The sequence below is a fragment of the Ochotona princeps genome, chromosome 18 (genome assembly GCF_030435755.1).
Source record: "Ochotona princeps isolate mOchPri1 chromosome 18, mOchPri1.hap1, whole genome shotgun sequence".
Taxonomy (NCBI): Eukaryota; Metazoa; Chordata; class Mammalia; order Lagomorpha; family Ochotonidae; genus Ochotona; species Ochotona princeps.
Window position 1 is genome coordinate 39,460,348 of NC_080849.1, and position 138,201 is coordinate 39,598,548.

At 50.1% G+C, this 138,201-nt stretch overlaps 1 protein-coding gene across 2 annotated transcripts; it reads right to left on the bottom strand.

Moving 5' to 3' along the window:
- Positions 1–4,274: 4,274 nt before the first annotated feature.
- Positions 4,275–98,482, bottom strand: CABLES1 (Cdk5 and Abl enzyme substrate 1). 2 transcript variants are annotated; one of them, XM_004579709.3, is made up of 10 exons: positions 97,307–98,480; positions 56,174–56,245; positions 51,590–51,682; positions 39,074–39,151; positions 23,478–23,574; positions 22,098–22,254; positions 21,073–21,176; positions 9,161–9,267; positions 7,612–7,819; positions 4,275–5,156 (listed from the first exon to the last, which is right to left on the bottom strand). In XM_004579709.3, the coding sequence occupies exons 1-10, from the start codon at positions 98,077–98,079 to the stop codon at positions 5,016–5,018; spliced, it is 1,830 nt and encodes a 609-aa protein (XP_004579766.3). In that variant the 5' UTR covers positions 98,080–98,480; the 3' UTR covers positions 4,275–5,015. The 2 variants fall into 2 exon arrangements, with proteins under 2 accessions (XP_004579766.3, XP_058532847.1); XM_058676864.1 differs by lacking the exon at positions 39,074–39,151 and having other exon boundaries at positions 97,307–98,482.
- Between the last annotated feature and the right edge of the window lie 39,719 nt (positions 98,483–138,201).

Sequence of the window (138,201 nt, forward strand, 5' to 3'; positions counted from 1 at the left end):
GGGCATAGAAGCCTAGCATTAGAGCTTGAAGGTTAAATGGCAGCCTGTACTTCCATGATCCAGCACAGGGTGGGGCATGGTACCTGCTCAGTGAACTCCATGTTTTCCCAGCAATAACCCCTTGTTGAACATCACACACAGGGGTTTATCTCCATAGTCAAGCTCACTTCTCTGGCTTCTTCCAACCCATTGAAGAGTCCTCATCATAGTCCTTCCAAGCACCTAGTTTGTTGGTTTGTTTCCTGGACTTCTCTCATGACACTGAACAATTGCTCTGTCTTGACCTGACTTGGTATCCCAAGCCAGGCTGGCTCATGAACACCAGTTCCCGACCCTGATGCCTTATGCAGGCCGGCAGGGAGTCCCTGAAGCATCCGTTCAGAGTTTCTGCATGGTTGGGGATTTCTCTATGAAACATCTGTGGGGCACATGGAGACAGTACCTTTCCCCATCCCATGGGACTCCCTCCAACACTTGGAAGCCCACAGAACTCAGTGTCAGATGCATCCAGAAATGCCAGCTTGTCCTCACTGCCAGTGCAGGCAAACTGCTCATTGTGATCAAGATCAAGGCTGAGTGAGAGGGCAGCCATGCCCTGGCAGTCCCAGTGGCTCTGGCTCCACCAGTGTGACTATGACCCTGGGCCTTAGAGCATCGGGGGCACAGGTGGCATCTGGGGACCAGCCTGTAAGACCACTGGTTGATCTTACTCACTAGAGTTCTATGCCTGTGGCCTGACACCTACTTATTAGCCTGTGCAGCCTGAAAACATTAGGTGGGAACAGCTGGCAAATACATACCAAGACCTCCACTCACGGATAGGGCTCACACTTTTTTTTTTTAATACTTCATTACTTACTTGAAAGAGTGATAGAGAGAGGAAGGGACAGAGATTGGTCTTCTGTATGCTGGTTCAGTTCCTAACAATGGCTAGGGATACGGCAAGCCTGGATTCAGGAGCCTGGAACTCCATTCGGGTCTCCTGTGTGGGTGGCAGGGACTCAAGCATTTGGACCACCCTCCACCACTTTCCCAGAGGTATCTACAGGGAGGTGGGTAGAAGTGGAGCAGCTGGGACTTGAACCTGTGCCGTAATGGAATGCAAGTATCACAAGTGGTAGCTTAGCTGACCATGCTGCCCCCTGGCACTGTTCTGATTGTTTTTCTGACATGAAAGCCATGTGGGTTTTCTTTGCGCCTTTCCCTAGCTGATCCAGCTGGAATCCTGACAAGTGGTACCTTTTCAAGGATGACTTTCTGTCCTAGGCTTGTCTAATCCGAACAGATGGCTCACTGGGTGCGGATGCAGACTGCTCCCTCTAACGGGCCATTCTGACCCTCCGTCCCACACTGAGGAGCAAGGAGGAGCTCCAGCCTGGGCCTGTAGTCCCTGTAGAACTGCTCTTTAGGATTCTGCCTGGGCATTTATGGGGAGGGACTCACTTGGGTAGCTTCCCTTCCTTCCTGAATTGCCTCTGTGTGTATGTGGAAGTGGCAAGTAAATGCTCCTTCCCCCTCGTTTTTCTTGTTTGCTTCTCTCTCTCTCCTTCCAGGCTGTGGTTGTATTACCAGAGGTCTCTTTCCCTTTGCTTTGTGGATAAAACACAACTCTGGGCTTGTCCCCTGGGTGTGGGACCCCTACCTGGGTGCCCAGCATTCCCTACCTAAACTTGCTGTGAACGGGCCGTGTCCATCTTGGTCCCTTCGCAGTCAGCTTGCCTGGGGAGCTGGCCTTCCTTGGCTCCCAGGGACCTCAGCCTCCAGCCTCTCCTCCCCTCCCCCACCACCCGCAGCCTGCAAAGGAGCATGGAGTTATCTGAGGCAGTCAGTGCTGGCAGAGGGCAGAGGGCTTGCTGGTGGGCCCTGGCCCGGAAGTGCCAGAGAGAGATAAGCAAGCCAATAGCAAGTGCACTCAACAGTGTGATGTGCTGGTGGGGGTGGGGCACGGAAGGGACAGGAAGGAACCCCGGCCTCCCTGGTCGCTAGTGGCTGGAGGCAGGCCAGTGTGGTGCAGTTATCCGTGGGGAGTCAGCTTCCACCCTATTTGGGAGCAGACAAGCTCAGGATGAAGCATATTTGCCTTTTGTCTGAATTTCCTGTTCTCACATAGATCTGTGGCTCCAGGGCTGGCGGGAGAGGTGTGGCTGGGCTGGCCAGGGCTCTGCTCCAGGGCAGCAGGTACAGAGCGGACAGGGCCTGAGCTGGGCACTGCTCCCAGACACCCACTTCCTCTCGCTGCTCTGCAGGCGGCATCAAACTTCCTGTTGGCTTAGCTCTGTCTGTTCCCCCCCTCCCCCAACTCTTCCCTCCCACCTTGCACCCTCAATCAGGGCTGACAGAGGAGGCACCCTCTCTCCCCCTGCCCGGGCCATGCAGAACCACCTTGTGAGGGCCTGAGGAATAGCGATTAGGCAATAGTCATGCCTGAGAAGGGGAGGCTGTGGGGTAGTATTAACAGAGGGCAGGGCTGGAGGTCAGAGAGCAAAGCCTCAGAATCTTCTGGAACTGGACTGCCGAGTTGCCTTCTGGCCACACAGGCTCGGGCTTCCTCCTTGATGCCTTGCCAAAGCTCAAGGCTGGGCAAGTGTTTGGAATGTACTGTGTCACCCGGGCGGCGCTGGGAGTGACCTGCACTCCTCATCCTCCACCCTTTAACTTTCCTTTTCATCTTTCTTGGCCTCCAGAAACAGATCTTGTGATGGACACACAAAATGCAGCCTCCTGCCCACATGCCTGGTTCCTAGCCCCTACTAAGCAAGTCTGCTCACTCAACAACACATACACAAGCTACAATAAAATTTGTAGTCAAAGTGAATCTGAAAAGCAACTAGTTAGGGCCTGGAGCGGTAGCCTAGTGGCTAAAGACCTTGCCTTGCAAGCACTGGGATCCCATACGGACACGTTAGTATCCTGGCTGTTCCACTTCCCTTCCAGCTCCTTGCTTGTGGCCTGGGAAAGCAGTCAAGGATGGCTCAAAGCCTTGGAACCCTGCACTCATGTGGGAGACCCGGAAGAAGCTTCTGGTTTCGGATTGGCTCAGTTCTGGTTGTTGTGGCCACTTGGGGTGTGAACCAGCAGATGGAAGATCTTTCTGTCTCTCCTTTTCTCTATAAATCTAACTTTCCAAGGAAAACAAATATAAATCTTGAAAAAAAAACTAATCAGCCAGCTTCCTGAATCCATCTCATAAGCATTAAAAGACCTATCAGCCTGATATTTAAGGCACAGGGAGGATTCAGGCTTCTTCCCTTCTACCTCGAGGCTGGTGGCCTATGTCGTTGTCCATCGGACACCCCCTTGAGTGTGGCAGGAGCTCACTGGGCCATCTTAGTACCAGATCTGCAGCTCAGATGGAGGCTTAAACATTCTGGCTTATGGACCTGGCATTGCCGCCTGCAACGCTGGCACCCAGAGCAGAGCACCTGTTCCAGGGTTTGAGTTCTCACCGCTCTCTCCAATCCAGCTTCCTGCTACGGTGCCTGGGAATACAACAGGGAATGGCCAAAGTGCTTGGGCCACTGCCTTCCATGTAGAAGATCAGCATGGAATGTCTGGCTCGAGCCCGGCCCCTCCCCCGGCCATGACTATTTGGGAAGTGAACTAGCAGCAGAAGACAGCTCACTGTGTCTCTCCCATTGTCTCATTCCTTCAAACACATAAATCAATCTTTAAGACATTTGGTTTAGAAACAGTAGCAGCCTCTTAAATATTGGCAGACCTAACTTTTGATCAGCCACAGACATTGTATTAATCTGGTTGCCACCACGGTGTGCAGACTATATTAAGCTCTACTAAAGGAAGCCATCTGTGCTCGGTTCCTCTGTCCACCTTCTGCCAGGGGGCTGATGACCAGCTCGGAATCTGGTGCATGTGGCACCCGGGGATGATGGAGGCAGACCAGTTAGCAAGGGAAGGCCAAGGTGATGGACTGTACACCCACACATGCACGTGCACATAGAAAACAGAAAAGATTTTAATTCTTTCTCTCATTTTTTTTTAACATGGCCATGGGCTTTTTTTTTTAGCAAGACCACCCAGCTGTCACCTGTGTCTTGTGGCAGCGAGATGATGACATGATGATGTGCCCCAGTTCAGGTCCTCCCAGCCAGCGTCAGTTCCAGTGTAAGTCCAGCCCTGGGCGGGACAGGGCTGGGGTCGTGGGTGGGAGTCGTGGGAACAAGCAGGGCCGCTGTCTTCTGCGTCAACCCCGCCTCTGTTTCAAATGTTCGCGTGAGCCTTGACGCCCCAGCCCTGCGTCTGACTTTTTTTTTTATCAAATACTTTTCTCTGTTTATATAGGCAGATATGTAGCACGATCAATGTGCTTCTTACGCACTCTAACATAGAGCACAGAAACCCAGCCTGTGGAGCACAGCCGAAGGGGCGTGGGCCACGCAGGTACGCATGGTGGCCCCTAGCAAAAAGGCACAGGGGTCATGGCCCAGGCCCAGCACGTGTCTTGGTCCCACAGGAGCACTGAACGAGGGCTGGCGGAATTGAGGATCTGGTACTGAGTAATCAATCTCCAGAAATGTCTAGAAGTGACTGCACAAGCTCTACCTGGCTTACGCTGGCTCTGAGCATTTGGGCAGCTATGGCGACATCTCTTTCGGACCCTCACATGCCACCATGGAAAGCATGCTTCCGGCGGCTGATACAAAAACAGGCTGGCACAGTCTTGCCATTCCGGAGGAATCTCTTTTCTCAAAGTTTCCCCAACCCCACCCCAAGTTCTCCAAGTTCTCCCTCATGCTCCATGTAGAACAGTCTGGAGAGACCACACTCTCAGAGTGTGTGTCTCTGGGAAACATCTGGCTGGGCCTCTGCTGTCCCCAGCACTGGTCGCCTCATGCATCCCGGGTAGTAATCAGGGCGCGGCTCCCTTCTCCCTGGAAGGCTTCCGGCATGGCTGGCGGCGAGGAAGCAGTGAGTCCTATTTTTTGTATCTCCAGGACTTGAGGGCTGCTCGGTTGAGCTCAGAGGTGGTGATCCCTGGCCCTCCCTGGGGCCCTGTGCTAGGAGTTCTGGATCAGGCGTCTGTAGTGCGGCATGACTTCGTGCTCTGGCAAATGAAGTGCAAATTCCAAGGCCACCAACACCGGGAACTCAAAGGCAATCAGCTCCCGCCTATTCAGCCGGAACCTTTCTTCCAGTTTCTGCACCAAATAAAAGAAAATGAGAAGCCACCTTAGCCTGGCCGTCAACATCTTAGGCTCCCCCTGCAACTGAAGAGTTCACTTTTTTTTTCAGCCCGCTGGCAGGCCTTGGTCTAATTTCTGGTGCTGGAATAGGCCAGCAAACTTGGAGGCACTGACTGGGCACTGACCTGAGGCTCTAGGGGCTGGGAAGGGGTCAGGAAGCCCATGATCAGGCAGCAACATCTGGTGGGGGCCAGAGAGAAAATGGGGGTGTGGCAGAGGGGGGCAAAACACCAGGGAGCCTCACTGGACAACCCAGGTGCCAGGACAGCCAGCTCTCAAAGACTCTGCCTCCCAGCACTGCCATGGCGGCCATCAAGTCAGTTCCAGAAGGGCACAATCCTATTCTAGCCATGGCACCCACAATGGGGCATGATGTTGGTCAGTGCTTTCTGCCACCTGTCCTGAGGGCCTGCCATCTGCCCAGAGCCACACACAACTCACACAGCTACATTTAATCCTTTTGGCTAGCTCCCAAGGTTGATGTCAGTCTCCATTTTATCATTTTATGAGGAAAGACCTAGGCTCCAGGAGGTCACTTGGTCCAAGGCCACCTGGGCAGGAAATAGCAGTTACGGCGATGCCAACCTCTCTGGAACTTCAGCTGCAGCATTCCCTCCAAACTCTGCAGGCTGAGGTGAAGCTACACAGCAGAGCCAGTCAGCTGCAGCCTAACAGCCACACGGTAGCTCAGAGCAGGGAGAGTAGGTCATGGGCAGTCCAGTACTTTCATCTTAGGTGCAGGACCTGGTCCTGGATGGGTCACTCTGCTTCCAGTGGGTCTCATAGGGGCTGAGGGTCCAGTGGCTTGCCACCTGTCCCTGCCAGCATGTGTGGTTAGCAGTGGAGGAGAGTGGGTTGAGAGTGGCAGAGAAGGCCTCTGCTTTGGCTTAAGTGGAGTTTTTGGCTGAATTAACAAGATTTCACTCACATAGCAGGTATTGACTGTGCTAAAATGATAATGGGGAAGAGATCTTCCATCAGGCTTATGACTGATGCAAGCTGGCCCGCCAAGCCCTCATTTTTATCACGCTCTGTACTAATGCCATCCGCTTTTGCTGTGTGGTACATGTACAGAACGTCACTTGCAAGCTTTATTAACACAGCTGCTCTTTGAGATCCATGGGAGACTGGCTCCAGGATCCCCATCGGAAACTAAAATGTAAGGATGCGCCACTCTCTTCTCTACAATGGGAAGATGGCTGGCCAAGTGAGAACACATGGGCCATCGTGCAACCTGTGTGCTTGGTTTCTTGAGGCTTTCACATTGTGGGCCCTTGCTGATCAGGAAGGCCCCTGCCAGGGTTGGCTGATTCCTCCGCATAACTGTCACCCTCCCAAATGCAACGCAACCAATGCAGGTATCATATCCCAAGACACCTTTTTCTTCTGGACTTACACTTCAGGCCATTTCTCCACTTGCCCCTAATCAACACAGGGCTAAGCACCAGATGATGAGGGATGACCCCCAGACCCTAGAGCCTGCTGAAAAGAATTAGAGCAGCTACTCCCCAGTCTGTGTCATCTACTCCTTCCAAGGTAATCAACCTGGAGGTTTCTGCCCACAGCCCTGATCAAACCTGCTGTGTGCCCACACGGCCCCACACTCTGCTGCTTATGGACTGAATAGGTACCCGGGACATTCCCATGTGGACATTTGGTATCAGGGAGTAAGGCTTTGAGAGCTGAGGTCAGGAAGGTGCAGCCCTCAGACGGAACTGATGCTTGCCTCTCTCAGGAGCAGGGCCTGCTGTCAGTCCAGTACATCAACCTTGGGCTTCCCAGCTTTCAGCAGTGACAAGGGGATTTCTACTGACTGTGCTGCCCAGGCCACAGGGTTCTGTTTGAACTAGGGGACTCCTCTAGGGTGTTCTGAGTCAACCATCTACCTTTTCAATAGCAGTTGTCTCCTGATGAGCTTCTATAAAAGGATCGATTTTTTGATATATTGTTTGCATCATCTTTTAAAATGGCTATTCCTATTTCTGCCCAAGGAGATCAGAGTTCCCTTGCTTTCTGTTGAGGCTCTGCCTTCAATGAAAGGTATGTGTCATCCAGTAAGCCCGCATGCTTCTCTGAGGCGGCAACGTGGCAGCAGGATGCTCACAGGCTACATGGCCCACAAGCTCCTTGCCTCATGGTGGCTTCCATGGGGCGGGGAATGATGTCACCTCCATGGCATCTGGAAATGGACCCTTACGGTCCAAACTGGGGCCCTCTGGTCAGCCCCGTCTATTCAAGGCCAGCCCCGTCTATTCAAGGCCAGCCCGAGACACCTGCTGCAGGATGGATGATGCCCAGACACCTCCTGGGTGGGCTGACCAACCAGGTCCTGCAGAGAGCAGGACCCTGACGGCAGACTGGGGTGGGGAGTACACCAGCTCTGATGGCCATTGGAATGCAGGCCACTTACATCGATCAAATGCTTGACTTCATGCTTCTTGAGGTCACTCCCAATCTTGGCCGCCAGCAGCACACAGGCTCCAGCACACAGCTTCCGGTTCTGCTTGTTCAGCTTGCCCCGCAGGGCTAGCTTCTCAAAGTAGACAAAGGCCATGGCCACTGTGGGCTCCTCAAAGCCACAGTCCTCCTGGGCTAGCTTGCGCATCTCACGCTTCAGGCTGGGGAAGACAGGAAGGAGGACATCATTTTCAGGGGACTCAAAGGAAAAGAAGCCCTCGCTCAAAAGTGGCCGTCTCTCTCCTCCTCCTCCCTGGGGGAGGCGATGTGGGATATGACGACAGACTCCCCTGGCACATGCGTGTTAATATCATGTGTGGGGAGCAGACTTCAGAGTAGTGGCTGCAGAGCCTCATCATCCCAGCCTGCGCTTCCACCATCACCACCTCTGGGAAGACAGTAGGCAGGCAGCAGGCCAGGCCGCAGGGTGATCACCAAGGCCCCAGCGAACAGGACATAGGACGCACAGGGATCCCAGACAATGCCAATGGCTGTTTGGAAGTAGAGGTGATGCTTTGAGTACTTGGGAGACCTGGATTGAGTCCTAGGCTTCTGGCTTCAAGCCTTGCCCAGCCCTGGCCACTGCAAGCATTTAGGTAATGAATCAGCAGAAGGGACCACTTGCTGGCTTCCTCTTTCTTTCTTCTTCCCTAATAACCATAGCCATAAAGGGGCCATAACCCTGAAACTGGGAGTAGAGCTGCCCAAAGAGAGAGACATGATTACTCCAGAAAATGAACTAAGTCCTCTTGCCATGATCACTTAGGTTCCTTACCTAGGGAGGAAAGGAGCTAGGCGGCAAGCACAGCAGGCAGTGTCCTTAGGAAAGCTGCCCAGCAAATGGGCAAACTGAATGCTCCACTTTTCCTCAAACATTGTTGATTCTTTGGCTCATTAGAGTGTGCATCAAATCAGTGCAAGGGAACATGGTGGCAGAAATGCTGGCACATCTGCCGACATGGTGCTGGGGTGGCATCCATTGAGACACACACACACAATCGCCGCTTACAGAAACAACAACACAAGGTGGCTCCCTTCTGGCTCGGTGGGGCCGGCTGTCCCAGCGTTTGGCCGGCGCTTGTGGGCATCCACACAGTGGATCCAATTGGCTGCAAGGGTGACTGCAGCTGCTTGAAGATAGGGCTTGGCTCTTACCTCTGGGAAGACAACTACGTGTAAAGTCATCTCACAGCCTGATGCCAGTTCGCTTTTGCTTCAAAATGAAACCACCACCAAAAAAAAAAAAATCTATTTTTTCATTTTCTTTGAAAGGGAGGAAGGAGAGGTCTTCCTTCTGCTGGTTCATTCTCCAAAAGCCCCTAACAATCAGGGCTAGCCCAAAGCCAAAGCCAGGAGGCTGGAACTCTATCTGGGTCTCCTATGTGGGTGGTCTCTTTCTGTTGGACATGACCATGGTCCAGCAATGGTATAAAGCAGGAGCTGAGGGCATGTGGGGTTCAGACTAGTGGGGCAAAGTGACGGAAGGTAGTGGCTTTCCATACCTCCTTATCTTGCTGAGTGTTAGCTTAATGTGTGGAAACTTCTCCTTGAAGGTCTCGTTCATGTCCTTCTTGAGATCTGAGGGCTTCACGTAGTCTATAACTGTGGTCTGCAACAGATCAGGCAATACAGGGTACACTTACATAGGTCACAGGTCATGATGACATGCCAGAGTGGGCAGTGTATGAAACCATCTGACAGTGGAAAAACACAGATTAGAGCCCCGGCTGAGCCCGGGAGCCTCAAAGAGACAGTGGCCTCCAGGAGGCCAATGGAGATCAATTGCCACTGTCATGAAGACGAGGGGACATTTAGGCAAAGTGGCCATCAGCAGTCAGAGGCCAGGGGGTTTGTCTTGCACTAGCTGTGTCAGCTTGCTGTCCATGCAGGGCAGTGTGTAGAGCCACAGGACTAGGACCTGCTCAGGCCTGAGCCCGAGCTATCCGGCACCCCTGGCAGGTTCCCTGGCTCTGGGAGACCCATTTCATTGCCTCCAATCTGGCAGTTCATCTGTGAAAAATGAAAGCAGTCACAGTGCCAATGTCACCCAGCCATACAGAGAACGTGACAAGTGGTCTGTCTGCAGCTTGGTACACAGCAAGTGCTCAATAAATGCTAGCTATGGTTTTAAACAAACTTTCAAAACCGATAAAACATACCCACCATCAACTTCACTGTCTGACCACGTCCAGTTCCACGGCACTGCTGTGCGGCCATCACCAGCAGCCACCTCTCTAACTCTTGGTCTTGTCAAACATAAACTCAGTTGCCACGGCATGAGAATGCCCGCTTCCTCCCTCCCACCAGTGCTGATGGCTTGGTTGGGCCTGTAGCCCTGGGAGGACTTAGGACTCGATTGTGTTTCAGAGATACTGTCTGCTCCTGACGGCGTGGGTTTCTGTTCCCCCAGCCTGGACGCACAGTGCTCCCACTGTGGGGCCCTCAGCCCCACCGCCCCCCAGCAGGCCTTCACCCTGGTCTGACAGATGAGGGGTTCTATTTCCCCTGCCTCCTCTGTTTGCAGTAGCAGCTCACTCCCTCTCCTGCCTTGCTGTGTTGCTGCTTCTCTGAGCTGTGGTTCAGCAGCTAGCAGCCAGAGATCCTTGGGTTTAAACCCTGGCTAGAGGAGCTGGTGTAGATGTCTATGGAGCTAATCCTCTGCTTGTGGCGCCAATGTCTCATCTGGGCATTGGTCCAGTCCTAGCTGCTCCACTTCCCATCCAGCTCCCTGCTTGTGGCCTGGGAAAGCAATAGAGGACAGCCATTGGGCCCCTGCACCCATGTGGGAGAACCAGAAGTTGTTCCTGGCTCCTGATCAGCTCAGCTCTGGCTGTTGCAGCCACTTGGGGAGTCAACCAGCAGATAGAAGACCTTCTCTTTCTCTCTCTCTCTCTCTCTCTCTCTCTCTTTCTCTCTCCAAAATCTGTCTTTCAAACAAAAATAAATACATCTTTAAAAAATTAAATCCTGGCTCAGCTACACAGTTCTTGGGCAGCTTCATACAAACTGCAAAAATGCCTGCTGCCTCAGTTGCTACCTCCAGCTGCTGCAAGCTGGTCCGTGTCTTACACTCAGCTGCCTGGAACACACAATTGGGACAGCTGAGTGGGCAGTGCCCAGAGTGACAACTGGCTTCCAGACTACCCCGGGGCCAGCTACGCCTCTTGTGCAAAGGCTGCCCAAATGCAGGCCAGACCTTAAAGAATTCAGGGCCACCCTTCCAGCAGGTGCCAGAGGGTACACCAGCCCCCCTCCCTGTCACTCTGGGGAAGAGCAGGTGCATGATTCTGACACAGTCCTGTCTGTCTTGGGGACACCTTGTGAGGATCCTTAGGGGCTGGGCCTCCAGCCACACTAAGAGGTCGGTGTGCTTTATGGGATAGGCCATGAGCTGAAGAGGCAGCAGTACCAGGAGACTGGGTTGCCGGTACAGGAGCACCATAGGACCTGAGCATGCATTCTTTCCAGCTTAGGAGAGAATGAATTCAATGTGGCATCATGCTTGTTTGAGTTCACCTACTTGTCTAATGGAGTGAGTTACAGAATTGCGATGCCCAGGTTTCATGAGCAGCCATTAATATAAATCACAGAACTCATGAAACAGGCTTGGCTCCCTCCTGGTGCAGGACAGTCAGAGCCATCCTGGTGTTCAATGCCTCCAAGTCCCAGGCTGTGGAATTTCCCATTAGGGTCTGCAGCTGCAGCCAACAGCCAGGCTGGGCTCTAGGATGGGTGACGCCCTCAGTCCCTTGACGCTGATGCAGCAGCTGGGGCAAGAGGTTACTCCAGGGCTCTCTGTCCAGCTGCACAGGGGTAGACCCATAGGGAGGACACAGACTGTGGGCCAGGAAGCAGCCTGCCCAGCACAGGCAGGAAGCAGAGCTGGGAATGCCTGGGGTGGGGCAGGGGCTCACGAACCCTTTCTGAGATTTGAAGGAAAAGATGACCACAGGTTGGCCACCTAATCGTGTATGGAGGAGACTAGATACCTGGCAATCTTGCTTTCTATGTATATACGGCTCTGACCCAGAGAAGCAGGGTCTCTTTGGTAACTGGGCTCCAGTGCAGCCCACAGTACTATAGCACCACAGCACCAGCTAAAGTATCCTAAGGTATCCCAGGGTGGGGGTTAGGAGGACAGCAGGTGGTGCATACACTTCAATAGCATTCCCAAAACACAGCAGGGGCTTGGACCTCACAGCTCCCTGCTCTGAGCCCAAAAGAACTGACAGTAAAAATGTTCCTACTGTGGGACCCTGTGCCCCTGCCTCCTTCACCTGCCCACTCTCTTCTCTCCTGGCCCAGGACTGTTCCTCAGCAGCTCGGAGGACCTGTGGCCTGGTGGTGGACACTGCCTGTTCTATTTTGGGCCAGGGAGCCCTCCCCTGCCTCATTCAGCACACGTTCCCCTACCCCCAGGCAGATGTGTTCTAGTGGAGCAGGGGGTCAGCTTGGGCTACTTCACTCCCAGAAGCCTGGTGGAGACCCCAGGTGTACAGTTGCATGGAAATGGCTCTGGGCAGCTCCTGCCAGCACTGGCAGCCACAGTAACACAAGTGCTGTTCATTGGCGTGGCCAGCTCAGCTGGGCACGGGGAAGCAGCTGTTCCTGCCTGTTCAGGTAATTATGCAGCTCTTGGCCCACCACTCAATCCGCCTAACCAGCAACAGATGGGCAGTGCAGCTGCTGCACGCATTGAATCCTTTTCCTGAAGAGGTCAGGAAGTCACAGGGACACTGTGGGAAGGAGCAGGGACCCACGTGGCTCAGAGCTGCATGTGCGGCCATCTCTAGCCACCAGATTCCAAATGCTCAATCCTGGACTGTCTCCCTCCCTCCCTTGAGGGGAATGAGTTTTGCTTCAATTTCATTCTCCGAAACACAATGGTTTGCAAATGCAGAGCAACCAATCAAAGTTGCTTCATGGTTGCAGCTATAGGTTCATGCCACCCCAAATGGCTTGATGTGAGGCACCTGTGGGAGTATCTCCTGAGCGCTACAACACTGTTGCAGCTGTGTCAGAACCCACTTATGGATGCTGGGTGAACCGGCCCAGAGCTCACACATAGACAGATAGTGTTGATGTCAACATTTTTTTTTTTTAATGGAAAAGGCAGATTTATAGAGAGCAGGAGAGGCAGAGAAGGATCTTCCATCCACTGGTTCACTCCCAAAATGGCCACAATGATCAGAGCTGAGCTGATCTGAAGCCAGGAGCTTCCTCCGGGTCTCCCACATGGGCGCAGGGTCCCAAGGGTTTGAGCCATCCTCTACAGCTCTCCCAGGCCACAAGCAGAAAGCTGAGTGGAAAGTGGAGCAGCTGGGACATACATTGACACTCACATGTGATCCCAGCGCTTGAGGTGGGAGGACTAGCCAATTGAGCAATTGTGCCAGGCGCATGGGGATGCTTCTAAATGCATGCTTCTCCTAACAGCAGTCACTGGGCATGAAATGAAAACAGTGCAGGAGACGTCATATTTAAAAACCATGACGTGAGACTCAAGCTGGTGGAATAGGGTAAAGACACATTTAAACAGAGAATCATTAACCAGGATGAAGCAGAGAGGGCACATTCCAGAAAATAGGAGAGGACAGAATGACAGCAGAGGGGTACCTGAGACTGACAGACACAGGAAAGCAGCGGACACAATGGTGTGGTATTGCAGTGACCAACCACAGCGGATTCAGTGAGTAGTGATCTGAACTGCATCAGCAGCTGGAACTCCACCAGCAACAAGGTGGGAAGGGGCGTTCACCAGGAGCTCAGCGGGTGAACCCAGAAAAAGAACTGCCTATCTGCTGGTCTGTTTGATTTGACAAGGAGTAGAGACAGAGCGGCAGATCCCAGATGGGTGGTGCAGGTGCAAGGTGGATTTTATAGCCCAGTCCACCCCTAGAGCTGAATTGGGCACTATTTTGTGTAGGGAGGCAAAAGCTATGCTCAGGACTGCACATGCAATGAACTTGGTGAGAACTCACTGAGCTCAGTGCATTGTACTGGTCCCACTGGGAAAATGATACCAACTTTGGCATCAGACGATCAAAATAGGTCCATGTGGCTCCCAGACCTAATGGACAGCAGGTTCCAGCAAGATCAGCACCACCAACAACCTAGCAATATAGAACTCCTGGTGTCTCCCTAATCCTGGAACCTACTCTAACTGAAAGCAGGAGAAAGGCTGTACAGACAATGGTGCAGCCTCAGCATGATATCACAGGAGATGGACAGTGGTAATCTAGAAGCTGAGGCTACAGACCATGGTGGAAGTCTAGCACAAGAACCCAAACATGGAACTCACTGGAGGGAGTGGCACAATAGGCTGCAAGCAAAGAGTTGTGTGCCAACTGCAATAAGTAAAATCGCATTGTAGACCTGTGGGTGACACAGCTTAGAAACCTGCCCCAAGGAGAAGACTCTGCTAATCAGAAGTGCAATGACCAAGAACGAAAGAAGAGACAGAGGCATAATGAATATTAGTGAAGACTCCCTTGTAAAGGAGCAAAACCTTTTGCTAACCTCAGAGTTCACTGAGGAAAATATTGAGACAATGGGGGATACAGAATTCAAAACACTTGTTATAAAGCTTCTTATCATCAACAAGCACATAATACAGAAACTCAGGGAATTTAAGGAATATGTTACACAGCAAATAACAGCAGTGAATCAAATGAAAGCTGATACCTCAGAAATGAAGAATACAGTGGAGCAAATTAAAAGTACAGTAGAGAGTCTCCAAAATAGAATGAAGGAGGCAGAAGAAAGAATCTCAGAATTAGAAGATATTTCCTGTCACCAGGGGGAAACAAACAAAAAGCTGGAAGCAGAGCTGGATCAGGCCAAAAAAAGTATTCAAGAATTGAAAGACACTATTAAAAGGCCAACTATAAGAGTTATGGAAGTCGCAGAAGGTGCAGAAAGAGAAGCTGGGTTTACAAATGTATTTAATGAAACAATAAGGGAAAATTTCCCTAATCTAGAGAAAGAATTGGGAAACAACACCCAGGAACAGGGTTGATCAAAAGAGATCTTCACCATGACACATGATAATCAAGCTCCATTCAATCGAACATAGGAAAAGATCCTTAAATGTGCACATGAAAAAAAATCAATTGACATATAAAGGAATGGCAATTAAATTCACAAGAGACCTCTCACAGGAAACTCTACATGCCAGAAGAGAATGGAGACATAATTCAGATTCTAAAAGCAAAAAATTGTTGGCCCAGGATAACACACCTGGCGAAGTTCTCCTTTGTCTTTGAAAATGAAATAAATTTTTTCCATAGTAAAGAAAAGTTAAAAAAAAAATGCTTCTTCCAAACCTGCCCTACAAATGATACTTAAAGATGTTCTCTTGACAGAGAAGAGGAATAGCATCCACTAAAACCAAAGGCAAATGTGAACAACATCTCAGTAAAATAATAACAGAAGACTAAATCAATGAACAAGCCTTTGCTACAAGGACAAGACCAAATTACCACCCATTTATGTTAACCCTGAATGTAAATGACTTAAACTCATCAATCAAACATCATAATTTGTAGACTGGATTTAAAAAAACAAAACCCATCTATTTGTTGCCTACAGGAGACATATCTCACCAACAAAGATCAGAGGAAACTATCTCATGGATTTGATTTTTTTTTTGTTTCATCTCTTCAAAACACTTTCTTTCTCATTAAATTATTCACTGACTCATAGATCATACAATAGCATAATTTTCTTCAAGAAGGTTCTCGATTTTCTTTTTCATTTCTTCAGTGATATTGGTCATTCAGTAGCATGTTCTTTAGCTTCATGGTGCTTTTGATTTATTTTTTTCTTCCTGTTGTTGATTTTGTTTATGACTTTTCATTTAAGGGGATGTATAGTAACCGTGTAATGGAGACTATTATATCCAGATGTGAGGATACAATGCAGTATGCATCTCTACTTCCAGATCAAAGATGGACTCCCAATGAAACTGTTAAGTATATCTTGACAATAGGATGCTGGACTCTCTGCCATTGTCCATGCCCGCAATGATGGACATATGATTGTATATGAAGAACTATAGTATAATAATAATATAGGGGAACTCAGTGGGTGAGGGGAGGGGATTTGGGGAGAGGGTAAGGGAAATCCCAGGGCCTATGGAACTGTATCATAAAATGATAATAATAATTTAAAAAAATAAAAAATCAAAAAAAACACAACATGACCTTCCACATTCTGACATGGAAAGGGGAGTGGACACTGTTCACTTCTTGGGGAAGCCCCAGGCTCGCTGCTAATGCCTGTCACAACATGGATGACACAGAAGCAGCAGCCAGCCCCAGAGCCCATGTCAGGTACAAGTTCAGTGCTAAGAAATCCAGAGAGCCAGACAACCAAGTCACCCGGGGTCAGGTGGTGATGGGTCAGGGAGCCTGCTCAGGGAGAGGACCTTCCTTTGGGTGAAATGGAAACATTCTGAAGTGGATTATGGTGATGGACACACTAAAAACCACTCAGCACCTCACTGGAAGGCAGGTGAACTGCATGGTAGGTGAATTATAATGAAGATGTTACCAAAAGACCCTCAGTTCTCCAAGGTATTTTATCTGAACATTCATGTCTAAAGTATAGGTCTGTACCTGTAGGTTCATCTCTTCCATTTCAGGGAAAGGCCTAGCAATTGTGGGAGTGATCCAGGACTACCTTTTTTTTCTCTCTCTCTCATTTTAAACATTTACTTTACTTATTTGAAAGGCAGAGTTGCAGAGAGAGAGAGAGAGAGAGAGAGAGAGAGAGAGAGAGAGAAAATAAGAGAGATCCATTCCACTGGTTTACTCCCCAGATGACCACAATGACCAAGGAGCCAGGAGCTTCTTACCAGTGGCTGCAGGGGTCCAAGTGCCGGGCCATCTTCCACTGCTTTCTCAGGGGCATTAGCAGGGAATCGGATGGGGTAAATCAGCTGGGACTCAAACCGGTACCCATATGGGATGACAGCGCCAAAAGCAGTAGCTCAACTCACTACTCCACAGCGCCGGCCCTACTACTTAAAACGAATCAGAAGCACTTCAGCCACCTGGAACCAGAGAGTCCTGGGAGCACTCTGCAGAGGAGAGGACAGGGGTCCAAGCTATGGCAACAAATTTACCCTGTGGGCAGGTGAGCACCTGAGCCCTTGAGAGAGAGAGAGAGAGAGAGAGAGAGAGAGAGAGAGAGTGTGTGTGTGTGTGTGTGTGTGTGTATGAGAGAGAGAGAGAGAGAGCATGTTCTAGGATACAGATACAAGACTATTCCAAGATTCATTCATCTATCCCTTTGGGGGCAAGCACCATGTCCTTCCTATGGGGGTGCAACTGGTCCTCCTTGCAGGGAGACCCCTATCTCCCCCGTCAGAGTCTTCCAGCATACTAGAGATTCAGTTCTAAGCCAGCATCCAACGGCACTGGGGAGAAGCACACGTGCAGGGGTGCATTCCTCCCAGAGCACTTAGAGAATTAAGCAAAGAAAGGCACAGGCACTTGGTCATGCAGCTCAATCCCAGAGAGAGTCTCTGGAGACTTGGGAAACTGGTCTGGGCCGAGTCACTTCCTGATGTCACCCTGGAGAGAGGGAGGGAGATCTTCCTGGGAGAGGACCCAGGTCCAGGAACCCATTCAAACCACATTTATTTTACCGGCATTCTCTCCTCTTAGCTGCTTCCCATATCCATACAGAGGAAAAAAACAGGGAAAATAAATGGAACAGGGCTACCTGTGACAGCTGGCAGGCTCTGCTGAAAAACTGGCATGTGTGGGGTAGGGAGCTGGGTGGCCATCTTGAACTCGGGGTCTCCTGCCTGCCTGTCTGCCTGCATAGCTGCAGACACACAGGCAGGCAAGCAGGCAACCCCGCTGGCTTCTGTGTCCCAAGATGAACACATGTGACCTGCTTTGTGAGCTTGCTTGCACTGGGGATTTGTTTTGAGTTTGGCATCTCACCTTTGTCCTTTCACAGGGTGTGGTCAGCAGGGATCAAAGGTGAAAAATTCAGATGTAAATAGGGGGCAAAAGGGTGCCATTCTGGAAGTTTCCAGCCAGCAGCAGTGAGTGACCTTTATACCATGGAATACACATGGATGAAGATATATCCTGGCTGGGTAATATTATCACTGGCTCTTCCCACCCCGCTGCCCCGAAATCTATCCAAGAACACAGATGCTCACCAAACAGCAATAAGAATGTCCACAGCAGTAGTCCCTGTGTTATCCCCACCTGGGCTTTGCCTAGATGCCCATCAGTAGGAAAACGGAGAGATAAACCAAGGAGTACTCAACAGTACCCAGCAACCCAGCCACCAAGCTGCTGCCAGGCAGGGCTGCTGGTGAATCTGAGGCTCACCTGTGTGAAAACATTGGGCAAAGACATAAGGCAGCAAGTGACACCCTAAAGTGCCGCTTACAGGAGGTACGGAACAGCTGCAGCTTGCCAATGGTGATGGGCTAGTACAGGAAGGAGCCCTCCCTGGGTTCCCAAGATGAGTTACATCGAGATCACAGCAATATTCCTGGACTGGAGCACTTGTAACAGGTACACCAGAGGCAAGTCAGCTCCGCTGTCTTGGGGTACGGTGTGACTAGAGCGGCAGAAAGACCTGCTAAGCGGCTGCAGAGTTGCTCTACTTGACAGGTGCCCCACAGCTGCCTCAGAGCCTGCCTCCCTTCTGGGACATACAGTAATACACACCAGCCCCTGGCTCTCGGGCCTGTGGCCCAGCCTCATGTTGCCTGCCTCTGGGAGACGGAGGGGAGCCCTGAGGAAGACAGGACCCCAAGGAGAGGGCCTCAGAGGTCAGGGGGAGGAGGGCAGGGCAGCAAACAGAACCAGCCTGTGACCCACCGAGCCAGCTGGAGACCTGCAGAACAGCTTTGTACCCCAGCAGCAGGTGGAGGCAGGCAGCCTGGCTTCATGGGTTTGGGGGCTGGCATGCTGCCCATGGTCAGAGAATGTGCTGAGCCGTGCTGGGCCTGTGCCCATAGCACGCCCCACATGCACTAGGGGTCAAGGCCCTTTTACAGAGGCCCTTTGACAACTTGGCTCCACTAACCCTGCAGCTCCTCTAACCTGGGGCTGAGTTGGTAAGCAGGAAGGGTTTGTCCAGAATCACCACTCCCGGGCTGTGCCTGCCTGTATGTGTGCATGGTAGAGGGAAGGGCATTTTTGCACACAGTCAGCCTCTCTCATGCGCTGGGCTCTTTCTACCAAAACCTGACATATCTGCCACTTGTCGCTGCTGAGTGCCCACCTTCCATGCCATTCCTCCAGGTACATCTCTACCCTCCCCAACATCTGCTGCCACTTTCCCAAGGCCACAGTGATATCACTGTCCACCTTTGCTCCTCACTCTAAGGCCCAGGGGAAGGGGAAGGGGCACTGTGGTTGCTTAATTAGCTCTCCATCCGACAAGGAAGCACCAAGCCTGGCACACAGTAGTGCCACAATCAAGCCCTGCTGAACGCACACACGCTTTAAGCAAACACAAGCATCTTCACTCTGAAGAGCACAAGCTGAACACAAATGTGTGAGGAGCGCCCTGGGAGGCGCACCTGCTTCCAGGGAGCAGGCAGAGGCTCTGGGTGGCACTAGAAGGTGGGCTTCCTGCATCTTATCATAGTACCACAATCTGTGGTCATCCACAGCTGCCCGGGAAATGCGGTTTAAGAGCAGTTTCACCCTCTGAAACGCAGGAAGCACTGACCGCAGGGCCAGTGTGGCAAAATGAGAAACGATCCCCTTGGGGACACAGAATGAGTAGGGCAGGATGTGTGTGCTGACTTGGCAAGCCTTCTAGCACTCTTTCCAAGCAGGAACAACCTCTCCCCCCGCCCTCCCCTCCTTCCTCTCTCTCTCTCTCTCTCTCTCTCTCTCTCTCTCTTTCTCACACACACACACACACGGAAGCACACACTAGCAGAGGTCAATGTTATCAGCCAACACGGCACATCTCCAGACCCTGGCATTAGTCATGATCACACCTTCTTACTCTCTCAGTTTCCCAGGACCGTTCACTCCAACAATTGCTACCACGCTTTGCCTACTCTCAGCTTTGCAATCCTGGTGCTGACTTCCAAGGGCGGGGGGTGTGGGCGACTCGGGGAGGACCAGGTCAGGGGGTCAAGCCTCAGCCCCCACTTCCTGTCTAAAACCCAGGAGGGCCTCCCTGGCCACAACCGCCCGCCTCAGTCACTTGGTGTATAAGGCAGGGGAGCACACGGAGCATGGTTGGTGACAATCCTTCCGTTGCTAACCTCGGCACCAGAAGCCTGGTCAGTTATTGAACGCTCGCATCATGTGTTAAATGAACAAATCAGAGTATGGAAAGGGGGCGCTGTGTGCCTGCAGCTTTGCTTCTTGTGTCATATACTGGAGGATACATGTGGAAGTGAAGAGCATCATTGGCCATTCCTTTTGTTGCAAGGTGGCATGAAAGGCTGACTTCTGAACCTTGAACTCAACCGCCAAAGGACCTCAATTGAAAGCGTTGGGCAGTGGCTGAGCCCTGACTCGTGTTTCTCCCACTAACAGCTGTGACTACCACTGCAGGCCCTGGGTGACCTGTAGGTTGGTCCCAACACTGGTGTCTGCTAGAACATAGGAAGGGACGCAGAGTTGCCACTCCAGGCCATTGGGAGATGGGAGGGCACCTGCTGGGTGAGAAGGAGGCCTTCAGGCAGCAGACAGTGTGCGGCCTGCCCTACCGGTGTGCCTTCAGCCTGCACACTGTAGGCTGGGCGGGGAGAGAGGACGAGCATCCCTCCTCCCCATCTCCCCTGCTTGCACAGCAGCCGGCCAGGGCCCTGGCTTCCCTGAGTGCACAGGGCTGTCTGCTGAAGCAGCAGGACAATAGCGGTCAGCTGACAGCAGAGTCCAGTGTTACACACAGAGGAAAAACAGGAAGCGTCTGTGAGACCAAAACAGCAAGGAAAGGCTTTTGCATTTAACACCCCCGGCGTCCTACTTTCACTTTCCCAGGAGATTATTCTGTCAGCTCCAGCCTAGAGCCCACATGGGCTCAGAGCACAAGGGGGGCCTCCAGTCAGCACAAAGCTCTGAAGGGAGTTGGACTTGAACCCCAGGGTCGAGCCTAGTGTAAGCTCCTGCCCCTGGGTGTGTAAGCTTATCACGGCCCCCTGTGAGGGTTCCTGGATCTGAGACAGTGGTCTTCACAGACAGTGGCCACCTCTCTGTTCTCCAGCCAGGTGACTAGAACCCTGGGAACCAAGCAGGTAATGATGCTTCCATGAATAGCCATGCTGGGGAACTCTGCCTGAAGGTTCCCCTAGGTGGAGCATCTCTGAACAAACTCCAGTCCTCTCCTCCTCACCTATCAACATGAGCAACCCACCTCCAAGGAACTCCAGGGTGTGGACCAAACCAGCCACCTGCCCACTGCTACTTACCATGTATGAAGGAAAGATGAGAACTCGCTTGTGCTTGCCACAAGGCCACTGGGGGTCATCCAAGAGATTCGGGTCATAGTCCGTAAAGTCTCCTAGGTCACTACCTGAAGATCATAGGCAACATGATAGTTAGGGGTCCAGGCCCTGCAGAGGGCAGCATCTGGGAGCAGGCATGGGGAGACTGCAGACAGGCATTCACAGGGCTGGCTTGGACTTCAAGCAGAGTTCCCTACGTGCCACTGAGGGGCAGTAGCCCCCGGCAACAGGGCCTCAGCCATTCTACTGTCTGTTTTGGAAAATGGTGAGTGCACCTCCCTGATGCAGAGCTCGCAAGAGGCAGAGTGCGCTTGTGGACATAGGAGGTGCTGGCCTGCAAACGCCCACCTGCAGTACCTGCACACCAGCTTGGCTGTCTGAGCAGCACAGCTTGGTGCCAAGGTTCCCGGGCTAGATCTTGTATCTGCCCGAGCACCAACTAGGGTAGCCACATGGCCCAGGGTTGTCCTTGACCACAGGCAGTTAAACTTGGGGAAATGACCTTGCCCCACAGCTTTCTTGTGCCAAATGCCTACAAAGGTTTATACAGAGGCACCCCTAGAGGGTAGCCCCAAGTGTTCTCTCAGTGGCTGGCTTGGCTCACCCATGATGGTATTCACAAAGGAAATGCTTGGATCTGTCCCTGCCCTTCAGGGCCCAATTTGCAAAAAAGAACAGAAGGAAAAGGAAAAGGCCAAACCTGATTCTTCCCGTCTGAGGGACAGTGAACAGAGCGGGAGGAGTGGTTGGGCAGAGGCGGGACGTCCGGCCACCTCTGCATGGTGCAGATGGCCTGGGTCTCTCTCCAGGGGGTCACCCAGGGCCTCTAGTTAGGGGTCAGTCACCTGGGGACCAGAAGAGCCTCCACAGCCTAAGACCTGGCTCTGTGAGCACCTGTCTCCATTCTGAACATAAGGAGACATTCCATACTACAAACCCTGGTGCTTCCCACCATGAAGTACCCAGACCAGCCGGGGGACAGAGGTTACCTGTGTCCAGGCTCCCCTGGGTGCTGCTTGCCCGGCCTAGGGAGAGGCTGCGGTGGCTCAGGTTACGGAACTGGGAGAAGGAAGAGGCGGAATCTATGGTATTTCTCCGGGCTCCGAAGGCATTTGTGGGTAACAGAAATTGGGTGTAAGAAACGGTCTAAAAGGTGGAGATAAAACAAAACAAAAACAAACAAACAAACAAAAACAGGCCAGGGATTATTTCCAGGCAATGGCAGCTTTGCACTCTAAGCCACGCTGCCACTCCAAATCAAGACCAGGTCCAGTTTTTTTCCCGTTCTAAATACAAGATGTGAAAAGTGAAATGTGCCATGACACTCCACATCAGATTTGTGTCCCAAGCTAACCTGATTTGATCTGAGGCTGAGCCAATTTTCACTGGTCCCTCTTGGAGCAACTACTTCTGCAAGGCGGCAGAAACACCCTGTGTTTGCTACCAGCTGCTAACTCGGGCCTGTGGGGGTGTTGTGTCTGTGATCAGGGCTGGCACCTCCCCCATGTCTGTTCCTCTGGCAGTGGCTGCAGGGGATGTCCAATTCTGTCCTGGCCTCGCATGTCTCACCCCTCAGGAATGAAGATAAAACACCTTCACATCTGTCCAGGGAAGTGCCTTGAATGCCTTCGTCACACCTTAAGCTCAGAGATGGCCTCACTCAGACAGGATGTCACAGAGACACAGGATGAGGGACTGGCTGGCTGCTCTGGGGGTGGGAGCAAGGAAAGTCATTTGCCATCCCAGCAGCCTCACTCGCAAGCCAAGGATGCTAGGTAATGCTTGCATCTTTGCCAGAAATGAGCCTGGAGAGAGTGTAGGAGCACTGCCTAGAACCAGCAAAGGTCAAATTCATCGTTCAACCCTGCACTTCTCAGACACCAGTCCAGCAGCTCATAGCATTGGAGAGGAGAGAAGAATGGGACAGTCCTGTTGCTTGGTGGTCACTGAGTAGGGCTGAGGGACTTCCTGGCTTCCCAGGACTCTGGGAAGCTGAAACACTTGCTGGTGGCCAGAACTCTGCTTGCTAACACCATCTGCTGATGGAAGTTCAACCCCAGCACCCCTCCTGGAATGTGGGTGGATGCATGTGTGTGAGACTCCTAAGCGTTGTACAATCAGTTGGCAAGCAGCACTAGCAAAGAAATATTAGTTGTATTTCTGTGTACCTTGGGATTGCGCCGCCTCCACCACCTCGCTGTTCTAAGGGATGTCAGCCAGCATGCAGGGGAAGCTGGGGCAGACACCGCCCTTCTTCTGGGTATCTGTTCTTGACCTTGCCCCTTGGGCAAGGCTCACACTGCCTCCTCCTGCTGCCCTCTGTGGTACTAGAACAGACCCAGAGGCCAGAAGCCAGGCAGCCTTCTTACCTTTCCATCGGCACCCAGCTCCACACCTTCGAGACCAATGATCTCTTTCAAACTCATGGCACCTGCTGATGGCTTCCCTCCATCCAGCTTCAAGTCCCTGGGGGGAGGACAGGCCAAAGAAAAAGGCTTTTGCAGGCACCTGTACGAGACATGATGTTCACGTCCCAAGACACAGCACTCACATGGATGGAGATGGTTACTATGGGAACAGCAGGACTTGCTCCCACAAAACTCACACAGCTGCTTTCATGTTTGTGATTGATGGGTTACAAGTGGAGACTCAAGCTAAGTAAGCATGGCATCTGGGGAAGGTGTTTATTTCGGTCTTTGAAGATATGCCCTTGGAGGATGACTCTCAAGGGAGTTACTGCATAACTTCAAGTTCAGCCTGGGCTTACTCTCTGCTCCCTTGCTCACCATGATTGCCCAACCATAGCCCCCACAGCTAGCCACCACCAGATGTCAGACCCTGGGCCTTGTGATCCTTAACTGTACCATCCAAACTGTGAGTGGAATTGCACCCTCTCCTTCCCAGAAAGCCCCTCGCAGTGATCAAGCAGCTCTAAGGTGGGGAGTAAGGTGGGTCATTCTGGCCTTCTCTCAGAGCAGGGTAAGGATGCTCTGGGTGTTTCTCCGTTCAGCCTAGACAGACCGACACTGAACCCCAATGGATCACGCCAGGCCTGGGAGCATCCCTTCCTCTCCAGCAAGGCCCTTGAACTCCAACCCGCTGGTTTCTTCTGAAAGCTGGGAGGGACCATCTCTCCTCACTGTTCCTAAACAGCCTCTAGGTTCACCACTGGTGATTAGGTAAATCCCAGCATGAACCCCATGGCCTGGCCAGGTGACCTGGCCAGCGTTTTCCTAAGAGAATCAGCTCAAGTGGTGACAAGCAGCATGTGCAGTTCCGAAAGACCTTCACACATGGTGTGAAGAGGACCCCGTGAGACCGGTGACACTGCTGTTGCTTTGTCTTGCAGAGAAGTAAACCAAGGCCCAGCTTGCCAAAGTCCCTCGGGACAGAGGCTGCAGGGAGCGGCTTGTGCATTCAGGGCTCTGCTGAGCACAGTCCACTACCTTAGTGCTGTCACCATGCCCGTGTGTCCCTGGCCAAGTTTCAGGGGACAACTTTCCATCCTTGCAGCAAGGGTTCTTGGCCTTAGCTGCCCCTTGGCATCACCAGAGGTGGTGGTAGGGTGGAGAAGGGTGTGCACACAGCTGCCCGGCTCCCTAGCCAGAGATGCTGATCTGGCCAGGCATGGGATTTGGAATTACAGGATTTGGACTTGCAGCCACTCTGGGGAGGGGGATGGTCTTCAGCGCCTGTCTCTGTGTCAGCCATGGTACTTGTCAGTCAAAGCCACCCCTTGGTGCAGAGTCCTCTCCAACAACCAATGCAAGAACAGATCAGATCTAAACTCATCACACAGACAAAGTCATCAGGGAAGGAAAGAGAGGGAAAGAGAGAGAGTGCAGGGATGGGAGGAAGGCAGGCTGACCCTAGATGTGGAAGAAGTCCTGGCTCCCTGTGTGTGTCATGCATGGCCGTAATGCCTGGGCCTTCTGTGGAGAAACTGGCTCCCCGATCCCAGAGCCTGATGAGGACCCCTGCACTGTGCAAGTGCTGCACTGTGCAAGTCACCTCCTTCGGGGCTGCACCATCACCAGCCTCAAAACATCTCTGGAGCCCCTTTCAGAAGCAGCCAGTCAGGCAAAGGAAAAGTCGGCCACTAAGCCTCCCTGGCTTCCAAGTTTGTATTTACAGGTTGTTGGACCCTCAATAAGGTTAGATTAGTGAGTGCTTCTCCTGTCCCCTACGCATACCCTCTTCAGTGACTGGGTTCCAAATGACTCTTAAATCATACTCACTCCTTCAGGACCACACAGACCAGTAAGGCCAGAATTGTAAGTGTATGGTTGAATGTGTAAGCCTCCAAAACCAAGATTTAGAGAGGCGTTTGACGGGAACTGTGTTTTCTATATCATCACAGGACCCAGGCCAGCTGCTGCAAAGACCCAGCAGACCAGGGTTACACAGGGTCACAAGGCCACCTGCTCCAGTGTCCCATCACTCAGTCTGCTACAACAGCAACCTGGGGCCACTCTCAAAAGATGTCCTGAGGCCACTAAGGACGCAGACATCAGGGCACTCTTAAGGGAAAGTGCCTATGGAGCAAAAACTTGCACAAGGCAAGGAAGCAGGAATACTCCTCATGGGTGAAAAATCAGCACAGGAAGTGAAGACAGGCAAGGCGGGAGGTGAGCTGGGATGACCCCTGGTGTCACTGAAGGATCCACAGGGCAGCTCACAGCTCTCCTCCTGTCCCAGAGCTCACCCCAGCATGGGTGTTCTCAGATCCTTGATTCCTTGTTTCCATTTTCCCAGACAGAGTGCATTGTTGATGGCTGAAATCATCAGACGAAGAGTGGGACACCTTCTCAGGGTGACACAGCCAAGGCAGGTAAGAGTGGAGAGGAAGACTGTATCAAGAGTGTTCCCAGCACAGTAGGTGCAGTAGCCTAGTGGCTAAATCCTCATCTTGCATGCACTGTGATCCCATAAGGGAGCCGGTTTGTGTCCTGGCTGCTCCATTTCCCTTCCAGTTCCCTGCCTGTGGCCTGGGGAAGCAGTGCAGGATGGCCCAAAGCCTTGGAACCCTGAACCTGCATGGGGGACCTGGAAGAAGCTCACATCAGATCAGCTCAGCTCCGGTCGGTCGCTGTGGCCATGTGGGCAGTGAACCAGCAGACGAAAGAGCTTTCTCTCTGTAAATCTGCCTTTCCAACAAATAAATAAACAAATAAATAAATAAATCTTAAAAAAAAAAAGAGTGCTCCCAGGGCAAGCATTGTGGTACAGCAAGTTAAGTCAACACCTGCAAACCTGGCATCCCATGTGGGTGTTCCACTTCCGATCCAGCTCCCTGTTAAGACACCTGGGCAGGCAGTAGAAGGTGGTCCAAGGTTGTGGACCACTGTGACACATATTGGAGACAGGATGGAGTTCCTGGTCCCTGGCTGGTCCTGCCTGGGCTGGGCCATTTATAGGGTAAGCCAGTGGATGAAAGATCTGTCTCTCACACCAGCTGCCTTTCAAATAAATAAAATACATGCACACACACACATTATATATGTATATATATATGAGTTCCTAGACAGAGCCCTGCCTGCACCATGGCTGAGACACAAGGACAGAGATCCTGGCCGGTGTAGGTCTGCCTCTTCCTACACAGCCCCTTTTCTTCAGGCCCTCCCACAAGGGAAATGGGACCCTAGCAAAAACAAAAAAAGAAACAAACAAAACAAAGAAAAACTGATTCAAATTCCAAGATTTCTTTCTGTGAGAAACTCCAAACTCCATTTTAAGGAAGCAGGAAAGGACACTTGGCCTAGCCTTTGAGATACCAGCACTCCTTCCGCAAGCCTCTGCGTCCTCACCCCGTCCCCTTCTGTTGCAGTCCCTGGAAGGCAGCAGAGACGGCTTGCCGTACTGTGCTGCCCAAGCTGGCTCCTGAAGTTGGACTGAGCTAGCTCTCTTTCTGTGTGCAACACACATAGAGGTTCAGAGAGCCAATGGACCGGCCATGTGCCTCAGGGATATGCTATTGTGGGAATCTGGGAAGTGAACCAGGAGATGGGAACTCTCTCTCTCTCTCTGGCTCTCAAAAATCGATCAGCCAAGAAACCTCCAGTGAAAAAGAATTCTGCACAAGTTTCAGGGCAATCGGGATGCAGTCTCCAAGCTTTCCTTCTAAGCCCACTGTCATGATTCTCATTCAGAAGTGGAATGGAAAAGGAAGCACCTGCTGAGCCCCTCCAGGGCAGCCCATTCACCTGCAGCACAGGAGGTGGGGCTCCTGAGCTTGGGGCCGCCCAGCATAGTCAGATAAGCACACTTGGGCCAGACTCCTCTACTCCTTTGAAAAGTTGCAATTTTTCCTAGAACTCAAAAGTTGATTGATAGTGCTCCTTGAAAAACTGGAGGAGAGGCAAATTCAAAGGCTTTCTGTGGAACTGGTTGAAATGTGTGGGGACTAAAGCTGAAAAGCCATGGCTGCTACTCTGAGTGGGGCCAGCCAGGTGATACAAGAAAAGCTTGCATTTTCCTAAGTCTCGTAGGGTTGAACTGCTCACGAGGACCGTGGATCACATGGAGTCCCAACGCTGCTTTGCCCCAGCTCTGGGTGGCGTGCAGCATCTACTTCTTTACTCTCAAGGGCTGGCTGCTCGTTCTACCTGGAGCTTGTTGCTGTCTTGGGGGGCTACAGGCAACAAGTGCATTTTGGAAATCCAGCACACTGAAGTTTGTTTTAAAACAAAGACTGGTGGGTTGAATGGCAGGGTGGCTAGGAGGTGAAGTGGATAGGGGAACAAGGGAGGGGCTGGGAAAAGATGGGGCAAGGAGGGACTCAGAAAGGAGACACCAAAGGGCATTCGGGGAGAGCCAACGCCATGTGGCAGTGGCCCTCAAGAGAGGTGTAGAAAACCAGGTTGGCCTGTTCTGGGGAATTGCTCACCCTTCACTGGGCAGCATTTCCCACAGATTCCCCTGCAAAGCCTGTACCTGCATGGTGGAAAGCCCAGGGACTCCTGCCTTAATTTGATGTCCATGCACATACACAATTTTGTACCTCTAAAGTCTTCAGACTGAAGTGGGTCACTATTTGGCAGGAGAGGGCTAAGTCTTGCCTTCATCCTTTGTAAAGGCAACATGATTTCTAGTAGTTTCCACTGCCAGGGCTCGTTGGCAGAGGCCCAGCAGGCTGCTCACTGAGCCATAATGCGTGGAATTGATCTTGATGGGGGAAAACAAGATTCCCTGTTAGATAACAGCAAGTTCAAGCCATGGCCTTTTCCTTAGGGAACATGATTCACGAACCAGACACAAGATTTAAAGACTTAACACCTGGGAAGTCAATGGAAAAAGTGTGTGATCCAATTAACTTGTTTCCAGGGCTTTCTCCTATCAAGAAGGGATTGTGCTGACTTCCGGCCACAAAAGTTTCTCTCGTGTGCTGTTAGCTGAATTCTGGAATACCAGCCAGGGAGTAGCACTGGGCACTAGTTCTTTAAAGGAAAAACAATAGCCTGGACACTGTGATGTGTAAATAATTCAAAAGCTGTTAAATATTAACAGAATGTCTAGGTTGTTCAAAAAAGAGGTAGAGGAGGGGGAAGGAGAGAAAGATGGCTACGCAGAAGGCAAAGCTTAAAGGCTGGATTAAGAGAATGCCACCTGTGAATCAATTTTAATGAAGATATTACAGATCCTCTGGAACTCGATGACAATAAGAATTCATCTTAGTGTCAAATGTCCCATTGTGTCTTCGGGTACAGGTCCTCATCACCAGGCCTTCCTGCCAGTATCAAAGCAGAGTGCAACAGATCCACAGCTCATAAGCAACAAAAATCAGCACAATCAACTGACAGCAGCTCGTGGGTTCAAAGTCCTGCGCCCCCTCCACCATGGAGAAGTGGACTGGGGACAGCTCCCGTCCAGCATTACTGGCAGGACAATCAAAGGGTCTTCATGTAGCTGACACCAAAATCTTTGTCTAAAGGCAGCTCCTATAAACAGCCAGATAATGGCATGATTCACTCATGAGATCATCCCAGATTGGGGCTGTGTGGGAATATGCTTGGTGTGAGGAAAGGAATGCGATTTGTGAATGCGTAATTTTCCACAACCAAGAGAGATGCTTCTGGAGAGAGCGTGGGTGGGGAGGAAGGGGAGATGGGGCTGGAGCCACACAGGGAGCACTTGGGCTGGAGGGCTAAGAATAGAAGAAGCTGTTCTCCATGTCACAAAACGGTCCACACTCAGGAAGTGGACCCGAGCAATGACCGCATCCGGATGCCAAAAGTTAAACACATAAATACCAAGTGCAAGCTGCTGATGACTTAAAAACATACTCCCGGAGACACCTTGCACCCCACTTGCGGTCAGTCAACCCACTGACCACCATTCAATCAACTAGGGTTCTCTGAAAAGGCCCGTCAACCACATGCATCATTATAAACAGATTTAGCATCATGTATCTTCCTGTTGGACCAGTTCACATGATCCCCAGTCACAAGTCACCTGGGCTGGATCCCTTTCTTCTGGCCAGATCCACACACGGCTGAACGTTGCAGGAAGCGCTGGTTCTGGTTCCCTTGAGCATAGGTGCCATGCTGGGATTAGTTCCGACCGAAGCATGCAGTCTCTCCTCAAAGCATGGTGTATGAGAGGAGATTAGCCCTCCCAGCACCTATTAAGTCAGTCGGACAACCAAACTAGCTCCAAGGCACAAGCAAGAGTCTAGGCCATAGTAATGGAAAGCCTGAGATTGAAAGGTTGAAAACTGGGAGGAGGTTGTTTCTCACTTGCTTTGGGGTTGATCTTCAGTAACATTTTTTTTAAAAACTAATTTATTCAAAAGGCAGAGCTGAGAGAGAGGGAAAGACAGATTTCCACCTACTGGTTTACTCCCCAAATGGCCACAGTGCTCAGGGCTGGGCCAGGCAAAAACCAGGAGCTCAAGTACTAGGGCTACCTTTCACTGCTTTGCCAGGTCCATAAACAGGGAGCTGAATTGGAAGTGGAGTGGCTGGGTCTCACACTGACACCCATGTAGAAAGTTGGCATCTCGGGTGGCTTTACCTGTCATTCCACTAAGCTGGCCTCTCCCAGGAACATTTTACAGGTCATTTTCTCATGAGTTCATCTTTCCTCTTGGTTTCCTTTTCTTTCTCAGGATTCCGGAATCCTCTGCCCCAAGTCATTCCTGTTTTTCACAATGTCTTCCCTCTTTCTTCATCTAACCCCATAAATGTCTTTGCAAGCTCCCAGATTTTCCACTCCAGCTGTTCTCCACGGTGGTGGCAGGGCAGCTCTGCAGGAAGGGCAGGCCTGGGAGTTAGGGGAGTGGTCTTGGGTACCAGAGGCGCTGGATGAGCTCTTTACCAAGGCCAGGGTGGTGGAGACGGGGTAGGGAGGGGTGTGGTGGGGGTGTTAGCCTGCCTATTTGGGAGAGTGGAGAAAGCTGCTTGCAACTTACTTTGTGTGTTCAGGGTCGTAAGCCAAACCACAAATCCACACTGGAGAAGAGAAGGCAGTGACTAATGTGGATAAAAGGCAAAAGGCTCGGGCCGACTTTGGCAACTATTAGAGGAGGGAAGAGGAACTGGTTTAAGCTGGGCCTCTTCCCAGAAAACAGTATAATTTACAAGGTTCACCCGAGAAGAGTGTTTACAGCTAGGGCAAGGTTTGATGTTACGGCCTCAGTGAGGGAGACGGGCAACATCTGCTTCTCTCCTCTGGAGTGGCTTCCGCCAGCATGCAGGGAGAGGTGGGATGTGGCGACAAGGAGCATGACAGAAAAGGAACCTCAGGCGGCCGCCACACAAGTACACGCACGTGCTGAGAGAGAAGATGGACTGGAAGGAAATGGCCTAAACGTTCATGGCGGTCTTGTCTAGGTGGGCGGGCTTAACTGTTTTCATTTCTTCCCCAATTTTCTTTCCGAAGCATGTGTACCTTGGAGAAAACAAAGTGATCCCTGTCTGAAGAGGAGTCCAAAGGGGCCTGTGGTGGCACCCTGCTGGCTCACCTCTCCTGCAGGCATTTGCCCTGTTGCAGCAGCTTGAGAGACAGCGATAAACAGCTCTGTGTCTGGGCCAAAACGGAATGGAAGCTGACATGTAAGGAGTGTCCAAGGCAGCCTGGTGGGGTGCTGGGAACTCCCCCCACGTCATAGTTTATGTGCTGCTCGTGAACTCCCTCAGGGTGACCCTGCAGTCAGTCTTATAGACGAGTAAGCCTGGGGTGAGCGAAGCCTAACTAGTCAGACTTGAGGCAGTTGCCTGATCCCACCTCCATCCCACACACAGGGACACGGCCTGGCCTAGGGGGTCTGCCGGGACTGAGGGCGAGGATGCCACGTGACCTTGAGGGTGCGGCCGAGGAGGAGCAGGTTTCTGGTCCCCATTCCCCCAGCGTCAACAGGGCTGTGGTTGGCTGTGCCGGTTACTGGAGTCCTATGTGAATTCCTGCCAGAAGACTGTCTGCTGCAGCCCATCAGGGCCTCCAGATGCCATCTCCTCCCAAGCCTGTGGTCTGAGCTGAAAAGTGTCCCTTCTCCTGGTATGGAGCTGGTGTTGCCAGAAGTGTCTTCATCACAATTATCCTTTAGTGGATGAGCCCAGGACATTCTCAGGGAAAAGTGGCAGTGTGCTGGAGTTGAAAATGGCTTCCCAATCCTGGGAAGTGTTTTGTGTTCTTTGAGCTCTGCCTGTAGGTCTGCTGTCATAAAATGCAATCCATCCCAGAGAATGATCAGTGGGACCCCGGACTCAATGGCTGTGTGGCTTGAAAGGGGTAGGCCTACCCACAGCCATAGCTTCAACCCAAGCATGCTAGGAAGTCCTGACATATTCCAAACCCAGGCACCTGATTAGAGGCAGGGTAAGGCCAGGCACCAGAAAGGGTGTGTGTGTGTGTGTGTGTGTGTGTGTATGTGTGTAGGAAGTGGTCAAGGAGACCCAGGCAGACAGTTTCCCTCATTCTATACAGAGAAGGGGGCTCCAGGTAGGAGATAAAACTCCTCTGTCCAAGTGGAGTCCATCCAAAGAGGCCCCCTGCTTCCAGCAAAAGCAGAACACATGAAAGGAACAGCAGGTGATCTGCCTAAACAGTTCTGTGTGCTGTTGATCTATGTTTGCATTCCATGGTGTTGGTTTGGAGATGTTCAGACAAACCAGGTGACCTCGAGGACTGGGCAAGCTAGCAGGCTGAACACCAGGGCATTCCAATGGACCTCTGGCAGGGACTCCAGAAGCCAGGGGCAACCTTGGCCACAGACCCTAGGCAGTGTCAGGTTCAAGGTGCAGGGTGCAGATGCAGCTGTAAGCAGGTGTGAGGATGCCTAGCACATGGGGTTGGTGACAGTGATGCCAGAAGAGCAGGTTGCAGAGTAGAGACCCTTCAGGGGCTGAAGAGCTATATCAAGCTACACAGTTTTGTCACTTTAGGGCCTCGCCATCTTGCACGGAGGCTGTGACAGAGTCACTTTGGGAGAAGTAGGGCCCCAAAGACAGGACTCCACATATAGGACAAGCTGGGGTTGGCCTGGGGGCACCCCGGAGACTATCACCAGGGTGGTGGGCCTGGAACCAAGTGGTGAGAGGAGCCAGCAGGGTTTCAGTCCTATTTTCCCAACCCTAACAGGAGAGGAAATGAGAAGCGAAGTTCTGAACTGGGGTAGGGGTTGGCATCTGGCCAGAAGGCAGGCAGGGCAGGGCCAGCCTTCCCTGGGCTGTGGTGCTGCTCGCTGTGGGCTCAGCAGGCTCCTGGGGCTCTGCCAGGCACATGGACATTTCTGGGGAGGCATCAGAAATCACCGGGTCCTTAAGGAAGGTGTGGGGTGGGTTAAGGGCTTGGAGTTCTGCAGTGCCCTCCCCAGTTCAGTTTGGGGAGGGGAGCACTGCTTGGTGACCTGGTGGCAGAGCCCAAAGCCCGGCTCATCATGTTCAGGAAGGCGAGAAGCTAACAGCAGTTCCCGACCCCACCCAAGTTCTGTCCAGCAAAGTGGCTCCTGTGAAAACTGGAGGTACAAGTAACACCTGGGGCAAGTCAGGAGTTAGGGGCATCAGGGGTGTAAATGGCAGCAGTGGCAGGAAGGGCTACATACAGGTAACGGTCCTGGTCCTGCTCCTGGGCATCCACGTGGCTCTCTCTGTCTGCCTGGAGGTCCTAGGGCTTACCTACCAGCCCCTGCTCCAACCCGGCCAGCAGAGGGTCCTGTGTTTTGCAATTCAGGACACGGTGGGTATGTACCCACTCCATCCTCGCTTGGAGCTGCCGAGGACCAAGGAGCAAGCCAGAGAGGACAAAACAGAGACCTAGAGGAGGATGCTGTGAATTGCAGGCTACAGGTGAGCTAGGAACACGGAACTACGTGCTGCCCAGATGCCTGTCACTGCCTGCTGTGGAGTGACCTCAAGTTGGCCAGGATAGTAACTTGTCTCAGCAGCACTTTGCATGCATCGTATTGGGACCCAGATAGACCCTACTGGTTCCTAAATCAGAGCTGCCTTGGGAGTGGCAGGGAATGTGTGCAGGGGTGGGAGTGATGACTATACACACCCCTGCCTCTGCAGACAGCCAGCCTGTCCATCCTGCTTCAATGCCTGAGAACTTCACCTTACCCCCTCACCCCCAACTCCTATCCTAAAGATGGCAACTGTGGCAGAGGTGGGGGGAGCTTCCACATGCCAATGGGAAAATAGAATTAAGGATATATTCAGTTTCATGCAAAACAATTAAAATCCATGCAGGTGAGAGGTCTTCAGAAAGTTCATGGGGAGTGTGGGTTATGAAAGTGTTTTCAAATACTGTTTTGCACCAAAGCAAGCTGATCTTTTGATTCCATTTTCCATAAGCTTTTTAAAATGCTTCCACACCAGATTATTTTTCACTTCAAACTCTAGCCAGAGATGCCTAGGGTTTGCCCTCGGAGCAGCTGTAGCTGCAGGCTAAACTGGCAGCTTCCAAAGCCACCTTCTGAAAGGCAACACCCAGCAGCCCGGCCACTGAGGTGCCCAGCAGGTGGCCCCTGTGCGGCACAAGACCCACGCCTACCCTGACTTCCCAGCTGCACCATCATCCAGATGCACACAGGCAGTCATCCAGGGGTGACCGGGAAGGGAAATTGACCCAGCTCTTAAGTGCTGACACTTTTGGAAATGACTTCTGCGTCTGGGCGGTCCTGCTGGGTGAGCCTGATCCTGCAGCGTCTGCAGCCCATGTTTCCCGCTGCCATGCTTCCCGCTACCTGGGAAGGGCGCTGTTCAGGAGTGTGACTGCTAGGCACCTGCTTTCCGAGGTGGCTGGGAAGATGAGCTGAGCATACACACAGAGCACTCAGGACAGGGCCTCCGCTGTACTGTCACTGCATTCACACAGACAAGTTGCCGCACCCTCAGTAGATGCCAAGGGCAGAGGTTCTACTCTAGTGGCTTTCCACCTGTCCGTCAAGGTTGGGGAACCCAGGGTGAAGACCCAGCAATGAATACCCAGGACGGTCTGCTTCAAGGGATGGCTCTGGAGGTCACACCGAGCGCGATCCCACTGTCAGCCTAGTGGCCGGCAAAATGACCTCACAGGTTTCATCCTGCTTTCAAGCCCTCGATGATGAAAGCCCTCCCCTGTGGCACATGCCAGGGAACAACGCAACCAATAACACAGTACATTATAAGATCTACATTAAAAAAAATACGCAATTTTAGAAAGCTGAATGAGGAATGATTACACAGGAGTTCTAGATGCCAGTGACAGCCGACGGGCGGGGAGCATGAGCAGCCCCTCCCTTTCACAAGCCCCTCATTTGGCAATGTGGGAGCCTGGCCTGTCTGGAGCCAAGAAATAAAGCCAGACAGACAAGATCCTCCTGATGGGTGCCTCCCTGTGGAGGGGGTCGGCGACAGCGCAGGTGAACTTGGGAGTTTCCTGTTGTCGTAGTTTGTGGGAGGAGGCTGGAACTGGTGTGGGGAGGTGGTGCTCCTGTGCAATGAGCGGGTCCAGCAGCTGGCATCTGTGGCAGAATGGCCAGCGCTTCAATGCCGGCACCACAGCATGGCGCCTCGGCAGCTCCACTTCCCAGCCAGCTTCCTCCCTGCTGACAGCCTCAGAAAAGCAGCAGCAGATGGCCCCAGCAATTCCCATGGGAGATCTGGAGGAAGCTCCTGGCTTCAGGTCTAGCTCAGCCCCAGCTGTTGTCTGCATCTGGGGAGCAAACCAGCAGAAGGGTTTGTCTCTTTTTCTCTCTTTCAAATAAATAAAAATCTTCAAAAACAAAAACATAAACAAGCTCATGTGGCCTTGTCCCTGTGCACAGAACATGGGAGCTCGAAACTGCAGAGCTGCAAGTTCTGGCAATGAGGTCTTCACACACCTCTATCTGTTCAGTGAGGCCAAACCATGAAGCCCCAAAGCATTGACTCAAGTCCTAGGGAGAAAGCCTTTCTGTGTATAAATGAAGAACTTCTCCACAGTGGAAATTTATTAGCCAATAGGTACATGAAGTACTTTTAAAAAAATACTTATGGGGTGGAGCAGCATGATGGCTCTGCCTGTCAGCCCAGCATCTTTTATGGACACTGGTTCGTGTCCTGGTTGCTCCACTTCCCTTCCAGCTCCCTGCTTGTAGCCTGGGAAAGCAGTCAAGGATGGCCCAAAGCCTTGGGACCCTGCACCTGCACAGGAGACCTGGAAGAAGCTCCTGGCTCCTGCCTTTAGATTGGCTCAGTTCCAACCATTGTGGCCACTTGGGGAGTGAATCAGTGGATGGAAAATCTTTCTGCCTCTCCTCTTTGTGGATCTGATTTTCCAATAAAAAGAAATAAATCTTCAAAAAAAAAATACATATATGTATACAGGATTTATGAGTACCTTTCCTAGCACTCTTTTGCTACAATGAGTATTTGTTATTGAGTATAGCTCTTTCCCAATAATTCGTAAAAAAAAAATAAAAACCCAAACCTTAAAAATCACAACAAATGGGTTATTTATAAACTGGATCATGCTCATTGGTACATCAAGAAAGTACCTCTAAGGCCTGGTTAGCTGGCAGTATTCTGAGCTGTGCTCCCGGCTCCTCCAGCACGCAAGCAGAGCTGGCTGTGAAGCCTGCCCAAGCAGGTTGAGTGAGGCCCCAACAAAGCTTCCCCTGACGGAGACAAACTGTGCTACACTCGTCTCTGTAAGCGCCAGAGTGGTGGCAGGTTTGACTCAACGACTTAGGCAAGTCAGTGCTGCCCGGGGTTCCAGGGGTTTCCACACACTTGCTCTGCTCCTCCAAGAGCTGGATCTGCCATCATCCTCTGGGGTGGCCCTTCTAGCACCACAGGGGACTTCCAGCAGCAGGAGGGAGACTGGCATGGCCAGGTGCAGCCACTAGCATGAGTAAGTGAAAACGTAGGGGCCACACCGACCTGCAAGGATGTCCAGCAGTGGTGGCTCAAAGGCCTTCCACTGGCTTTTCAAACATTGCCACTGCCTTTAAAGCAAAGAGTCTAGGTGGTGACCCATTGGCCTCACACTACGCAGGGACAAGGGGAGGCTCACAGGAGGCAAGAGGCATGCAAGTCAAATGGTCTTCGCTCCTGGAGTTCTCTGAATGTTCATACTGCCCTCTCCCACTGTCCTTGTATGGATGTGCCCAGCCACCTTTCTGTGGGTCAGGCACCATGTTGGGGACCTCTGCCGAGGCTATGGCGAGCCTCCGTCACCCAGCCCAGTGTGCAGAAAGGACTCCTCAAACACACAGCTTGTCTGCTTGTCTGCCAGCATGAGCTGGGAGAACCTATGGCTCAACAGGCAGGGGGTTTCAGTTCCATTCAGGCCTAAAGCTGATGTTGGAGACCTCAACTCATGAGTATCCATGTCTTTTTTTTTCTTTAAGATCTTTCTTTTACTTAAATGTACTTGAAAGGTGGGTTTGCAGAGCGAGTGCGAAACAAAGAGAGACAGAGAGGTCTTCCATCTGCTGGTGCACTCCCCAGATGGTTGCAACGGGCAGGACTGGGTGAGGCTGCAGCCAGGCACCTTTTCTAGGTCTCCCATGTGGATGCAGGGGCCAAGCATTTGGGCCCTCCTCTGCTGTTTTCCTGGGCATAACAGCAGGGGCTGGACTGGAAGCAGAATAGCCAGGACTTGCCTATCTTGTGTGCTGCAATGCCAATCCCCTAATACCTGTGATTTATAATTTGGGGGCCACAGTGGGGGGGTCCCTGGAATCTGAAAATGAGTTCATTCTTAGAGGAAGAAACCATCAAAAGCACTTGGAAGGCATGTGTGGAGAAGCTGAATCATCTTAAAGAAGCAGAATGAGTCTTTGGCCAGCAAGACTGGGCAGAAGGAATGTCTTTGCACATCCATCATAAGGTGGAATCTGCTGAGCAGTGTGCCTCCCCTGCAGGATCTGTGTTCAGGAGGACAGGAGCCCAGCTCACTCCTCACTGCATATAGTTCTGATACCTGGCCACAGGGTAAGCCCTCGACAAGCAGATGAACTGCACACAGTCAACAAAAGAACACAACCGTCAGGTCAGCAAGGGAGCTCCAAGGAGAGAGGATGGTGCTGCAGGGCACCTCCCAGCTGGCCAGGAGAGGACCTGCCAGAGAAAGGAGCTTCTGCTGAGGATGGAGACCTCCCTGGAGCCATGCACACAAGCCAGCTACACCAACCTATTCTAGCCCCAGGCTGCCACTTGTAATGCCACTGAATGAAGTGGCCTGGCCCTCTGGGGTCATGTGCTAGACCTGCCAGTTGCTACCAGCTGGTTCCCCAGGGGATGAGCCTGCTGTTCAGATGCAGCCAGACCTGTCACCACGCCAGGTCAGTCAGGTGGAAAACAGTGTCGCTGTGGCATTTTCCACCCCACCTCCCAATGGCCCCTTGTTCTCCACCTGCAGGGTCTGCTGTTTTGGGTGGGATGTTTTTTTGACGTGGGTAGGGGGGTGAGTTTTTCCTGGGATACCTATTGTGCCATGTGATTGTAAGGAAGCAGATAACAGAAAGGAGTGGTAAAAACTTGTATCCAACACACAGGAGAATTGCTCCTTCCCTGTCAGGTACACGTCTGCTTGACGACCAAGTTGCGTGTCCTGCCTTTTGACCCATGGAGCTGATGGGGCAGAGTCCAGCTGAGAGCCATGGTGAACTGAACACACCCTAAATTGGACATGTCGCTGGGGGAAGAGGAGCTCACTGGCAGTAGGAATGGCTAGGTTACATTTATGGAGATGGCTGGTCAAAGATGAATCCATGGGAGGTGCATGGGGTGGCCACACCGTGGTGCTCACCTGCAGCAAGGCACAGGTGTGTCATGCCAGCTTATCCCAGAGCTCAGAGGGCAGTTTTAGCTGACAGTGAGCAAGGTCGGAGCCAGCACCCCATGATGTTCCCATCACCCTATGTGGTGATGGTCCAGCTCTCACCCCAGTGACATCCTACACAGACACTGGATGCAAGGCAACGGGGAGGGGGTGCCAGAGTTCAGAGGCAAGGGAGAGAAGGGGACCCAGTTGGGGAGGAAAGCTGACACTGCAAGGATGGACTTGTTACTTAACTTAGAGGAGGAGCTCCTTGGGCCTGTCCTAACTACACACACCTGTTCCATCCCCCTTGGATGACTATACTATGGTGGCAGCCCCAGCTGATCAGACCCCAAGCCTGAGATGCAAGAAGGTAGCACGGTCATGAACTCTGGTCTCCTTTCTTTGCTGTCCTTCCTTCTTGGCCTGGCTTAGGAGGACTCTTGCTTTAAGGCATGGACAAAGGTGACAAGCGTGCACTTGGCAAGGGCAGGCAATGTGGTGGCAACACAAGCACACAGCTCTCTCTCTCACACACACACATACACACACACACACACTAACAGAGAAGCTTTCTGGCTAGAAAGAGAAAAGCACATCTTTTCTTTCCAATTTACAGAAATTGAGGCTTGCAGCATCAAAGCGAAGCATGTTCTTGACAATGGTGAGGTAGGCCACACTGCACATCTCAGAGTCCTAACTTTTCACCCAGAGAACTCTAAAGCATGCACATACATACCCGACCTGGGTACTGTCGCGATACGGCAGCACGGAAAATATACTACACAAGGATCTTCTGCCACTGATAAGGACTATTCTAAAAAATAAAAAAAAAAAGAACAAACAACAAACAGACTAAATGCAGACGCAAATTAAAAAGCAAAACAACTCTACAGCAATTAAGCATTCATGGAATTCACAGCAGTTATTTATTCACACACGCCCGCCACCTCCCCAAACAGATGGCATTCTGCTCTCCTTGCAAGAAACAACCTCAGCTTGGCAGTAAGCTGCTGCCCAGCCTCGCCCAGATGCCACGGGAGATGCGGCAGGGGCTGGGGGCAGGACACAAGGTTCCTTGCTCCGGTGCCCATGCATACAAGATGGAGTAGGGGGGCACCAAGCCTGGGGTGGCTGGTGCTGGGCAGTCAAGTTGCACGTGAGCCACTTGTGTCTGTCCCACAGCAACCTCACCCCCGCCCCATGCCATTGCTGGCTTTCTAAGTGCTGGCCACATGCTAGTCTCTGAGAACAATTACGTAATCATGTCTTCCCCCAACCTCGGCTACAAAGATACCACTGCAGACGGTTTTGCACGCGGCTCTTATGCAATCAGAGCCACTTAAAAACCATGAAAAGCAAAAGCAAAACCCCAAACCTCCAAAACCCCTTATCCCAGCATCCGAAAATTCTCCTGGCCTAAGGGAACTGCTGATGGAAAGACTGGAAAACTAGTGGGAGAGATCAAAAAGCAGCAGTCTCTTTTGGCCTACTGTGGACACAGACGAGAGTATTATCAAACCGGGGGAAAGCAGCTCCCACCTGTGTCAAGGTCTGGGGGTTTCAGCTTTGTCTTATGAGTCCCAGATTAAACCACCTGCAACCCTAGGGAAAGCCTTGCTTCCTGACTTGCCTAAGTTGACCCTGTCACCCAAAGCCCTTTCTGTCCCCACAGCCTCCACAGGCACACCATACTCAACTTCCTCCTGCTCACCCTCATTCAGTCAGGCAAAATCCTGCATGAGCCCTGGTTATGGGAAGAACTGCCTTTTGGGATGTGTGTCCTCTGCCAGTGTTATCTTCTGTCCGTTACGCCTCACCTCGGAACACCTGATGAACTCCTAGTTCTTCAAAGCCCAGCTCCCCATTCACCAGGGTAACTGTTCCCCTGGCAGGTGCAGCCTCCGCTCCTCATTCTTGCCACCAGGACTGCACTGATGAGACTGGTGCTGCCAACCCTCTGCCTGCCTGCCTCCTTTTCCAGAGGAAGAGCCCAGTTTTTAAAACCCCTTCAAAAATGCCCATTAGGTGTCACTGAAACGTATTTTGGGCCATCAAGAGGCCCCTGAGTGTCCACCATGGGGGGAGCTGCCTAATTCTCTGCTTCTAACACCAGCTAGGACAGCAGAGGGACCACACCACATCCCTGCCCTAGTTTAGCAATGTGGTGCATGGGAATATGCTGCCCAGGAACAAGGAGACACTACAAACTCCAAGCCCGGCCACTGCGGCGAGCACAGCGGTGTTTCATCCAGAGTGGGCTGCCAAGGCCAAGGGTCAGATCCAAAGCCTGCTAGCCCCAGCCTGGCCCCTGGATCTCTCACACGTGTGGGCCACAATGGCACAAGATTCAGAGCAATCTTGTTAAGCAGCAGTATAATGATGGTTAACACTTTTTTTTTAAAGATTTTTTTTTTCATTGAAAAGGCAGATATACAGAGAAATGGAAATATAGAGAAAAAGGTCTTCCAAGTGGCTGTAATGGCTGGAGCTAAGCTGAAGCCAGCAGCCTCCTCTGAGTCTCTCATGAGTGTAGGATCCCAAGGCTTTGGGCTATCCTTCTGTTTCTCAGGCCACAAGCAGGCAGTTGGAAGAGAAGTGGAGCAGCTGGGATACAAACTGGCACCCATTTGGAATCCCAGCAGTTGCAAGACAAGGATTTTAGCCATTAGGATATCACTCTGGGCCCCGGCTAACACTTCTTATAGACTGACCGGCTGGCAGATGTAAACTCCCATTACACAGAGGCACAAATGCACCCACCAAACCTACCTTCAAATTCTTCATCACTCACTGCCCATGGGGCAACCTACCCACATCCTGAATGTGTCTGGATCATCTTAGCAGCACAAGAAAATAAGAGGATGCCAACACCAACACAGTATGTGTCTTCTTTCCAATGATTCAACCACAAAGATGCCCGTTCATACAAGGGCTGTGTTGTTTTCTTTAACGAGTGTTCACTCTAGTGACCTGAACCAGCAAGACTCCGAGAGGCTTGACAACACGCACCTCATTCAGAAAAAACATCGTGCTCTTGCTTGGGTCAGGCCATGCAGCTCTGGACATGGACTGACTGCCAACAACCCTATTGGGTTGGGACTCTTCTGCCAGGTCGATTTCAAGTGAATGAAGGAAGGCAGGCCAGAGCAGACAAGCAGATCCGCCCAGTGCTTTCACAAGCCTCTGTGACTCGTGCAGGAATTAAGGCAGCCGCTGACAGTGTCAGGATTGATGATAGAGAGCCGACTTCATATCCAAGCATCTTTGCAAACTGCCTGCTTCCTTGTCTTCACGTCCAACCACCACAGCTACCGACCGGCCTGCTCAAGTCGCACACCAGGAGCCCACCCAGCTTTCCCTGCTGCCGGGGACACATGACATATGGCCTGAAGTCCGGATGACCAGCAAGCATTAGGGAAAAGATCAAGACTTCAAAGGAGGAATTAATTGCCGGGCCTGGGCCTTTGAGGAATGAAAGGGCACATTCCCCCACAAGCACCTGCAGGTGGGTGCGGGGAGGCAGTCTCCAGGCACAAGTGCAGGAGGCTGGAGCCTGGCTGTGTGCTCACTCCTTGGTGGCTCTGAGCTCTCAGTGCTCCCAGTACATCACAAGTTTCCACAGCAATGCTTCTCTTGAGATACTGGAACATTCTATAGAGCCCAGAGACACAACAACTTTCCCGGGATCAACCTCCCCTACCTTCCTACCCAGCATCAACCATGCCTGGCACCATTCAGGACCCTCCAGTGCTTCTGCTTTTGCTGCAAGCTGGTGTAGGATTCTCCTGCCAGAGCCTGCGGAGCCTCTGTTGGCTGTCAGAAGGTCCAACCTCCTCCAGGTGCATTATCCCACTACAGCAGAAATCATCTCTTACAGAAGAGGCTGAAGCAGCAGCCTGCTTCCAGAGGCAGGTGCTGGGGGAGGGGATAAAGTCACTCCCACAGCAATGTATAGTAAAATGTACAGTATAAAGACTCATAAACACCCTCCTTTACCTATGCCCAGGGTCCATGGCAGGCTCCTGGTACACGCACAGGAATGAATTTCCCAAATTCTATAGTCCATTCCCTACACGGCCAAGCAGAACACACGTCAAAAAGCTACTATGTCCCCCAAAGGGCAATGTGGAAGCCCTAACTCCCAGTACCTGTGGATGTGGCCACGTTTTGGGGAGCAGGGGCTGACAGATTCAATGGAGTGAAGATAAAGTTACCCCAGATTAGGGACAGCCTTGTGCCTAGCATTCTCCTAGTGAGATACAGAGATACCCAAGCCCCCACGAAGGGGCAAAGGCCATGTAGCAACAGAAGCTAGAATGGTACAGCTGCAAGCCAAGGACGCCCAGGATGGCTGATGGCTACCAGGGACGGTCTCCAGAGCTTTTCAGGGGGCATACGGCTCTGCCTTGTGACACCCCAACCCTGAGCTGTGGGAGAAGCCCTCACTGTTGCTGTGATCTCCTGGTCTGTGTTTCACTGCAGGGCAGCCCGTGAAAATGCACACAGTTGGGCCACCTAGACCCACTCAGCAGGGGTTCTGTGGGCCCAGGCTGTGTGTGCTATGCACGAGATAGTGAAGACCAATGTCAGGAAATGATGTGACCAAGTCTGGGAGACCCATGCCCTTCCCAGCTCCACTCCTTCCCTCATCACAGCGCTTTCTTCAAAGCCAGAAGGAAGAAGCCTCAATCCCCTTCCTTTCCTCCAAGGAGCTGGCAGGCACACAATCAGAGCAGAATGGAAACATCAGTGGCAACAAGGTGATGAACTTCACTGGCGTCTACCAGCTGCTGGAGCTGTGTGTCTCCTCACTGATGGATGTGCCTCCTCTGGGAAAAGGGCAAAGCAGAGACCTGCATGGGGTTTCCAAGGTCGTCCTGCCCAGAGCCATGTGTTTCCAGCTGTCACCAGCACAGGTGGCTCGAGGAATGTGGGGCTGGAACACAGACAGTGCTTGAAGGGCAGGCTGGGACCAGTGTTCGATATGTGGGTCAGCCCTGGGGCAGCTGCAGGACTCCGACAGGTGAGAGCAGCCATGCAAGCCCACGATGGAAGGAATTATGGACTGATACAGTGATGTGTGCCAAGGCAAGGGCAGGCTCATACCTGGCCCAAAATAGGTGGAGTGATACCGCTGAGCAACTATGCTAAGAGGTTCAGCAACTCCAGGTGGCGGGATCATCGGCGGGGGTGCTCGTCTTTTTAGTGTGACTACCACCCCTACCTCCATCGCTGCTGCTTCTACTTGCTTCCTACAGCAGGATGGACTTGCTGTATTAGCCAAGCAGGCACACTTTACCCCGTAGTCTAGGAAATGGCAGAAGACTTCTGAGGCCCAAGTGATGTAGCCTTCTCCTCCTGCTCCCTGCCTGCCTCTTGAGTACTTGTTCCATGTCGGACACCACGTGAGGGGTTGTGGACCCAGTGACAAGACAGACTCCATGATCATCAAGATTAGGGTTGGGTGGGAGGCAGGTTCTCAGATGGGGAAGTAGAGGGTGCTGTTGAGCAAAGAGGAAGAACAGCTAAGCCATCTGGTAGGAGGCAAAGTGGGCTCTCTGGAGGAAGCAGTAGTTAAGCTGAACCTGAAGGATAGGGGCCATGAGGTTACAAGGAGAAGCTGTTGAAGGAGGCACTGATGTGACAGGCAAAGCTGGAAGGAGGAGGAGTATAATGGTCTCCACTTTCCCCTGGAAAGCCCTTTGCCAAGACCCTGACATGGGACCCAGGCAGGAAGACTGTCTGCCCAGGGATGGGATCCCTAACTGCCAGGTTCCTGGCCAGGTGTAGAGGTAAACAGACAGAAATCCCACCCCTGTTCCTTCCCCTGGGGCTCGCTCTAGTCCCTGTAAGTGGCCCTGGCTGGGAAGAACACTGGGCTTGCAGGCACACAGGTGCATGAGGCAAGGGGCACAGTCAACACACACTGCAAATCAACTCTTGCCACTAACACTGCAGCATGCTTCTAAATAGTGAATAGCCAAGCCCCGTGTGTTCATGGTGCTGACCCAGCTGGGACCCCATGGGCCCCTATGCTCACAGTGACCCCCTTCCTGCCCCTACCACTCTGTACCAGGCAAGGGACAGCAAAGGCAGGTAATGGGTCCCTGGTGACGGTGAACACCTCCACAACTTTCTGTTCAAAAAGGCAGGCTACCACTTGATTTCAGCTGCCACTCTTGAATCATCTGCCTTGAAAAAGCAGATAAGGGGTGCCAGGATCTCCCCCATCTTGGTTGGGTCTTCCTGCCAAGCCCATTCTCGAAAGAGAATGCTTTCCAGCTCAGCCCTGTGTCCACTGACACACCGACAGCTCCTCCCTAGGGCCCTGAGAGTTCAACCCCTTCACTGCCAGGAATGCTCTTCCATCTGCTCATGGGGATGCTCAGGGCAGGTACAGGAGGTGGTGGGCAGTGCCAGGGCACAAGGCAGCCCAGGCTGGCGAACAATGTAGATACTATAAGACCAGATGAGCTTGCGCTCTCGTCTTCTGTCCCTCTCGAAGACAGGTCTTTCTGGGTCGCCAAAAGCAGAAGCTCTACCGAGGCGGTTCTTGCCCAGCAGGATTCTCAAAGGCACGGAAGCATCACCTGTGTTTGGTCTCCATGCTCACTATTTTCTCCTTGCACCCTGAAGATCGCCTTCCAGCTGCCAGCCACAAGCAGCTGGTGGGCAGGAGGCAGCTGTGTTCCTGTGAGGTTCTGTAAGCTTCTGGTGTCTTCCAGGGCACACTCTGTGCCTGAAGCCTGGGTGCGGCCTCTTGTCCTCTCTGATGACACACAGGACAGCAAGCAGTGACTGGCTCCTATCTGGTAGGCAGCAGCTCTTGACTGATAACGCTTGCTCTTGACACCTGCTCAGCCAGGTTGCCTGCCTTCCAGGTAAGCAGGTCATTGTGCTCCTCCACAGCTCCTTGCATGCTGCCAATGCAAACAGATGTCTCCACGAGCCGCCGGCCCCAGTGCTCTGGGCTCACCTATTCCTCACCGGCCTTCCCGTAGTTTCACAAACATTCCCCATGTGGCCCTGAGTCTGGTTCTCTGCAATGGCCGCCCCTTCTGTCCTTGACTGGCTCCCTCACTTCCCGCACGCCTGCACTCCCAGGTTGATTCCAACAGTGTTCCCACACCTGCTCACCCCTCCACTGCTTTGGCCTCTCTGTGGCACCTCTCCCCCTTCTTCCATCAGTTTGCTTCCCCATCTAGTCCCTTGCTCCTTGAAGCAAGACCTGTGGCTGCTTTCCTCATTGATACAGTTTGAGTCCTGTGTGGAGCAGGTGTTGGCAGCATGGTCTGATGGCATGGGATGCAGGCATCGCTGCAGTGGATAAGGGGCTGCTTTCGCAAGCACGTTGCATGTCATTCCTTCTAGAAAGCGTACTGCGGTAGGGCCCTTCCAGCACAAATCCAGACTGATTTTGACTGGGTGCAACAGGTTTTTGATGGTAACTGCCTAACCAAGTGATATAAACGAGCTGGCTCTGTAGTCACCAGAAGGTGTAAGTTGAGCTGCAACAGTGGCCCTGAGTGTCAAGCCAGTCTTCATTGAAACTTTGGAAGTCCATCTTGCATTGTCACAGGTTGGCCACCCAGATTACACCATTCCTGCTTGGTGGGTCTTCCATCTGTAGCTGATTCAGTGATGTGAGCTTATGGCCTGGCACATGGTTGACACAAGCCTTGAGAGTCAAAGTGGCAGAGATCATGCCCTACTCAAAGCCTGCTCAGGCTAAGGAGCTTCAGCCACCAGCTGATCTGGCCCTGGCTCCACTCCTTCCAGCTTTCCCACTGGTGGGCCCCACTTCCACCACCTCTCCTGCTTGGATAAAGGACAGAAAGGTGAGGGCTTAGTGCACTCCTCTAATGTAACAGCCTAGCTAATCCATCAACCCAGAAATGGAGTTAATATATCAGGCCTTTCCCCGACGAACTCCAGCTGCCTGCTCAAGATCTCCATACGTTTTCCTAAAATCACACGGGCCAACCTTCCCAACCTTTGCCAGACATCAGCAACCCTTTCCTGCTGCTGCTGACTCTGACTGCCTTACGGCAGCATTTGCCTGGCATGAGACTTGGAACTTACCTGACTCCCCACAGCATTCAAAGCAGGACTCTGTATTTCTAAAATCTCTGCACACTCTAGGACCTGGTCCCAAAGACCAAAACCTTAGAAGGCCTTAGAAGGCCTCTCCACTCATCCATCAGACAGACACCCCCAAGCACCTACTGGGCATGTTGCTTTGTAAAGACATCACCTTTTGGGAGAGATGCAGAACATGGGCCAGAGGCCAACACCTGCTCACCTGGAACCATCGATCCCGGAAGGTCATCCTCCTCTCCTCCCTCGTCGGCATCTCGGCTGCAAAGCTCCCCAGCCACGAACGGCATTTTACTCAGTACTTTTGTCAAACGTATATAATGTCAAAGATGCCATTTAGTAATTTTGGAGGGTACACTTTGTTGTCACTAAGTACATGCCTCTATGTTGTGTGATCAACACTAGCTACTTCCAGAATCTTCCAGAATCTTGCATTACTCCAAACAGAATCCTTATACTATATTAGGCAAGCACTCTCTTCTCCAAAGCCCTGGTAACCTCTCATCCACTTTGTACCTTTACCTATCTTCCTAAGCAGATTATTTCACAATAATATAATTCTGGATCGGCCCTTCTGTGTCTGGCCTATTTCCCTCAGTGCATTTTTCTAGGCTCCCATACATGACAGCCCGTGTCGGCGCTCCATTCCTTTCCAGGACCAAATGCTATTTTTCTGCTCAGCTGCAGATGGGTTCTTGGCTATTTCTGCCTTCTGGCTGTTGTAATGAATGCTGCCCCTTTCCAGCTGCATGCCTCAGTGTCATCCTTTGGAAACAAGGATAGTAAATATTTTCTTATCCTATGCTGGGGTAACAAATCACTCCAGAGCTAGCAGCTGAATATAACATAGATTCTCTTACTCTGGAGCTCAGAACTTTGCAACAGAGCACCCTAATGAGATGCCAGCAGAGCTGGTGCCTAATAGTGGCTTTGGGCCTGGAGTGGTTTCTTGCCCCTTCCTGCCTCCTGAGCCTGCCTGCAGCCCTGGCTTGTGGCTCCATTCTCTATCTTCATCACCAGCCATGGCCAGCTCACTGCAAGCCTTAATCCAGGACCATCTCCCAGTTACAGGTCAGTGCATCGCACCTTGCCACACAAACTAACATATGCACAGGTCTGAGGATGGCGATATTTTGTGGAATTGTTCTAGACTATGACAAGACAGCCATGCTTTCCCCAGATGGTTGCTCCAAGGCCTATCCATATTTCTAAATGCAGTCCATCCCTGGAGATGGAAACCCATTTACAAGGCAGCACCATTCATGGATTCAGCAAACACTTGCTGAGTTTCGAGTTAATGAAACAAAGCACAGTGGGTACTTTGAGCCTGGCACCCAGTATGCACTCAGCAAACATACCCACAATCACCCTGTGTAATCTTTTTTGACAATCGGTCTAGGAGTGAGAGCTCAGCTCTTGGCCTGAACTTTCTGAGATCTGCCTTCTGAAGTTCAGGGAAGTACTGCTTTCTTTTCTAACTGCAACAGGCAATGCGTGTTCCCTGCAGAGGTCTCTCTGGGACTCAGCTGTCTTGTAGGGTCTGTCTGGCCACCTCCCCCTTGCAACTCACCCCATGGCTTCCTGCACCTGGGTGTAGATCAAACACCCTGGGCTGGGAGGAAGGTCAGTAACTCCTTTCCTACTCTGGTTCTAACAGCATTGTTGAGGCTCCATCTGCAATCTGGGTTGGGCTCTGTTTGGTTGGGCATCCTCACTGATGGCTGGCAGCATGACTCCACACGATCCTTGGCTGTCCAGGCGCCTGCACATTACATGCACGCCAAGCTGTCCAGCAGGTCCCAACCCAGACCCAGGAAACGTGTTTCTAGAGTGGCCTCCACTTACATCGCTGCCACGTCATGAAGGGGCCATTTCATCTAATACCAGGAAGGGAAGTGATTTCTTACAGGTGAGGCCCAGAGCTTTATTTCTACCCAAGCATTAACTGAAACCATCTAAGCCTGCTCAAGTTTTGTGTGAAATCCAGGGGCAAACCACATGAGGTCTCTGTTCCTGGGCTATCAATTACACTGCCCCATATTTGCATGTACACTGTTTGCCAATCTCCCTTTTGTCTCTTCTGTTGACTAGGACACTAACACCTTCAAGAGGGCAGCACCAGAATTGCCCAGCCATTTCCTAACTGGTTAGAAAACCACCAAGGGGGAAGGTCTTCTGCAGGTTCCTGCTCAGACAAGGAGGAGTCAGAGAACTCAAACACCCCAGACATTTCCTGAAACCTCTCTCTGCTTTCAAGAGGCACCCCCTTCTCGCAGATCCCTCCCGGAGGTGCCTTCCCCTTCCTTCTTTCCACATTCACTTGTTTACTTTACAAATAAAATTTCTGCTCAGCAACCGATTCCTGGCTTTTTATTTCTATACTAAGCTGAGGATAGAACCCACCGAGTTTTGCTGGTAATATTAATGATCATGAACTTTACCACATATTGTCCTTTATTATACCTGATTCTCAGTTTTAATACAGTTCTCTTTCCATGGTCTAACTGGAATCCATGCTTGAAATGCTGGGTTGGATCAGGCACTGACCTTGGTGATAGAAATTCACTGCTTGGTTTGGAAGCTTCCCTCCAGTCTTGGCTGGGAATGGAGGCCCAATCCTCCCCAAAGCCGGGGCCTTTACCACACGGCCAGCATGGCTGGGGACACGGGAGCCTCAAATACCAATGTCTTCAGGGCCCGAAAGAGCAAACGGGGCCTGAGTTCAGCCTCTAGATCAGAAGGCCGGGCTTGGCTGGGCAGGGCTGTGTTGGGCTAGCTAGAGGTCACTGGGAAGGAAGTTCAGGAGTTTGCTGGAAGTTGGGACCACAGCAATGGCTGAGACTGCCTGGGTCTCATGGTTCGCACAGGTGCACTCGCACCTGCCAGGCCTCCAGTTAGTTTCCACTGCCACAGGCGGTGAGGATAAGCAGCTTATTTCCCATCTGTGGAAGCGCTTTCTGTCCAGACTTTCGCATTCTCTGCCACTCACCTCAGAGCTGTACTGCCTCCTGCCCCAACTCACCCACCAGCATAGACGGGCACACTGGAGGCCAGCAGCTCCAGGACTTGCTACTGAATGTGTCCTTGTGCATGGGAGGTGGAGGTTACAGACCCCAGTCACACTCAGGTCCTCCACCTGAGAGCTAGGACCTACCTCTCCTCCTCACCATTGCTGGGAGTAGAGCTCATCCAAATGTCACGGCTGCCTCACCCAAGACACTCCACTCTGCTGTCCAGTGCCATGAAGCAAAGCTTTTGCCCTCTTCCATGGGAAGGCTTGGCATACACTGGGTCCAGCACCGTGCCCTTCCGCCACCTCAGAACTCAGTTCTCATCATCCTGGGTTCCTCTGAGGTTCGTTCTGTTGTCTGGTTGAGGACTACCTGCCACTGACAATGAACCTGACAGAGGAAGGTGCACACTTCCAGCCCTTCCACCTTTTGTGTGCAAGGGAAAAGCAGCTCCCACCTGGCCAGAGCCTCCTCCTGCAGCCCCTGGCTCCCAATGTTGCCAACATGGCTCTTTCCTGCCCTCAGTGCCACCTGTCAGACCCCCAAGCATCTCCTGACTCCCCCGAGCCCCAGCAAAACTGCCAGCAGCTGCAGGCTCTCCCGCCTGGTTATACTGTCAGCTTTGTAAGGTACCTTAGGAATCTTGCTAATGCCAAGTTTTCACTAGCCACACCCTCTCAGTGCCAGGGCATGCCAGGCAGAGAGCCGATGATTCAGCAGCCTGGACAACAATGGCACAGAGGAGAGTCATAGTCTGGCCCATTCCTTGGACTTTGTCATTGATTTTATGAATAGTTTTTCCATGGTTGTGACAAAAACATAAATGTAAACACATGATATATAACAACTCTGAAATAGACAAAAGTAAGGCTTATATGTCAACAGTACAAATTTCAAAGGAGGGGCTGGCACCATGGCACAGTAGGCTAAACTTTCATCTGTGGCACCAGCATCCCACACGGGCATCATTTCATATCCTACTGCTCCACTTCTAACTCCCTGCTGGTGGCCTGGAAAAGCAGCACAGGATGGCTAAGTATTTGGCCTCTGTACCCACACAGGAGACCCAAAATAAGCTCCTGGGTCCTGGTTTCATTGTGATCAGCCCCACCCATTGTTGCTATTTGGGGAGTGAACCAGTGGATGGAAGATCTCTCTCTTTTTCCTCTTTTAATTGCCTTTCAAATAAAAACAAAATTAAATCTTTTTAAAAAATTCAAAGTCAAAGTGAAAAAACAGTAGGCTAAGATGAATGGGCTTAGTCAGTCAGTTACATGCAGGTTGGCAATGATTCCACTCACATGCTGGGAAGAGACCTGTGAGATGAAGGTCCTGTAAATTTCCTAATTATCTTAGTTTTTTTTTTTTTAAGATTTATTTGTCTATATTGAAAAAGCAGATTTACAGAGAGGAAGAGAGCCCCTCAAATGGCTGCAGTGGCCAGAGCTGAGCCGATCCAAAGCCAGGAGCTTCTTCTGGGCCCCTCATGTGGGTATAAGATCCCAAGGCATTGGGCCACCTTCTGCTGCTTTGCCAGCCATGAGCAGAGAACTGGATGGGAAGTGGAGCATTTGGGACATGAACCAGCATCCATATGGGATCCTGGTAGAGGGAGAGGATCAGCCAATTGAGCCATTGTGCTGATCCCTGCCCTAGTTTTTTTATGTAGTAAGACTTCTCAGAGGTGGGAAGCTTTGGGCATTTGCTGGCAGTCATGACTTTTTCTCCTAGAGTGAATCAGCAAAGGCCAAGCCAAGGCCAAGTTCAGGAGCAGACCCCGCAGGGTTTGTATTCACCAGAGCACATGTTGGCGGCAAAGAAGGAAGAAAAACCCACCAGAGCAAAACAACAACAGCAAATCTGCCATTCTGTTCAGAGTGTTCTATAAAAATGCAATTGTGAGCTGTCAAAATGTCAGCCTGTTGCCAGCGCAGCCCTCGGACTCAGCTTCAGGTAGCAGGGCTCTCTACACATCCCATTTGTGACACCGGCGATTGGGGTGGAGATTGTCTGCGAAGGTTACATGAGGCCCTGTTCATCCCAACAGCATGGGCTCAGTCTTGTGGCTTCTAGGCCACGAGAGCAGTGCCCGGCCCGCTCCCCCTGCTGGCACCAGCCTATCCGCTGCTGCGTCACTGCAGTACCTGCCATTCCTGGTATCATGTTGCCGCATGTTCTTGATGAAATGGATCTTCTTAAAATTCTTTGGTCTGGGTGAACCTGAGAGAGTTCGGCATCTGAAAAATAAACAGAAAACTCGGTCAGCCAGCCACCTGTGGGTCATCACAGAGACAGGAAACAAAGACAAATGGGCACAGGGATGGGGCCACTCCATGACAGGGGGTTGCCTGGGACCATGAACATGAACATGGCTGGATGCCAAGGGAGTTTAAAAAATCTTGAAAGACATCATGCCTGATGAACCCGACAGTGTTTGATGGGAGTCTGGCACGTTAGCTGATAAAAACTCCTGTCTTCGGCCGTATTCATCTCCTATGGATTTCAATGACGTTATTCTCCATCGTCATCTAAGAAGGCTGTTCCCAGGTCAACACAGGGAAAAGGAACAAAAACTGTAGCTGCAAAGGATTTAGGGTGGGAAGGGAGAGACCCCACAATAGTCTTGAACCACCCAGAGAGCTGCCTTGTCCCCTGCTTGAGTGTGCCTGGGCACTCACAGACGGAACTAGAACACAGATCAGAGATCCAGCTGCTGTTATTTTTAGATAAATTTTAGTTTTGCTGGACTAAAGCGGCTCAGATTCAAAAGATCCCTTTTTTTTTCTTGGAATACACCACCTCGGCTCGCACTATGGGTTCACCCAAGGCGGATCGAGAAGCTCCTCTGTGTCTTTCTGCAAGTCAGCCGTCCAATCTGCAAGTTACAAAACCGCAGCGCTACTGCCACCAGGGCAAGAACCCCCACGGGCGAGTCTGCTCTCTTCTCCATCGAGGGTGCTGTGATGTTTCTGCTTGGGTTTTGGCACCTCTGGGCCCTGTCATCCCGCGATGTGGCCGTTCCTAATCTTGCGCTTCAGATGGAGAGTTGTAGCGAGAGCAGCTCCCAGGCTCCCCACAGTGCTGCCACAGAGGCCTGCCTGGGGCCATCCCGGGGACATGTGTATGTACCTCCAGTCAGGTAAAGGAACAAAAGGATGACCCATCCAGAAGGCCTGACTAAGGGGCAGGTGGCTTTCTTTGGGACAAGGGGACGGCATGGGCCATAGGTCCCTAGCAGAAAGGCCCCACTGGCTGCTGTCCACGACACGAGCTCAAGGAGTTCCAGCAGAAGCTGTGGTTTCCAGGTCTCCATCTGCGCATTCACTATCCACCTGCACATTCCTCCATGACTAAGATTTCCCATCCTTCCCTGCTGCTATGAGGGTTTGCAAAGTGTTCTAACACATGTCCTCTGTACATGTGCGTGATCAGATACCCGTTGAAGTGTCATCACCATCACCATCATCAACAACAACAGATTACCTGTACCAAGCAGTTCCTATTTGCCTCTTTTATTACTAAAAATTAGACCTTACTAAAGGCCCGGAGTTCTTGGCTTTCTTTATTACCTAGTGGGAGAGAGAAAATGTGACCCCATCTTCTACTTCACTCCCCAAGTGGAGGAGGGTAGGCAGGGTCCAAGCCAGGAGCCAGGAACCTGACAGAGGTTTCTTACACGGGGAGCAGGTACGCAAGTACTTGGGGTACCCCCTGCTGCCTCCCAGAGTGTGCATCAGCTGGGCTTGAACTTGGGCATGCTGAGGTCTTAACCGGCAGCTGGACTGCCAGATCAAACGCCATCCTGAGCCGTTGGATTTCACTGAAGACTCTCACAGACCTGCAGAGCTCTGTTTCGGGGCCCTTAGCAGGTACTTCCCACAGGCTTCAGAGGTACAGGGTGAGCCGGTGCCTTCCAAGGCCTTCCCACACCAGGCTTCCAGATCCAGGGTTCAAGGGAACAGAACCTCACTCTGAATACAGATGCAGACAGTCCTTGCCCCGCTAAACTGCATCAGATCCACTTCCAGAGTGACTGCTGGTGTCTACAGGCCACTCGAGGTTCCCAACTGTCTGTCACACAAAAGGTTCTGGAAACACAGGGCTGCTAGAAAGAAGAGCCTCTCTGAAAACATAAAGGTGTTGTATCTCCAGGGGCCAAGGGTTCCTGAATATCCTCAGGTGGTTACAGACCTGACCCAAAAGAGCAGAGCACTGGGGCTGGCCAGTGTGAGGACAGCGGGCTGTGAGCTAGTGAGTGTGTGCATGCAGGTGGCCCACAGATTCTGCCACAACAGCAAATCCTGGCACCTTCCTCCTCCTCCCACCTCCCGGCTGTGGGAAGCTGGTACAGATGCCAACACAGAGGGAAGATGGCCCTGCATTGAGCCTTGCCCAAGGGCACCAGCAGAAAGAGTGGCATTCCTCTACAACTGGAAGCCAGCAGCCGTGGAGGGGCCACCCCTCCCACCTCAACAGGAGAAGCAGGTGGTGCCAGTAACACCCGTCACAGCAGCAGCAGCAGCCGTCAACACCCACCAACCCAGACTGCCTGGCAAACCAGAGCAGGTGCTCACGGCAGTCCCACCTGGCCTAGACAAAAGGAGGTTTTCCTCCACATTGGGTAGAGCCTTCTTCACTCCTCATTTCTAGGATTCCAGGTAACCCCGGGCAGGTGGTACAGTCCTCTCTGGGAGCTCTGCGAGGAGTAGAGTGGCCAGTTGTGGTACAGGCAGAGATCTGGCTTCCCTGCATAACTTACCTCAGGGTCTCCACTCCACACCACACCCAGGGCTCGCCAGCGGCCTTATGCTCAGCAGGCGGTGGGCTCTCTTACCTTTTTTAAAGCCCTCAACTAAAACACCAGCGCCTCTAAGAAAGGAGAATCACGAGAGGGTGGCAATAGCAACAATCGCCAAGGAGACCGCAGCACTGGGAGCCCGGGTTGTACAGGTTAGGAAAACAACAAATTCATCTCAAACCCTCCCGCACGATGTGCAAACACCCCTTTAAGACACATATGGTGAGGGATGCAGAAATTAAATTAGGATGGAATTAAAAACTAATTTAATGAAAGATTAGTGCTTCCTTGTTAGCACTGATTACAGGATACACTTAATTATGGGAAAGGTTGAATTAATGCCTGGGAACCATTTCTTCTATGCACCCAGCTGAAAAGCACGGCAGGCAAGCCAGCTTCCACCCCCACAGTTCCCCAAACACTTGGGTACTATGTCGGTACCTGCCCTTCAAAGACTGAAAAGAACCTCAGCCAGCAGCTTGTTCAGTCCTCCCATTTCACAGATGGGAAAACCGAGGCCCCAGAGACCCAAGTGGAATTTCCAAGGCTACATGCCCCCGTCAAGGAGTCTGGCCAAGAACTCAGGTCCCTAGATGGCTAAAGGATTCCCCCTCTTCTGCATCACGCAAGTGTTATTTTATAGGATCCAAAACACTGCTAAGTAACTAAGAGGGATTTTTGTAACTGAAAAAAAGTCCATTTTGGGGACGATGAAGGCTCCTCAAGCTAAAAGACTCCCACACTTTTCTGTTGACAAAGAAGGGGTTTGATATGTAAGCCAAAAGAGGATGACATTGCTGGTAAGGTGGTGAAGCCATTTTTACTTGGCTCATTGGCCAGGTCAGGCAAGATCAAGAACTTCCATAATCGGTATACAAAGTGCTTAGAGGATTGAAAATAAACCTGTCATAGGACCCAGCTATCCTCCTCTTAGGAATATACCCAAAGGTAATGAAAATTGCTTATGAGAAGGGGATCTGTAATCCTATATTTATAGCAGAACAATCTACAATAGCAAAGACACGGAAACAATCCAGATGCCCGTCCAAAGAAGAGTGGTTAAAGAAACTATGGTACTTCTACTCCATGAAATATTACTCAGCCACTAAAAAGAAATAAATTATACCATTTGAAACTAGATGGTCCCAACTAGAGACCATTATGCTCAGTGTAATAAGTCAATCCCAAAAGGGCAAATACCATATGTTCTCTCTGAAATAAGAAAACCATCACACAAATTGTAAGTTCAATAACCCTTTCCACACTGTTTTTGCAGCATCCCATGTGTTTTGATGTTTTTGATTTCACTTTCATTTCTTCCAAGTACTTTCTTTTCTCTTATCAAATTCATTGCTGTCTGATGCATTGCATGGTGGCATCATTTTCCCCAATAGGCTTTTGTGTTTTCTTTTTGCCACCCATGCACTGGTTATTCAGTGACATGTTTTTTGACTCCATGATGCTGTATTTTTTTCTTTTTGTTTTTGTTTTAGTTTCATACCTGTTATTGACTTTGTTTTGTGGCTTCTCATTTAAGGGAATGTGTAGTGATGGAGTAATAGAGACTATCAAATCCAGATGTGAAGATACAATGCAATAGGCATTCCTACTTCCAAACCAAGGATGGACTCCCAGTGAAACTGCTGGACATATCTAGACAATGGGATGCTGGACTATCTGACATTGTCTGTAGCCACAATGTCAGGGCACACTTAAATTATGGACTGATGGGAATTATGAGTTCTTATGAAGGACTATCCTATTGTAACAATATGGAGAGAATCAGTCAGGGGTGGGAATTTGTGGGAGGAATCCCAGACTCTCTGGAATTGTATCATAAAATTCAAAATTTAAAAAAAAAGGAAGAAAAAAAGAACTTCCATGACTTCTGCAAGCCCTTTGGATTCACATGGAATTTGGGACACATTACCTCCGGAGAGGGGCATTCTCCTCAATGTCTTCCAGGGTCTCCAAGGATGATCGCTGGGAGATGAGGCGACGGCTGTAGAGAGAGCAAAGCCACAGATCAGACACCTCTGCCAACTGAAAGCTGGCCTAAGGAAAATCAAGGATTGCAGGATGGGAAGGCTGAGATTGAGGCTGCTTTAAGACATGGGTCCCCGGGCTGTCCAGCTAGCCATGTACTGTGTGTTCTTGTTGGCCACGGGAGACTCGGCAGTGATTCACATTGGGACCCACCCTTTTCATGTGATTTCCCCAAAAGATTAAGAACCCAAGTGCTAACACAGTTCCACTTAGAAAACAAACAGCTGTGGTCAGAACCAGACAACTTAAACATTCAGGTTTAAAATCACATTCAATGCAACCCTCAAAATCATTAGAATGCAATGAACAAGTTCTAGTCTCGAGAAGGTCACGATTTCAAAAACAAAGAGAGATAAGAAATCAGGGGCCAGGGTTGTGGCCATCTACTCCCTAGATAGCTGTAATGGCAACATTGGGTCAAGGGCTCCATCTCAGTTTCCCACATGGGATTAGGGGCTCAAGCACTTGGGCTATTCTCCACTGCCTTCCCAGGCACATTAGCAAGGAGTTGGATTGGAAGTGGAGCAGCTGGAACTCAAACCATATGGGACGCTTGTGTTACAGACAGTGGTTTTTACCCAGAGAGCATCAGCCCCAATAAATCTTCCCCTCCCTCCCCACAAAATGGAAGAAATCGTGCCTTGGGGAGCATTCCCGAGGCCAGGCAGAATGATACTCTACGTGAGCATGCTCCCCTGCTGCACCTCCTGGTCATGCCGGCTGCCACATCCCCCTCCCATCAGATGCAACTGAGAACAGGCCCAGCTTCAAAAAGAACAACTGAATTGGAAAGTGTGGGATTTTAAACAACCCCCCTTGACCAAGGACCTGGGTTTCAGAGTGCATGCTTCAACATAGGGGGATACATTTAAAAAGTTGGACAGGTTTTTACTTTAAGGAGAAAAAAAGGACCCAAAATACAAATAGATGTCTATTTTCTAGTGCAACTGACAGAATTCCAGTTAAGAGCATGTAATTATAACTATGATGATGTAATTTGTTCTAAAAAAGCAACTTTTTTTTTAGATGTGTGCTTTTTCTGACCAGTTACCCCGACTCTTTCCACTTCAAGCTTTACTTTCAAAGACTGTCAGAAAGGTCACCCTGGCAAACTAGTCAAGGGGTCCATCATTCATTCCAAGAGCCTTTCTTAATCTTTTCATATCTGAATCCTTTTGAAAGCACCCCTCACATCTCTCTGTCTTACAAAACTGTCCAGTAGCAGCCATCTGCCCGCTGGCCGCCCAACAGAATCTATTGGATTTCCATCTCCATGTGGCTGCCATGTGTCTAGCAATCACCTAACACTGTCTACAGACAGGTGTGGATGCAACCTCATTTGAAACGCATCTGACTCATCAGTGCACAGTCCTCTCCTAGGCAGCCCTGAAACTGCAGGCACTCAGTCCTCCACATCTCCTGGAACAGCACCACGCTGAGGCAGTTCTGAGGCACCTGTGCCACCATGTGTGGTGCAGCCTGTCTGAAGCTCCAGCTGAGATGCAGTCTGTCTGAAGCTCCCTCAGAAGGAAGGATGGAGTCCCAACACAGTAAGCCACATTGTCACTCTGCAGCTCTGCACCCCCTGCCCACAGGGTGCTGTAATTCTATAAAAAAAGCATGCCTGCCAGGGTGGGGTAAGTCACAGTCCCCATCCTCCCCATCCCTGCTCTGCTAGTGCACGTGAGAACCGGATCTGTGGGTAGGATAGGCAGGGCTAGGCTGAAGCACTCATCAGCATGTGTGAGAACTGGGTCTAGGAGCAGGCCTAGTAGGGGGATCCTTGGAAATGTGCCTGCTAGCCTATAGCACCCACCAGTATAGGCAACTCCTGGGGCTGGGGGAGGGCTGGGCTGGACTACCTGCCAGTGAGTGCAAAGGCTAGGGTTAGGCCACACTAAACTAGATCACAGCACCCATCAGCACACATGAGAGCTGGAACTGGGGGTGGACCTGTTATGGGATTTTTGGGGACACCCCTGCTAGGCTGCAGCACCTGCTGGTGGACATGAGAGCCAGTCCTGGGGGTGGGTCAGGCTAGGGTAGGCTGTATTACCCACTGGACATATTTGTAAGCCAGGGCTGGGGGTGGGCTGCCTGGGTTAGACAGCAGTACCCAACAGCATGTGCTAGAACTAAGGCTCAGGACAAGTTGTTTTCACTAGGCTGCAGTACCCACTGGAGTGCATGAAAGATGGGCCTGGGCTGGGCTAGGCTGGGCTGGGCTAGGCTGCAGTACCTATCAGGCAATTGCACCTACTGGCATGAGTTGGCTGGTTCACATGAAAGTAAGGTCTGAGGGCCTGCCAGGAGTGGTTTCTTAGTGAGCTTCCCAGTTAGACTGCTGTGCTTGATCCCTGACCTCAGGGAAAATCATGTAGACATGTGCTCTGATCCTGGAGTGCATGATGCAGCACTGGCCTCCTCAGTTGCTGACCCTTGTGAAGAATGAGGGCATGCCCAGATGAATAAGAAAGCCAGTTTATCTAAGCCAGGAGGACTTTGAGTGCCTCGTCACAAGATGGAAAGAAGGACAGGTTGAACAACATTCTAGGCCAGGCTATACAACTAGCATCTAGGTCTGTGGGCACACTAAGGTAGACAAGAACAGCCAACACGCCTTAGTAAGAATTTGTTACCTCTGGTGTAACAAAGCTACCCTCTCAAAACATTCATTTCCACATCAGGGCAACATCAAATGATCATCTCCATCCTGGGCGCTGATGTAGTACAACAGCAAGGAGCGGTACACTCTGTTCCCTCTCCTCTACAGACACAGGAAGGAAAACTGAAACATTTATCTCAAATACCTTTCCCTTTTTCCTTTCCATTGAATAAGAGGCCCATGTGGGTCTACAATTCCCTCACCTTTGTAACAAATATTAAAACAAAACTTAAATATGAATAATTAAAATTTAAAATGAAGCATGCCCTGTTACTGGGGTTAGACGAATCTGGGCTTCAATCCCAGAGTCCCAAGACTTTGGGATCTTAGAAAGCACCTCAACCGTTGAGCCAGTTTCCCATCCACGAAATGGGAAATTGTGACAAAGAAATGGCTAGGTGTTAAGTCCTTGGCACTGGCAGCTCTTAACAAGAAGTAACTACTGAGTTTCGCCTGATGTTCCACCTTCTCCCACCAGAGCTGTGGTTCATCCCCCAGCATCCCAGCCCAACGCAATCCCAATCAAATTGCCCAAAACATTCTTCATGGAACTGGAAACAATGATCCAAAGGTTCATCTGGAAGCACAAAAAACCACAGATAGCTAGAACCATCCTGAAGAACAGGAAGTTAGCAGGGGGAATCACAGTTCTGGACCTCTGGACATAGAGTACATTTTTCTATGCAACTTTAAAGATTTACTTTTTTACAAATCAGGCCACTAGATATTTCCCTCCTTAGTGGAGCAAAAGTCAATTGACACATACATACACTCACATTATGGATTCAAAGCCCTTTCACCCTGCAATTTGCCTCATAAACTAAGACCAATACTATGCAAATCTACTAGCATGGGTGCCATTTGGGTCCCCAACCCAAATTCCCATATGGCAATTTTGAGCCCCTCTGTGCTAGGGGGTGTCTTTGGAGGTGATCAGGTCACTAGGACAACAGCCTTATGAATGGCTTCAGTATCCCTGTAAAAGAGACCCCAGAGAGCTCTCTAGCTCCTTTCCTGCCATGTGAGTAAATCACTCAGTTCATGGGACTATGTTAGAGCAGCCCGTTAGACAGAGGGACACATAAGCACAAGTGGTCAGGATTTTTTGAAAGCACAAAAATCCAATTCCAAATGTCTACCAGTCCCTTTTCTTTTATTAATTTGAGAGGTAGTAAGAGAGAATAAGCGAACTATCATCCTTTGGTTCACTCCCTAAATGTCTGCGTCAGCCAAGGTTTGGTCCAGGTCTCCTATAAGGGGGGCAGGGAGCCATCCACTTAAGCCAGCCCCTCTGCTATCCAGGGTCTGTATTAGCAGGAAATTAAGAGTCAGCAGTGTCACTTGGTCTCGAACCTAGGATGCCGACATCCCAGTTAGCATCTTAACCCCCAGGACAAATCCCCATGCTCACCTGTCCTCTCCGAGCAGCAGGTACTCTCCCTTTTCCTGAGTGCAACCTAGAAGTGTGTTTTCCAAGATGGAGAGGCAGAGCTCAGAAGGGACTGCCCTGCCATGAGTAAGAAAACCTTCATGTGCTTCTCTACCTGAATCATGGGTCTGCTGGCTGCCCACTGAGTGACTCGATGGTATTCACCTCTGATCCCATTGCCGCCTTTGCGATCCTTCCAAGGTGTGTGCTGACATTTTCCCTCTCACCTCCTGTCTTTTGTGAGTCTACAAAGGAGCAAAATGCTGAAGGCAGGCATCCAAGCTGGGTTAAGTCCTCCTGACCTCCAATTTGCCTTATGACCTAAGCCAATTGCATACAAATTCACTAGCATTGGGCACAGCTTGCAAGCCAAGGTCTTTATGTGTTTTCATGACAGAATATTTAGCCTCAGCCAAAATAGCTTATTAACCAAGCAGAGCTTCAGTAAAACATGGGTGGCAGTGCTCAAAACACAAAGCATTATGAGCTGACACCACCACAGGCAAGCAAGCATCTACGCCTGGTGGACAGACAGCATACACTTGGGGCTTGTCTGATGGTGATGAGTTAGGACCTTCCATGGGCCATGTTTTGGAGCTTCTGTGGTTCACCCTTAATGCCCATGTGTAAACCAAACTCTGTACCCAGACTCATCTTGGGACAATATCCTTTGCAGGCAAGACTGAGCAATGCTGTCATGACCCATCTGCATGTATCTAAGTGTCTACTTAATCAGGAAGGGCTAGCAGCTCATCTGCAGGTGCAGGTACTGGATGCTCTTGGGATCCAGGGCTGGTTATAGCAAGTCACAGGGGTTATACCATGTTCACTTCTGCTGAGAGTTTAAGGAAAGATCACCAGCAGAAGCAGCAGGGGAGAGAGGCCCACCTCAGGACCAGTACTTCTTGGGAAGTCAGAGTCAGAGACAGGGAGAGACAGAGAGATTTTCCATCCACTGGTTTACTCCCCAAATAGCTTAACAGCCAGAGCTGAGCCAATCCAAAGCCAGGATCTTCCAGGTCTCCCTTCTGGGTGCAGCGGCCTAGGACTTCAGCCATCTTCTGCTGCTTTTCTAGGTCATTAACAAGGAACTGGATTGGGAAGTGGGGCAGCCAGGACTAGAACCAGCACCCATATTGGTTGCCAGCACTGGTAGGTAGATGATTAGCAGGGTGCTTTGAAGGAGCCAGGCAGGAGACTTGCTGCTGTTCCTGCTGGACAGTCCATTTCCTCAGTGTATGGTGAAGGCACTGAGGTATAGGCCATCTCCTAAGTCCATGGCTGGCTGTAGAAGTTTTTAAAGAATCCCCGGGGGGGGGGGGGGCGGGACACCAGTAGCAGGACCATTGAGTCCCACTGCCCAGGGCCCGCGTGAGTGAGAAGCTCCTGGGACTCTGGTGAGCTCCCTACCAACTCTCCTGTACCCACAAGCCGGGGAGGGGGGAAGCTAAGAACCACCCCGACAAGCAGCAGTCACCTCTCCCCTTGCATGAGGAGGCTCCTATTTGGTTCAACAGGCAAAGGAAAGGGTAGCAGGCTTGGGGAAGGGGGCTTATTTGTCTGGAGAGTTGAAGCTAGGAAAGGACCAGAGGTTTCCAGGTAGAAGCAGGTGGGTCATGTACACAGCACATGTCTGATCCATATGCAGCACCAGACAGGCAAAGCATGAGTTACGTTCTCCCCGGGAGCCAAACACAAGCTTGGAGAGCAGGAAGGGGTCTTGGTGACATCAAAGCCAACCCTCTCCCTGCTGCCAAAAAAGGTAGCTTCTACACGGCTCTAGGTTTTCTTTTTGGGGGCAGGTATGTGGTGCAAGTTGAACCACCACTTGGCATGAGCACATGTCACATCAGAATGCCTGGATAGGGTCCTGGTTACTCTGCACTTACGACTGAAGTTGTTTCTTGGGGGGCAGCAGCTGATGGCTCAAATGCTTGGGTCACAGAGACATAGATGGAGTTCCGGGTTCCTGGCTTCATTCAGCATTGCCTAGCCCAGCTCAGCCCAGCCCTGGCTGCTAAGGGCTCAACCTCAGCTGCTGAGGAGTGAACCAATAGTGGAACATTTCTGTCTCATTTTACCTTTCAAGCAAAAGGTTTTTTTTTTTTTTTTTTTTTTTTTTTTTTTTTAAAAAGAGGATTTCCCCTCTTGGCTACAAGTTGCACCATTGGATGGCACAGTAAGCTACTCCACAGGTGTGGAGAATAAAGTCTCACAAACACCCCAAATACCCAGGGGATGGATGAGCAGAGATTATGAGGACTTCCCATTAGTTTAGATGATTGTCATGACCCAAACTCCCATCATAGACATAATATAGTCACAAACCACTTCAAGCTTGTAACTTAACTACTCTGGGCCACCCATCAACCCTCAATCCTCCAATGAAGAGAATCACGTTAGCCCATGACTGCACAGGGGCAGCCCATACCCAGCAGCAGCAGGAACTCGAACGAGGTGGAGGGTTAAACTCACTGCTCAAAGCCACATGGCAGGTGGCTTTCCTGCACTTTTCCCAGAGTGACACTAGACCTTCCACTCAATGCTTCTCTAGATACAAATCTTAGTGGATCCTTTGTCTCTAATACGAGTTCCCAGTCTATCAGAGTCCAGATATCAGGCCTCACAAAGCTTACTAACACCTCCGCGTACCAGGGTTACTTCCCACTTCAATGTTAAGGCCTCAGAGGACCTCCATTTGTCAGCCTGTTTTATTGACTTAAGCATCTCAGGTGCCTGGGCAGGACCCAGCAAGGAAAGGCTCATGGCTCATGGCCGCACGAGCAGAACTGGCCAAAGTCAGCGTTGCAGTACAGCAGGCTAAGCAGCCACCAATAGATGCTCCACACCCATTCAAGTCCAGTTGCTTTACGTCCAATCCAGCTCTCTGCTAATGCACCTCGGAGAGCAGGAGAGGATGACCCAAGTACTTGGGTACTTGTATGTGGGAGACCCAAATGGAGTTTCAGGCTCCTGGCTTTGGCCTGGACCAGTCCTGGCCATTGCAATCACATTGGTGACTCACGGATGGATGGTCTCCTCTACCACTCTGCCTTTTAAATAAGAACGGAGGAAGGAAAGAAGGCCTGACTTGGTAGCTGGAAAATCCCTGGTAAAACATCACAGCATGGTATAGGTTCTTCAGGGAAGGCTCTGTCTGTTGGCCCTTGTATTCCTACCCCACAGACTCTCTTGCCCCATTTGGTTCTAAAAAGAATTTTGCATTTCTGCAACTTGACTTCCAAGGAAGCCTACTACTTACAGGAGTTCTAAAGGGAAGAACAAGCTGCATACGAACCCAAGAACTGCGCCATCACGTACATGCTGTCTGGTTTTCAAAGACCAGACTTAAAGCAGTATACAACTCTAACATCCCACTGTCATCCCTTGGGTTTCTCTGAGTGCTACGTTGTTGGCATCGCAATACCACATGCTTGCTCTAGATATCTGGAGTCTGTATCATGATAATTCCAAGTACAAGCTGGCGAGTGTGAAAAATCAAGATTTCAGACACTCCTTTAGTACCAGTCGAGCCAGTGTGCTGGCTGAGGAGTCCAGCTGCTCCGCACCAACACACATGTGTTTGTGGAAGAAAACTTGGCTGTTGCCTCTCAACAGAAGCGGCACAAGGTCTTCAGTGAGCCCGGCCCTGGCCTTGGCCTGGGCCTGAGAAGCTGCTCAGCAGGGAGTGCTGAGCTTTCCTTCTCCATCTCAACTCTGGCTCCCAGCAAATGTGCTGATGAAGCTAAGCACAGGTCTTTCTCCACTCCCTGGCAACAGCTGCTTTCAGGCCATGGGAGATATGCCCGAGCGGAGCCGTGGCCTCTGACATCCAGGGGCTTCCAGGTTGTGTGGAAGTGCAGGGTGCAGACCCAATCAGAAGCAAAGGGCTCAGCTGGCTCGCTTCATGCCAGGGACCCACCCCTCAACCCCAGCTACCCTCCTAGAGTCAGGCCCACAAGAGAACACAGACCAAAGTGATTCTAAATGCCCAGGGAGTGGGTGGGCTCTTGCTCACAAGGCAGGCCTGTGGCTGTTCACCTACTGATCCGTGAACTCATGAGATGTGGCCCTGCTAAGGTAATGGCAGGTGGACTTGAAATGCAGTAAGTCTACAGCAGGTTACTGTTCAAGTTGATCATTTCCCATGACCTGTGACTGATGTCACAAACGCGCAAAAACCTTTATCCCTTGCAAATAAGTTCTCCACATCTAAAAAAAAAATCAAGATTATCTTTGAGAAAGGAGAGATGGTTAGCTTTTTAAAGATTAAACTGTCTCAAAAGTGATATGCAGGGCCCAGTGTGGTAGCCTAGTGACTGAAGTCGTCGCCTTGCACACACTGGGATCCCACATGGGTGCTGGTTCTAATCCTGGCGGTCTTGCTTCCCATCTAGCTCTCTGCTTGTGGCCTGGGAAAGCAGTCAAGGACAGCCCAAAGCCTTGAGATCCTCCACCAACGTGGGAGACCGAAAAGAGGCTCTGGACTCCTGGCTTCAGATCGGCTCAGTTCCGGCCATTGCAGCCACTTGGGAAATAAATCATCAGATGGAAGATCTTCCTCTCTTTTTCTCCTCCTCTCTGCATATCTGACTTTCCAATTAAAAAAAAAAGTGATATGCAATTTAGTCATGTTTCCAAAAAACTCAAGTTAAAATCAATAGCTGAGAGTTGTCAAGCTTGTTCAAATAAGATTTGTTTTTACATTTTTATAGGCAGGTCAAGAAATCGACTCTCTAAATGTTTGCAGAGAACACAGAGACACTTGGCTCATCCAAGTTCACATTTGTCTGGAGGATCCTCCCCCGACATGCCAAGTCCTAGAAAACAGAGCTGTGAGGTCATGTCAGTGGGTAAGGCTGTTCAGGAGACAGAACCATTACCAAGACTTAGTAACTAACCGGTGCTCTTCCCCCACAGAGCCCCTGGTCCACCTCACTAACCCAACAAGCTTCCAGCCTGTCATGTCAGCTGACCAGCCACAATGACGCCTTCTGGGAACAAGTTTAAACTCCTCCTGCCACAGGACCGGGGGTGGTCAGGGATCTGCAGCAGATACAATACACCCAACAGGCACCTACCTGCTCCTCTCCCAGGACATCCTTGGAGTATCAGAAAAGCAAAGGGTGAGGAGCAACTCAGTGTGGAGTTCTAGTTTCCATTCAGCTTATTCCGGGAGAGAGGTGCCCTGCCCCACAGGTGGAGGGGATGCAGTGAGTCTGGGTGCAGAACAGCTGGGGCTGAGGGAGGGATATGGGCTGAGCAACATCAGGACCCTAGAAAGACTCTGAGTTGAGACAGATGACACAGCAAACTTATCGGAGAACACAGTGGATGACGAAGGCTGGGTAGGACAGGGTGGTAATGGGAAGAGGATACCAGCAAAGAAAAACCACTTCAAAAAACACAGCCGGCTTCCTCCTTGGAGGAGTAAGAGCTTGGAGGATCTAATACAGGGTCAGAGAGCCCGGGGTCAGCCTGCGGGTGTTCTGAGCATGCATCAGGATCCAAAGAACAGAATGCAGGTGTCATCTTCAGGAAGGGTTCCCTGAGCCAAAGGGGGGTGGCTGGGAACACAGCAGCTGGGCCAGAGTAGAGCAGGTGAGGAAAGCACACGGTGCAAGGGTGTGAAGGGTGTCATCAGGGAAGGCTGGGAAAGAAGATGCAGGGTGGGTTCTGACGTGTGACTCTTCCCAGAGCACAAGACCCAACCACCAGGTGTGGGGGGCAGTGGCAGGGGGCCTTGAGGCAAAGCCCACCCTCAGGGGAGGTGGACTCCAGAGGGGCCTGAGGGAACAGATGGGCCAAATGCACACAGCTGGGGCCTGGGATGACAGTGTGGGGGGACAAACTTGCATATAGATGCACACACACGGCGTCGCTGTGTAAGACAGAATGCAGACCTCAGGCCCCAGGTTACTTCCTGCAATGCAGTCTAGTGGAATCCACTCCTGAGAAGTCAGAAAGTCTGAACATCTGAGCCCACTGTCTGTCAGCCTGATGTTCACTCATCTCCAGTCCCCTCGGGGAGCCAGTTTTGATGTTTTATTTGCAGTAGGAGACACAGAGAAAGTGAGAACTCTCACCCACTGGTTCCTCCCACAATCCCCCAAGGCACACAATGGCCAAAGTGGGTAGAACCCAAGAGCCTGGAACACCTAATATGAGTGGTGGAGACCCTTGCCTGAGACAGCAACTGCTGCCTATCAGGGTGTGCATGAGCTGGAAGCTAACATCAGAGGCAAAGCTGGGACTTGAGCCAGGTGCTTCGATACAGGAATACAGGTGGCCCATGTTGCAGCTTAAATGCCTTACCTCAATACCCACCCCCAGGGAGCCAGTTTCTCTTGCCCCCTGCTCTCTCCTGGGGCTGGAATGTGTTCTTAAATACCCCAGCAGGTCAAGGACTATGAGTGACTCTGCCCTGGGTTCCCAGGCACTGCAAAGACCTCTGGTGCTGGGAAGAAGCCCTTTACACACTGCAGACTGTCAACAGCAGAAATACTTATTTTCCCTAGGAAGTAAAATGAGACACCCCCCCTCACACTCCATGGCTAAATTTGTGAGGTTTACAGAACAAGAATTGGAGGTGGATGGGAGAAAGCTACCAGACAAGAAAGCTGCCAGGCAAGACTCCTCCCGTGTCTGCTGGGCTTGGAGAGCTGAGATGTCAGCTCATTTAGTTAGAGCAAGTGGGAGGCAGGTGACCCATTCAGTATTCAAGAGACCTTCAGGAAGCTGCCCCCGGTAAGCAGAGCACTCCCTGGAGTCTCTCCCTGGGTCTCCGGCTGACCTTTCTCTGTCCTCAAAGGCCCTGGCAGTATGGATTTTGACAGCTGGCAAACAGCATGCAATCATTTGCAGTCAATTTGGGATTGATGGATGAGGCTTTGTGAATCTGTGTTTTCTGGGAGGTCTTTAGATTCACTACAGCCTACACTGCAAAGCAGCTTATGAAGACAGAGATGGATGCCTCTGGCCTTGGGTTTCCTTCCAAGGGACCACAATGGTCTCAGCCAGCTTCCTGGAAGTGTTTTAAGAACATCCTCCTCTCCTTGGCTACCACACTTGCTCCATTTATTGAAAGATTTGAACTGTGACTAAGCTGGGGACGGCTCAATCACCTGCCTTAACCCTAATAGTGTGATGGGGTGACAGAGGCCCCGTAGGTGGCCACATTTCATTTGCTCAGTGTCTATTTGAAAGAGACTGAGAAAGAGGGAGAGAGATCTTCCATTAACAGGTTCACTCCCCAAATGCCTGCAACACTCAGGGAGCAGGATCAGAAGTGGAGCAGCAGAGACTAGAACCAGTGACTAGAACCAGCATTCCAGGGTAGGATGCAGGAGTTGCAAGCTTGACAACATTTAATTCAGAAGAAGGTTCAGAATCTTCTTCCTCTTTATCCACTAAAACGTTGGTCTTCTCTCATCACACAGTTCAGGTGCCGCCTGCTCTGTAAAGTTGCTCCTTTCATTGTCTGAATTCCCACATCACTTGGTACCTTTATCACAGGCAAGCATCCACATTGCCACACTTACAGAATGGCTGGTTCCATTCTCACTGTTTTACACATGCTTATCTCCTCCCTGACTGCAGGGCCCGTGAGACTAGGTACTGTGTCTACACTTGTTCGAGTCCTTTTCATTGACCAAGCACATCAACCAGTACATAGCAGGTGCTCAATAATTCCACAAGTGCAGCATTAACAGCTCCACTCCACAGTCAGCCCCATGGGTCAAAAGAGTGTCTTAAACGCTTTGGGGAGTAAGCTTAACATTTTTCTTCCTTCCCAAACCAGCAGAACTCCAGGTTGTTATCAGGAAAGGCGTCAAACACCAGAGTCAGGACCTTGGAGAAGGCTGAGGCTTAAACTCAGAATGCTTCATCTGTACCAGATCTCACACCCAGTCTCCAAATACAAAACGAAAGACAGCAGCCACGTGTTTTCATACGTTTGAATGTACAGCATTTACTCACCACTCTATCACTTTCAGGATGAGGCTATGGGGGTCACACACAAAACTCTGCAAGCAGGGGCCATGGCTGACTTCTCTAGTCCAAAGGCAATCGCAGCATCTAACTTGTCTCTTTTGGTCCTGCTTGCACAGCAGGCCCATCATCCCCAGGGACAGAGACAAGGAGCAGGAAGGACTCAATTCAAATGAATAGATGTGGCTGGTGAAGCTTAATTGCACAAACTCTACTTACTCTGGCAGCATGAGTTAATTAATGTAGTTAATTAGGTGATTAACGCAAGGGTCACCAGGGTGTTAAGGCTTGCTGTAGAACACTATACAGTTTCTACGTTGTTGCAGTAGATGTATAGTTATACATATTATGTATTGTGTATATATACCTACAAATTATACTTAAAAGATTAAATGTAGTAACCCATCCAATTAACAATTCTACCCTTAGATATCATCTGACCAATGCAAATGCTGGTCCTCACAAAAATGCATACATGAATATTGAATACAGAATATGAAAACTTCAAGGTCCATCAGTTGCTGAGTAGACCAGATGCAGTGTTATTCAGCCACAGAAAGTAATGATGGGGTGGCCCATGCTATAACTCAAATCTGGAACAGGTTCCCCTAAGCCAAGGAGGCTAGACACAAAGCAGAGAGGACCACTAGGGGTGAGATCCCATGTCCACAAAAAGCCCAGCAGAGGTGAATCTGTGCAGACAGGAGCGACATCAGTGGTTGCTGTGGGCTGGGGATGGCCAGAGGGAGGATCAGGGAGTGACTGCTAATGACGACAGGGCTCCTTTCTGGGGTGACAAAGAAGTTCTAAAATTAGGCAGTGCTGATGTTGCACAACTCTATGAACCTGCTAAAAACCACAGAGTAGTCCATTTTAAATGGACGACATGCGTTACAGTAACAGTTACAGTTACAGATAAAGACAGAGCTGTTCAAATATTCACTTACGCTACCTAAAATCTAGAGACGTAGAAAAGTAAATCTTGGGGGGAAAAATGCCATGAAAACAAATAGGGCCCTCGAGGAACTGTCTGAACACAGCTAACAAAGTTCAGTTTCCTCTCACTCCAGTTCTGGGGCCTGGCGGCCCAATGACCCACCCAGTCCAGGGCTGATGGCATGAGAATGAAGAGCAGGGCTTACACGATCCTATGCCAAAGCCATTCCCTTGCGAGTGTGAGCTGAATGGTTCCTATGGGTGGCTGCCCCCAGATCCCAGCGGCAGGCAACAGGTGCGCCTGAAGGACCTGGGGAAACCGGCAAGGCAGCAGGGCCAACACTCACACAGGCTCTCAATCCGCCTTCTGCCTCAAGCACTGTGCCACCCAGCAGCAGCCGACAGCCCCACTCTTCCAGGGCCCAATGGAAACCTTACTGCACATGACCATGCATCTGTCTGAAGCTCTGCGGCTTCTGGTCCCCTACCCTACCCCTCCCCCTCTACCCCACATCACCCCTGTCCTGACACCCTTGCAAGTCACTGCTTTCTGAAGGTAAACCCACGAGCCCCTCCCATCATCCACAACATCCCATCCTGGAGTTTGTCAGCGCCTGCAGAGGGAGCTCAATTTTTTAACAGCTCACATGGTGCCCTTTGAAGTTACACTCTTAGCTCACCTGTCAAGCCGTAGGTACAACCATCAGCCACGGTTCTAACTACCTCCCTGCTCAGGAGCAAGGCGCCCGAAATCACACAAACAGCCACTGTGATACAATGTGGACTCTCTGGCTCCTGGGCTCTCCCACAAAACCTCAATGTGGTCTAAATGAACCCCTGACGTCAGAGCCAGAGCTGGGGTGTGATTCCACATGGCTATTAGGGAAGATAATGCATTCTTCACAGCCAGGGTAAGTGTGGGCTCTGCTGGTTTTCAACATTTTTAGAAAGCAGCAAACTACAATTAATGCACTTGACTATACCTGTTTTCCTAAGGGCACTGAGTGGTGTCATTCTTCATGACATGATCCCTTAACCTAAAATGCCTGGAACTTTAAAGGATCTTGTGAAATTCTACAATCAGATGGCAAGTGTGTGGTTGTGTGCCAATTTCGCTATTTTCTGAAATAGACTATGAACCCCTGAAAAGATCAGCCACGCATGCTGTCACGCACAGGATCGACAGCATCCAGCAACAGGAGTTTCAGGGAGGGCGTAGGGGGTGTGCACTCCGAGTGTGTAACCTGGCACTCTGTTCCCCGAAGCTACACCTGGGGGCTCGGAATTTCAGTGAGAGGCAGGCATCTTGGAAAAAAGCAGAGGGATGCAGTCCCTCTCTGAAAAATGGGTACCTTCCTTAGGATTACGGGTTAAATAATATTATCCCGATCGATCAGAGGCAAGAGGAAAGAAAAAGCAGAAAGCAAGACAGAGCCTTGTAAAGCTTTTAACAAGGAATTGAGCTTGGATAAAAGCATGCAAGGTTGATAAGACCAGGGCCTTTTTCATGCAAAGCTTCAAGGCATACAACTTCCTGCTCACCCTCTGCCGTCTGCATTGCCAACTATCATTCATGTGTTTGTTGTGTCTTTAATCACTGCCACTGCTTATCAAGCACTAGGCACCAGGTGCTCAATCACGTGTTACAGGAACAAGGAGGACACCCTGGTCCAGGGTGGGGACACAGAGGGACCCACCAGAGAAGGCTTGCTGGGCATTAGCACCAGAACAGACCCGGGAGGTCACGAAGGTGGCCCAGTTGTACAGGTCAAGTGTTTAAGACAAATGCAAGCCAACACCTTCCCCAGTCTACCTGCGCAAGGAAAGGCAATTTTAACCAATTCTCTCCCTCCACTGGTACCTGCTCAGGTTGGGAGAATTCTATAACTGGACTTCCATCCTTGGAGATGAAGCTGTCAAGCGCCAGGACGAGGACCTGGACCAGCCACACCAACTCAGTTCCAAGGCCTCATGACCGAGCGCAGGAGCCCCTTTTCCTGCATTCTTAAAAGTCCAGCAGCCTGGCCTTTGCTGTTCAACCAAGCAACAGTATCGGGGCAGGAACAGACTCAAGGCCCAACAGGCTGTGGGAGACACCTGGGTGCACAGCCCTGGAACCCAGAAACACAGACAGCCCAGAAACAACCGTGCCCAGAGGGGGGCCAGAGGGCAGGCATGAACAAGGATATCAGGACACCTGGCCAGGCCCAAGGTGAGCAGGCCTTCACTTCAGGATTCCAGGCATGCTAAGGGTTACCTCATGGTGAATTCTCCTATCTCCCTTGTAACAAGGGTTGTACCCCAAATTACATCTTTCAGACCACAAAACTGCTCTTCCAACCTGACAAGCAACTGCCCAAGCAAGGCCTTGGCTAAGAGATGAAGACAATACTTCTACACCATGCAGGCTCCCCTTTCTTTAGAGGGGAGCATTCTTGTCTCTTGCCATTCACAGAGCTGGGAGGTCACAGCATTACCTGTCCCTCCCTTTCAGAATGCAGGCTGCTGGAGGGACAGATCCCCTGATGGGCCATCTTACCCTGCCACTTGGACTGGTTGCCTCTCTCTGCTGCCCTTCAAGTGTCTACTCATGCTTGGCCAGTCCCAAAGCCTCAGGCCAAGACCAGATACATGGCACCTACTCCTAAGGCTATCAGGATCCACACAGTGCCTGGTTCCAATTAGGGACCCCACCAGAGAAGCCAAGGGGCCTGGGCAGGTCAGCAGTCACTCCTGGGCTCACCTAAGCAACAGGTATCTGTCCCCTTCATCCTGTCCTTTCAAATCCTGGCGAGTTTGGTTCCAAAGTTGTGAAGCTCTTTTAACTTCACATGACTGCAAAGAGTGTCATCATGTGCCAAGGAAAACATAGCTTTGCCTGCCCAGGGAGGACTGACTTGTGCTGAAAAACAATGCATTTTGAGAGTCCCAGCTGGACTAGAGACAACTTTGGTCTTGGCGCTTGAAGGCCCCCTTCACACTGCAGTGGATTAGTGCCTCTGACAGGCGAGGTAGCTTCTCTGCAAAACGTCAGACAGACAGGAGTCATTCAGTTTACTCAGCAGGTCAGGCCTTGAGCTGCCAGGGCAGGTGGAAACAAGGCAGTGCTGACACCTGCAGGATTTGGTCCAGGGAGCCCACACACCTGTGCACACCTGGACAGGTAACTTTCTGGTGCAGGAAGTGGAGACGTCCAGGCGCCACATTAACTCTAAACTGGGATGCAGCTTTGCTCCAGACCCTGCTGATGTGGTTCTCATGTAACGTTTCTTTATGGTTCTAACAGCCTCCTATAAAAGGCACCCTGTTGGCTGTTTTTAAAGTGTGCAGTGCAGTAGCACCATAAACGTTCATAGCATCTCCATGTCCAGGAGGCTGTGACTCCTGCTCTCTTCCCTGAGTCCCTGGCACCACCCTCTGCTTTCCATGCCCACCTACCACTCCAGGGACCTCATGGAAGCAACTCACAAGGCAGTCACCCTTCCGTGACTGGCTCATGTCACCATGTGTTTAAGGCTCACATCTGGTGCTATGTGTGCCAGCCTGCCCTTCCTTTCTGAAACCGAGGCACTATTCCAGCCTGGAGGTGCCTCACACCTTGCTCACCCATCCAGCCCTCGTGGCTGCGTTGACCTTTGGGTTATATGAATGCTGCTACTGTGGACATGAGCGCACAGACCCCAGGTTTGTATTTTCCTTCCTTCTGAGCAGCATCAGTCCTGTCAGCCGCTCCAGGGGTGAAGTTGCCCTTTAGGACCCCCGGGCAGTCCCAGGAGCTTCCCACATTCTAGTCCTGCCCACACAGCTGCTGCCGTCATGCTGAGAGCCATCAGTCCAGCTTCACAGTGCTGGGTACATGTTGCCGCATGCCCCAGTCTCTCTTCAGGTCAGTCTTGAGCTATGCCCTTTCTCTCCCATGAGGCAGGGCTAACTGCTGAGCTCCCCAAGGGCACATCTGTGGGCTTGGGGGGAGCTCTGGTGAGGAAGGGCCGCTTCTCTTCCCACACCTCTGCATTACCCTGGGTGTTGTTCTGTGCAGCCCTGCCCACACTGGCCTCATGGATTTCTGCCTCTGCTAAATGACGTAAACCCAGGTCTGGGTTACATCTCATCTTAAGGTGCATGACAAATGTCTGAACCGACAGAGACAGCACCAAAATAGCAGTGCTCAGCACCAAATTAATGCTCAACAAATTGTAATCAACAGAACCCAACCAGGATGATTTTCATGTGGATGGTACACAGCGGGCCCCTTGAAGTGTCTGTGAAATGAGCTCATCAATCTGCAAAGAGAGGCGTCTGATACACAAAACAGCTTGCATTTCCCAACGGCTTTTGGGAATACCTCCTGCTGGCCCCTCCAGAGGCCAAGGACGTCCACAGGGGATGTGCAGGCAGCCCAGGGACGAGTGCCCGCAGATGTCCCAGGACATCCTATTTGTGGAGGACAGACCTGGGGAGTCTCAAAGGAGCTTGGGAAGCTTGCACCTGTTTCAATAAAAAAACAAAAACAAAAACAAAACAAACAAAAAACAGACACAGGGTTGATGTTACCATTAAGCAAACATGAAAATATTAAAACATACTTCCAGAAGATGAGAGGACTAATTTTCACTGATCATGATCAAAGATCAGTTCTATCAAGTGAATCCAGTTCAATGCAGTGAGCGAGTGATCTGGTTTCTATTTTCAGCTCCCCCGTCATGGAGCAGTCGCTCAGTGCTGACTTCTGTTCTCTGCCCATTTTACTACAATATGGGAAAAGCACCACCCCTTCTTGCCCCATCTCAACAACCAACAGAGAAATCGAGCCCAGCACAGAAACTAGGGGGCAGACACTCTCCTAGCTGGTGCAGGGGAGGGAGGAAGACAGCGAGGAAGTGCAGACTCTCTCCGTGAGTGGCGGAAACTCAGAGCATGCAGTGGGCAGCTTACTCTCTCCTTTGTAAAAAGCTGTGCGTACGCGCGCGCGCGCACACACACACACACACACACAGCTGTCCCACTTACACCTGTGGATGCATCCTACAATGTCCATCTCTGCAGGGGCAGGTGTATGGCTAACTTGAGTTTCACTCTTTTTCCTAAATGTCTGAACCAAGAATTCCTTTCTGTTCTGTGAGGGGGGAAAATACACTGCCTAAAGAAAAGGATGCATTCATACTACACGGAGACCACGCACATGGGTACCGTTAGGGCATTCTAGGAACAGGATGGAGGAATCACGTGGCATCACTGTTAACATCACAGGTGGAAGGGTTAAAAAGTAGAAGGAAAGGTTGATTGACGGCCTCTTGTGGTTAAGTCCTTTCTTACATACAGCTGCTTGTATGCACATGCTCCCTCCTCTCACACACACACACACACACACTGCTTCTTTACAATAGGCAAAAATTGCTCAACTCTCCGGAAATGTGACTTCCTAGGCATCATATATGTGTATCACTCACTGCACCCAAGGCAGCACACCCCTCACCTGTGAATCCTGAGCAACAGCTTCTAGACAAACGGAGAAAAGAACAAAGGCTTTGTGCAGTGCACACCTGCGACGCAGCAGTGTGATTCACAATGGCCTAAAGGGGGAAGCCATTTGTGTCCACCAAGGGATGAACACATGAACAGACAGGTGTGACGTGGGAGCATGCATCCCTAAGGGCATACCTGTGGGCTCAGGGGAACCCACAGGTCCCTAAGGGCATGCTGACACAGGCCACCACACAGAAGCCAGATCATGCTGGGTGAGGAAACTCAGCAGTCACAGAGGGATGGGCTGTGAGTCTGTGCACATGAGACACACTGCAGAGTCAAGTGCAGAAACAACAAGCATCTGAAGAACAATCGTTGGGGCTGTGAGCGTGGGCGGGGTTGTCATCAGAGGACAGAGCTTCAGGGATGCAAGGTGGAACATTGTGAATGCTGACTTGAACGTGCTGGCTGCTAAAGAATGGCAACCTGTTGGTGTATTTTGCCCCAGATGCTTAAAACCATTTAGAAACTAACAGGAAGCTTAGGTGATGGTTTGCACCCCACTCTGTGTTGCAAGCGGACAGCAACTATTGTCTCTTTTCTTGGTCTTCAATTAAGCATAAAAAGGAGAGAGGGAATTTCCTTTCTGCTGGTGCCAAGAGGCAACACAGGCCCAGACGCTTCCCAAGCAGCACAGAGAACACAGAGCTCACTCACTCACCGTGTAGGCACCGCCCTGTGCTAGGGTCTGGGCAGGGCCCTGCAGGAAGCACCAGCAAGCCCAGTTGTGCGGCTCTTGGGCCTGCAGCAACCTGAGCGGGAACTAACCACCAACAGCGCACCTGCCTGGGATGGCTCCGTTGTGCAGGCTACAGAGTGAACCAACCCAAACTGCCAACCTCTGACATTAGGTGGGCACAGATCAAAGAGCCTTTGGGGATTTCAGAGAAACAGGCTTTGGGACAACACATTCCTGAAGCAATTCCACCTCCTTGCAAAGGAGTGTAGCCAGAGACCACCATGGTGGCCAGAGAGAGCCCCTAGGGCAGCATGACTCAGTGCCCAGTCCTGGAACTCTTTTTTTTTAAAAAGATTTATTTATTTTTTTATTGGAAAGTCAGATATACAGAGAGGAGGAGCGACAGAGAGGAAGATCTTCCATCCAATGATTCACTCCCCAAGTGGCTGCAACAGTTGAAGCTGAGCTGATCCGAAGCCAGGACCCAGAAACTTCCTCCAGGTCTCCCGCACAGGTGCAGGGTCCCAACATGTTGGGCTGTCCTCAACTGCTTTTCCAGGCCACAGGCCACAGGCAGGGAGTTGGATGGGAACTGGAGCTGCTGGGATTAGAACCCATGCCCATATGGGATCCCGGGGCATTCAAGGCGAAGACTTTAGCTGCTAGGCCACCACACCGGGCCCAGTTCTGGGACTTCTAATGAGTCCATCATCTCTCTGGCTCTCAGTTTCTCCAACAGGACTGACCTTCGAGGATTCTGGCACAGATGCATGTAACATTTCACAGCTGGGCACTGAACCCAGACACAGTGCAATGCACCCAGACGCCACCAGGGCCCCATGTCCTGGCTCCCTCCCTCAGCTGACAGTTCCCGTACCCTGCTTCCATGATTGCCAAACAGCCTTTCACTAAAATCAGCTCACAGAGCCAAGAGGGTGCAGGTGCAGCCAGTCCCACAAGGTGCCGGCACACAAGGTTCAAAGGTCGCTTATCCACTCTAGAGGAACCATCTTGATGTTTCCTCTTGAATCGAGAGGTTTCTTTTCCAAGAACTCCAGGTCCCCCAAGCTAGAAGTGTCCCGTTGCCCCACCATGATGATTGGAACATACTTTGCCATCATTCAGATTCCAAGAACACAACCTCAGTGACCACACACATCAAGGAGCCACCAGGGACCACATGAACTGAACCCACACTTCTCAACTACTGGGAGAACCTCTAGCCCAGCCCTGGGGGCCTGGGCCCTGAGCCAGTGCTGCTCTGCCCCAGGCAGCAAACTTCTTCCTCCCACCTCCTCAGGGTTAGTGAGCAGCTTTCTGAGCATCTGGTAAGCCAGACACAGGTTTTGGGAGTTCTACAAGATCTGGCTCCTAAAACTTATTTAAAAAAAAAAAAAAAAAAAAAAAAAAAAGCAAATACAGGAGATCAGTATTGAGGTAAAGTGAGTAAAGCTGACACCTGCAGACCTGGTATCCTACATGGGCACCTGTTTGTGTCCCAGCTGCTCCATTTCTGATCTAGCTCCCTGCTAAAGGCCTGGGAAAGGGAACGAAGATGGCCCAAGTATTGGGGCCCCTATCACTCACTTGGGGGACTCAGATGGAGCTCCTGGCTGCTGGCTTCAGCTTGGCCTGCTGTTGGATGTCACAGCTCTCCGAGATTGCATCAGCAGATGGGAGATCCATGTCTGTCTCTCCCTAGCCCTGACATCCAAATAAATAATATTTTTAAAAAGGAAAGAAAGCTAATACAAATGAGCATGAGCACTTATCTCATTATCTCAGCAAAGGGCACCTGGGAGACATGAATGTTCCTCCATCCACACAGGGACCTCTCCCCTCCATCAAGTTTGCAGTCTGAAGGCACACCCTCCTCCCGGGAACACAGTCTGCTCTTGTTCACCCCCATGAAGTCAAGCAGCTGGCATCACTGCTAACCCTGCTCACAGGCTGAGAGGCACTCCCAGGACTCCCAGCCTGCTCCATCCACGCTGCACTCCTTGTTCATACACCGTCGTGTGCAGCCCCTCTGGGAACTTTCCCAGCTTCCCTGGACTCGCCTCCAGTTCCTGGCCACCCCCTATGATGTCTCCACTCTTGCCACTGCGTGCCCCTTGCTTTAATATCTCAATACAGGAGACCCTTGGGGAGCAACCCATCTTATTTCTGTCTCACTCCTTGGGAGACCTCAACCCCACCCTGGGCTCTGATCAGCATACCTGCAAATAACACCTACATTTGTCTGTCCAACCTGTCCCCACCCTGCCCAAGTGTCTTCCTAGCTCAAGCCTTGGGGGCCAGACTAAGCCCTCTCAAATCACAAACCCAGAAAGTTTTTAAACTACCACCAGCTACTCCTCCTGCCATATACTCTCATTCACTCCCCATCCCATCTCTAGGCACTGTCCTGCCAGTTTCTGAAAGGACCCAACACCCTACCTGCCTGCCTCATCAGCTCTCCTACCCTGTCTTCTCCTGCTCCAGGCCTCAGACCTACTGTAGGGGTCCCCTGACTGCCATGGGGTCCCAGAACCACCCCTGTGTCCTTAAATAAAACAGGCACATCCTCCTGCATACGTTAGACTCCATCTGGATCCCTCATCATGGTGATAAGGGCTTGTACATACATACACACACATACGTTTTCTTCTTAGATGCTTCAGGCTGGGGCCAGTGACACCTGCTGTCTGCCTGTCTTTAGCCAATGCCCTAAGCAAGCACAAAGCCATGAGAGAATCTCCCAGAGCAGGGACAGTCTCAGCTCCTCAGCCAGGACGGGCTTCTCAGCTCTTCCTCAGTGGGCTCTCCTACCATAGGATTCTGGACACACTGTCACTGCCTCCACCTGTAGTCATTTCCCACCCATTCCCCAAGCCAGTGGCTTTTCCCCTCTAGGAACCTAGAACACCTCCTCCTCCAAGAAGTCTTCCCTGCCTCCAAAGCTGGAAACTTGAGTCAGGTCTTCCTATGTGTGTGGCAGGGACATGACTAGTACCCTCACTGCTACCTAACCCAGGCTCCACTTGAGCAACAAGCTGTCATCAAGATCAGAGCCGACACAAGCCACTGCTCAGCCCTGGCATGCAACACTGGCCCCTTTGTGTTTTCAAAACAGGTCAGAGCTTCCCACAGTTGAGGGGTCTCAGAAGGACAGGCCAGAACCTTCCCCACCTCCAGAGGGCCACAGTGGGGCTGGGGACCACGTCCACCTCTCCTCACACTTGACCTTTGGCTGTGATAGCCTCAGATGTTCACATGGAGGCCTCTCTGGGCAGGACAGGTGGCTGCTGGAGTGCAGCTAAGGTGCACAGCTCTGTGCTGAACCTGCAGAAGCACCTGGCAGAAGATGGCTCTACCCAGGTCCTCTCCATTTCTGAACTCAAGAACTCTGCTCTGCCATCATCGACCAAAACAGTTGACCAATTCACACGCCACTGCAGAGTTCTTGTTTGGGTTAATTTCATCCTCTTTCAGCCATTCCAAAGTAGCTCTGGACAAATCTCACCTTATAGCTAACTGTCCAGAGAGCACAGAGCCCTGATACGTTTGAGATGATAGAGCCGAACACCTTTCTCCTTCTTTCTTCACTTAAATGTTTTTCTCTAGATGAAATAAAGAAAGCCCGCAACACAACACTCTTTTCAGGAAAAAAAAATGACCTTGAATCTCCCTTGAAGCCACAAGTTTTTGTCTGTGCATGCGTATTATTTATTTTTAAACTTACACAGACGCCTGTTACACGCTCACACAGTCAGATCATCGCCACCTCGGGTGAGATAAACATAGACACAGAAGAATCACTTGTTCACTGATGAGAAGCATATAGTAGTATGGGAATGGAACGGCCACTCTGGGACAGGGCTGGCGCTTTCAGCCGTATTTATATTCCTAGTGAACTGTTCTTCCTGCTTTCCACTTGTTGAATATTGTGGTTAGTGACAAACTAAGTCTGTGAATTCAGAGCAGATTAAAATGACATCTTTGCAAAAACTGATAGAGAGGGAGGGGGAGAGACGGAGTGGGTCTTGGGGGAAACAGGGGCGGGAAGTACAATTGTCTTCTTACAACTGTGCCTGTGTAATGTACCGATCTGTTCCCTTTATAGTAATACTTAAGTGTATACTGTAAAGAAAGTTATGTATGGTCAAAGGTTCCCTTAAAACACACCCCAAAAACACCTGCTCGTGAGAGGTGCCTTTCTCTCCGAATGAAGCAGCAATCTGGTACAGCTGCAGTCCAGGGAGCTTTTATTACTAACAGGAGGTAGATTAGACAAGAGTCAAATGTCATGTTAGATAATAAGGTGACTGTGAATTCAGGCCTGTAATTTTTTTTTTTAAATGATCTATTTTATTTGAAAGGCAGAAGAGAAAAAGAGACAGAGAACCTCCTAACCGCTGGTTCACTCCCCAGATGGCCAAGCCTGGTCCAGGCCAAAATTAGAAACCTGAAGTCCACCTGCGTTTCCCATGAGGCTGGCAGGGGCAAGCCCGCAGGCCATTTCTGCAGCTTTCCACAGCCGAGAGCTGGATGGGAAGCTGAGCAGCCAGATGTGAACCAACACAGTCGGTAGCTTAGCCCACTGCATCACAACGCCAGTCCTATCTGCATTTTGTAAAATTAGAAATTAACAGAAAGTCCCCACTCCCAGCCAAACCTGGCCCCTGCAGGCCAAAAGTTTTCGTGATCCTACCTTTAAACAGCAAATACAAGGGTGCTACAAACAGTTTGTGGGAAAAAATGAAATTTGGTGCAAAATAGGGTACGAAACATGTTCAAATCCATCTATATAGGAAAGTTTCAAAAAAGCTCACACAACATGTGTACAATAATTTTTAAAAAAAGCACGAATTTCAATACATTTCAGCCAAGTGAACTTACATTTGAAAAGCATTTTCTACACCCTTCTGGAAGCCTCCTGGTAGGAACAGCCTGAGCTGCCTGCCTTTGTACTCTGCTGCCTGTATTTTCTCATTCCTTAATGAAGCACCCACCAAAAAGAGGAATCTTGTGCCAGTAGATGGCGAGACAGCTAATGCCAGGAGGAAGAGAGCAGAGAGCAGGTGGGGGTTCCCAGGGAGGGGAGAATACCATCGATTTCCCAAATTATTCACATGTCATAATTATACCCTCATGGAAAATAACTCCACATTCCCAGTAATCATTTGTGGGTGACACACGCCCAGCCACGCCCAGTCGGCGGGTTCAGAGACCAGGTCAGGCTGTGGGCGCTGCCTGGGACAAGGCTCTCCAGTCCCCAGCCCTGCGGGGCACATCCAGCTGCCTTTTACTAACATCTGTCCCAGATGCTGGGCGTTGAAAACAACAGAGTGACTCGTAGCTTTCAGCTAAGTAGCTACTAAGGTGGGAGCTGGGATGGCAGGAGACTCCTTTCTGTGACTAATCACAAACTGTCCTGTGACAGCTCCTGCCTGCATTTTGCACTTCTCTGGGTTTCACAAGTTCAAGGCAGGGACAGTCCAACCCAGCAGGTTTGGTTCATCTGATTGGCTGTCCACTCCGAAATACCCCAGCTCTGATCAAGCTTGGCTTGATTTGCCGACTGCTGACCACAGCTGATCGTCAGAACTGCAGGCATCAAGCTCTAAAGCACATTTTCCGGACCCGAACTGTGCAGTCCAAATGGATCAAAAGGCCTGGAAAATTACAAAATCCCTTCTTGGCTCGGGGCTGTGCAATGACAATCATTTCCCTCATTTATTTGGCGCCCTCGTTGGATGGGGCTCAGCACGCACTTCCTGAACAGCGACTGAACTAAATGCCCCATGCCTGCCAAGCACTCAGAGTGCCCACTGGGTGCCAGGCACCCTGCTTAGCTTTGAACCGTGAAGGAATTCACCATGGTCTGCCCTCGGTCCCGAGGGTCATCCAGGTCCTTACCATCTTCAGTTCACAAATAAGGAAATCAAGGGTCAGGAAGAGTTTGTTTTATTTATAAACAGCTCCAAGCAGAGCTGGGATCACAGGCTGGGAAGTCTGGCTCCTGCGGCTGCTCATCTAGCTAAATCCTACAGAAAGCCCTGGGAAGATCGCTCTGCAAACGGCAAGTCAATGTGACTTTGACACCTAACTTTGCCATTTGCGGTGCTTGTCCTCTTGTGGGTCTTGGTTGCTGGCATAGCAGGAGGGAAGAGACCAGGTGCCATTTCACTGTCCCTCCAAGGTGAATGCTTCCCATGTCATGGGAGGGTCAAGGAACACATGGGCTCACCTAAGACAGGCCTCTGTAAAGCAGACAGACTCCTCCCAGGACACCAAATCTAGGGGTGGCGAAGGCACACTGCAAGTACCTTCAGAAGCATCTGCAATAGGTCTGTCTGGTATTCCATCTGCAACAATGGAGGCTTGCTAAGGACTGTCATGTTGGCTTATGGCCAGATCTTCTGCAGTCACCCAACACGCATAGCTGATGCTCTCCACTCAGTCAATGACTACTACATTTTGCATTTTTGCCAACCATGATTCCATCCCCTGCCAATTTATGTAAAATGTAGTCACAGAGGGAGGAAGCCACAGAGATCTTCCACCCACTGGTTCACTTCCCAAATGGCTGCAACAGCTGGGAAGCCAGGAACCTGGAACCCCATCCTAGAACCTGCACCCATGTGGGATGCCTGCAGTGGATAAATCTACTGTACATCATGCTGGCCCTGACTCCACTGTTTAAATGGTTCCAAACACAGTGTTGAAATACTGTCTGGGTGGAGCTCAAAGCCACTGGTATGCCTTTGGTAGAAAACATGGCTACAAATGTCATTCAGATGAGCGATACTGCTGTTCTGTGTAAGTTCTACTAAAAATCAACAGAATGTACCAAAAGAACCCCTGGAGCTGGTGTTAAGGCATAGCTGCCACCTGCAGCTCTGGCATCCCATCTGGGTGCTGGTTAGGTCTTGGCTGCTCCACTTCTGATCCAGCCCCCTGCTAATGAACAGCTTGGAAAAGTGTTTGGGCCCCTGCACTCAGGGAGACAGGGATGAAGCTCCAGGTTCTGACCTGATCTAACCCTGGCTGTTGCAGCCATCTGGGGATGCAGTGGATGAAGATTTTCTCTCTCCTCTCTTCTCAAATTCCATCCTTCAAATAAAAATTTTAAAAGGCATATTAAACAGAGAAAAGGCTATGTGCTGATCAAATGATGAAAATCAGCTCACCAATGGCTCCAGGAATCTGCCCCTCTATGCACTGCCTCCCTCAGCAAGGCTGTCAAATTCCCCAACTTGATGTTCACAGCACCTTCACGCAACAAACTACAGTGACACACGTCGACTCAACCAGCTAGGAGTTCTGAACTAGAAATCTACTTACCCAGAGGCCAACAGAGAGGAAGCTATGGCTCCAGGGAGAAGTAGTGGGCCTGGAGTACACTGCGTTCATGCCCTCAGATGCTCTGGGCAGAAGCTCAGGCTAGGATCAGTGCAGCACCAAGGGTCCTCACTCTGTCATCCCAACCAACTCACACCTCACAAGTCAGTGCAGCCTCTGTTCCCCTGGGCCTTGGGGTTCCTTCCTCAGCACATGGGAGAGTCTACCATCCCAGCTGCTGGAGGAGACATAGGAGTATCACATCCCCGATAAGCAGTTCTGCCTTCCGTGGTCTCAGCTACTGACAGGTAGCTGTGGACCCAAAATTCAACATGGGAAATTTCAGAAATAAGAAATATAATTAATAAGGTTTTAATTATACACCAAAAAATAAAAAAGAAAAAATGTAAGTACCATGATGAGGCCTTGCTCCCTTCAGCACTGGCCTGCCTGGGACCTGGTGCGTCCCTCTGTCCCATGTAGCCATGCTGGGTTTGCAACCTTCCCTTTCACTCCTCATGCAGCATTCAGTTATCATACTAACCGACTAGGTCTCACAGTGCATGAGTTCAAGTGGCTCCTATGCGACGCCCCGATAATGGTTCTGTGATTCATAGTCACAAATCTCTTCCTGCGCCTAATACATTAAAACTCCACCATGCTGTACACAGGGCTCAATCTCTATGTTGCAGGCAGCCACTGAGGGTCTTGGAGTGTACCCCCCATGCTGAAGGAGTGGGGGGCTGGGGGCTACTGTACCCAGACCTGTTTGGGGGACAGGTGGGCCCTCCCCAGCACATCCATCACTCCACTCAGAGCGCCCTCCAGCCACCCTGCTGGCATACGCTGGAACACTCTTCTTTTCCGGGCTGACTCAGAGTGATTTTCACCAAAGCCTGACCACATCCCAGCCCTGAGCCAGCTCACAGAATCAGCTTTCCTGGGCACCAGGTGACCCTCGGACCACTTCTCCAGGAACCCAGGGTGGCCCCTCTAAGGTGGCGCTCAGGTACTGGGGAAGGGAAATGAGGGACTGGAGGCCCATTCCAACTCATTTTGGAAGACTTCAAACACCAGCAAGAAAAATAATCTGCAGGATAAGGAGACCAAAGCTGAAGCTCCAAACCCAAAGTCCATTTCCAGCACACCAGGAGAACATTGTGCTGTGAGACACCTAAAACTCTGGGCTCCCACTGTACAAGGAACCACAGCTCCACCCTGGGACACTACATGTCTTCTCTACCCTGCACCTGAAGCAGATGAAAACGGAGCTCCTGGCTCTGGATGCAGCTACATCAAGCTGATTTAACTCCCAGCACGAGCGGGAGATGCCAACGCTAATAAAATGTCACCTCAATTACTTCTGCTTGGGTTATAAAGAGAAACTGGAGACTTCCTCCTCTGGGCATCTCCTGTTAATTGCCATTCATAGAAGTTCTGCTTTCTGGGCCTGCAATATGGATTATTTTCCCTTTGAAAACATGAAAAAACTTCTAAGATATCAACTGGCACTCCAAATGGCAAAAGGTTTGTTTTCCCACTTACAATCTACAATCGGGGTGAGAGTTTGTCCGAAACACAGGCATTTGGTACCACTTTGGGACGATATAAAATCAAAGCTAAGCGCCCATGGACATTTTTTTTTTTTAATTCCAGGTCCCCCATGCCTGTATCTTACTCATTTCCTTATATTTCAGGCTTGATTTGTATTTTCCTGGCTCCAAAAGAGCGAAGGTTCCACAGAACGATTGTAACACCTCCGTCTGAGCTCTCCAGCTAAAATCTTGCCAACCCTGTGAAATACACACAGCAATCATGGGATGATTAGTATGAAATCTATCCTTCCCACTGCTTCCAACTTGCCTGGCCCCTACTACTCACTCATATTTGTAGCAAATAGGTTCAGTCTGAAAAATCTGACAAAGCCATTCCATATTCACACAGTAGTTTCCCATCAACAGAGACAGGTAAGGAGCATGGCCATCCCAGTGGAAGCGTCCATCAGTATAGATGCACAGGTGCACCTCCTGGGTCCTAAAACCAAACTCATGCTGCCCAGGAAGGTCATCAACCTTGTTCCTTAAAAGGCTACACGTGCCCAAGAGCAAGAGTGGAGCAGCAGGAACATGGTCTCCATAGACAGTCACAGCTCTGATGTGGTGGGAAAAGTCAACTCTCTAAATTCAGAGTCCTTTCTTTATCAGGAGGCAGCAGCCCCTGGGACACCTGCAAAGCACAAGCAAGGTGTCTGGGATTCAGAGTCACACCAGGTATGGCTAGAATTGTAGTATAGCACATGACATTCTCACCAGCAACAACACATCAATGTGGGCACCAGTTTGTGTCCTGGCTGTTCCAGGTCTGATTCAGCTCTCTCCTAATGGCCTGAGAAAAGCAGAAGATGGCCCAAGAACTCTACCATGGGATACCTTGATCAATCTCTTGGCTTCAGCCTGGTCTAGTCCTGGCTGTTGTGGCCATCTGAGGAATGAATCAGTGGATGGAAGATTTCTCAGTCTTTCCCGCTTTCAATTAAATAAATAAATCTTTATTTAAAAAAAAATCACACTGGGACATATCACAAAGCGCATGCATCCTAGGTCTTGGGATCAGTGATTTGCAGAGCTGATTAGATTAGCTTTTCGCAGCCACACCATGAGGGTCGGGCCTAACCACTCAATACAATCTCCTCCTCTTTCCTGGGGATGAGTGAGTGCTGGGAGACTCAGAGATCCACCTACAGCCACAGACGGGATGAGAAGCGAGTCCCACACAGCTTCATAGGCTTATAAAGGGCTCAATACACATACCAAGATGGCAAAAGCCACCAGTAAAAACAGGACAGACACAAGCATGGCAGAAGTACAGTGCCTCCCTGGGAACCGATGTGCCCCAGGAGCTTGCACAGTTGCATGGCACATGGAGGGCATGGCTTCCGGAAGGCATCTTCTCTTGGAGTGTGGTTCTCCCTTCAGGTTCCCTCATACTCCAGCACTTGGAAATTGGTTTTAAGTGCAAGTTCAACTAGGAATTGCTTGGGAAACCTCACAATCTTACTCAAGGATGTTTTCTTTAATGGACAGAAATTCTGTATCTTTCTAATTAAATGAATGAAAACTGACTTGGGTTATTTTTTGTCTAACTGATACAATAAATGTTACCTTAGAAGGAATTACTGGAGTGGCAGGGACTGCAGCTAAGTCACCATTTGAGGTTCTGGGTCCCCTATTAGAGGGCTTCTGATCCAGGTGTCTGCTAGTGCACAGCCAGAGGGGCAGAGACGAAGGCTCCATCAGCTGGCTCCCTGCCACCCACGTGGTAGACACAGATGCAGTTTCAGATTTTAGCCCGGCCCATCCCTGACCAAGTATCGGGGAGTAAACCATTAGAAGACGTTCGTTTTTTCTCTCTCTCTCTGTCTCAAATAAAATGGATAACAGCTTTCTGAAGAAATTTCTAAAGAAAGTATTGAAATTTTAGATTAAATAAGTTGCAAGTGAATGAAAATCTGTGACATTCCCTAAGCACACGCATTATTCACTTCTTTGGAAGAAAAAGGGAAGCCCTTTGGTACATGATCTCAATCAAAACACTGTTTCTGACCCCATGGAACTATCACCTCAAGCTCAAGGTTAGAGAGGGACAGAGGACAACGAGAAGAAAGAGGCAGCTTCAGCTGGTCTCCTAGATAGCTGTTTTTCACCCTTAACATAATGTTGTGCCACACTCTTCTCCCATCCCAGGCCAGCCCTGCCATCTAGCCGGTCTACACTCCAGAATCCCAGGGGTTTCCTTAATGTCCCCCTCTGGCCCTGCCTTCCACATCCAACTCAGCTCCAAACTCATCCCACTGCATCCAACATCTCTGGAGTCCACTTGCTTCTCCTGTACCCCCTACCCCAACCACCACCACCAGGGTCCAAGGTAGCCGCCAACTCCTAACCAGCTGACGCCTACTGCTACCCCTGCCTGCCCAGCCCTGAACAATTGCCAGTCCTGGATACTGCTCTACTCTCAGACCCCAGCTTAGCAGTCACCTCCAGAAACAGCCTTCTGTGGTCCAGGGTCCCTACCACCTAGTGTCAAATCCACTATGGCACTCGTAACAGGCTGACAGGATCCAACAGGCACCACACCTGTCGGCTGCTGAGCCTCTGATTGGACAAAAGCTCTGCCTGCCTATCTCCTACGTGCCCCCTGACCCCGTCGGCCCCTTGCTGTTTCCACCCCTGCCCAGGCGCTGCTGTCTCTTGGCAGGAGACTCCCCAGTGCATACCTGTCTTTTTCCAGCTCATTCCTCACCTACGTGTGACTCTGGTGGCTAGATGCCACTAGATGTCACTTAGGAAGAGCCAACCCTTGGCTTTATAAGGCCCCTGCCTAATCTTGGGCCTCACCTCAGTCCCGGGTACCTGTGCTTACTGAGTTCCAACCACTCTGGCCTCTTGCTCTTCCTTCGGTCAGGTACCTTAACCTCTCATGGCTACACAGACACCTGCCCCCCTTCTTGGGAAGGCTGTTCTCATTCTCTGAAAATGGTGGACATGCTCAGACCTCAGCATTCTCTTATTGAGAATCCTCCAGAATTCCACTTGCTTTTTGTCTACCTCCCATCCTAGGCACTAAACAGCCATGAAGACCGGGGACCCAATTCTGAGCTCATCTCCCAGTGCTTGCTTAAACAACAAAACATTTGAGTACTTGGAAACATAGCTGAGGGATGAGGCGATGCTCTAGGACACAGGTAAGGGACCAGGCATGCGAGGAAGCAGGTAGCAGAGAAAGCCAAAGGGAAAGGAATTCATCCAAGCTGAACCTAGAAGCTCACCAGCTCCACCTGCACAGGGAGGCCTAGGGAGGGGTGAGCCCCGGGTGGGAGTGCTCGGAGGTGGTTCCGGGAACCCCCGAACCCCAATTCCCTGGGCTCTCAGCAGAGCCTTGCTCGGGGCATGGTGTGCCCTGAGAAGCACTGAAATAATGCTTTGGAGGGCTACTTCACAATAAACACACCAGACACATGCCAGCCGTCCGAAGGTGCAGGCCAGCTGAAGCTCAGGAGGCTTTGCCTTCAGCAGCTGCCCCAAACCAGAAATGACATCAGATGCACCTAGAAGCTGAGCTGACAGGGACTGTGGGGAGCAGGGAAGGCCTGCCTCAGGGTTTTGGGTGCCCAGGTCTGTGCTGGGAACCACCTCTGACAAGTTCTGGCCGCTGCTGCTGCTGCTGATTCAGGTCTGCAGCCACACCAAGGAAGTGAGCAGAGCGGAAGTGTTGGCTGCACTGTTTGCTTTATTCCACTCCTCCCTCTGCTCCTACTCAGTCCTGGTACTGTGACTTCTGGGTTTGCCCACTGGTGAGGGAGAAGGATGCAGGGTTATCCCTGTGGAAAACTGGGCAGTGGTGCTCAGAAATGCCACCTCCCTGGGGCCACTGCAGGTGTCACACACCAGGATGGAGATGCAGATGATGGAGGTGTGAGCAGGGACAGCTTCCCTGAAGCCTGGTTGGGGGAAGCTTTCCCTGTGCTTCCAGCTTCAGGAGGTGGCTGCCTTCCTTACGTCACTCCCGTCACCATTTTCACTAAGGCCCTCTACTTGCTGCTTGAGTCCACAGGACACCAGGTCCACCCTGACCCTGTGGGGCCTCATCTTCACACATCCACCAAGTTTATACTCTTGAGGTCTCACCCAGGAGGACAAGAATGCTGAGTGGCACCATTTAACCCCGCACATACTACTAGGGGAAAAGCTGGAGAGCCAGGACACGAAGCACTTCAGGGACACAGACAGCAATACAGGCGCAGCACATCCCGAAGCCAGGCAGCTACTGGACTTCCAGGGGAAAGGTGAGCATCTTGGCGACAGCCACACGCCACTGCCCTGCCTTCAGACCACTCCTGTCCCTGGCTCTCCTCGTACTCCAACCTCCCACTGAGGCCCGGGAACTGAGCTGTCTGCCTCCTTGAAGAGCCCGTCTGTTCAGCACCCGCACCTCCAACTGTCCTCCATCTCCCCGAGTCTGCGTGTCCCAGCCCAATGTTGGCCTTCCCAGGGGCCAGGGCTTGCAGATGGTTTCATCCAGGGGTCCTTGATATGACTCCAAAGTGGGGTCTTTACACGCTCTCTTGGTAGCTGAGAAACTGGTCAAGCCTCAGGGACGAGGAAAGGGTTCCCCAGGGGAAGAACTGAGCCCAAACTTGCCACGTGGATGAGAGCAGAAGTGATGGGAAAATTTTTCATCCCCATGGCTGTCCTGGTTTATCATGTGAAAATCAGCTTCCTCCCCGGAGGACGAAGCCCCGGGCAGCCAACCCCACGGCACAGTGTTTCTTTGTATCTTGACTTTCTTTGTACTTTTGATGACCTTGAATGACTTGAGCCCACAGATCCAGAATGAAAGGACCAGGCCCTAGCAATTCCACTCTCCTGAGGCTGACAAATATACAAAAGTGGGAGATTTGGACCAGGAAGGGCAGTACAATTTTACAGCATTTAGAAAAAACAAAACAAAACAAACTACCAAGAATCCCACTAAGGGATGCAGCTATGGTGAGGTTCTTGATTAAAATCTCCAACCTAGAACTGGAAGTCAGACTCCAAATTCCAGCTCCCTGACTTCATCCACCAAGCTGCCACCACACCGCCTTTTTGAAATGACTTGATGTAAAAATCTACAAGACAGTAAGTACACTGTCAGCTGCAAAACACCCAGGAAATTACTTCAAATGTTATCTGCTGGATACATCGCATCCCACAAGTGCCTCAAATGCTTAATCTTATTTCCCTTCTCCATGATTCACTCGGCGTTTTCAACTTTACAATAGATCAGGACTGCCTGACCCCACCACGCACCAACGGCCGTTAAAGCAGCAGAGTTTATCTTTCAGGACCTTACATGGCCCCTCCCATCCTCTTAAAACTATCAAAGTAGGCATTCCTGTTTATAAATAATATTTGTAAATAACGAGCAAAATGTCTTTCAGATAAAAACCCACCTTTTGGGTAGACAGTACTCTGGTCCGCATAGGTGATCTCACCACACCAGGTCTCGCGCACCCCGCGGCACCGCACCACACCAGGTCTCGCGCACCCCGCGGCACCGCACCACACCAGGTCTCACGCACCCCGCGGCACTGCACCACACCAGGTCTCGCGCACCCCGCGGCACCGCACCACACCAGGTCTCGCGCACCCCGCGGCACCGCACCACACCAGGTCTCGCGCACCCCGCGGCACCGCACCACACCAGGTCTCACGCACCCCGCGGCACTGCACCACTCCAAGGCCCAGAGAACCAGTGTTCGCACGCTGCCTTTCCAAGCTTTCTGTGACTAAATGTGCAGCAATAAACCCCAAACCACATTCATGGTAACCTTGTTAAGTATAAACTATGCAATTATCCAAATGATAAACACAAAAAGGAAAAGATGTCCCAGGAAGTCGATGGATGGCACATTCTTGGAGGCTTCTGGAAACCAAACAAAAATAAAAACACAACATTCCACAGTGTTTGCAACACAAATAGTATCTAATGATTTTATGAGGCCTACATGTGATGTCGAGCCTCCAGTCTCTGCAAAGCTGGGTTTTCTAACTGCACATGGGCTGGTACTCAATGAGGAGGGCTGGAGGCCTTGGTGACCTTGGGGGCAATTCCCATCACCAGCATTCAGATTCCAACCAGAGCTTTGGTGTGTAACATCCTTCAACAATGCCATTTTGCAGATCCCTTAAAGGGGACCATAGGACAAAAAAGCGTGTGGCATTGCCTCTGGTGCCCAGCGGGGCTTGGTGTGCTGTATCGAGGCCCCATTGTTGCGTATTTGTAAACCATGGTGGCTAAAACGGGGGGGGGGGGGGGGGGGTAAGGTGCATTTAGCAACATCCAGGTCCAGGATGTACCCATCTCCAAGCCCTAACCATTGGGAAGGCCAGCATTAGGCTGGGGCACACAGACTCGGGAGATGGAAAATCCATCGGAGGTGATGAACAGGTGGCTCTTCAAGGAGGTGGACACCTTTTGGGTAATTCATTTCCTGGGCCTCAGTGAGAGGAGCTTGGGAATGTCACAAGGAGGCCTGGGCACAGCTTCAGTAAAGTCAGCATAGGGACAGGCTTCACAGGCTACATCAGGGAGCAGCTGATGGCAGTGGCGGGTGGGAACAACCACAGGAATCCAAGGCGGGCAGGATCAGAGGTGAGTTTTGGAAAGGCCCCTCTGGCAGCCTGGAGAGAAAGGATGGTCAGCCTCTCAGGAGAAGCCTGAACCCACCAGGTCCAGAGCCAGGGCCAGCAGCAGGTGGCAGGCTCCTCCTGAGAAATCCGGGAGTAAATAGCTCAGGACATTGCATAATCACCATCACAACCACTCCAGTCTGTTGCTGTAGCCCCAGTAGAACCAAAGACAGCACACGCCCCGGCAGGCAGGGCTGCTTCCAAGATGGTGTTGCGTATGCACAACGGACAGGTAACTCGGGCTGGAGCACACGTTCTCTGGGGGGAAACAGGATTAGCAAGCCCACTGCACAGATGAGAACAGAGTGAACAAACGGCAGAGCTGCAGACTTCACCCCTTGGGGTGCCAGGTTCATCTTCCTGCTGCTCTGAATCACACTGAGCCCTGCAGGTGATGGGGCCGAACTGAGGCAGGGGATGCTGGAAGTCTAAAGAACCTGTTTCCCAGATCTGGCCTCTGGGCCCCTCCTGCAGAGAGATAACACCCTGGGGGACAGCCAGGGAGAGCTCTAAGAAAACCACAGTGCACAGGGAAGCTCTGAGGTCACTGAGGGCAACTGCTGCCCAGCTCTGCTGCAGCAGACACCTTCTCTTGGGCCTGGAGGAATCTGCAGCCAGAAAGCCCCAGTGAATCAGGCTGAGGGGCCCTGGGGCGAGGTACCATCTCAGACTTGCAATAAACAGGAAGGAACTCCAGAATCCCAAGGCTGCCTCCAGGTCTTTGAACAATTTTGTGTCCTACAGGGCAAATGCCCCAGTGGAGACTTAGGCAGTGAGCTTCCCCCAACCCAACCCACCCCCTGCACCCCATGGTGCCTGTTGATTTCCACCATCCAACAGAAACAGGCTGGCTTCTGACCTCTCTCTCTGCTGCATCTAGCATGGTGGCACCTCTTTTTTTTTTTAAAGATTTATTTATGTTTATTGTATAGGCAGATTCACAGAGTAAAGGAGAGACTCAGAGAAATCTTCCATCTGTTGGTTCACTCTCTCAAAATGGCCACAACGGTTGGCACTGAGCTGATCTGAAGTCAGGAACTGTATGCTTCTTCCCAGTCTCCCATGTGGGGGTCTTTTCTAGTTCTCAGTCCAGGCCTGACCCCTCACTGTCCAAGAGCACAAGAGGGGAGGCCCATCACCAGTGCCTACCCTGCCATCCAAGGTGAACGCTACTACTGCTTGTCTAGTTCTTCTGCAAGGTTATCCAGTGCCAGGCCACTCAGTGGCCCACAGGACTGGGACACCTGGCAGGGTAGGCCTGCAGAGCCCAAGCCCCAGCCCTTTCCTTTACTCTCCCAGGTCACAGAACTCCTTGGCCTGGCAGGAAATGCTGACCCCACACCAGGTCAGCAGGCTCACCCATATTCCCTCTCAACCTGCTCTTGACCCTCTCGTACCTAGCAACTCTTCCCGAAGAGGGGCAAAATCCAGGTGTAAGTCTGGTGTGCCAGCAGCCAGGTAGGTGGTGCACAGCGCATAGAGGCCTCTATCACCCTGCCCACGGAGCAGAAAGCAGCATGAACTTCCTGCCCTCCCTACGCACTGGCCAGCACTGAGCATTGCTGTGGGAAGGTCAGCTCTGGCTTTCCTTTCAGGGAACACTCTGAGTCTGGAGTTAGCAAAATAGGGACCTGGTTTCTCCCTCTAGAGAGGCAGGGCTGAGTGACAGGGAGAAGGATGAGCAATGGCATGAATGGCATTAAAGCAAGGGGCTTCCAGTCTCTGACCTCCAGTCCCCCCACCTTGCCTTAGGACAGGCATGGGGTGAAGCATCACTTCTGAATGTGGTCCACCTGCATCCCAGGGAGCCGGATGAGCTGTAGAACCTGCCTTTTCAGAGACCCCCAGGTGCCACTCAGCACACTAACATCAAGAGGCCCGGGCTCCTACAGCCTTCAATGAGGACCACAAACAGTCAGCTAGGGGCATTGGGGGGCAGGGGGGTTGTGGGAAACCTTCCCAAGGCTCTCCCAGGCATGGGGCACCTGCCCAGGATCAGACAGCCACACCAGCATTAGCACCAGAGGCATGGGGCACTGGCTCACGGCATGCCCTTCTCCCACTGATGACCTCATTGTCCACACATCCCACATGAACCCAGGTGACTTTAAAATACTCGGGGGGGGGGGGGTCAACGCCAAGGCACAGTTGGTTAAGCCTCAGCCTGTGGTGCCTGCATCCCACATGAGCGCTGGTACTCGTCTCAGCTGCCCCTTTTTTGATCCAGCACCCTACTAATGCACCTGGCAAAGCAGCAGAAGATAGTTTGAGTCCTTGGTCTCCTGCACCAATGTGGGAGACCAGAAGCAACTCCTGATTCCCAGCTTTGGATCAGCCCACCTCCAGCCATCGTGGCTATCTGAGGATGGAAGACCTCTCACTCCACCTCTCCTCTCTTTGCAAATCTTTCAAATAAAAGTAAAATAAAACTTACCAAAACAAACAACAGCAACAACAACAACAAAAAAACCCAACAACACCCTAGCCCCTATACACCCCAGGTGGCAGGCAGGTAAGTTCACCTGGGTTTGATTCTAGACATCTGGTTGCCAGCTGTTGCAAGCCTCAAAACACAACCTTCCCCGGCGGCGTGGCCTAGCGGCTAAAGTCCTCTCCTTGAAAGCCCCGGGATCCCATATGGGCGCCGGTTCTGGTCCCGGCAGCTCCACTTCCCATCCAGCTCCCTGCTTGTGGCCTGGGAAAGCAGTTGAGGACGGCCCAATGCATTGGATCACTGCACCCGTGTGGGAGACCCGGAAGAGGTTCCAGGTTCCCGGCTTCGGATCGGTGCGCACCGGCCCGTTGCGGCTCACTTGGGGAGTGAATCATCGGACGGAAGATCTTCCTCTCTGTCTCTCCTCCTCTGTGTATATCTGGCTGTAATAAAATGAATAAATCTTTAAAAAAAACACAACCTTATAAATTTATACTCCTTGTCACCTATTAACGCCTTCCTGTGTCCCAAGAGCTGAGAAGAAATGAGAAACATGAGAGGGTGTGAAGCTCAAAGACCTTTGTTTATTTGAGTCTGCTGGTTACCCTAAAACAGGGGTGGGGAAACATTTTTTTCTGCCAAGAGCAATTTGGATATTTATGACATCATTCATGAACCACACAAAATCACCAGCTTAGAGATTAGCCTGCTATAGATTTATTGAGTTCCAAGTCTGACCTGCCATTGCCTTGACAGGGCCAGAACAAATGATTCTGCAGGTCCTAAGACAGTGAGTGGGAAGCAGCCACAAAGCTGGGGATCACAACAGGTTGAACTTGGGGGAAGACTTGGGAAATGGAGCACAGATTCAACCCCATGGAAATGTCCTGCTGTTTTCTTGGCCAGTGTGCACAGCCAACAGCTCGCTGTTTGTGGACCTACTGTGTTCAAGGCATGGTGACACGCTGGGGTGGCAAAAACACAGCCTCCCGCTCTGGGCAGAGCTGGGTGTGGTTTCTCAAACAGACTGCCCAGTGTCTGGGTCCAGCTGAGGTCTCTCTAACTGGGACATGCTACACAGGTGGCTGTGACGGTGAACAGAGACAGACAGGTAGCTCGCCCCATGCATGGTATAATCAGTCCCCTGACACACAGCCGCCAAGATGTGCATGCAGAAATGACCCTACTGTGTTTCTAGTTCTGGAAGTCCCAGAGATTCACTGACGACTTTTCCAAGTGTTTAGAAAGGACAGCAAGATATTCTGTGGCAAAATCCCAACACTCCCATGGTCCCAGCAAGCCTGATGTAGGAACAGCATTTAGGGAGAAGGGCAGGCTTCAGATCCAGGGCATCACCTGAGGACCTTGCTAAAATGCAGACCTGAACTCAAGCGGACTACAGGTGGCTAGAAGACCTATCAAAGACCTTCCAGGGTGTGTGTGTGTGGTGTGTGTGTGTGTGTGTGTGTGTGTGTGTGTGTGTGTGTGTGTGTGTGTGTGTGTGTGTGTGTGTGTGTGTGTGAGAGAGAGAGAGAGAGAGAGAGAGAGAGAGAGAGAGAGAGAGAGAGAGAGAGAGAGAGAGAGAGAGAAAGAAAGAAAGCACCTTTGGTCAGAGCTGGGCCAGATCTAGGTTAGGAGGCCAGGCCCACAGCTTTTGCCTTCCTAAGGTGCTGCTTCTCAGAAACAGAGCCCAAACTGGCCCCAGGACATGCTGAGATGGGATGAGAGCGTCCCAAAAGACATCCTCACCACGGAGCAAAAGCCTTGCCGCTGGAGTCTACTGTTTAGAGCAGCAACATTCCGTGGAATTCCTGAAATAGCAAGCAATGACTCTAAAGAAAGCATAATTAAACCTCATCCCAGGGAAGCTTCAAGAAGCACTGGATGGAATTACACCGGCAGGCAGTTTCCTAAAAGCAGGCACACCGCACAAACGGACCCCGAACAGGCCAGCCCTGGCCTCGCTTCTGTGGCCTGTGCCCTAAACCACACTTTGTCTAGGCAGGTGCAAGAACTCACCGATCAGAACGCTGCGGATAATGTTCTTAAAAACATCCTAGGCTCGGCTAAGTGCACTGCCACTGCCCAGCCAATGCAACCTATCTTAGAAGGTCCTTCTTAAAGCAATTTCCCTGTATGTTTCCCTTTTCTGGACTTCCAATCGGATGCTGTGGGTAGCTGTCATCTTTTAATAAAATGCCTATCAAAGCTGCCCGCAAAGGACTATCTAGAAATAGTTACAGCAATGTGACTGTCAGGGGAAGGAGAGCCTCATCCACCAACTAACTCATCTCCCTGGGTTCAGGTGGCAGGGAGGGCCGCAGGAAGCAGCTGAAAGGTTCTAAGAGCAGTGCTAGACTCAGGAATCCTCACTAGAGCCCTCAGGCACCGGACACGGGTGTCCTGGACAAAGACCGCCATCTCACCTAAGTTACAGCTGCTCTCGGCACACGCACACATCGCTCTATCAGGACACACGCCAGCCCCGCACATGGGTTTAGAACAACACGTATGTTTATTATAACTCCAGTCATGACCCACTGACTGATGGGCCTTGACTCCCACATCGGGGGCTAGTGTCCAGCAACATCCAGCTGCCTGGAAGCTGTTGTGCGCTTGCACACACTCACCCAGCGGCAAGGGATTTCCCTACTGGCTGCTGACCGGCCACTGCACACTGCCTTGCCCTGACAAGGACCGCCAGAGCAGCTCAGTCACCTGTCCCCCATGGCGACAGTTCACCCCTGCAGTTCCAGGACTGCTGCTCCCAGCCCCACGGCAGCCCTGGGATCCTGCCCTGTGCACTGCAGACCAGGCACCATGGTGATTTCTTCACCCACTAGGCACCCTTCTGGATCAACTGGGGCTTGCTCGCCCCCTGGGTCCTTGGGGGCATTGCAAGTGAAGTTTACTCAGCTCAGAGCCAGCCTGGGCTTCAGGTGGGCCTTCCCTGACACAGGCTGGACAGAGATGCTGTTTCTGCCCATCTCCATGCCTGCACAATGCTCCCTTCCCACGACTGGGGAACCTGAGGCCCCAGGAGGCTGAAAGAACTATGAGTGGAGACCCTCACGGGGCAACTAATCTCGCAGTACACAAGGACAAGGAGCCCTCCCCCCCACCACCCGACTCCTTCTACCAGCAAGCGGCCCAGAGTTCCAGGCATTCATCAAGAGGCCTAACACCTTCAGACAACAAGCTAACAGCAAGCTCTTAACTGATTCAAACACACTTTTAGAGGACCACCAAAGTCCCATCTCCGCCCTGCCATGCCCACCCCCGGGGGTGGAGGTGGGGCTGGCACAAGGATTTGAAACAACTTAAGGCTTCGCAGAAAAGCAAAAGGCAAATGCCAACAAGCGCTTTGCGCGGGTCCCGCTGGTGGGAGCTGCTGGGGAGAGATTAAGGCAGGTTGGCTGCACGTGGGCATCCGCGCGGCACCGGCCGCAGGCCCCACCCTCTGCTCCTCTTCGCGCCCGGCCGCGTTGCGCTGCACCTGGGGAGCGCGCGCCGGGTCTGCACCCGCTAGCATAAACTTTGGGGGTGAGTGGGTGGGCGCATTTTCAGCAGCAGCTGCTCTCGGGGGTGCCGGACGTGGGCACCCACGTGTGACCACTCACTCCCTGTGGATTCCCCTACCTTTCCTTTTCCGTGCCCTTTAGTGGCTTGATATTAGGGCCAGCAGTTCAGGCCCTGGGTGAGGCGTGAAGGAAGGTGGGAGCGGACAGAACCCCAAGGCCCCAGGGACGGCGAGGAGGCGAGGAGGCGAGGAGCGCATCGCGTCCGGGAGACTCACCGGGACCTCTGCAGCTGCTCGAATGCGCTGGTGCTGCCGCCCTGACTGGGCTGCTCCAGGGAGCAGTAGTTCTGCGAGGTCTGTCTGGAGAAGGCCATGGGCAGGATTCCCTGAGTGAACGAGTTGAGGCGGCTCCGACTGCCGCTCGCGCTCCCGGGAGTCCCGGAACCCAAGAAGGCTGCCGTCGGCACCTGCACGCTGGTAAAAGCATCGTCCTCCTCCAGTTCCTCCTGCCCGGCGTCCCCGGGCCCGTCGGACGGCTGTGGCGAAGCACAGGCGCCGGGAGGCGCGGGCCGCGGCAGCTGCCACTGCTCCCCAGAGGCGCGGCTCGCGCCCAGCGCGCTCGCGAGTGCCCGCGTCGCCCCGGGACCCGGCACGGTGGCGTGGCCGCCCGGAGTCAGGGGCGGCGGCAGCAGCGAAGGCTGCGGGAAGCAGGGGCCGCCCCGCTCCGCGGCCGCCGCCAGCAGGCTGAGCCGAGTCCTCGCGCCGCAGGCGCTGCCGGCGCCTAGCTTGGCCGCGCCGCCCTCGTCGCCGCCCCACTCCTCGTCCTGCAGCGGTGGCCGTCCGTCCAGCGAGATGTTGGTGAGGAAGGAGAGCGCAGCCTGGCGCCGCCGCGGGTCCACGCGCGGCTTCCGGGGGGGATCGGGCGGCTGCGGCGGGGTCGGCGCGGCGGCCGCTGCAGACTCGGGCTGCGGCTGCAATCCGCCGGCGCCCGCGGCGTCGGTGCCGGCGCTGCCGCTGCGAGCGATCGTGCTGGCAGCCGCCGCCGCCATTGTGTCCGTCTGCGGCGGGATTTCCGCGAGACGGGAGAAGCGAGCGGCGCCGAGTGCTAAGCGGCGTGCGCGAGCGGCGGCGACCCGGGCTGGGCAGGGCGCGGGGCGCGGGCGGCGTGCGCGGCGGCCCGGCCCCCCTGCGGGCGGGTCATGCTGGCCCCGGTGCTCGGGCGGGGGGCGCCGCGGCCCGCCCCACGCGCGCCCCGGCTCGCCGCTGCTGCCGCCGCTGCTGCTCGCTGGCCGCCTGCCTGCCCGCCGCTCCCCTGGCCGGTGGGTCGCGCGGCCCAGCGTCCGTATTTATAGGTGCGCGCGCCCAGCGCTCGCACTCCCAAGCGCTCCTTGCAATAACACGGGGTCACGTGTGGGTAAAGAAACCTGGGAGGAAAACAAAGCCGCAGGCGCGGGAGGCGAAAGGGCCGGAGAAGAGGAAGAGGAGGAGAAGGGCGAGCCGGGCCGAGCGCGCGGAGGGGCGGCGATCTGTCGGCCTGTCCCGGCCGGCCGTCCAAGCCGCCGCCGCCGCCGCCGCTTCTGGCAGAGTTGGAAGTGCTCACGGGAGCCAGGTGCGGGAGGCAAGCACGTGTGCTCCGCACGCTGGCGCTGGGAACAAGGGGGTGCGTGCAGAATCCTCGCCATCAGGGCGTGGGGTGGGGGTGCGCCTGTGGAGTCTGCGAGATGATGGTGTGAGCCGCGAGCGAGTTAACCGGACCCTGCTTTGCCGGGGGGAGGGGCGGGGAGAACTGGACAGATTGGCCGGTCCTTATTACTGGTTACTGGGTTGGGTCCGTAGCTCCTCGGTGGAGAGCCCCACCTTAGAGCTGTCGCCGACCACTCAGGTTGTGTGTTATTCGTTCGCAGGCCGCGCGTGGCAACCCTGGCAGATACCAGAAGCGCACGCCTTTGCAAGTGCACGGGAGGTCAAGCACGTGATTGACACAGCCCCATGCACTGTGCGGTCGTTCTTCATCGGCCTCCTAGCAGTTTGTACTTCCACGTTCTGGAAAGATCACTTCATCCCCTTTGTCACTTGGCAGACTTTTGTGGCATTGAAGCACTCCCCAACACACAAGCTGGGACCAGTAGAGATCGTTACCCCTTTTAACTATTATTATTTCATAAACAATACCATGTCTTATACAGAGATGGGCTTCCCGACCTCAGGACGCGATTAACCCTCGGAGTTCTCTGTGGCTTCCAGCGGCCTGGGGGCGGGGGGCGGAGTTGGCAGTCCTTCTCCAACAAGCTCCTGGCTGGGCTGGGCAGCGCTGGGCTGCGGATGGAGGCGTTCCGTAGGAGCCAGGCAAAAGCCCGCGTGTGCCTGTTCCCCTGGGTGATTTAAATGACTTAAGCCAAAGCAGTGAGAAACCATTGTCACATTGCACCAAGCTCTGATGCCAGGGAAACCTTGCTACACTCTTTTGGGAGGAGAAGCAATGTGCTTGAGACCAACGGGTTCATTTAATTAAAGGTTTCCATTCAGCTCCGGAACTAATGGGTAACTCTGCGTTGAAATTCCACTCCATTTCAAGGGCAGCAAAGTAAGTTGACACACAGTGGTCAGTAAGGTGGAGTAGGAGATAGAGGCGTTTCAAGTTACAGAGGCTCAGGACAGACTGGGCACCGGGTCCTCCCCGGAACAATTGTTCATACTTTATTTGATGCCATTTTTAGGCCTTTAGGAAAAGTGGAGCCTGGTGTCTCTTTACAACAGCCTTACAGCTGTTAAGTCAACGCTTAATAACCAGCTCTGGGAAATTTCGTCAGGCTTGTAATTACTTTAACTACCTGGAAAGTTGTAGGCTCGTCTATTACCACTGCCTTAATTTACAAGACCGCTGGCCTGGTGGTGCTGGCTGATGGTGTTAGAGGAAAGCAGCCATCTGGGCTCCAGTAAACGCAAAAAAATAATTTTATTACCAAACTATAAATGTGAATTGCAGAACATAAAGCAAGGAGGAGCCAGAAAGAAGGAAAAAAAAGTAGCTTAAACTGTTGATTTCTGTCCTGTGTATGTTTTTAAGCAAAAGCTCAATGGGGTTGTTTGCATCTTGAGAATTCTACCTGCTGGGTTGTGATCATCTCTCCTTGTGGGATGTTCTGCAGCCTCACTTTCGTGTCAGCACAGTGTTCCATTGGCTGGAGCGGCTAAGCTATTAAACTTGTGCATTTAACAATCTGGTTTCCATGTTGCTGTTAGAGAGTGATATTGACAGCTTCTTCGATTTCCAGGTCTTGCTACTTCTGGTAGTATTTTCCTTGGTTTAAATGGTTGCTGGGACAAATGTCAGCTCCCGTTTCCAAGGCTCCCTGCCTGGGCGATGGTTCTAATCTGCCACTGTAAGTGTCAAATATGCAAACTAAACCTCAGCTGCTTCTGTGGTCCCCTGATGGGAATCTTGAATAATTTATTGTCTATCTACCAGGTGCCGGCCACAGTAATTCTAAAAACTTAGGAGCGCCCTGGGCCGGTGATGGTGGGGACATCACCACTGATATTTCATCAACAAGACTTGGGAAAAATTAGAGAACATATTTGAGTCATCTGGCACAATATGTGGTAAGGCCAGCACCCACAGAGGTGTGACTTAAAGAAGCCAGGCATGTGCTTGCGCCCTCTGCTGGTGAGCATGATTTATGGGAGGGGGCAGCCTTTATGCTACAAAATTGACTTGACTCTAGAGGAACTACTATAGACTTTGGGGTAAGAGAATTTGGAGTTAGACCCAGCACGGTAGTCTAGTGGCTAAAGTCCTCACCTTACATGCGCCAGGATCCCATATGGGTGCCAGTTTGTGTCCGGGCTGTTCCACTTCCCTTCCTGCTCCCTGCTTGTGGCCTGAGAAAGCAATTGGGACCCTGCACCCCCGTGGGAGACTGGGAAGAAGCTCTGGGCTCCTGGCTTCAGATTGGCTCAGCTCCGGCCATTACAGCCGCTTGGGGAATGTACCGGCGGATAGATGGTCTTTCTCTCTGTCTCACCTTTTCTCTGTAAATCTGACTTTCCAATAAAAAATAAAATTAATCTTTTAGAGAGAGAGAGAGAGAATTGGGAGTTTAAGAGCAAGTCACTCAGCCTTTGCTGAGCCCGTTTTGCTTTGTGGGTTTTGGGTACCCTTGAGGCTGCACAAGGAGCATTTTGTAAACCTGAAAGTACTTATTGGGATGTTACTTGAGGCAGGCATTTTCCCATCTCCACCTATTGGAGTGTCTGGGTCTGACTCCTGGCTACAGCAACAGGCTATAACTCTGTGCTAACACAGAGCCTGGGAGCCACTGCTGATGGCCGACGCCACCGAGGTTGGTCCTGTGCCTGGCTGGCTGTGGGCGATTGCCCCTGGGACCCTGCATGCTACCCGGTGGGCATGGCTCACTGCTTCTCTGCCCATGACCTGAGGCACAGCTTCCAGCCCTGTGTGCGGATCAATGCCTTATATAGTCTTTGGTGGGCGGGGGGACTTCCAGAAGATGCCTTCATGTCCTCCTGTCCTTAGCCATGAACTTAAAACTTGTGCATAATAAAACAGACATTCCTCACCAGCTTGTCTCTGGTGGTTCCGTCGCCTCACCCTCGGTGACCTCAGGGCCTGCTGGCAGGTTTAAACCTCTGAGGCCTGGCCAGCCCCAACCGTGGTAGGTATCTGGGGACTGAACCAGTAGATGGAAGCGCAAACGCTAGCTTGTCAGTCTCCGTCTCCCCACCTCTCAAGAAAAAAAAAAAGTGTCATTGGTTATGTATGCTATCATAATGTATTTAATCCCTAACTTACTCCAAGGTCACTTATTTTTCAGCCATTTTATGTGTTGGCCTGAGGACTTGGCACCCTGTGTCCACATGGAAGAACTGGATGAAGCTCCTGGCTCCTGGCTTTGACCTGGCATTGGCCATTGGAGCCATCTGGGAAGTGAACCAGTAGGTGGAAGAGCTCTGTGTCTCTCTCCTTCTCTCTGTATAATTCTGCTTTTCAAAGGAACAAATAAATAATAAATCTTTAAAAATGAAAAAAAAACCAGCAATGTTTGGCTGCCAGCCACTGGCTCCGCCCGTCCTTTGCTTTCAGATCATGCCTTCTGCCACTGTCTCCCGAGAACCTTCTTCGATGCTTGAACTCAAAATTTGTGTAATAGTTTGATAGATTAACATGGAAGATCATTTTTTAAAGAGAATCTGTAAGTAGTCTCTGGCCCTTTAAAAATGATAAAATTTCAGTGGAACAAGAAGTCTGAAACTCAGCTTAGGTATAACAGCAGACATCACTTGGAACGGAAGTGGAGGAGCCGGCCTGCGAGGCCAGCATGCCCTAGGAGCCGGGTTGGAGCCCCAGCAGCTCTGATTCTGATTGGCTCCCTGCTGATGAGCCTGGAAAGGTTGGGGAAGCTGACTCAATTAGGCCCCTACCGCCCATGTGTTCTGGGCTCTTGGCTTCCAGACATTGTGGCCATTTGCAGGAGTGAACTAGGGTATAGAAGATTTATTTTTCTCTCCCTCTTTTTCTTTCATTCTTTCAGATTAAAAAAAAAAAAACACCCTCCTTTCAAAATGGTGGGAAAAAAAAAATAACAGAAGTGGAAACAAGGCTTTAAACTCAGACGACAATCGGGGGGCTCTAATGCCAGCCTAGGCTCTCAGACGTGTGTGACCTTGTAACATCTCCAGTTTGGACAAGTTGTAAGCTTTTTGCCTTGATAGCTTCTTCTGCCAAGGTAGAGTTAGCACTGTTTTACCCATGGACTTGTGAGGGTTACAAGCGTATCAGTTATGTAACTGGCAGAGGCTGTGGCATTCAGCGGGTAGCAATTGGAAAAAAAGGCACAACATGGAGGACACACATGAGAAAGGTCGGGCTGCTTTAAGCGCCAGGTTTTTGTAGTTTCCCTTGGTCCTGCCAGGCAGAAAGGAGTGCCAGAAATGTCAGCTGTCATCTCCTGTTCATATCAGATGTATTTCGCATGCGTTCCATCAGGCTGCAGGCTGCTGCCTGCCGAGCGAATACACAGCGGCAGACTGGGCCGTCCGTCCGAGCACAGGCACTGCACCCCAGAGGCACCTGCTGCTTTCCCTAATGCGGTCAGAGTCAGAGCCACTGAAATCAGAAGCAGCGAATGGCTGAGGGATGGCCCTCTGTGCCCCTGGCACATCCCCGTGGACCTCATCTCCCCACGGGGATGTGTAGTCACCTCTGCTGGTCTGGGGGAACACACAGAGGCAGGGAGGCTGCGATGGGGTCAGAGGAGGCCTCCTGTTCCACTTTATGATGTGGCATAGATACCTCAGTTTCCCCAGGACATCTGACATCAGACACCCCTGTTTAAATAAGTCCTCCCTAGCAGTTCAGGAGCATTCGATGGAATGAGTCATACGCAGGCCCTTCTGGCAGCTTAGACAATGTGACTTACTCATTCGGCTCCTTTCAGTCCTCCCTGAATGCCAACCCTGTGTCAGGTTAGGATTACGCTCTGCAAGGACCGAAGGAGACCAACATCGCATGATCTGACCCTGGCACCCTCAAGCTAATAGCAGTGAAAGGCATATTAGGACTTGTGTGTTCCCGGAATGCAGTAAGCGCTTTTCTAAGAAAGCTGTGCGCCCAAGGTTCAGCTGTGCCCAGCACCCTCCCTCTGAGGAGCGGCTTTGCCACCTTCGCCTCCAGAGCCATCTGGGAGACACTGTTGTCTCTCTGCGTGGGTGAAATGCCATGAGGTCACCATGTGCTGCCTCTTCCTGCCAAAGGACCTGCCCAGCCCTCAGTGAGTGACTCCAGCAGCTCCCCACTGGACCCTGAACTGGAAGAAAGAGGAAGAGGAAGGTTTGCCTGTGGCTCCTGCCTAGGATGTTGATGGGCTCTGGGCTTTTGGAACTTGAGTTCTAAGAGTTCTGAGAGGGCCCAGCACGGTAGCCTAGTAGCTAAAGTCCTTGCCTTGCACGCGCTGAGATCCCAAATGGACGCCAGTTTGCGACCTGCCAGCCCCACTTCCCATCCAGCTCCCTGCTTGTGGCCTGGGAAAGCAGTTGAGGACACCCCAAAGCCTTGGGACCCTGCACCTGCATGGGAGTCCCAGAGGAGGATCAGCTCAGCTCTGACCACTGTGGCCACTTGGGGAGTGAATCAACATATGGAAGATCTTCCTCTCTGTCTCTGCTTCTCTCTGTATATCTGATTTTCTAATAAAAAATAAAATAAATCTTAAAAAAAAGAATTCTGAGAGAAGCAGGACATGGAGATGCCCATTGAAATGTAGGAAGAGCCACATACATGTGTATTCCTAGTTTATTCAGAACAGTAGCTCACATTCAGAACAGATGTGGGCACCCTGACACTCCAATGACAAGTGTCAGTGTCCCGCACTCCTTCTAACTGCCACCATCTTGCTGGAGAGGTGTCGGAGACCATAGTGCAGAACATTTGTCCTTCACATTTCCTTGCGCCACCATTCTTGCTTGGACTCGGCCCCACTGGCTGTGGTGGAGGAGGGGCAGGCTTTCAGAAGGAACTCAACTTGTGCTGGGAACGTGTGCCGCTCAAAGCTGCAGGCTTGCCTCTGATTGGGACCTCTGGAGCTTGCTTTCTGAATCTCTAAGCTAGAGCAAATCCAATTTCTCTTACTCAGTTGTTGGACAGATGAAAAATAAGACATGCAAAACACCTAGCAGATGTCCAGCACACAGTGGGTGCTTGTGAGTGGTGGCTGTTGTAGCATGCAGATGCCGGGTAGGGACACACAACCCTGGGGAGGTACACTGGTCAGTGAGGTCTTTTATTTCATGGCCTGCACAGAAAACAAACAAACAAAACAAAACAAAACAAAACTCCACGTTCTCCATACACATGCAATACTGCTGACACCAATGTGTGATAGGATTTTCCTACACTAGCTGGTTGTTCTATAATTCAGTCCAGTGCTGAGACTGTGGATTGAAGTTCAGCATCCCGGGCCTCCAAGTAAAGGGTTCAGCCTCACAGTCCTGCCACTACTTCAAGCCCAAGTAAAGGGTCCCTAGAATACCCTGTTGTGGAACCAGTTCCCTCCGTGGACTGGTTTATGGTAAAGAATATGACACAGCACAGGTGAAGAGGGACAGGGAAAAGCCAGGAAGGGACCCACACTTGTGCGTTCTGAGGAACGCACAAGTGTGGTCACCAACCAGGAAGCTCCCCTAGAACTGTCTTTGAGGGACTCTTTTGGGTAAGCTGCATCTCACAGCTACTTACCCAGTCTCAGCTTCTCTCCTCTCCTGGGGATGGGGGAGGTAGGGTCGTAGGTTCCAATCTTCAGCTCATGGCTTGGCTGCTTCAGTGATCAGCTTCCATCCTGGAGGGAGCCAGAAGCCCAGTTAGAGGAGCCTTGGAACTAAACAGTCTTCTCTCACAGGAAGTGGCAGTGAGACCAAAGACGAACTCTTGGTGTTCCTAGGAAGTGACTGAAGTATTGCGGGGCCAAGAACCAGGGGTAGAGGTCAAGTGTGTACCTCTTATGTCATACTGCCATGGGAGACTTCTGGGGTCAAAATGGATAGGAACACACATTCCAGATGCTTCTATGAGATGCCCTCAAGTCTTCCAACAGGAGAATTTTTCACATCCAAAACAGCACCCATAGCTTCACTATAGAATCGATAGGCTGTTGGCATCTTAGAGAAAACCACTGCATTTTCTTTGCTGGATTACCTTTGCACCCTGGTTTTGTTTTCATTGAAATGACACTGACCTGTATGAATAAGCAACTCATAGACAATAGAAAAATCATTTGTGTGTGATTACAGTTTATAAACACTAACTTATAGGTGGCCACATGAGGGCCAGAGAAAGCTCTGCTACTCTGCCCACCCAGAGCTAGAGGTGGTCCTGCCTGGCAGGTGCCGTGTCTCCCAATCTAACAGTATCCCCTGACAGTGTTTGCATGTTTCCAGAGCATTCGTGCATCAGGTGGGATGCCCGTGATCAGGCTTTTGTCTGGCCTTGGGCACTTTGGCTCGACTACATGGTGGCCAGGGGACTGTTGACCGTCCCACTTGCAAAGCCAGCTCACAGAAGAATGGGAATGCCTGGAAGGAAATTCCTAGGAAGGAAAGGAGCAGTGAAGGGATGGACTGTCCTTGCTGCTGGTGTAGTATGCATTGGAACAAACCACCTCATTGGCATCTCTGTCAAGAGCCATAAAAAGTTCATGGTTGAGAGCAAGTGCTTTGAGTCAGAACAGACCAGAACTTGGTATTGAGTGAGATCTTGGTATTGAGTGCACCAAGCTCATTTCTCAACTTCTTTGTGCTTCAATTTCATCACCTGTAGAATGGCAATGATGCTCTCCCCCTGACAGCGTTGTTACAAGGATTCAGTACAGTGACACATGAAAAAAATAAATGTCTGGAACATGGCAAGTACTCAGGAACTGTGGTTACTGTGTCATTCTAAGGAGCAATTGAGAAATAAGGTGAAAGATTGATGCAGAAAAATACCCATTGCAACATTGTTTAAAATAAAGAACATTTGGAAAAAGAAATCCTACATGTAGAACAACACAAGAATAAGTTACACTTTCTTCAAACAATGGCAAACTGTGCTTTGTCTCCAAAATTTATTTTTACTAAGATTTCTTAATGATATATTTTCAAAATAATGCTAACCAAACAAATTAATAAAGATGAGATTTATCTTATACCTCAACTTTATTTTGAAAGATGAATAGAATTACTTTAAATACAAATATGTATCTAAAGGCTTTCTATAGCCAGAAGGTTCAGTCACTATCTAGTAGGATTATGCTAACTTTTGTTTGCTTTATTTTGGTTAGGTACATAGAAATAAGAGTGTGGTCATATGATGTTCTGATTAGCGAGTGACATGTTTGCTGAGAACCAAATTGAAGAAGCATTCAGCTGGCAAATGTGTATGAGGGATTGAAGAAGTCTAAAAGAGTCAGGAGGGTTAGAATCCTTTGTGCAATTTCTGTAATTAATGTTCACTGAGCGCCTACTGTATGCCATCCTCTAATGGGCACCCAGAGTAAGAAAAAGCCCAGACTTCAAAGGCTCGGCAGCCAATAAAACTGGGCAAAGGGGACCTGGGTGCAAATCCTGAAACGGATCTTTCCACATGTGCAGTTTCCTTCAATTCTCTCCATGTCCATTTTCCATGTCAGATGAATAAACTGAGGCACCAGCAAGTTAACCATCATCTGGAGTCCTCCTGCCCCCCGGCCTGGTCCCCCAAGTCATCACTAGATGGGCACTATTCGCTCTGTTAGAGATGGTGGAACTGGGATTCTGGGACCAGAATGGCCCCAGGGGAGGTCGGAATTTGGATTTGTGCAGGCTGTAGCGTGCATGCGAGCCAGGGCATTTCAGGCCATGCGCAGGCGCAGGGATATGAACATCGGGACTCTGTCACAACTCTGTCAGGCCTGGGGCAGTGGAAACTTGGACTGGGCAGTGAGAATGGAACAGAAAGGTCAAGTACAGGAGACTTTCGGAAGGAAAACTGGCTTTCAGATCACCAGTCTTGGGTACAGCAGCAGTTCTTGAAAGAGCACAAAGTACCCCAGGCAGGGGAGAGCGAATCTGAGGGTCTAACACCAGTTCAACTTTGTACACCTCACGCTGTGGTCCATGATGGGGCCAAATCTCGTTTTTCTGGATTGCAGACTGACCTGGCTGTATCTCACTGAAGTGGGCTTAGAGATTATCCCAGCACAGTCCTCACTTTGGTTGCACGAGGCTTAGAGCTTGTGTCTCAGCCATCATCTCATACCCCAGGGGTCCTGAGTTACAGGCTTGAGCTGAATCCATTTCTGGCCTCGCATATTGATACGTCCGAGAAATAGCTTTGGAAACAAAGCATTCCAGGATCAATCCCACACTCTAGGCCCCTATAGATTTCAGGTAACATAATCAAAGTCAAAGTTGATGGAGAAGTGTGGCAGGTATTTGGCACAGCCGTTCAGATCCTGCTTAGGATGGTCACAACCCTTAGCAGATGACCTGGGTCTGAGTCCCAGCTCAGCTTCCAATTCCAGCTTCTTGTTATTGAGCACCCTGGGAGGTAGCAGGATATGGCTCAAGAGCTTGATTCTCTGTTGCCTGTGGGAGACTTGGAAGTGGAACAGCCGGGACTCAAACTGGCACCCCGAGAGATACAGCTTTTCTAAGGATGATACACAACCCAGAAATCATAAAAGCAAAAGTGAATTCAGTTATCAAAACTAAAATTACAGATGTTTACATGGAGAAAAGCAAAACTAGGGAGGGTGGTGGCTGTTGTGGTGTAGCACCTTACGCTGCCATTTGCAGTAACCATGTCTTGGAGCAGAGCACCAGTTTGAACTGTTCTACTTCTTATCCAGCTCCTTGTTTATGCATCCTGGGGGGAGAATGCACATGTTAGCATAAGTGTTTGAGGCTCTGCCACATATGTGGAAGGTGCTGATGGAGTTTCAGGTTTCTTGCTAGCTTGCTCTGCCTTTTAAGTAAATGGAGAGAAAATGAACGAGAAGGGGGAAGGGGAGGAGAGGGGAGAGAAGGGTAGAGAAGAGGAGAACAGGGAAGAGAAAAGAAAAAAGAAGAGAAAAAAGCCAAAAGCAGGGGTGGACGTTTAGAGCAATAGTTAAGATGCCACTCCTAGCACCCATAATCCAGTCCTAGCTCACTTCCGATTCCACCTTCCTGTTCATGTGCATCGGAAGGCAGCAGGTGTTGGCTCCAGTACCAGGTGCCTGGCCACCTGTGTTGGAGTTCTGAGTGGAGGTCCTGTCTCCTGGCTTCAGGCTGAGCCAGCCTGCTTGGTGCAGGCTTTTCCTGCAGATGTAGGCATTTGCGGAGTAAAGCAGCAGATGAGGAATATTTTTCTCCATCTTGCTGCCTTTAAAATAAAATGACTATATTTTTTAAAAGCCCAATATTTTAAGTTAAAAGGCAAACATGCTGGATGAAAATATTTGCAATGCATAATGCATAAACATACCTTTCCTTAATAGTAAAGAAATCTGAAACAGCTTTTTTTTTTTTTTAAGATCAATAGCACAATAGAGAAATGGGCAAATGAACTGGAAGAACGAAGGGCACTCGTATACAGAAAAAGATACTCCACTTCTTTCATGATACAGGACAAAGAAAAATTCTTATGAGATACAGCTTCTTACCCACCAGATTGGCGGAGGTCAAAACATTTAAGAACGCATTCCTGTCTGTTGTGTGTTGGCTGAGGGGGAAGAAAGCACATTAATATCATGTCTGGAAAGTTTTCTTTAGTGACTGAACATGTAGTAGGTCTTGTAACCCACTCCTGAGTATTCATCCGGTTGATACACTAGCATGCATGGAAAATAGTTTGAGAGTGTTGAAAAAAGTTCATGGATAATGGAAATAAAACTGAGTTTATTTTGGTGTAAAATATTTTGATGTAAAAATTATTTTCATAATAGATGAAAAATGTGTCCTGTGAGAAAATGACGCATGCTTTCGTAGTAAATTCTTATTTTAATTGCGCTGTTTCATAGACTTTTTGAAGTGTCCTTGTTATTTGTTGCAATGATACTTGAAATGGGAACTTGTTGGAAGGGCCATCCTAACCAAGTCTGGCACATCCATTCAGCCAAGCATTTTGCAGCTGCTAAACGAATAGAATAATTCTTGTGCAGGTTTGATGTGGAAGACCTCCAAGTGTTTTGATGTGGAAAGAGCAAGCTGAATAATGGTGCGTATCTTACAAGATCCGTCACATGAACACAAACACGAGTGAGCAATTCGCAGTTAAGACACTGCTTCGCAGGCAGGGTTTGCAGCTCCTTGTCTCCGGCACTCCACACCCCCTCCCTCTGTAACCTGCATTACCTGATGATCACTGTCTGTCCCCCTGTCCCCACCCCTGTGGGTTCCTTGAGGTCAAGGACCCTGTCTTACTCAAATTCTTCACCTGGCCAGGGCTGGGAATCACAGAAGGCACTGAAAAAGGGAGAAACAAAATCAAACTCTGGAATGAATGAATATACTAAAAGTTCTGGAGCTCCCACCTGAGGGAGTGGCCGATGCTGCAGCAAGATTGGAAGGTGGGTACACTGAGGCTGTCACCTGTGGGACAGGGCAGGGGACAAAACAGAGATATTGCAGGTGTAACGAGCACCTCACCTTGGGCAGAATGAGGAGGGAAAGGACCCCGCAAGGACCAGAAGGCTGGGCTCTCAGAATTAAGGAGACCCTTTTTCTTGATTTAGTTGCTTTTTGAAAAGGTTTACTTTCATTCAATTTGAAAGGCAAAGAAATTCACATCCATCTTCTACCTGCTGGTCAGTCCCCTCAGGGTCTGTAACAAACTTAGCTGAAGCAAGGAGCCTGAAACCCTGAGTGTCCGCAAAGTGTGGCAGGTCCCCAAGTGCTGGAGCCACCATCATCTTCTGCCCCCTCTCTCCTACCCGGTACACATCAGCAGGGAGCTGGGTTGGGAGGGGAGAGCTTTGACTCCAACCCGGGCACTGTAACATGGGACATGGGCTCTCCCAAAGTGATATCTTAACCACTGCTGCAAGCGGTCCTCCCAGGACACTCATTTGATGGGATATTCAAAACGAGTTCAGTATGCAGGACAATTCTCTGTGGTGGGCGACTGCTTCACATGTCACAGGTCACCTGGAGCCCCTGGCCTCACATGCTAAACGCCAGTCAAGCATCCTGACCGACCATGATGACAACTCAAGATGTCCCTAGCTTATTCCCACCCACCTTGGGTGTGGGTTAGCCTTAGTCCTATTTCTTTAGGAGGTGGCGGTTGATGCTGGCAGCCCAGGGCAGGTTACAGACCATGTGGGGTTTAGATTTAAAGGACTTTGTTTTTTTCACGACCCAAAGCCCAGTTAACAGACTGGAACTGAATGCCTGGGTTCCTCCTAGCATGAACTTCTACGGAACCTGGAGCTACAAAAGGTCCAACCGGCATGAGGTCTGTGGGCTTGGGCCATTCTCTTCCTGCCAGCGTGGTGGCCAACAGGAATGCAGCTGACCTGCAGAGTTAAACACAGCAGCAGCATTCACGATAGCTGAACTGTGCAAGCTGCTCAAATGTCCCTCCACGGATGGATGCCTAAACAAAATGTGGTCTGTACACACTATGGAGACCAACTTAGCCTTCAAAAGGTAGGGAGTGTCTGACACATGCTGCACAGTGGATGCCTTGAGGACATGGTGGGGGACCACAGCTGCCTGGGAGTGACTGATCAATGGACATAGCATCAGTCGTGTAAGGTGGTGAGTTCTATGGGTGCATGGTGGTGATGGTTGTGCTGCAGTGTGAATGCGCTGAACTGTGCACTTAAAAGTAGCTAAAATGATCAGCTTCCAATCATTACAATTACATAGGTAGGGTCCCTGTGCAGTGGTCTAGTGGCTAAAGTCCTCTCCTTGAACGCACCGGGATCCCATATGGATGCTGGTTCTAATCCCGGCAGCTCTGCTTCCCATCCAGCTCCCTGCTTGTGGCCTGGGAAAGCAGTTGAGGACAGCCCAAAGCCTTGGGACCCTGTGCCCATGTAGAAGACCTGGAGAAAGCTCCTGACTCCTGGCTTTGGATCAGCTCAGTTGTGGCCATTGTGACCACTTGGGGAGTAAATCAATGAATGGGAGGCCTTCCTCTGTCTCTCCGCCTCTCTGTATGTCTGAATTTCCAATAAAAATAAATAAATCTTTTAAAAAAATTTACATATGTATATTCAAGGGAGATCAAGTACAAATGGAAGAAGAGAAATCAAGTTTCAGCCCTTGGATTGATCAGGATGGTGAATCTTGGCCAAGTTAACCTCTTTGGGCACTGGTTCGAGCCCCAGTTGCTCTACTTCTGATTTAGCTCTCTGTTTACAGCCTGATAGAACAGTGGAGGATGGCTCAAAGCCTTGGGCCTTTGCACCCACATTAGAGTTCTATAAGAAGCTCCTGGCTTCAGCCTGGTTTAGTTCTGGCTGTTGTGTCCATCTGGGGAGTAACTAGCGAGTGGAAATGTCCCTCTCTATTTCTACATCTCTGCCTTCCAAATAAATAAATGTTTTTAAAAAGATACTTAACGCCTTGAAGTCCCAGTCTCTCCTCACTAGGAAATGGTGGTGCTTACAGAAATCTTACTGGATTCGCAAGGGTACAAGGTTAAGCAAAGGATGGCCTACGGCGCCCCTGGGTCTTTCTTCCTGTACAGGGGTAGCCACTCCTGCTACCTGCCTCCCGCTGAGCCAGTCCCCCAGGCCTCTCCCTGCAGCTTGCCTTTGCCCTGTTCCACTGACCCCCCAGGAATGCTCTCCTTCAGGGTGATCACTGCTATTGACAGCAAGAACAGTTCATTTTCTTCTGTTTTGTTTAAACAGTGGTTTGATTGGAAAGTGCTTTCTGGTGTAGCAGTTGTCAATGGGCTGGAGGTAAAGCCCAGAGCATTTAACCCAGCTAGTCATTAACTCCCAGGAAATGTTACCACCTGGCTGGAGACTCAGACATGGGTCGGAAGAGACAAAGACCTGTTTCCTTTTCTGCCAGAACCATTAAGGGCTGGAGTGTATGTTGCCATAGACACGTTGCTGGCTCTAGGCAGCCTTGGACTGGCCTCTCCTGCACCCAGCTGACCAACCAGTCCACGTGGCTTTTTTTTATCAGGAGCAGCTGTGCCTCCCAAGCACCTATAATGAATATCTGCAGCTCCAGGCTCCAACAGGAATCCTCAAGCCCCCGCTTGTCACCATAATTGCCTTGGGAAGTGTGTCTAATTACATGGTTCTTTCTGCCCACTCCAGGCTGCCTTCTTGTATACACTGTATGAACTGCAGAAAACCAGGATCTCTTCGCGGGGACTCTGGACTGCTCCAAATTGCTGTGTAGTTGTTTTTAACTTAGTGGTTAAGCATTAGTAGGTGTAAAGGGCATCATTTTTGTGAACAAAAAACATGAAAAGAACAGCATGTATCTTGTTCTTTATAATTCTCTGTAGAGGTCAGAAACCATTTCAGCAAGACAGCTGTATAATGACACAGCTCTAACACATGGACTGTTCAGTTCAACCATTGCAGCAGGGGACTCATAAACTATTTTCCATTGTTGCATAGGTTCTTGGTGTTGAAAGCATCATTACTTTGGGACTCTCTTAGTTTAGGAAATTTTCCAAGACCTAAAGCAACGCTCAGCAATGACTCATAGAGACAATTCTGAAGTCAAGGTAAACCTACTTCCAGATACTCCTGTTGACACATGAAGTTTTCTCTGCAGCTGGCCAATCTGGGTCATTCTTTAGCTCTTCAGTAAGGGGCAGCCGTCAGACATGTGTTTAGAAAGTGAGTCGGGACGGTGTCTCCCCCTCCCCTTTTGAGAGGCACCCCACCTCTGGAGGTGTTTTCCCCTTCCTTCCCCCTTCCCTGCTGACCTGGTCCCTTCACAAATAAACTTATCTGTCTGCAACAGAAAATAGAAAGCAAGCAAGCAAGTGAGTTAGGAGACTTTGGGGAGGGGTTAGTCAATGTCCCTTTATCATTTTAAAAGACAGTTTAGTTAAATCAGCGGATCACTTTGTCCTACAGGTTGCTTTCAGCCATCTTCTTTTAAGAGTTTGCTTGAGAAGGTGGATATTTGGCCTCCTGGCTAAGACCCTGAGTCCCATGTTTGCATGCCTAAGTTTGCCTGACTCAGTTCACAGTTCCAGCCTCGTGCCAATGCAGACTACAGGAGGCAGGCATGATAGCTCATGGAGTTGGGTCCCTAGGAGTTGCTGACTTCAGGTTTTAGCCCAGACCCAGCTTCAAAGACATTTGGAGAGTGAATGGAGATGTCTTTCCAAAGAAAAACAAAAAGCAGGAAAAAAATTACCCAGAGGCCCACTAGATCTTCTCTCCTTGGCTCCATTCTAAGCCCCAGCTATAACCTGCATGAGGTCAAAACTGCATACCCTGAAGACCTGGTTCTTGCAGATGGAGGTGAAGTCCAGAGCATTTGCCAATGCTTTCTGGCACTGGAGAGATGCCAATCATACATGTCTCTGAATTTGTCCTCTTGGTTGCTTCTGGATGCCAAGCCTGAAAGGTTGAGGGGAAAAAAAAAAAAAACATAGCCTGCTGTAACTTCTCTGTCCTTGGTCATATGCCGCATAGGGTGTGATGTGGAGGCAGAGACTTTCTGGAAAACTCTGAAATGGCACACACAAATGCCCCAGAAGCATGTGTCCATAGCCCATTGATATTATTTAAAGCTTCCTGACTCCAAAAGGGGAGCTCATGAAAAGTCAGCATATTCCACAACATTCCCATACCATACAGTGAGGAAAACAGGACCTTCAAGGTGAAGGAGTCAGGGATCCAGGCACGTTGACTTAATTGGCTAAATCCTCACCCTGCAAGTTCCAGCATCCCATAGTGGCACTGGTGCATGTCCCGGCTGCTCCACTTCCCATCCAGCTCCCTGCCTGTGGCCTGGGAAAGCAGTCGAGGATGACACAGGACCTTGGGACCCTGCACCTGCATGGAGACACAGAAGAAGCTCCTGGTTTCAGATTGGCTCAGCTCTGGCTGTTGTGGCCATTTGGGGAGTGAACCAGTGGATGGAAGATCTTTTTCTCTGTCTTCCTCTCTGAAAATCTACCTTCCAATGAAAATAAGTGAATCTTAAAAAAAAAAAAACTTGAAGAAGTTAGATTTTTAAAAATATTGATGTATTTATTTATTTGAAAGAGCTATATATATATATTTCATATATATATTTCATATATATATTTCATATATATATTTCATATATATTTCATATATATATTTCATATATATATATATATATAGAGAGAGAGAGAGAGAGAGAGAGAGAGAGAGACAAAGAGAGATCTTCCATCTGCTGCTGGTTCACTCCCCAGATGGCCACAGTGATTAACCAGGATGAACTCAGAAGTCATGGGTATAATCCAGGCCTCACACATACCCAAGTACTTGGGCCATCCTTCGCTGTTTCTCCCAGGCCAATAGTAGGAAGCTGGATTGGAAGTAGAGCAGCCACGATGGGCATCATGTTGCAGGCAGAGATTTTACTTACTATGCCACAATGCCAGCCCCAGAATCAGATATTTTGATGTAAACATTTTTGAAGATGTATATACAGGAGTATAAAAAAAGTGCTTGGAAATGCATTATGAAAAAAATACACATGAATTTCAATTTTTTTTCAACCAAAACAAGCTTATCTTTTAATCCCATTTTCACACACTTTCAAGCCTCATATGCTGTGGCTTTATGGAGTGACGCTATAACTTCTTTAACCAAGTCCCAATGGTTGCGCATTAATCCCAGTCTTCTGCTGTTAAAAGCAATACTCATGGGCCCAGCGTGGTAGCCTAGTGGCTGAAGTCCTCACCTTGCATGCCCTGGGAACCCATGTGGGTGCTGGTTTGTGTCCTGGCAGCCCTGCTTCCCATCCAGCTCCCTGTTTGTGGCCTGGGAAAGCAGTTGAGGATGACCCAAAGCCTTGGAACCTTGTGCCCTTGTGCCCTTGTGGGAGACCCAGAAGAAACTTCCGACTTCTGGCTTTGGATCAGCTCAGCTCTGGTCGCTGTAGCCACTTAAGGAATGCACCAGTGGACAGAGGATCTTCCTCTCTGTGTCTCATTCTCTCTGTGTATATAACTTTCCAGTAAAAATATAAAAAAAAAATCTTAAAGAAAAAAACAAGACTCGTGGGGAGTCTGTGTACAGATCTTGGTAGCTATCAGTTCTCAATTCTTTGGCGTAAGTGGAACTGTTGGAATGCCATATTTCAGAGTATTTGTGTTATTATCCTAATCTATAAGACTTTATCAAGCACAACCTCTGTTAATACTTGTTAGTATGGCAAATTTTGCCTGACTTGCTATTTGTCTTAATTTAACTCTGCTGATTTTGAAGCACAGATTGTTTTATTTCTATGCAACAGAAGTGGACCATCTTCTGTATGTTTCTGACTCCCTGTGTTTGTGTTGGGAAAGCTTTCTGTAACTCCTGCTGACTGACCTCCAGAGATCATAAGCATGAATTAATTACCCATCACTGTTCTTGTGGTGAAGAGGATATAAATAATGACCAAGGCAAGGACCAGCACTTAAACTTGCTTTCCTCACAAGTGTCCTGTGTTTAGAAATTGCAGTCCATTTAGTGGGAGCATTTGTTCATTCAGGAACCTACTCTGTCCCAGGATCATTGAACATCTGCAAGATCAGAGATGGATCTTGCAACACACCTGCCTCCTTCTGAGTTTTCCCCACCCTAAGCATGGAGTGAGTAATGAAGACAGAGGCATGGGGAAGAGACCAGTGCAGGAATGGGGGACAGGGATGAGTTCAAAAAAGCTGGGGTCCCTTCAGGGACATGCAGTTCAGTCCATTCTGTTGTTTTTTTAAAAAAGTTGGTTGAGATATTGATGTGTAGCAATTGTATAGCTTTGAGCTGTGTAACTTGACACTTGACAAACACAGAGCAATGGCTGTAAGGTCAGGGGAGGGTGTGTAGAAAGGCCTGTCTGCAAGGCACCTTACAGCAGAGAAGAGAGATAGCGAAGTGGCCAGTGGCTCCAGGCTCCCCTGGTCATCCTGTAAAAGATGTTACTGTGGGCAAGTGTTAGGCCCAGTGGTTCAGCTACCACGTGGATGCCAACACCCCATATCAGAGCACCTGGCATTGGATGCCACTGGGCTCTTGATTCCAACTTCTTGCTAACGCAAAGCTCGGCAGATGGTAGGTAATAAATGGCTCAAGTACTTGGGTCTCTGCCACCCACATGGGAAACTAACAGGGTGGAGATCTGGGCTCCCGGCTTTGGCCTGGCACAGCCTGGGTTGTTGCAGGTGTTTAGGGAAGGAACCAGCAAGTGAAAGATTCTCCCCTACCTCAACCATACACAGAAAGGCATGGACTCATGCACATTCTCCCTGTAACAGCTCAGTGGATCCCATGCTGTGACGGAGGAGAAAGCTGAGACTTGGGAGCATCTGCTCCAGGTCATGCAGCCCAGCCCAGGAGGAGCGGCACAGGCCTTCGTGCTCTGTGACTCCACGGAGCGGGCTGTTCCCAAGGTGCTAGGGGGTGATCACAGGGACTGCCCTGGATGGAGAACAGAATTAAGTCACAGGTACCAACTGCACATTCTCTCACATTCTTTTGGGTGCTGTGTCTCCGTGCCTGGACAGGAAACATCCCTTCTCCCAGGAAGCTCCCAGTAGACTATGGCTTGGGAGCTAGCTGGCAGCACATGGTGGGAGAGGCACTCTTGTTCCCAGAGATGGGCTCTGCTCAGAGCTCCCCAGAGTGGCAGAAGATCCCAGGGCCCTTGGCAACATGGTCCCTGGCTTTCTCAGGATACATCTGGGTTGGAGGACCTCATGGGAAGAACAATGCCCTCTGCTCAGGGACCATTTGTTTCCCAGCCCTGCTAAGGTCAGAAGTCTGCATCTCTGCTAAGGTGCAGGGGCCTCAGCTGCTTCTGCTGGATTCATGGTGGGGACCACTAAATACCCTGGACTTGAAACTCAAACCATGGGACTTAGCACCTCTGAATATCTCAAAGGGTGCTGGTGTAACTAAATACATGGCCATCTTACTGATGCTTCACATTCCAAACACAGCCACTTACAGGCGGGAGTCTGTGAGGCGTTTTGGTGAGTGCAGGGCAGAAGAGCAGGGAGGGAGGAGTTAATTCTGGCAGCCTGCATCTTCTATCCCCTTATCCTCCCTAGAGAGGTTCCTTGACTTTACTGGGGAAGGCAACTTCAGAGCCTGAGGTCCACATTCCCTTGCCTGAGGTCCCCAGCAGGTTCCTAAGCCTGCTTCCAGAGGAGCTGGTGGCCCATGGGAAGGGCAACCACAGGGAGGCTTTTAGTGAGTGACACTGCCCGGGCTTGGATGGGAGTGAGTCAGATTTCTTCATCCCTGGTTAGTGATGCATCAACAGACAGTTGGTTTCCTGCAGCCTGTACTGTGAATTGGGCTGCAGGAGGCTTCTGGGGAGGCATGTGATCTAAAACAAAGCCATGTGCCATGGCTGCAGAGCTTCTCAGATGTGATCAGGAGGATTGATGTCTAAAGAAAGGAGTGGGCTCCAATCTCCTGTATTCCAAATCAGTGGTGGGGACATATCCTACTGTAAGAGTTGGTTTCTGAGGACTGATAATTCTAGATCATTGAGGGGGGAAAGAAGAAGAAGAAAAGCACTTGCACGTTAGAGTAAAGTTAAGGGGATGCAGGCATTAAACAGGGTTTGGGCAGTAGCAACATTGTGGCACAGAGTCAAGCCACTGCCTGTTATAGTAGCATCCCATATGGTATCAGTTGAAGTCCTGATGGTTCCACTTCCAATTCAGATCCCTGTTAATGCAACTGAGAAAGCAGCAGAAGATGGCCCAATTACCTAGGCCCCTGCACTCACATGGGAGACCCAGATAAAGCTTCCAGCTCTTGGTTTCCTGGCCCAGTCCGGGTGTTGCAGGCATTTGGGAAACGAACCAAGTGGATGAAAGATCTCTCTCTCTCTTCTCTGTCTCTTTTTCTAACCCTTCATTTCAAATAAATAAAATAAATATTTTAAAAAATGTTTTTTTGCTTTTTCTGATGTCTTTATGAAAGATTGATTAGGGAGTGGCAGGGAGGGGAAAGAGTGAAAGAGAAAGAGATCTTCCATTTGCTAGTTCACTACCTAAGTGGCAACAGCTGCCAGGGCTTGGCCAGGCTGAAACCAGGAGCCCAGAACTCCATCCAGGTCTTCCATGTGTGTACTGGAGAATAAATGCTGAGATCTCTGAGGCACACTGGCAGGAAGCTGGCTTAGAAAGGCAGCAGCTGGAACATGAGCTGGGTATCCTCGGGGCTGCTGACATGGGATGTCAACATGTCAACATCACAGGCTGTAGCTCTGTTTGTGTGAATTCATTTTCTGTTGCTATAACCTAATGCTCGAGACTAAGTCCTTTATAAAAAAGGGAAGTTTATTTAGCACAGGATTTTGAAGGCCAGAAGTTCAAGGTCGCAAGATCCCATCGGGTAAGTGCTACGGAGACCTTTCTGGCTACAGTGGGATGGCGGAGCAGACACAAGGGGAGACAGGAAAAAAGGGGCTTGGTAGCCAGGTTTTGTCTTTGTAACAGCTTCCTCCTGCAGGAACTGACCTGGGTTCCTGAGAACTGCATTAGTGCTTCCCCGGGACAGTGCCCCATGATGAACCACTAGGCCCTTCCTCTTAAAGCTTCTACTGCTTCTCATAATGGCACATTGGGAACTAAGTTCCCAGGACACGAATCCTTGGAGGAAGCACCCAGACCATAGCCAAATCACAACAATGGTCTTATTGCCCTCTCAGGCAGCTAAGTAAAAGAAAAATTTAAGTATTTATTTGTATATGTGAATGTAAACGGCAGAGTGACAGAGGGCAAGGAGAGAGAGGTAGAGATCTTCCATCCTCTGATTTACTCTCCAAATGGCCACCATAGCCAGGCCTGGGCCAGCCACTCCATATGAGTGTCCCTTGAGCGTGCAGGGACTCATGGACCTGGACCATCTACTACCTTCACAGGCATATTAGCAGGGAGCTGGATCTGAAGTGGAGCAGCCAGGACTTAAATCAGCACTCTGATAAGGAATGCCAATGTTGTGATAACTTACCCTTCTGTAGCACAATGCCAGCCCCAAGGAAAAATAATTTTAAGCAGTTATTTGAGAAAACTGATGCCTTTGGTTGTTAAATGAAAGGTTACTGACATTCCATGCTGCAGGGTCACCCTTGGGGTGCTGTGTCTGGCTCTGTGAACCCAGACCATGTGGAGGATGCTGGGTACCAACACTGACCTGAGGGCTGGGTTGGTGCAGAAACAGTGGGGTCGTAGCTTACCTTGAGGGCTTTTGCCCGCCTTGGCCCAGGATCCTGCTCCTAATTCATTGCTCTGCCCTCTGCAGTCAGCCTAGGAGACACACTCAGCAGGAATCAATGTCATAAATCACTTATCTATACAGCTATATTCAAAGTGATTTATTTGTTGGTATGCTACAGTCAAACTTGCTATACTGCAGAAGACAGAGAGCTCCCACTATTGGGTTACTCCCCAAATGCCCATAACAGGTAGGGCTAGGCCAGCTGGGAACTCAGTCCAACTCTCCCATGCCATGGCAACTATCCAACCACTGAACCTGCTGCCTTCCTGTGTGCACATTTGCAGGAAGCTGGAACTGGAGACATATTTGGGACTCACACCCAGGCACTCTGTCAGGGAATGTGAGTCTCCCAAGTGGATCCTGAACCACTAGGTCGCTTCTCGCCAGTGCCTGCCTCACTATATAAACTTAAAACATTTCTGTCACGTATGCACCTCAGAATCAATGTGTGTGTGTAGCATGCAAATTTGACAATATACCTTTTAAACATAGCTAAGTCATTTTAAGGAGCTAAAATTAGATTTTAGAAAGAGATACATTTGCTTTTAAGTGAATGAAAAACCCTTCTGCTTGGGGTTTGAATAAGTCTGAGAGTCAGAGCTCATTTCTAACACTAGTCTTTGTTCCACGTGTAGTGTGATGATCAATCAACAGACACGTGAGTGACTACTTAAAAAGTCGCGCACAGGGAAGATGCTGTGCTGGTTTCATTGTCTCCTGGTCAACCAGACTCCCATGTGTGTGAGGGGTAATTCTTTCTAGTTTTGTGTCTATATAAGATATTTTTTATCATCAATTTATGGTGATCTTAGCAATTTAGAGTATACCAAAATGTGGAGTAGGGACAGGTGTTTGGTGTCTGGGACAGTGGCAACCCATATCAGTCCTTGAGTTAGAGCCCTAGCTAGGCTCCTCATTCTAGCTTCATGCTCACATACACCTAAGGAGGTGGCAGGTGATGATTCAAGTACTTGGGTTATGATACCAACGTGAGAGATCTGAAGTGATTTCCCAATGCCTGGTTTTGTACTAGTTCAGACCTGGCTATTGGGCAGTTGGGGAGTGAAGTTGGTGAGGGAAAATATGTCTCTGTTCCTCTATCTTTCAAATAAAATAAAAATAAACATTTTTCTTTTACAATGTGGAGTAGAATAAGATGGAAATCTCAGAATAAAGAGCTGAGGACAATTGCTCTAAAGACTCAGTTATTACTACAAATCATGGTGTTGCTAGAAATGTCTAGAAATATCTGTAAATGGAACTTCTCCATTATCCCTCCTGCCTGGTGTTCTCTGCAGAACAAGCAGTATAGGAACACAACAACTGTGTTGTGTCTCTAGTTGCATTTCCCAAGGAAAACATGCTGTTATCAAGTGTGTGTGTGTGTGTGTGTGTGTGTGTGTGTGTGTTGTGAAATTCTGACAGCTTACCAGAGTTTCCTCATTAAAAGAAATGTGTGCCAGGAAGCGAGGCAATAACAGCTTCAGACAAACACACACACATCCTTCAAAAATTCAGAATGCCTGTATCAACATGATTTCAGATAAGCAGAAACCCAAACACAGTGTTGGCAGAGCCAGTCAACAAAGGAAGGCATAATATTCTGCTTGCCCTTACCTCATCTGCACCTGTGCGACCTGTATTTTATTTTATTCTTCAAATTTCTAGGTATATATTTGAGAGTGAGTAAGAGAGAGAGAGAGGAGAGAGAGAGAGAGTGAGACAAAGAGAGCTCCCATTCACTAGTTAACTCTCCAAATGCCTGGAGCAGCTGGAGCTGAGCCAGATCCAAGCTAGGAGCTGGGAACTCAATCTGGATTTCCTAAAAGAGAGGCAGGGATCCAACCATTTAATTCACCGCCCGCTGCCTCCCAGGGTGCCCATCGATGATCAGCTGGAGTTAGGAGCCAGAGCCAAGACTCAGACCTAGTAAATCAGTATCTTACCTCCAGACACAATGCCCACCCATGTGTACTATATTTTAATGAACTTCATGTAGTCAACCATCATCTTAATTTGTGTCTACTTAGGAATTTTACTAGGAAATATGGTTTCTAGTTTTTAGAATAAAATATTCATTAATTAGTGGGCTGTGAATGGCAATACTTTAATGAGAGCATAAAAATATTCAGTTTACAAAAACCACATGTGGAAGGAACATAATGATTTACTTTGGGCTGTCATGAATGCTAGGCTCAACAAACTCGTGACTGACATCTGTTTTGATAATAGTTTGTATCATGACGTAAATAAGCTTCAAGATTCTTGGTGGAACTGATAGGTCAAGACTTTCAAAAAATTATTTTATTTGAAAGATAAAGAGACACAGCATGCCCTGTTCACTGGTTTACTTCCCACAGTCGGGGATAGTAGAGGCCAGGCCAGGCTGAAGCTGGGAGCTGGAAGCCCAATCCAGGTCTCTCAGTTAGGTGACAGGGACTCAACTGCTTGAACCACTGGCTGTTTCCTCCAAGAGTGAGCATTAGCGGGTAGGTGAAATCCAGGGTGGAGCCAGGACTCAAATTCACATACTCCAGTATGGGATGCAGGCCTCCAAAGCCGGGTCTAATCCCCTATTACTAAATCCCTGCCCTGATCAATGATTTTTAAATTTATTCCAGACACCTATATTGCTGATTCACTTGCCAGCAATTTTAGCAAATACCCAAAAGCATTCCGGTCTATTCCTCATGATGTATTTAAATAAATCTCTATTATGTTCAGTACTGTTTAAAAAATGAACAAAAATAATGTGTTAGCGCATAGGGAAAGAAAGAGAAGCTGTTTGGACAAACATTCCCCACGGATTTGATTATACAGAGGTGCCCAAAGCCCAGGACCTTGACTCTTCCTCCCTGTGAAATAGGCTTGCACAGTCTCTTTCTTATTCATGACTTGGCTCTTCGCCCAGAGGTGGCCAGTGACACTTCCTCGTATCAGACCAAGACACTGGGGACATTAAGTCCAAAGAGCTGGGCAGGGAGCTGAGGCCAGAGGACAGGGAAACTCAAGGACCTGAGCAGCCATGACTCAGAAGCAGGGGAAGTGAGAGCTCAGAACTACCCGAGGCTGAGTCAGACAAGCACTCATTAGACAGAACAGCTGGCTGTAACTGAATTGTGAAGTCAAGGCAAGGTAGAGGCTGGGCCCATTTGCTTCCTTCCCCTGACACCCCCATCCAATGATGTGCCTTCTAAAAGTGCATCCTCTCTTAGTCTCGTACAGCACTCACTGCTTTTCTTATGTTCCTCACATGTTCCCTCACTTACACTATGTACCACCTGCGCAACCCACTAAACTCAGTCTTAAGGTGTCTTCTGATACCTTTGGAATTCTCACTCTACTGTGTCTAGCCTTCCCAAACCAGACTTGAGACTGGAACCTGGTCGGAAGTGACACAGACCCAGCCAAAGGCTGGATGTACTCACCTGGGAAGGAGCTGCTGGCCCGTGGTTCATTTATGCATTCTTGAGTGGAGTTTGCAGCCCTGGCTGAGTGTTGTAGGGTTAAGCGGTCTTAGTACAGCTTTGTTGGGAGTTTGGGCATCAGTTCCTGGAGTGCTTTCTGACTACATCTATCATCTTCCCATTTTTTTTTTAAAGATTTATTCATTTTATTACAGCCAGATATACAGAGAGGAGGAGAGACAGAGAGGAAGATCTTCCGTCCGATGATTCACTCCCCAAGTGAGTCGCAACGGGCCGGTGCTGTGCCGATCCGAAGCCGGGAAGCTGGAACCTCTTCTGGGTCTCCCACACAGGTGCAGTGTCCCAATGCATTGGGCCGTCCTCAACTGCTTTCCCAGGCCACAAGCAGGGAGCTGGATGGAAAGTGGAGCTGCTGGGATTAGAACAGGTGCCCATATGGGATCCCAGGGCTTTCAAGCCGAGGACTTTAGCCACTAGGCCACTGCGCCGGGCCCCCATTTTTTCTTTTTAAAATTTGCTTATTTCATGTGTGTAGGGGGAGAGTATTTTTTAAAATTATTTCTTTTTCTTTTTTTATTTTGAATTTTATGGTACAATTCCATAGTGTCTGGGATTTCCCTACCCCTTCCCTAAGTTCCCACCCCCTGACTGGTTATCCCCACATTATTACAATAATATAGTCCTTCATAAAGATTTGCTTATTTTTTATTTCAAAAGATTTACAAGAGAGGAGAGACAAAGAAAGAGATCTTCCATCTGATGGTTCATGCCCCAAGTGGCTACAACAGCCAGAGTTGGACCAGGCAGAAGCCAGGAGTCAGGAGCTTCTTCCAGGTCTACCACATGGGTGCAGGGGCCCAAGGACTTGAACCATTCTCTGCTGGTTTCCTAGCCACCTTAGCAAGGAGCTGGATCATAAGTGGGGCAGCTGGAACTGGAACCTGTGCCCATATGAGATGTGGGCACCACAGGTGGAGGTCTAAGCTACTGCACCACGGTGCTGGCCTCTTAAATTCTGTTTTAACCATATTTAGGCAACATCTTCTAGATGATAGGAAATCCACTCGCTTTCTCAGACTGGCAGACACCCTGTTCTGACCGTGTCTCAACATTGTGTTGACACATGGATCCTGCCTAGCCTCTAGTTATTCAGGCTCCAGCTGGCACAATCCCTTGAGTTTTGTGGTTCCCTTTCTTCTGTGTGCTCTTCCCAGGCCTGGCCCACGTGCCTTGAGGGTCAGAGTCACAGAACAGCTCCTCCAGGGGCTACTTCAGTGCTTTCGTTTTCCTCACTTCTGCCTTGTTCCTTTGGAAACATTACTGACATTGGAAGGGAGAATTTACATTCTCAGATTACAGGGCGTAGAGAATCCCTGGGCTTCCTCCAGAGCCAGCAGTGAGTACAACAGGTGAAAGTGACCCCACTCATGTCCAGATGCCCCCTAGGGAAGGAAGAGCACACCCACCAGTGACTACAGCAGGTTGCTACCTTTCCATTGTGCACATAAATGCACCCATTATTGTTTGTGATTCTATCGATAGATTTCTTGGAAAGCTTACCGCATCTTTAACTTATTCTTCCTTGTGGAGTTGTTTGTGTTTTGCCCATATATATGTCACATTCTTCTTTTATTTTGCTTTGTATTGTGAGAAATGCCACACAGACCTAGGATAGTACAAGGAATCCCCTCCCAACAATCACCAACTAAGGTAATGATGAACTTTGGGGATAAACTTCCTTTTTAAAGATTTATGTTATTTATTTGAAAGGCAGAGTCAAAGAGAAAAGTCCTCCATTCACGGAGCTGTTGAGTTAGACTAAAGCCAGGAGTCCTAACATCCTTTGGGTCTCACACGCGGGCTCAGGGGCCCAAGCACTCCATTGCTTTTCCAGGCGCATTAGCAGGGAGCTGGAATGGAAGTGGAGCAGCTGAGACTTGAACCAGCACACATATGGGGAGCAAGTGTCAGCACTGTATGCCTCGGCTTTACCCGTTATACCACAGTACTGGTCCTTGGATAAACTTGTTGCTAGCTTTTTTTTTTTTAAACCAACAAGGATTCAAATGAAACACTTGTTTGCTTCTTGAGAACCTCGCCCTTCCTTATCACCCGCATTCCTTCTGATTTGCTAGACCTGAGTCCAGCTTGAGTTATAGCTAGCTGCCTTCTTAGCTTCCACTATCTTCAGAGAAAAATGCTAAGACAAGTCAGGAATGTCCGAGATGCTCTGCTTTCAGCAAAAGGGGATGGAGTGGCAGTTGTTTGGATTAGGCAAGTGTCATGATGGCTCTGTGTTTTGTCTGGGATGGCTCGGTGAGAGGAAGCAGACAATTAGGAGTTGGAGTTTGGTGGAGTGACACACAGTTGAACACACTGAAGGCATTTCTCTTTCAGTTTCTGGTGTTCCCTAGAGAGCTCCCTACCAGCCCTCCTGTTTTGTTCCTTGCCTGATCTGCTGATTTGGAAACCTATGCTCTTCTGAGGATATACGGCTGGGTACCATTCTCATGCTACCGCTTACTGAAAGCAATAAGACTGACTTTCAGTTTTACCCATGAAAATATTTTTTGGGGGAAAAATGGGGCTAATGTTATCATGTAGTGGGTTAAGCTGCTGCTGCTTGCAATGCCTGCATCCCACATTGAAGTGCCATTCTGAGTCCTGGCTACTTCACTTCTGATCCAGCTTCCGGCTAATGTGCCGGGAAAGGCAGCAAACAGTGGTCCAGCTCCTTGGGCCCCTTTCACCCGCATGGGAGACCCAAATTAATTTCAGCACTCCTGGCTTCAGCCTGGCCCAGGTCCAGCTGTTGATGCCATTTGAGGAGTGAACCAGTGTGTAAAATGTATCTTTCTCTTTTTCTCTCTGTGTCATGTTGCCTTTCATATAAGAGATAAAAGAAGGAAGAAAAGCATTACTAGTTGATCGCTGATCTGTAGCAGGTGACTAAAATCATTGGTTTGGCCACGATTGGTTCTTAGACAATGAGGACAATCAAGAGGGTGTGTTCCAGTGGTCTTCCTCCACTTCCTGGCATGCTTTGGGGAGGATGTGCTTACCTATGGACTAGACTTGACTGAACCACGTTAGTGAACCAAAGTATTACGAAGCTTGACTTGGAGCACTCAGAAGTGCCTACCATTGACTCTGAGGCCTCTGGGCTCTTCAGCTGAGGCTCAGCATCATGGCCTTGAACTTGGGTGACAGTTCTCCTGCTAATTCACAGCCTTTCTACACCTTTTTTTTCCTCTCTCAGATGGAACTCCTGCTTCTCCATCTTACCTGCAGCTGGGTGTTCCAACAGAGCTTGGAGCTGGATTAAGAGAAGCCCAGACAATTCCTGAGTACCTGAAATGCAAACACTCCCCTGGAAGGAAGCGGACAGTGAAAGGCTCAAAGCTCACGTTCTGAAAGGAACACGCAGATCTGTGGACTCAACGAGCAGGCGAGCCATTGTGCAGAGAAGTCTGCGAGCATACTTTCCAGTTTCCATGCCTGAGGAGCTGTGATTTTGACTGTATCTTGCTTGGCGTTTGTAACATTAACCCCAGGTAAGAAGGTGTGCCAGCATTCTAGTTGCTGTGAATCATGTGAGAGTGACTTAAGCAGCTTGCCTAAACTCACACAGTTCCTTAGCAAGGAAGCCCAGAGTGCAGGTTTCTGCTAAAACACAAAGTGGTTTGCCAGGCCCTGTCCTTCATCTCTGTGGATCCTGTTAATGCTGTCTCTCCAGAGAACCCTGACTGTTCTACTAAGCATCTAAAAACAGCATTCTTAAGAATTATTGCATTGGGCTTGGCTAAATCCTCGTATTGCATCTGCAGGGATCCCACATGGGCACCTGTTCTAATCCTGGCAGCTCCACTTCCCATCCAGCTCCCTGCTTGTGGCCTGGGAAAGCAGAAGAGAATAACCCAAAGCGCTGGAACCCTGCATACAGTGGAGAGGATGAATGATGGTCAGGGGGAGGCTATAGTAGGGATAAGATGAGGCTGGTGTTGTGGCACAGCGGGTTAAACCATCACCTATGACGTTGCATCTCCCATGGGAGCACAGCTGACATCCAGTATTGCTCTTCTCCACTTCTCTATTAATGCGCCTGGGAAAGCGGAGGAGAGGCTTTCAAGGATGCAGGCTCCTGCTGTCCCTGCTCGATTCTGGAATGGAGCTCCCGGCTTCTGACTTGGGTCTGCGGCCAGTTGGTGAGTGAAACAGCCGAGGGAAGACTCGGTGTCCTCCTCTCTCTCTCCACCTCCCTTGCGATTCTGCCTTTTGAATAAAATCAGCAAGGCTGGCTTTTTAAGTTAGACCAAGCAGTTTTGATGTCATTTTGTGGGATTTTTTTTTTTAGGGGGGAGTGGGCACAGAGGCTTCTAACCTGAGCAGTGACGGCTCATCCGGTGCTCTGCCAATGCCTTACATGCACAAGTTCCAGAAATATTTGTCAAAGTGGATAGTGGAACAACAGCTAAAAATTCTCCTGCATATAATTACAGTGCTTTAGACTGGGAACATTTTCCTGCTAGGTGTAGCTAACACCAGTTGTCAGTTACCTAGCAACCATGCATCCTTTCAGCGGAGAAATCTGAGGGGTCACTTAAATATCTCCCCTTGGGAGTCAGTGTGAGGAGAGGAAGAGATATTTGTCTAATTTAGTCCCTAAACTTCCGGAGGCTGTAAATCATGTGCACGGACTCTCCAGGGCTTGTTGGGATTTGGGGGTGGGGTAGGCTCGTGCCTGGGGCGCTCCAGATACAGGATGCTGTGATGCTGTGATGCTCTCTCCTGTCACACACATTCTCATCTGAGTGAGGGATTTACAGAAAACACAAACACAAAAGGATTTGCAGAGAGAGGCTCAGGAGAAGTCGTGAGGCAGGAGACTGTAGGATGAGCTCTGAGGATGAGATTTGAGCGAGGCGGGATTGAAAGAAGCTAAGAGCTCCTTCCGGAACATCAGGGCACCAAGCACTGCTTCAATAAGCCTTACGAAGAATTGCGGAAGTGCCACTTTGGCACGAGGCGTATTTTAAAGTAAAGACTATTAGACCTCCCCTTTTCTAACAGGAAGGGCAATAATTCTTTTTAAAAGATGACTTATTTGAAAGAGTTACACAAAGGGGTGGAGGGAAGAGAGAGACAGAGACAGTTTACTCTCCAGAAAGCCATACTGGCCACGGTTGGGCCAGGCTAAAGCCAGGAGCCAGGAGCTCCTGTCAGACCCTCCAAGTGGGTGGCAGGGACAATCTTCTACTGCTTTCCCAGGCTATTGTAGAGGGCTGCACTGGAAGTGAATGGGAAGCTGGCATGGCAGGTGGCAACCGTACCTGCTACATCAATGCTGGCCCTGGGCAGTGATTCTTCTTCCTTTTTTAAACTACTTTTATTTATTACTATTATTGTTGTTGATGTTTTTAAAGATTTATTTATTTTTATTGCAAAGTCAGATATACAGAAAGGAGGCGAGACAGAGAGAGATCTTCAATGTATTGATTCACTCCCCAAGTGGCTGCAACAGTTAGAGCTGAGCTGATCTGAAGCCAGGAGCCAGGAACTTCCACCAGGTCTCCCACGTGGGTGTAGGTTCCCAAAGCTTTGGACTGTCCTTGACTGCTTTCCGAGGTCATAAGCAGGGAGATGGATGGGAAGCAGGGCTATTGGGATTAGAACTCGTGCCCAAATGGGATCCCGGCGCGTTCAGGGCGAGGACTTTAGCCGCTAGGCCACTGCGCTGGACCCCGTTGTTATTTTACAGTGCAGTTCCATAGGCTCTGGGGTTTCCCCTCCCCCTCTCTCCAAGTCCCCTTCCCTCACTGATTTTCCCAATATTACTACAGTAGTATAGTCCTTTATAAGCAGTCACATGTCCATCATTCTGCTATTTAAGTGTATCCTGACATTGTAGGTGTGGACAATGGCAGACAGTCCAGGGTCCTAGTTTTGAGAATTCATCTTTGGTTTGAAAGTGGAGATGCATACTGCATTGTATCTTCAAAACTGTTCCTGATAGTTTCTATTACACAGTTATTATACTACCCCTTAAAGGAAAAGCCATAAACCAAAATCAACAACAGGAATAGTAATAAAAAATTGACACAGCAAAATCAACAATTGCAAAACATGGAAACATCCTAGATGCCCATCGAAGGAGGATTGGCCAGAAAAGTTGTGCTACATCTACTCTATGGAATACTATTCAGATATCACAAAGAATGAAATACTACCCTTTGCAACCACATGGTCCCAATTGGAGACCATTATGCTCAGTGAAATGAGCCAATCCCAAAAGGATAAATATCATATGTTCACTCTAATATAAGACAACCTCCATTGAGAATGCAAAACAAAAACTAAGGTAAATAAATGTACAAAGGATGTAACGGAGCACAGAAAGCCAGGAACAAAAGAAAATCGACAGAATATATCTCTATAACTGAATATAATCAGACCCCCAATGAAACTTCTAAATATACCTAGACAACAGAAGATCAAACTTTGCACCCTTTTCTATGCCAGTAGTGTCATGACCCATGTACAGAGCAGAAAGTTGGAGTCAAGACTACCCTTGACAGACTATTTTACTACAAAACACAGGGAACAATGGAGGAGAGACATTGTGAAAGTCCTTCCTAATACTGTTTTTGCTACATCTCATGGCAGTGATTCTTAACAACTGTCGGAAACAATCCTGAATGCATTAGCTGAGCGACAGGCCAGAGGAATCCACCCTTACATGAGCCTCCCCATGTATTTGTTTGCCCACGATTTGCTGTCCCTAGGTGCTGGAAGGCATTTCCTCTCATCTTGTTGCTTGAGTAAATAAAACTGTTGTTCTTCAGTTAAGATCTATATAAGCTCAATTTCTAGCCCCTTTGGGCTCCCTCTCTGTGGGCACCGCCATTTGTGTGCAATACTGCTGTGTGTGTCATCTTCTATCAGTTTACAGGGCCTAGTTAATGAACCTAGGATGGGTAGAGAGAAGTAGAATTGTTTCTTCTCCTACATGCAGAATGATACCCACTCCCCCTTTTTAGTTTAAAGATTTTTTTTTTTTTTTGGAAAGGCAAATTTTCAGAGAGAGAAAGAGATCTTCCATTTGCTGGTTCGCTCCTCAAATACCTGCAATGGTTTGAAGTCAGGAGCCAGAAGCTTCTTTTAGATCTCCCACATTGGTGCAGAGCTCCAAGGGCTTGGGCCAAGCTTTGCTGCTCTCCTGCCATAGGCAGGGAGCTAGATGGGAAGTGGAGCAGGTAGGAAATGAACTGATGCCCATTTGGGATGCTGGTGCTCACAGGTGGAGGGTTAGATCACTGAGCCACCACACCAGCCGTTATAGAAACTGTTATCATCCTTAGTTTATAAAAGTTAAGCCAAATTTTGAACAAGTGGCTTGATGATACTGGTGGGACCAAGGCCCGGACACCAGCATGTAAGAACCATCAGACTCACCAACACTTAGCATTGGTCTGCGGCCAAACCACACCAAGTCAGGTGTCTGCTCTGCTCCTTGCCTCAGGCCTCCCTGGCACTTTGCCTTTCCTGCCGGCTCCTCCCAGCCCTGTTTTCCACACCTCCTTCCTGTTCGCAGCCCTCTCTGCTCTCCAGTTGTTGCTTACAGACACCTCTTCTGCAGTTCTTCTGTTAAGAGCTGCCTTGCCCAGGACCTCAGCCCCCAGCCTCTTCCTCTTACACTGCAGACACTGAGATGATTCAGCCACTGCCCTGGCTTCATTGCCTCCTCACAGGCTGAGCATGCGTCCATTGTCTTCTCTGCTTTAGACACGGAGCAGCCTCCCAACCCTAGATGGCATAGATTCACATATGTCCACGTAGGTATGACCTAGAGAACTCATTAGCCATACAGAAGTTCTGGTCCTTCAAGATCTGCATTTCAATGAAGCCTCCAAGGCAGTTTGGCCATATCTCACCATGGAACAGCCCTATTCTAAACCAGAGGTTTGCCAAGTGCAGTCCCTTGACTGCACTGCCAAGCATCGCCTAGGAGTTTGTTTGATCACCCGGAAAACGTGTATTAAACTGAATCTCTTCTCAGTGATCCAGTTACAGGCTCAGGTTTCATTTCATTTTATTTTTAATATTGTTTATGTGGTTGAGAGGGATGCACACATATGATATGGATCTCTAATTAGAGAGGGGAGGGTCAGGCATGGGAAAGGTGAGTAGGACAGATGTTTCCGTTTTTTCTTCTTCCTGAGTCCCACTCCATCCCCCCTCCCACTCCGCTGCTGGGGGGGTGGGGAAGTAGAAGGGGCCGCTCCTTGGTATCAGACTGCATAAGCTCCCGAGGATGGGGGATGGTCATTTGATGATGCCTTAGACCCCAATGTGAAGAAGACTGTTCCGAAGGGTGTTACTTGAGTGATTTTGATAGTTCTGAGACATTGTTGGCTTCATTGCTTCAGGGTTGAAGAAATCTTTCCAAGGTCTATTGACTGACCGAATCCACCGTAGTGCATCCACAGACCTAAGTACTTGCTGTAAAGCTTGCCAAGAGAGTTCGTTGTCCAACCTATTCTACTTTCTATCCCCCGACAATACACTTGATGTCCTCTGCTTGCCTAGATGAACTGGCTGTCATGTCCCACCATGTGAATCTGGACATCCTGTCCACTGCAGAGGCATCAGCAAATGAGGAAGCCCAGTCCCGATACATGCACGCCAAGGTCAGACAACCTAGCGTGATTTTCCCTGTGACCAGGGTTTAAGTCCAGTGAGCTAGCTGGGGAATCCTCCCAAGAAACTTTGCCTTGCGTGACCTCAGGCTTGGCTCTTGTGTGTGCCAGTCAGTGCAGGGTCAGGTTCGGTCCGTCATGTACATCAGCCAACACATAGACCAATGGATGCAGCTGCCTGGTTGGTTCTGTCCCAGCCCCATCTCTCACACAGACTGATGGGTGCTTCTGCCAAAAACCAGCCCAGCTCACCTCAGGCCTGGTCTTTATACACACCAATGGGTGCTGCAGCCTGAAATGATCCCCTATAAATACCAGGCTCACCTTCAGCCCCTGTTTTTGCATATGTTGGCATGTGCTACAGCCTAGCCTGGACCATCCTGCATCCCATCTGACTCTTGTGCACACCCATGGGTGCTGCACCTTAGTTCAGCCCACCCTGAACCTAGACTCAAACCACACGCATGTGGTCAGGTGGTGCCATCTTGCCCAGCCTGATCCACCACCAGCTCCCTCAACTCTCATGCTCATCAGAGGGCGCTGCAGTCTATCAAAGGAGTGCCCACAATTTCCCTGCCAGGCCCACTCCCAGCCCCGCATCCTGCGCTTGCCAAGTGGTACTGTTGTCCAGCCTGACATGATTTGCAACAAGTCCCTACACTTGCCAGTGGGTGCTGTAGCTTAACCTGGGCAGCCCACATGTACCTATTCTGGTTTTTGTATATGCCAATGGGTATGGCAGCCTGGCCTAGAAAGGCTCAGGTCTGGAAACCAGTGTCCCCTTGCTGGTAGCTCTTAAATGTGCTTAACGCTGAGGGGCTCATGCTATGCATATAAGGTTAAGCCTCTACCTGCAGTGCTCACATCCCGTATGGGGGCTAGTTCAAATCCTGGTTGCTCTACTTCTAATCATCTCTCGGGTAATGTGCCTAGGAAAGTAGTGGAAGATGGCTTAAATCCATGGACCCCCTGCACCCATGCAGGAGATCCTGAAGAAGCTCCTGGCCCCTGGCTTCAGATTGGCCCAGGTCCAGCCAATGTATGCATTTGGGGAGTGAACCAGTGGGTGAAAGATCTGAATCTCTGCCTCTCAGTAACACTGCCTTTCAAGTAAAAATAAAATAAATCCTTAAAAAATAGATACGGTTAACAATGAAATCACTCAGGCAGTTTTTAGAAACTAATTCATGGCTACTTCACAAAAGTGTAGGTAGATGGAATTGACAGCTAAATTTATTTTGGTGCAAAGCTTTTCTGAAATTCATGCATACTCACACAGCCTCAGCCCATTTCTGCAGTTCAGCTCAGCCAGATCCCTGGGGCTGGGCCTAAGCGTTGGTGTATGAGAAAAACTGTCCCAACAAAATCTGAGTCCCTGACACAATCCATCCTATCTACCCTGCACATCCATATGATTCAAAATTCGGTTGCAGTCTGCTCATGCTGGGACAGTCACCTTCCCAAACATGGCCACTGTGTCACTAGGGCTCCTTTCAGACCTCAGCTTCATGCTCTCTGACTAAAGGACTGAAATTTTCTTACCACCTGAACTGAATACCAGCACAGCTCTCCAAAGCGGAAGATAAGCCTCTGTCTGCAATGACTGGAGCTGAGCCAATCCAAAGCCAGGAACTGGTTCCAGGAACCAGGAACTTCTTTTGGGTCTCCCACGTGGGTACAGAGTTCCAAGGCCTTGGGCCATCCTCCACTGCTTTCCCAGGCCAGAGACAGGGAGTTGGAAGGGAAGTAGAGCAGCCAGGATTGGAACTGGCACCCACATGGAATCCCAGTGGTTGCAAGACAAGGATTTAGCCACTAGACCATTGCTCTGGGCCCTATATACCTATTATTTCTAATGCCTATCAGAATTTCTTGGCATTTTATCCTTTCTTTTTTAGACCATTTGAGATACTGTGGACATTTTTGCTAATATAAATTTTGTTCTTATCCTTGTTGTTGTCATTTTAAAAAAGATTTACTTTTTTATTGGAAAGGCAAATCAGATTTCTGTAAAGGAGAGGCAAAGATCTTCCATCCTCTGGGTCACGCCACAAGTAGCTGCAAAAGCTGGAGCTGAGCGGATGCAAAGCCAGGAGCCAGGAGCTTCTTCTGTGTCTCCCATACAGGTGCAGGATCTCAAGGTTTTGGGCCATCCTCTACTGATTTTCCAGTCCATAAGCAGGGAGCTAGGAGGGAAGTGGAGCAGCTGAGACACAAAAATGTCCCAATGGGATCTTGGTGCTTGTAAAGTGAGACTTTAGCCAATTGAGCCAATGTGCTGGGCCCTTGTATGTGTTTTATGAACCCAGTGATAACTTTGCGCCAGACATAACCTGTGGTCCACATACTCCTCACACCCCACTCCACCTCCCACTATCAGATGATCTTTTCTTTGACTGTCAAGTGCAACAAGGAGGGAGGGAAAGAAGACCCTTTTAGAAGTGGGGTCAGCAACTACTTGGGAGTGAAGCCGGTTGCCTAGCAACAATTCCCTCTCCTCACCTTCCCTAGGTGTATTTGTGATATTCCTTTTCTTCTTTCTGCTCTCAGAGTTTATACTAGTCAGATTTTACATATGTGAAAGTATAAGGTAGGGTTAAATTAGTCATGAAATCATCAAAACTATAGTTGTGTAAATGTACGTCATCATTGATTTGTTTGGCAAGGATTAAAAATAAAATTGGACCAAACACTGTATTTGCAGCAAAAGAACACACACAGGCATTTCCTTTGTGTTGTTTGTTTTTGGTTTTTGACTTCTCAAAAAAAATTGCTTTCAGCTCCCACATATAAAGCAGAATAGGCGGAATTTGTCTTTCCGTATCTGGCTTATTTCGCACAGCATGATGTCTTCCAGTTCCAGCCATTTCAAACATTCTTTGTGTGAGTGAAGTTGAGCATCTTTTCATCTGATGAGCATTTCTCACCCTTGCCTGTTGTCCTGCTGCACTATGGTCGTTCTACTTTTTATTTGCTGTACTCTACTTAGTAAGGGCAAGAAGCCATGGACTACAATGTAAATGTGAAATTTGTCATTCCCCAACCCCAGCTTCAAAAATCAATAAAATAGTGAGTTGAAAGGAAAGCTCACCTCTGAGGATCGGCTGGGCTTAGGTCCATGTACTGTTTTACTGAGCTGGAACATCCAGCCATTAGGAGCTGCAACTTGCACAAAATGCAGAAGCAACATGGCAAGTGTTTGTGAGGGTCCTCAAGACCACCCTCATCCTCATGCAAGAGCAGATGGCAAAACATTTGCTATTAAAAACTGCTGAGGGCTGATAACAAGTCCCAGAGCTGCGCTCTGAGCTCAGTGGTTTTCACTCCAAGACCAACTTTGGGCTAGCTTTTTTGAACAATGCATGTGTCACAAACAATACGAAAATGAGAGGTTTCATCAGGCAGTTTCTGTAATGGATGTTGATTAGACATATTTTATTCTATTCTATTTTATTTTATTGTTTTAAAGATTTCTTTATTTTTATGGGAAAGGTAGGTTGATAGAGAGTAGGAGTGAGAGAAGTGAAAAACTTCCATCTGATGGTTCACTTCCCAAATGGCCAAAACAGTCAGAGCTGAGCCAATCCAAAGCCAGGAGCTGCTTCTAGGTCTGCTACGTGGGTATAGGGATCCAGGCATTGGGCCATCCTCCGAACCTTTCCCAGGTCACAAACAGGGAGCTAGATTAGAAGTGGAGCGGCTGGGGCATAAACTGGCACCCACATAAGATGTTGGTGCCATAGATAGATGATTTGCCTGATACAGGTGGGAACTTTATAAAAGTGTGTTGTTTGATAAAATATTAAGAATCAATTGCATTACTATACATTGGCAATAAGAGGTACTGCCAAGTACCACTAACAATGTTTGAGATATGTGTAAAGGAATCTATAAGACTCTATGAAAAAAAAACTTTTTAAAGATCTTTCATATGCTGCTCTTTCTTCCCCAAATGGCCACGAAGGCCAGAGTCAACTGGATCTGAACCTAAGAGCCTGGAGCCAGGAGCCATTTTCAGGTCTCCCACACCAGTGCAGAATCCCAAGGCCTTATGCCATCCTTCACTGCCTTCCTAGGCCACAAACAGGAAGTTGGATGGGAAATGGAGCAGCCGTGACACAAAATGGCCTCATATGGGATGCTGGTGCTTAGAGGTGGAGGCTTAACAGCTGAGCCATTGCATGGACCCCTGTGGAAAGAAATTTTCAGAAAAACTAAATCATCACTCTGACACAGAAAAGGAAAATAGGTTAATATTTCTTTTAAATCTCATTCTAAGAAGGGAACCAGGAAGCTCTTCCAAGGAAAAGACAAAAATGTCCATGCTTACTTACATTGAATAAGGAAGGATGAAGTAAGATCATAAATGGATGTGAGGCAGGTTGAGATAGCGACATTGAAGGTTGCATGGGCAGAGATCAACTTGGTTTTTTGTGTCTAAGGAAGAATTATGGAGCATTGCCATCAGCATTTGTAACTCGACAGATGTCAGAATAGCTTAACGATAATCAAGGATCAAGGGGAAGAACAGAAATAACAGGAGACACCCATTGATTTCTTTGAATTGATTCAAATTTTCAGTCCAGCTGTGGGGCAACTACCCAGCTTGCCTTGTTCCTATGGCTTCATGTTTGGTATAGTTCTTTGCTATGTAGTCCTGACCCAGTGTTTCGAATATCCAAGTCTACATTAATTGGATTACATTAATTAAGTGTAGAAGGAGTGTTTTGCTTAATTAAGCTAGCCACAACCAGTGTCTGTAACTTGCAATTAGGAATCGTACAAGATAGCATGGCCTTTGGATTTTTATAAAGTAAAATGGGTTAGAATCACATGGGGAAATTGACCAATGCCAAAATCAGAATGAGAAATTTTAAAAATCAAATAATAAAAGAGGAGAGATGGGTTTGTATTGGTTAAAATAACCTGGCCATGGTCTCTTGGCTTGCCTGCATGGTGGGTACCAGGTTTGTGAGCCCCGTAAGTGGGGGATCCTGCATGGCTTGGGTGGCCTGGCCTGTGTCCTGAGGTCTACCTGTGTGGTGGGTGCTGGGTTCATGAGCCCTGGGGACGGGGAATCTGGCAGGGCTCAGGTTGCCTGGCACTCGTCCTTCAACCTATCCACAAATGAAAAAGGTGGAGCAGTTGACACAGACCCTGATACACATGGAGAATATGGCAGCTAATCTGGTGCCCTAACAGAAGAAGAAGAACAGAGCAAATTGGACAACTACCCCAGAAATGACAGCAAAAATCTGGGTGAATGGAGACTTGAGATTGACTATGTCAGCTTTGTTGGCATTGAGGGAGTAAACCAATGGATGGAAACTCTTTCTGAGTCTGTTTATCTCTATATTCCCTTATCTTTCTAGTAAACAGTGAGTGAGAGAAAGAAAGAGAGAGAGAGACTGACTCTAGAGCCTTTGCCCGTTGCTATAGGCTGAGAAACTCTGGGGATCCAGTGTAGAGATGTTTGTTTTAGCAGCCATCCCAGGGAATGAACTGCACTGACATTTAAGGCCTTCTGGGTTAATGGCTGATCTGTAAGGCAATGCCTCTTGCAGAACAGCTCTGTAAGCATTCAGTACATAGAAGAATGCACCCATGACAAAATAAGCATCTGAGATGCTAGTAGCTTTTAAGGCAGGACCAAATCTTAGCATGTTTATGAGAATAGGGACAGCAACTTTAGGTCTTTTAGACTTCCTTATACTCCCTGGCTAGTTTGTTGGCTTTTTATGGCAGAAGAGGGGACGTGTGTGTGTGTATGCTCATTAGTTTATTGATCACTGTTCACTGCCAGTTGTAGCACGGAAAAAAACAAGCAACAAAAACAACAAAACACATTGAAAACACTAGATAAAACCAGAAGTAGCAGGAAGTGCTGGGAATTTTAATGTAGTGAAACCAACTAGGGTTTAACTGATACATTGGATTAAGAGCCAGTTTGGTTTTCCTATATAAGATAGCCTAATAGCTAAATCCTTGCGTTGCATGTGCCAGGTTCCCATATGGGCGCCAGTTCCTGTCCTGGCTGCTGCACTTCCCTTCCAGCTCCCTGCTTGGGACTCTGCACTCAAATAGGAGATCTGGAAGAAACTCCTGGCTTCCGGCTTTGTATTGGAGTG

Coding starts and splice junctions, on each gene's coding strand:
- CABLES1 (XM_004579709.3), bottom strand. CDS start 98,079: ATGGCGGCGGCGGCTGCCAGCACGATCGCTCGCAGCGGCAGCGCCGGC. Junction 39,152..51,589: donor CATGATACCAGGAATGGCAG/GTACTGCAGTGA, acceptor TTTATTTTTTAG/AATAGTCCTTATCAGTGGCA. Junction 9,268..21,072: donor TCATCTTTCCTTCATACATG/GTAAGTAGCAGT, acceptor GATCTGTTGCAG/ACCACAGTTATAGACTACGT.